Genomic DNA, 144,179 nt, shown 5'->3' with positions numbered 1-144,179 from the left:
CGGGAGATAAGAAAGAGAAAGCTCGGGGTAGGAGGGCTAAAGAAGTAGTAAAGATACATAGCTTTTATACAAGAAATTACATCACAAGTAAGAGAGCTTTGAAAAGAGGAGGGGGAGGCATCTAATTGGTTGTTGCTATTTGGGGAGATTGGAATGGAAGGTTTCTGTTTCCCTGAAATCTCCTGATTTCAGGGAAACAGAAAGTCAGGCCTTCAGGCTTAATCAAGCAAGTGGTCTAGCTAATAGACTAAATATTGATAAATGTCAAATACCAATAAATGTCATCAGCTCAAGTTAAGTAAATAAGTTTCTAACTGGCCAAGGCTCAAGTAGATATGAGCCTGCACATATTATACAGGTCATAAGGGAAACACAGAAATAATAAAATACAGAAAAAGAATTCATACATTCCTATAAGTTCTGCACCTTATCTATTCCCCACAATAGAGTAAAATAGTCATTGAAAGAATCCACTGATCATCTCAGGAAAGAATTCCCAAAATAAAAATTCCAAGGAACATTATAAACAAATTTCAAAACTATAAGATCAAGGAAAAATAACTACAAGTGGCCAGAAAGAAACAATTTGAATTATCAGGAAACCACCATCAGGATTACACAGGACTTAGCAGCTGCAACATTAAAAGACCAAAGGTCATAGAACATGATATTCCAGAAGGCAGAGGACCTAGGATTACAACCAAGAATCAATTATCTGTTGAAATTAACATAATACATCAAGGGAGGAAAAAAATCACTTCAATAAAATAGAAATATTTCAAGCTTTCCTAAGGAGAACACCAGAACTAAGTCAAAAGCTTGATTTCCAATATCAGGACCCAAGACAAGTATAAACAAATAAAAGGGAGAAAGAAAACATAAGGGATTCAAGAAAATTAAACTGTTTACATTCCTACATATGAAGATAATCCTTATAATTCTTAAAAGTTTCACTACTAATAGTGCAGCTAGAGGAATAGATACAGGGTACAGGTATAAGGTGAATTTGAGGGAATGTCATTAAAAAATGAAGGAATTATTAAGAACCATGTGCAGAAGCTAATTGTACAATATTTCAGAGTCTGATTCTTTTTGTACAGCAAAATAACATTTTGGTCAGGTATACTTATTGTGTATCTAATTTATATTTTAATATATTTAACATCTACTGGTCATCCTGCCATCTAGGGGAGGGGGTGGGGGGGTTAAGAGGTGAAAAATTGGAACAAGAGGTATGGCAATTGTTAATGCTGTAAAGTTACCCATGTATATATCCTGTAAATAAAAGGCTATTAAATTAAAAAAAAAAAAAAAAAGAACCATGTGCAGAAGAAAGAGAGAGGTGGAATGAAGTAAATTGTTTCATATGATGAGTATGAAAGAACTATTACAGTGAAAGGGAAGATAGAAGGGTAGTCAGTGGACACTGCTTGAAGCTTACAAATACAAATATTTTTGTTTCCATCTGTTTCTTTTTTCACAAGGGGGACTAATATGGGAATATGTTTTACATGATAGCACATGTATAACCTATAGCAAATTGGCCATCATTTTTGGAAGAGAGGGAGGGAGAAACATTTGGAACTCAAAATCTTGCAAAAATGAATGTTAAAAACTATCTTGACCTGTAACTGGGAAAAAGATTAAATACTATTAAAATATTTTTTATTAAATCGCTTCCCTTTAAAAAAATTCTAATTTTGGTACATGTTTCATAATGTTTACTACTTGTATTCCTAAGATATCTTCTCATTTAAATTCTTTGGTTGTAAGCTTGTTCTTTATAATTTGCAATATTCAATTGTTTTATGTTGTTTCACCTTCTCCTCCATTTATATAATTTATATTTATTTATATAATTGTAGTTTATTTATTTATATAATTGTAGTTATTGTGTATTTTATTTTCTTGGCTATTCTTATTTCAATTTGCTGCATGTCTTCCAATGCTTCTTTTGTATTAATCGTGTTTTTAATTTTTTAAACTATGCCACTGTTCAAGTACCACAATTCGTTTAACTATTTCCCAATTAACGGGCGTTCGCTTTGTTTCTAGGTCTTTGCTGTCACAAAAATCTTTATTTTGGAGGATATGGATCCTTTTTTATTCATAGATTTCCTCAGGGGTACCCACATAATTTTGGAACCTTGCCATAAACCTGCTTACCCCTTTAGGAGGAGAGAGACCAAATTACATTATGGTAAATATTCAAGACCAAAGCAGGTTTTTCATGGACACCCAATTAGAGGATGACTTAAAAAAAAAAAATTTCTATACGGACTCAGAGATCATCTAGAAGATCCTCCAGAGGTTCCTCTGCCTGGAGGGTAAAAGATAAATAGTTTAATTAGCATCAGCAGAAAAACAGTTGCCAGGTGGTTTACGATCCCACCACAAGGGAGACAGACAATTCTAGATTTATGTTAAGTTCACCATTTGGCAGACGTCTATCTTAAGCAATTTCGTGTTATGAATTTGCCCCAAATTATGAAAGGGGAGGAGGGAAAGACGCAGGAAGACACCTGGTGAGATGGGACAAGGACATGTTTCGAGGACTAGTCAAGGTTGGGAGCGGGATGCAAGAGAAGGATGTGGCGCGTGGTATGAGAAATAACTGATCTTCCCATTGTTCAGGAAAAACGGAAATCTGAAAACGGAAGTGGTTCACAGGAGGGGAGCAGAGGAAACTCCTGAAACCAATTGAAACTAGGTAAAACTGGACAAAGGTAGTTGAAAGTAAAAAAAGCTGAACGTAATACAAAGATCAGAGCTAAAGTGGAGTACGCATGCTTAATTGCTTCATAAATGTTAACTTCTCTTCCGGAGGAATTAAGGCTCATTTGATGCCTTAAAGGGGGTATATGAAGGGATGTATGTTGTGGGAGGATGGAGAAAGAATATTAACCTCATCTCCCCAGCCAATAGAGAGAAGGGGAAGGGACTTTGCTGGGGGTAGGGTGGGGGATGGGACAGGTGTGTTTTTCAGGGAGGAAAAAAAACTGACCTTGTTCCTGAAGTGAACCTCGAGTTTCCATCCAAATCTCACACATCCTGAGTTTGTTTATTTACCGGTCGCTCTTTGGGTTAGAAATTGTTTCTTACATTAGCCCCGGCGTGTGGTCGGGACTGAGAGGAAGAAGGGAAGAAGCAGACCCAGAAAGGAGAGGCCGGGACATAGGTGGAGTCAGGACAGACACAAAAGCTGGTAGGCAGAGGGCCAACGGTCGACTCACTCAAAGCCCCTGTTGAAACATTTCCTTTATTCTGTTTTCCCTTGGAGAATTTTTTGTTTTTGTTTTTGTTTTTTAAGGGCAAGAGGAAAGGGGAAGGGAGCATAGTACTGTACAGTAAAGTTAACATAGATTTTTTTTGATTGCATATTTCTTTTAGAAGCCTTTACATAAAGTCGAATTTTGCGAATTTATGCAAAGTGAGAAGTACATAGAGTTTTCCATAGTATTAAAGGAGGCAGCAAAAGGAGCCTATGGGGCAGTTTGCTCAGCTACTTATTTCAGAGGTAGAGAATGGACAGATTGTCAGGTGATTTGGGATTTGGGGGCAGAGAATGTCAACTTTGGTGTTACCCAAGATCAGGTGTATGCTAGAGCTGTTTTCCTGTAGTTTATCTCATTAGACTAATTTGGTGAGGGGAGGGAGATTATCAGACTATCTATCTGGCTAAACTTGGAGTGAAGGCTTCCCTTTTGACTGCAGGCTCCAACATTTTTCTAGAAATGGAAACCTAAGTTTTCTATCTCTAAAGACATGTTGGAAGGGAAAGAGCAGGTAGTTCTTCCCCTAAATTTGTAGCACATAGGTTTTTTCTGTTTATTCCATGGGATATTAACCAAGACTTGTCACCAGGTAGGTGAAGCTCTAGGAAGGAACACAAATTACTGACAAAAGCCCTGGAAATCCTGAGGATCTTTGGCCAAGTAATGTTGCAGGTAACATGATGATCCCATTTCCCCTTGTAGTCATACAACACTTGTGTGCGCCTTTGACTTCCCTCTTTGTTTCCCAGTTACTATCACTAAGCTTATTTTCTGTCTTGGCCTAAGTGTCTAAAACCACTGCTTACTGTCAATAACACACATTGAAAAAGATTTGCCTGGAAAGGAACATTTCTGCAGAAATTCAGCTTTGGGAAATTTTCCTCTGGATTATTAATGCTCTGTAAAAGGAGCAGGACCTTGCACATAGAAGGATTTAACTGAACTGGAAAAAAGGAAAGCAAATAATCACCAGTTCTTGAGCTTGGCAGATAAGAATGTGATAGAGGACCTCCTTAGACAAAAAGATTGCAAAATTAGATCAGGAGATGATGTTGGACTGGTGAAGAGTAGTTAATAGTTTTAAACAAATCACCCTGGTTCTGGAAGCAAGATAAACAACAAAATTAGGTCACAGATCTAGGCTCAAGTTACCAACCACTGAGGTGTACCTGGCAAGCTGGAGAAGTGCACCCACCTTGGATTTATTATGGTATTCCAGCAGCCTTTCCTCCTCCTGCCCAACCCTCAAGCTCAACCACATGATGCATATCCTTAATGCAGCTCAGTTTACTCTCATCCTTCTTTTGTCTCACCATGCAGCAAAGCCCTTTTATGGGCTCAGGTCCCAGTATAGTTCCAGGTTATTTTGTTTTTTTAAATTTATAGCAGAGTTTAAACTGGGATCCATATACTTGTATATGTGTATTTTAAAATTATATTTCAATATGGTTTGTTTCCTTTGTAATCTTTCATATTATATGCATTTTAAAATAACATTCTGAGAAAGGATCCATAGATTTCATCAAACTTCCAGAAAAATGGTTGGCATAAAGAACCCTTGATTTATACTATATTAATAAACATTTTTATAGTTGTAATAGCTCTCATTTATAGTATATTTTTTGTGAAATTGTTCTCAGTAACACCTAAAGTATTTCCTGATAAAAGCATTCCCCAATTGAAAAATGGGCAAAGGATATGAACAATTTTCAGACAAAGATATTAAAGTCATTTCTAGTTATATGAAAAAATGTCTTAAATCACTATTGATTAGAGAACTGCAGATTTTGACAACCCTGAGGCAACACTTCACACATGTCTCAGATTAGCTAAAATGACTGGAAAAGATAATAACAAATGTTGGAGGGGATGTGGGAAAACTGGGACACTAAATCCTTTGGTGAGGGGATGTGGGAAAACTGGGACACTAAATACTTTGTTGAGGGGATGTGGGGAAAACTGAGACTACTTTGTTGGTAGAGTTCTGAACTGATCCAATCATTCTGGAGAGCAATTTGGAACTATGCCCAAAGGGCTTTTTAACTGCATATTCTTTGATCTAGCAATTTCTACTGAGTCAGTATCCCAAAGAGATCATAAAAAAGGGAAAAGGACCCACAATGTGCCAAAATTCTTGTAGCAGCTCTTTTTGTAGTGGAAAGAAACTGGAAACTGAATGATTGCCCACCAGTTGGGGAATGACTGAATAACTTATGGCATGTGAATGTTATGGAATATTATTGTTCTGTAAGAAATGTTCAGCAGGATGATTTCAGAAAAGCCTGGAAAGACTTCCATGAACTGATGCTAAGTGAAGTAAGGAGAACCAAGAGAACATTGTACACAGTAACAAGATTATGTGATGATCAGTTGTGATAGACTTGTCTCATTTCAGGCCAATTCCAATAACCTTGAGATGGAAAATGCCAATCATATCTAGAGAGAGAACCATGAAAACCAAATATGAATCAAAGTATATTATTGTCACCATTTTGTTATTTGTTTGCCTTGATTTTTTTTCCCTTTCCATGTTTTTTTCACTTTTGATTTTTCTGGTGCAGCATGATGAATACGAAAATATGTTTAGAAGAACTGTACATGTTTAACCTATATTGTATTACTTGCTGAATTGGGGAGAAAGAAGAGGGGAAGAGAGGGAAAAAATTTTGGAATACAAAGTTTTGCAAAGGTGAATGTTGAAAACTATCTTTGTACGTATTTGAAAGAATAAAATACTATTTAAAAAAAAAAACCGAAAAGAAAAAGTATTTCTTGAATAGTGATCAACATTATATTGGGTGTGCTGGTGATCTGTAGTCTATAAACACATCAAAATGTGTATAAACGATGTATGTATGAAAGAAAAAAAACATTTCTGAGATTTTTCAGGCTAAAAGGGACTTGAGAAAATTTCTCTAGTCCAACCTCTTTTTCTTACAGATAAGGAGATTAAATGCAAGGAAGCCCAAGGTCATAGGGCTGATTAGTTGGAGAGCTAAGTCAACACTATTGTTATTTATGAGCTGGAGAGATCCCTCTCTTTTTAGGACATTATCATATCACTATCCTGCCACTACCCGGATCTCAAAACAATTTAAATTTGCAAATAACTTTTTGCATGGTTTGAATTTTATTATTATTTCTCTTAATAGGACAATTAAAAACATTATGGTGTTAGTGAGCCAATAAAGAGAGATCTTGGCTATCCCATGCCACATTTTAGAGAGAGCCTTCTGCAGGGAATATTTTAGTTCTAAAAAAGGAGGCTGAGAGTCATTTTGGGCCAGGCCGGCTCTCAAATTACAGCTTTTTATTCCTTGGGGGCAACCTTGGAAGACTTCTGCTTCTGAAGTGGCAGTTCCACCCCCGAGGGCAGCAACAGAAACTCCTTATAAAGGAGCCGAGGGAGCAGAAGACACTGAATCTAGAAGGGCTGACTCAGATTCCTCACACACAGCTAAATTAAGGTAAACCCAAGACCACATTGCCTTCCCACTCTGGGCTCTCCCTCTGGTTGCTTGGGAGTGGGGAAACTCTGGAAGAGAAGACTTGAACAAAAGAGGGGACCTTCTGTTTTTTGGGGATGAAACTGTAATGGAGAGAAATTGGGTGCTGCTGGATGAGGGAAGGTAAATAGCACCATGAAGAGTGGGGAATGGAGAACAATTTACTGCTGTGGTTTAGGTGGTCCCCATAAGCTTAGCTCTTCCAGCATTATTTGTATTGTGGTTATATTTTTCTTGTCTAAATAAATGCTAAATGTGATATTATTTGTTTTGGGGAAGATATCTTAAAATAAACATAAAGTGTGTGTTTTTTATCTGAAAGTAAAGGATTTAGTGCTCTTCTTCTATCTTGCCTTTCATATTAGTCCTTTCATATTAGTGCCTTTCATATTAGTCAGAGATACAGTTTTCACCAGAAGATCCCAAATGTTTTTAAATACGTTTTTTAAAAAAATGTGAGCCTGCGCATAGAGACAAAGTAATGCATATTTTAAAATAAGAGCTTTTTTTTGACATCTTGGGGGGGATTTTCTCTGGGGTTTGACATTCTCCATTAAAATTTGAATTTTACATATGGTAAAGATTAATGAATTTTTTTGTTGGCTATGTTGGTAAATCTTGGGGGAAGGGGAGAGGGAGAAAGAGAGAGAGAGAAAGGTGATAATTTAATATTAAGCTGTCTCTGGGGGAACCATTTAAAATGTCTGCCAAAATGGCAGAGAAACTTCTGTTCAGAATAAAAGAAAAGCAAATCTTTGGGAGGTGGAGATTTTGTCCCTTGCTTAGTAATATTATCTTCTGCAGGTGATACAATAATTATGTTTTACCTTATGTTTCTTGTTCGTTTTGCCTCCAAAGTCCCTGGGTTCTTTCTGTTCTCTGCCTTTTTCCTGGACTGGGTATTTTTACCAGTACCCTAAGAATTCTCAGCTCTATAGTTCCGTTTCAAATGTTGCTTCCACAAAGGTTAAAAAGTCCCCTTTCTTTTTGAGGAGCAGTAACTATCATTATATCTTGTCTTTACCTTTTCTAAGGTTTGTATTCTAGTAATCCACCTCCTCCTTCTTCCCCAGTCATACAGTAATGTGTATAGCATTTGCACAGAACAGTACTTTGTGGAGTGAAATGATTGCTGTCCTTGGAGAAAGACCTGACTTTGAATTTGGCTCAGCTAGACACTATAATTTCATGATAGTAGACATCACACTTTCTGAGTCTCAATTTCTTCATGTATGATAAAAGGATAATAACTTGTTACACAGTGCCTGGCACACAGTATTCAATCATTGAATAGATGTTTGCTAGATTAGGACATTTTAGAAAATGCTGTATTTAAATATGATTATTAAATAAATAACCTAATATAATATATTATACATTATAACATATAATACATAAGATACATACATATTTAAAAAAGAAAATACAAAATAAGAAAAAAATAGAAAAAGACAGAAAAGGAAAATAAAAACAACACAAAAATAAAAACATTGTCATGTGGCCAGCAGAGCAGAACATCAGGGAGGATTCAAAATATGTAACAATAAATTTCCATTTCAAGAAAGCATATATAATAATAGAAGAGATTATATATTTATGATTGTCCATCTTTTCTTTGCTTTCTTGTAGGTTATTCTTTTGTTCTCTGCTATGCACTTAACTAAATTCCCCCCTCCCCCTTTTATCCCCTCTACCTCCCCCAAGCAGGCTACAGTTAAGCATACATACACACATATATTCACAATCACACATATATTCACAACCACACACATGCATATATCTATACATACACACATACATGTGTATTTATACATATGTAAATATGCATCTAAAACTATTAATATAACTAATATAATGTATATTTCTTTCTTGATTGAACCTTTAAGTTTGCATCAGACCCTCTTAACTAAGCTTGGTGTGCTTCTAATGTTGGATTAGAAAGACTTTGGTCTAGATGTTATATCTGATACTTATTACCTATGTGATATTACTTAAAATCTCTGGGCCTCAGTTTTCATACATGTCAAAGGAAGAGGTTGAATTATTTGTTAACCTCTAAGGTACATTCTAGTTGTAAATTTTTGGGGCCTTTTTGATTTTCCAGCTCCGAGGAGGGTACTAATGCCATCCAATTAATTTCTGAATTCTCAATAAATAAGGTTGATAATGATGATAGAATAGCCTCTTGGCAGTATTGTTCCTGATCATCAAACATCTTAGTTCTCAACTGAATTTCAATGAACACTTTCTGTAAATACAAACAAGATTCTGAAGACACAAATGAGACTCAGGATACAAACCAGTGGGGACATTGGAATGAGAGGCCAAGATATGTCTTATCCAAGATAAATAAGATAATAAGAGAACTTTTTGATGCCCATAATGAGTTCAGGTCACCCTACCCAGATGTAATATAACATTCTCAGGTTCTAAAAGATTTGGTAGATCTGATTGCTGAACCACTGCCAGTGAGTGATATTTGAAAGATTTTGGAAAATGGGAGAAGTACTATAGACTACAGCAAAGCAAATTTTGTCTTAGTTGTTCAAAATAGAAATGCAGAGTCTGTAAACTTTAGGCCAGTGAGTTTGACTTCAATTCCTGGGAAAATTTCTGAATAAATCGTTAGTGATGAGTGGCAACCATTTAGAAAAGGAAGCATCAATTATAAAAAAACTGTCTTTCATTAAGAATAGATCATGTTTGACCAACCCCATTTCCTCTTACAAGATTACTAAAATTGCAAATGAGAAAAATTCTGAATATCCATTTTACTTAGATTTTTGCAAAGCTTTTGATAAGATATCTCATACTATTGTAGAAGATAAAGAGATGTGGATTTAACAATAATACAATCAAATGGGTTCCAAACTGCTTAGATGACCATATAAGAAGAGCAGTTGTTAATGGTCCTATGCCAGGTTGGCAAGATTTCTGTATGTGCCTCAAAGATTTGTGTTTAGTCCTATGCTATTTAATATTTTTCTCATTAACTTGGATAAAGATTATACAGGGTATACTTATCAAATGTTCAGATAATACAAAATTGGCAGGAATAGTTAACAAAGTGAGTGACAGAATTAGAATCCAAAAGGATCGCTACCTGTTACACCTACTCTCTTAAGATGAAATTTAATAGGAATAAATATAAAATCTTGTATTTGAGTTAAAATTATCTTCACAATTATAAGATGGGAGGGACATGAATCATGAATCAGATGTTTTGAAAAAAAAATCTGTGGGCTTAATTGAACTGCAATCTATATGTAAGTCAATAATGTGATATGGCAATCAACACAGATAATGAGATTTGGGGCTTCATTAAAAGTGATTTAATTTCTAAAAATAGAAATGTGATAATCCAATTAAAGTACTTGTCAGACCTCATTTGCAATTTGTCTTTGGTTCTATATGATCAATTTAAAAAGGACACTGATATAAGAGAGTGTCTAGAGAAGGGCAACTAGTATGGTAAAGGGCCTTGATTCTATATTTGAGGAATGGCTGAAGAAACAGGATTAACATGATTCACCTGAAGGAGAGAAGTCTCACAGGGAGAGGCACATCAAGGAGCTTACATGTTGGGCAGAGACTAGATTTGTTCCATTTGGTGCCAGAAGGAATAATTAGGACCAAGGAGTGCAGGGAAGTTGCAAAGTAATAGATTTAGTGATGTCCAGAAAACTTCCTGTTAAATAGAGCCTCCTTTAAATGAAATTGACTGCCTAGAGACAGGATGGTTCCTTTTCCTTGGAGGTGTTCAATTTAAGGAATACTTGTCAAGTGTTACAGCATATAGATTGAACTGACTGACTCTTCTTTCTTCCCTGCCTCCCTCCCATCTCTGTCTCTGTATGAATGTGTCTTTCTCTCCATATACATGTATGTTTAGATATTTAGCTACATATTTATATATGTACATATGTGTAGTCTTTCCTGTATAGGTTGGACTAGAATGCAGTTCCTTCCAGCTCTTTCTTTTTATTTAAAAGTTTTTTCAAATTACATTTTAAAAATTATTAACATTTATTTTTAAATGTTTAGTTTCCAGTCCTCTTTCTCCTCTCTCCCTTTCCCTCTTAAGAAGTTTTATATATGTAATATAGGTGTAGTCAAGCCAAGCATTTTTTCATATTATCCATGATGTAAAAGAAAAAAAAAAGCTGACTCACAAAAATAAAGTTTAAAAAAAAGTTTTAAAAAAAGTTTGGCTTTAATCTTCCAAACTCCAGAAGTTCTTTCTCTGGAGATGAATAGTATTTTTCATTGAAGTCCTTCAGAACTATCTTGGATCATGTATTGATAAGAATAAGTTATTCACAGTTGATCTAAATATAGTTTTGCTGTTATTGTGTACAATGCTCTTTTGGTTCTGGTCACTTTACTTTGCATCAAATCATGTAAATCTTTCCAAGTTTTTCTGAAAGCATCCTCATCATTCTTTATAGGACAGTAATATTTCCTCATGATCATATACCTTTTCAGCCATTCCCCAATTGATAGGCATTCCTTCAATTTCCAGTTTATTGCTACCACAAAAAGAGTTGCTATATTTTTGTATATATAGGTCTTTTTCCTTTTTTGGGGTATGTGTGTGTGTGTTTCTTTGGTGTATTCTGGATTTTAAAGAATATGTAGTTTTATAGTCTTTTGGACATGCTTTCAAAATGCACTCCAGAATAGTTGGATCAGTTCACAATACCATCAGCTATGCATTAGTATCCCAGTTTTTCCAGATTCCTTTCAATATTTGTCACTTTCCTTTTCTGTCATATCAGACAATCTGATAAGAGTGAGGGAGTACCTCAGAGTTGTTTTAATTTGCATTTCTCTCATCAATAGTGATTTAGAGCATTTTTTTCATATGGTTATGTATAGCTTTGATTCTTCCTCTGAAAACTGCTTTTTTTCAAATCCTTCAATCATTTCTTAATGAGGGAATGATTTTTATAAATTTGAGTCAACACTATAAATTTGAGAAATGAGATCTTTATCAGAGAAATTTGCTGCAATATCCCCCTCAAGTTTTTTGCTTTCTTTGTAATTAGCTGCATTGGTTTTGTTTGTACAAAACCTTTTAAGTTTAATATAATCAAGATGATCCTTTTATTTTCCTGTGATCATCTCTGCCTTTTTGATCATAAATTCTTCTCTATAAATTTGAGAGGCAAACTATTTCATGCTCCTCTTAATTTCCATGTGGTATTACCCTTTTTGTCTAAATTATGGGCCTGTTTTGATATTTTCTTGGTATGTGGCCTTGATAGTTTGGGTTATAACTAGTTTCTGCTAAACTGCTTTCTACTTTTCCAAGCTATTTTTGTCAAAAACTTATTTCTGGATTTTAAAGAGTCCCAAAAGCCTTGATCCTTGGGTTTATCAAACACTAGATTACTATGGTCATTTACTATTGTGTATTGTATAGCTAATTCATTCATTGGTCTACCCTATTTCTTAGCCAGTATAAGATTGTTTTGATAATTATTGCATTGTAATATATTTTGAAATCTGGTACTGCTAGGTAGGCTACCTACCTTCACACTCCCCCCCTCCCCCCCACACCCCCTACCTCGATTCTCTTGATATTATTGATCTTTTGTTCTTTCAGATGAATTTGGTTATTATCTTTTTTTTTTTTTTTTTACTTCTATACAAATAATTCTTTGGCAATTTGAATGATATGACACTGAATAAATAAACGAATTTAGGTAGAATTGTCTCTTTAGTATATTGGTTTGGTCTATTCATGCATAATTGCTATTTCTTCATTTATTTAAATCTGTCTTAATTTGTGCAAAATACATTTTATAATTGTATTTATGTAGTCTCTGGCTTTGTCTTAGCAGATAGACCCCTAAGTATTTTATAATATCTGCAATTTTTAAAAATGGAATTCATTTCTCTCTCTTCCTGGCTTTTTTTTTTTTTTTTTTTTTTTTTTGGTAATATGTAGAAATATTAATGATTTATATAGGCTTATGTTATATTTTTGAAATCTTGCTGAAGTTGTTAATTGCTTCAATTAGTTTTTTAGTTCATTTTCTAAGTATACCATCACAGCATCTATACAGAATAATAGTTTTTCTTTATTTTCTATTTGTAATCCTTCATTTTCTTTGTTTTTTCTCTTATTGCTATAGATAACTATTCCAATACAATATGAAGTAATAGTGGTATTAATGAACATCCTTGCCTTACCTTTTCTCTTATTGGGAAGACTTCTAGCTTATCCTCATTACATATAACATTTGCTGATGATTTTACATTGAGGCTAATCATTTTAAGGAAAGTTTCATTTATTTCTTTGTTTTCTAGTGGTTTTAATAATAATGAATTTTATGTATTGTCAAAAATCTTGTGCATCTATTGAGATAACATGATTTTTGTTGTTTTTATTATTGATATAGTCAATTATGTTGATACTTTTGCTAATATTGAATCAGTCCTATATCATATCTGGTCAGTGCATAATTTTTGTGATATATTGCTATAATCTCTTTGTATTTTATTTAAGATTTTTGCATCAGTATTTATTAAGGAAATTGGTCTATAACTTTTTTTGTTGTTATTTCTGGTTTAGTTATTAATGCTATATTTGTGCTAATTTGCTATTTTGCTATATTTGTCATAAAAGGAATTTGGCAGAACTCTTGCTATGCCTATTTTTTCCAAATAATTTATGTAGTATTTGAATTAATTGGTTTTTTAAATGTTTGGTAGAATTTTAAGTTTATCTTTGAATTTACTTTTTTAAAATTATAACTTTTCATTGACAGAGCCCATACCTGGGTAATTTTTTTATAACATTATCCCTTGCACTAACTTCTGTTCCGACTTTTCCCCTCCTTCCTTTCACCCCCTCCCCAAGATGTCAAGCAGTCCTATACAAGTTAAATATGTCACAGTGTATCCTAGATACAATATATGTGTGCAGAACCGAACAGTTCTCTTGTTGCACAGGGAGAATTGGATTCAGAAGGTAAAAATAACCTGGGAAGAAAAACAAAAATACAAGCAGTTTACATTCATTTCCTAGTGTTCTTTCTTTGGGTGTAGCTGTTTCTGTCCATCCTTGATCAATTGAAACTGAGTTAGATCACTTTGTCGAAGAAATCCACTTCCATCAGAATACATCCTCATACAGTATCGTTGTTGAGGTATATAATGATCTCCTGGTCCTGCTCATTTCACTCAGCATCAGTTCATGTGGGTCTCTCCAATCCTCTCTGTATTCATCCTGCTGGTCATTTCTTACAGAACAATAATATTCCACAACCTTCATATACCACAATTTACTCAACCATTCTCCAATTGATGGGCATCCATCAGTTTCCAGCTTTTAGCCACTACAAACAGGACTGCCACAAACATTTTGGCACGTACAGGTCCCTTTCCCTTCTTTAAGATCTCTTTGGGGTATAAGCCCAATAGAAACACTGCTGGATCAAAGGGTATGCACAGTTTGATTACTTTTTGAGCATAGTTCCAAATTGCTCTCCAGAATGGTCAGATGTATTCACAATTCCACCAACAATGTATCAGTGTCCCTGTTTTCCCACATCCCCTCCAACATTCCGCATTATCTTTCTCTGTCATAATCTGACAGGTGTGTAGTGGTATCTCAGAGTTGTCTTAATTTGCATTTCTCTGATTAATAATGATTTGGAGCATATTTTCATATGGCTAGAAATAGTTTCAATTTCTTCATCTGAGAACTGTCTGTTCATATCCTTTGACCGTTTATCCATTGGAGAATGGCTTGATTTCTTATAAATTAGAGTCAATTCTCTATATATTTTGGAAATGAGGCCTTTATCAGAACCTTTGACTGTAAAAATGTTTTCCCAGATTATTGTTTCCCTTCTAATCTTGTCTGCATTAGTTGAATTTACTTTTGAATTCATCTGGTCCTGGAGGAACCCACTGATGGCTTGTTCAGTTTATTTTTCTAAGATAGAGTTAAGTATTCTATTTATTCTTGTGCTAGTCAGAGCAGTTTATATGTTTGTAAATATTGTTAGATTTATTGACATGTAATTGGACAAAATAGTTTCTAATTATTGCTTTAATTTCATCTTCATTGGTAATGAATTCACCCTTTTCATTTTTGATACTGATAATTATTTTCCTTTTTTATTTTTAAATAAAATCAACCAGTGGTTTGTTTATTTTATTTTTTTTTCCTCCATGTAATCATTTCTTGTTAGTTCAATGGTTTTCTTGTTGTTAACTTTATTAATCTCTCCTTTGAGTACCAAGATTTCCTTCTTGGTGTTTAATTGGGGATTTTTAATTTGTTCCTTTTCTGGTTTTTTTTTTTTTTTTTTGGTTTTGTTTTTCTTTTTTAGTTTCATGTCTAATTTATTGATCTGTTTTTTTTTTCTGTTTTATTGATGTGTTTAGAAATATAAAAGTTTCCTTGAGTACTGCTTTGGCTGCATCTCATAAATTTTAGTTTGTTGTCTTATTGTTGTCATTCTCTTAAATGAAATTATTTATTGCATCTATGATTTGTTATTTAACCCATGTTTTCTTTAGGATTAGCTTTTTTAGTTTTTACTTGGTTTTTAATTTATGTTTCAATGGACCTTTATTGAATGTAATTTTTATTGCATTATAATCTGAAAAATGATTTTTGATTTTTTTGTACTTGGTTGCAAGGTTTTTATATTCTAACATAAAGACAATTAATTTTATTTTATTGGAGGGAGGGAACTGCGTCAATGGTATGTGTGTGTGTGTGTGTAGGTTCTCAGTATGTACCATGGAGAAAAAGGTATATTTCTTTTTATTCCCATTCAGTTTTCTCCAGAAATCTATCATATCTCATTTTCCTAGAATTTTATTCTTCTTTCTTATTTATCTGATTATATTTATTTAATTCAGAGAGGGAAAAGTTGGGGTTACCTCCCACTAATAAAATTTTACTATTTCATCTTGTAATTCATTTAATTTTTCTTGATGCTTTTGCTTTGTCTGACTAAGATCTTGATTGATACTTTTTTTCCCCTTACTTCAGCTGAAGCATAATAGATTCTGGTCCAGTCCCTTATTTTAACTCTTTGTATGTTTCTCTGGTGCAGGTATGTTTTTTTATAAACAATATTATAAACATCACAAACATTTGTGATTTTTAATGCACTCTGCCACCCATTCATATTCATGATTATGATTACTTGTAATCTTATTTTTTTCTATTTTTATCCTTTTCTCTGTGTGTCTGTCTATCTCTCTGTCCTTCACTCTTTCAAAAGTATTTTGCTTCTGTCTGTGGTTTCCCCCAATCTGTCCCCCCATCCCTTTCTCTTCTCTCCCATTCTTCCTACTTCCCTGTAGGATAAGAGAGATTTCTATACCCAACTGAGTTTATATGTTATTACCTCTTTGAGCCAATACTGATGCTAGTAAGGTTCAAATATTTCTTGCTATTCCCTCCTTCTATATACATTCCCATCTATTCTAAAAGTTCTTTTTTATTTGTGAAATAATTTATCTCATTCTACTTCTCACTTCTACTTTCTACCATTGAATTTTTTTTCATCCCTTAATTTTATTTTTTGCATATCATCCCAGAATAGTTGATTCACACCCATATATGTGTTTTCTAACTGCCCTAATAATGATAAAGTTCTTAGGAGTTATTGTAATGCTGAAGGAACTGAGCAAGACAGAGGTTAGAGACCAATTCAGTAGTTTATTAAATGGAGAGAGATACTGGGACCAGATGGATCTTGGTCCCAGGGCTGGATGAGACTATCATCTCAAAAAGTCCACCCCTGAGTACTGGGACAGCAAGCTTTTTTATAGTATAACAAAAACATGACATAATGGAGGAGGTACCTAGGTGGGGATAACCTAATGGTGGGGGTGGCCCCTAGGATGACATAATGGAGGGAGGTTACTGATATTCTAATGATATCTAAAATAGATAAACCTTTATCCTGTCAAACATTAAGAAGGAATGTCTATAACCTAAAGATATAAAACCTTCATCTCATTATAGCTTGGGGTTTTGGGGCAGAGCAACTGAGATAGACCTTTATCTCATCAAACATTAGGAGGGAAAGGTTATGATCTGAGGCAGAATAATTAAATAGGACAATTGGAGAAACTGGGTCATGACATTAAAAGGGAACTTTGGCACAACATTATAAGTATCATCTTCCTGTGTAATTTATTTAATGCCTATTATTTCTCTACTTCCTATTTACCTTTTATTCTTTTAAGTCTTATATCTGAAAATCAAATTTTCTGTTCAGCTCTGGTCTTTTCTTCAGAAATGCTTGAAAATCCTCTAATTTTTTTAGCTCTTCCTGGAATTCTTTTTAGGCCCAAGACTAATTCACATTTTTTCTTTGAGACTTTGAACATAGCAGTTTTGACTTTGTAGTCTTCTCAGTTTGTGTTTTGATCTTCCCTGTTATCACAATAACTTTGTATGGTCAGGTTCTTTTTTATTATTTGCTCATTCCCCCCTCTCCCCCTCCAAATTTCCTGACTTGTAGCTTTTTGTTAAAGCTGGGCTCTGTTCTAGGGGTAGAGGTGGCAATTTCCCACTGGGGGGTTGTAAGTTTTCAGTTCTTGCAAGATGGTATGATTTAAAGAGGTATGGTTACTGCTCTCCTCAACTGTTCTCTGGTCTGTGAGCACCCATCAGCATGATTTTCTACCTTGGAATTATCAGAATTTCTGCAGTGTTCTTCTCTAAAATGTAATATTCTCTGGGAGCAGGTTTCTTGGGGGGCTTCTGGGAGCATCCTTTATTTCAGTTCAGAGTGATCACCCCAAATGTAGCCAGGAGTTAAAGTCCAAATCCTTTATTGTCTCCTTCAAAATAGCCCGGTTAGCTTTCTTAGAGGCCTATCTCTCTCCTTGGTTCTGAGAGCTCTTGCCACTAGTCCTTTGTTTCTTCCAGCTTGTGCCTCTAGCTCCCATCTGAATCTCTCCAGCCAGCACAGGGGTGAAAAATGGAATGAATCTGTCTTCTCCTCCTGAGAATGGACTTCTGTGTCCGGCCCTGATTGCTTCTTGCTTATATGCTGTACACTGAGTACACACCAATCATTATATCACTAGGAAACCATTATTTGTTGTAGGATTAAATCAGTGCTAAACTAGATTTAACTATTGTCTCCTCAATTCCACTCAGTACCTTGTTTCAAGTTCTAGTCCATAACATCTTCTAGGATGAGATCAATCATACTGAACCATGCTAAATTAGATAATTGTTGTCTCTATCAATTCCACTGTCTTAGTACCTTGTAAGAATCATAACAAGTTTCTACTCCCATATGGCCACATGCTGTAGAAGGCTAGTGTTCTTCTTCACCCTAAGTAAGGACTCTGACCTGGAACTGCATATGAACAGTGCAACAGAGTCCTGAACCCAGTGCCAGCAAAGGATCTCCTGTGATCTCCTCCTACCACTTTCCTAATCTCCTTACCATCTATGGTCTGATAGTTCCAAAAGCAACTGCTGCCAATTCAGTTGCCACTAAGGTCTGTTGCTGGCTTACAAGGTGGCAGCTTGCACTGAATTGCACGCCATTTCTATTCCATTGACATAAACCTTTATTGGCAACCTTCTAAGTTGACTTAAGACTGGAAAATTGTTTCATCCTGTCCTTTTGTTGATTCTGCTACTCTAGAACTCATTTTGAGGTGTTATTTTAAAAGTGTTTTTGGAGGAGTATTTGGGAGATTTCAGTTGAATCACTGCCTTTACGTTGCTATCTTGATCCCTTCCTACTCTCAAATTCTGTGATTCTATAGATGGCTGGGGATGGGGGTCATCAATGAGTTAAATTTTGTCTAGGAGCAGATTGATACCGTGGATTAGTGTAATGATTGTGTTTAACACCCAGAGTATATTAGAATTAGCCTAAGTCAGAATAAGGGAGAATGCTTGATCTTTATTCTTTGCCATGGTGAAGGGGGAATAGCGATATGAAGTGAGAGCTGTTGCCACATGAATCCCACCAGCAGCGCCTCTGCTTCTCTCACTCCACCCACCAAATCATCTCTAAGAAATTTCCTATACAACACGTTAAAATTTGCCCGGAGAATGGGAGGGGCCATTCTTTCTCCAAGCATATTAATAGGGTGTTGTCCAATTGCTATTTAGTCTCAAGTGCTAAGAGGGACCTCAGTTTAACAAGAGCTTCAAGAGCTTCAGCCCATTACTGATTGGTATCTGTACTATGACAGGATAATAAGTTGTGTATATCTTCTGTGTTATGGGTCAATTGTCATAAACCCAGGACTATAAAATAAGATCTTCTAACTCTACGCTCAAATGAAGAGAAAATTATTGAGAGTGTGAGAGAGGGCAAATAGAATAACAAGTAGACAGGCAATAGAGCAGGGTATTTGAGACCCAAGGAAATGAAAGCAGCCTAGAGATGATGGAAAATGCTGTGTTTTAATTATTTTCAATAGTATTTTATTTTTACAAATACATGTGAAAGATAGTTTTCAGGATTCATTTTTGTAAAACTTTGTGTCTAAATTTTTCTCTCTCCTTCCTTTATATCCCCTCCTTCCCAAGACAGCAAACAATCTGATGATCTAGGTTAAATATGTGCAATCCTTTTAAACATTTTCATATTTTGTGCAAGAAAAAAACCATGAGAAAAAACAGACAAAAAAGTGAAAATACTATGCTTTGATCCAGGGCATCCACTCAATTTCCAGTTCCTTGCCACTACAAAAAGGGGTGCTATAGTTTTGCACCATATGGGTCCCTTTCCCTTTTTTATTATCTCTTTGGGATACAGACCCAGTAATGAGACTGTTGGGTCAAAGGATATGCATAGTGTTTTTATCCCTTTGGTATAGTTCCAAATTGTTCTCCAGAATTGTAGTGTGCTTTTTAGAGCCCCCAAATTGGGGTTTCAAAATATACTATTTTTCTAGAGTCCCCATGCTGGGGTGCCAAAATATATTGTCCGGATTAGCTCTCTGGAGGATCTCGGGACCAGCCTGAGTCCTTAATTTTAGTGGAGGAGTGATGAAGGCAGGAGAGGATGGTCCAACATTATTTCCAGTCCTCTCAGCCTCTAAATGCCTTAGCACAATTACATCACTACAACACACTGAGTCTGTGACAATTGTAGAACCATTACATCACCATAGCACACTGCACATATGTTAACTATAAGTACCCTGCTATTGATATGTAAATTCCTCTAAGTATCCCTTGCTTCAAGTAGAACACAGGTGTTCACACCTTCCCTGACTTCTTAGGAAAGGTGAGGGCACCAAAGGGAGGTGGGGAGCTGAACTAGACCTTGTCAGCAGGTTCCCTCTGGGTTGAAGGGTCTTATACCTCACCCAGAGTTCCCCTACAATCTGAGGCCCACTACAAGAATAGCTGTATCAGTTCACAACTTCATCAACAATATATTAATGTTCCAGTGTTCCCACATCCCCTTCAACATTTATCATTGTCTTTTCCTGTCATCTTAGCCAATCTGAGAGGTGTGAGGTAGAATCTCAAAATTGTCTTAATTTACATTTCTGTAATTAATAGTAATTTAGAATATTTTTTCATATGACTAGAAATGTTTTTCACCTGAAATTTGTCTTCATCTTCAAGTTTTTTTAAGCAAATGTAAGTACAGAGGATAGTAGGAAGAAAACATTCAAGGGAAAATGGAATCAGAAAGAGAAAAAGGAAAAGAGGTTTATAAAATGGAAGACTCAGGGGAGAAAAGTTTTGAAATCCATAAATGAAAGGAGATGGGAAAGGAGAATCAATATCTTCTAATTCTTGCCATTCTTGATATTGCTTCCCTTTCTTCTTGTTTTTAAACTCCTATTTAGAAGGACGTGAGTCAACAGAGTAGCATAAAAAGTCATCCTCTCTTCATTACCAATAAAAACCTCTCAGTTTATTCCCAAATCATCAACACTCAACATTTATAGCTAAGGATCTCCAGCACATCCTCTCTTACTGGTTTTTCTTGTTCTACCCATTTTGTTCCTTTCTTTTTTTCCTTTCATTTTTGTTTTTTAGTATCCTACATTTTAAAAAAGGTAAAAAGACATTTCCTACTTTGAGATTGCTGCTATTCATATCTACTATCCAGTCAAAATATTGGAAGCTAGAGATAATATTTCTTTTGGTTCATCTTTGCCCATTTTCATATTTTCCTTATAGAAAGAATTGAATAGCCTCTCAGTTTTCTTTTCTATATTGGAAAAAAATCAATATTGTATAGGAATAATTTGTTCTTTAAAGGTTTAGTAGAATTTAGTAGCAAATTTATCTGATCCTTGTGCTTGATATACTTGAGATAGGAAAGGTCTGTTGGTGATGAAGAGAGGACAGCTTTTCAGATATGTATCCTATCTGATGTCTCCCTTTTCAGTTAATAGTCAATAAGCATTTATTAGGCACTTATTACTGTGTGTTAACATGATTTTAGAAAATTTTGTATATAAGCATCAATTTTTTAAAAGTCCTCCATTTAAAGAAAATCAAGAATGAATATATATATAAACCTAGTTCTAGGAAAAGATGAAGTGAAAAACTTACTTATAAGAGCCCAGGGATAAGTGTGGGGATGGGAGGATTGTAAGAACTGAGTTCTTGTGAGAGGAGGATAACCAGAGTGCAGGCAGTTTGATTTATTTTTATTTATTTATTTATTTTGTTTAGATTTTTTTTTATAGCTTTTTATTTATAAGTTATATACATGGGTAATTTTACAGCATTGACAATTGCCAAACCTTTTGTTCCAATTTTTCCCCTTCTTCCTCCCACCCTCTCCCCCAGATGCCAGGTTGACCAATACATGTTAAGAATGTTAAAGTAGAGATTAAATATAATATTAGTATACATGTCCAAGCAGTTACTTTGCTGTTCAAAAAGAATAGGACTTTGAAATTGTGTACCTTTAGCCTGTGAAGGAAATCAAAAATGCAGGCGGACAAAGGTAGAGGGATTGGGAATTCTATGTAGTGGTTCATAGTTATCTCCCAGAGTTCTTTCGCTGGGTGTAGCTGGTTCAGTTCATTACTGCTCTATTGGAGCTGATTTGGTTCATCTCATTGTTGAAGAGGACCAGGTCCATCAGAATTGATCATCATATAGTATTGTTGTTGAAGTGTATAATGATCTCCTGGTCTTGCTTATTTCACTCAGCATCAGTTCATGTAAGTCTCTCCAGGCCTTTCTGAAATCATCCTGTTGGTCATTTCTTACAGAACAATAATTTATTCAGCCATTCTCCAATTGATGGGCATCCACTCAGTTTCCAGTTTCTGGCCACTACAAAGAGGGCTGCCACAAACATTCTTGCACATACAGGTCCCTTTCCCTTCTAAGATTTCTTTGGGATATAAGCCCAGTAGAAACACTGCTGGATCAAAGGGTATGAACAGTTTCATAACCTTATGAGCATAGTTCCAAATTGCTCTCCAGAATGGTTGGATGTATTCACAATTCCACTAACAATGTATCGGTGTCCCTGTTTTCCCACATCCCCTCCAACATTCCGCATTATCTTTCTCTGTCATTCTAGCCAATCTGATAAATCTCAGAGTTATCTTAATTTGCATTTCTCTGATTAATAATAACTTGGAGCATCTTTTCATATGGCTAGAAATAGTTTCAATTTCTTCATCTGAGAATTTGTCTGTTCATATCCTTTGATCATTTATCAATGGAGAATGGCTTGATTTCTTATAAATCAGAGTCAATTCTCTATATATTTTGGAAATGAGGCCTTTATCAGAACCTTTGACTGTAAAAATGTTTTTCCAGTTTATTGCTTCCCTTCTAATCTTGTCTGTATTAGTTTTGTTTGTACGAAAACTTTTCAATTTGATATAATCAAAATTTTCTATTTTGTGATCAATAATGATCTCTAGTTCTTCTTTGGTCACAAATTCCTTCCTCTTTCACAGGTCTGAGAGGTAAACTATCCTATGGTCCTCAAATTTGTTTATAATCTCATCTTTATGCCTAGGTCATAAACCTATTTTGACCTTATCTTGGTGTACGGTGTTAAGTGTGGGTCAATCAGGCAGTTTGATTTAAAGATGGTTTCGAAAATATGAATTTTCTTTGTTATATATAAAAATGTTGTCTAAATACCTAGAGGTCATATTGATTAAGCTGTGTCTCAAGTATTGAAGAAATGATGGAAGGGTGAGGAAAAAAAATATCATGAAATAACTCCATATTGGGACCAAGATAAAAGAATCTGCAATAATGTATCTTCTCTTTTGGGAAGGCTCTTGATTCCTAATGCATCATAGCAAAATTTTCTATTTGAGAATGAAGAGACTACTACTTTGATTGATATTCCTTCTGGTGAGGACAAGAAAGGATTAATTGCAACAGACAGATACCAGTAAGCTTTGAAATCAACTAAAAAGTGATATATTACTTCATCCAGTAAGATTTGGAGTCTGGCCCTGATCTTGGGGTTTTGTTGTGAGATTCTAAGTTTCTTCAGGACAGCTTGTTCTCTTTAAAAGATAACTTTTTTTACCATGATACATGAACTTGACACATTAAGTGAAGAAGAATTATACAAAGAAAGTATACTATTGTAACATTTGTGTATCTATCTAGAGATAAGTTTTGAAGTAAAAGTTGAAGGACTTCTCAGGAAACAAGTACTCAGTTCTTTGGCCTCCCATTTTGAATGTAAGTGTTACTTCTCATAATTTTTCTCTGTTCTTAATTCTAGACAATTCCTGCTCTCTATCACTGATCTTGACTGCATCCATATTGAGAACATTTTCTGTACTTATGGAAGATTGGGGAGAAGTCCCAGCTCAGGAGTATCATGGAGTCTATGGACTGCAGCAAAGATGTTATTCTGATTTATTTTTAGATTAAGGCCAAGGAAGGAAATCTCTGCATTTTATTTAATATTGTGCTGTATAAATGGACACACAAAACCATTAAGATTTGTATTCTCAGTTTGGTTTAGTCATAAACACAGAGCAGTTTTCTAACTCTGGACCTTTCTACATTTCTACATATCAAGTTTATTGAATCAAATAAAAGAAAAATCCAATTATGGCAAGGGGAAAAGGATAATTGGTCACAGTTGTCACTATTTTCAGTTCTTTAGAGTTGGAACACACATGGCTATGTGAAAAAGAAATGTACCATAGTTATGACAAATCAAAACATGCATTTGTGGAACTCACACAATCATAGTGTGTGTACCCTTTATGATTATACTTGTGAAAATACTTCTTAGCCAGTACCAAGACTGCTGCTTTATAATATTTTTATTTCCTCATTGCTTATTCTAATTCTTTTATTTTTTTCTTTTCTTATTGCTAAAGCCAAAATTTCTAGTACAATGTTGAATAAGAGTGGTGACAGCGGGCATCCTTGTTTCACCCCTGCTCTTATTGGCAATGTGTTCAGCTTCTCTCCATTATAAATAAAGCTTGCTGTTGATTTTAGATAGATAGTACTTATTATTTTAAGGAAAGTTCCCTTTATCTCTAGCTTTTTTTGCATCTATTGAGATTATCCTATGATTTTGTTATTGATATGTTCAATTATGATATAATTTTCCTGATATTGAATCAACCCTATATTTCTGGTATAAATCCCACTTGATCACAGTGTATTATCCTTCTGGTAAGTTCCTGTAATCTCTTTGCTAATATTTTATTTAAAATTTTTGCATCAATATTCATCAGGGAGACCAATCAGTCTGTAATTTTCTTTCTGTTTTGGCTCTTCCTAGTTTAAGTATCAGTACCATGTTTGTGTCATAGAAGGAATTTGGCAGGATTCCTTTACGTATTTTTCCAAATAGTTTACACAATATTGGAACTGTTCTTTAAATGTTTGAATTCACTTGTGAATCAATCTGACCCTGGAGATTCTTTCTTAAGGAATTCATTAATAGCTTTTTCAATTTCTTTTTCTGAAATGGGACTAATTAAGTGATTTATCTTTTCTTCTGTTAATCTGGGCAATTTATGTTTTTGAAAATATTCATCCATTTTGACTAGATTGCTGGATTTGCTGCCATAAAATAGCTCCTAATTATTGCTTTAATTTCTTTTTCACTTGGTGTTAAGTTTACCCTTTTCATTTTTGATGCTGGTGTTTGGTTTTTTTGTTTCCTTTTTCTAATCAAATTAACCGGTGGTTTATCTGCTTTGTTTTGTTTTGTTTTTTTCATAAAACCAGTTCTTAGTTTTATTAGTTCAATAGTTTTCTTAGTTTCAATTTATTAATCTCTCCTTTGAGTTTCAGACCATCAAATTTCATATTTACTTGGGAAGTTTTAATTTGTTCTTTTTCTAGATTTTTTAGTTGCATGCTCAATTCATTGATCTTCTCTTTCTCTATTTTACTCATGTACCTATTTAGAGATAGAAAATTTCCCCTAAGAACTGCTTTGGCTGCATGCTATAGGTTTTGGTATGTTGTCTCATTACTGTCATTCTTATGGATAAAATTAAGAATTGTTTCTGTGATTTGTTGTTTGAACTAGTCACTTTTTAGAATTAGTTTATTTAATTTCCAATTGGTTTTCAGTATATAATTTTTATTGCATTGTGGTCTGAAAAGGAAGTGTTTACTATTTCTGCCTTTTTGCATTTGATTATGAGATTTTTATACCCTAATCCATGGTCAGTTTTTGTGTAGGTACCATGTATTACTGACAAAAAGATGTATACCTTTTTGTCTCTATTCAATTTTCTCCAGAGGTCTATCATATTTAGGTTTTCTAGCATTCTATTAACCTCCCTAGTTTCTTTCTTGTTTATTTTATGGTTACTTTTATCTGATTTTGAGGAAGGAAGGGTTGAGGTCTCCCACTGGTATAGTTTTACTTTCTATTTCTTCCTGTAACTGGCTTAAAATCTTCTTTAGGAATCTGGCTGCTCTACCACTTGGTGCATATACATTTGGTATTGTTACTACTTCATTGTTTATGGTAGCCTCTATCAAAATGTACTTTCCCTCCTTATCTCTTTTAATAAGATCTGTTTTTACTTTTGCTTTATTTGAGATCAGAAATGCTACCTGGTTTTTTTTTTTTTTTTTTTTTTTACTTGCTATGAAGCATAATAAATTCTGTTCAAGCCTTTTTCCTTTACTCTGTAGTATGTGTGTCTGTGTCAGATGTGTTTATTGTAAATATAACGTAGGATTCTGTTGTTTTTTTTTTTAATCTACTCTATTTGCTTTCTTCATCCCATTCACATTTACAATCATGATTACCAGCTCTTTATTTAACTCCATCATATTTTTCCCCAGTACTTTTGTTCTCTCCACCCTGTCCTTAGTCCTAGTTTTAACCTACTTCATCCACTACCTTATTTTCTATTACCTCTTTCCCATCTTCTCTTATCTTTTTTCCTTCCTTCTATCCTTCTGCCCTTCCTTCTATCCTCTCTCTCCCTTTTCTTTCCTCTTTCTCCTCCTATTTCTTCATAGTGTTAGATAAATTTTTATATCTAACTGAATGATTTATTTACTTTTTGAGCCAAAAATGATGCGATCAAGCTTCAAACAATGCTCATTTCCCCTCCTTCTATCCCTCCATTGTAATAGTCTTTTGTGCCTCTTTATGTGATCTAATTCGTCCCATTATACCTACCCTTTCTTCTTCTCCCAGTACAGACCTTTTCCCATTCCTTAAAGTCTTTTTCTTTGATGTCACATCAGAGTCCATTCACAACCACACTCTCAGTCCATGTAACAAATTTGTAGATTCTCAGTAAACCCATTCCTAGTTTGGGAATTATATAACACCAACAAGCTTTTTTCCTGATGATCTTGCTCACACAAATGGTTTCTTTTTTTTTTTTTTTTTTTTTTTTTGGTTTTTATTTAATAGCCTTTTATTTATAGGATATATGCATGGGTAACTTTACAGCATTAACAACTGCCAAACCTCTTGTTCCAATTTTTTACCTCTTACCCCCCCCACCCCCTCCCCCAGATGGCAGGATGACCAGTAGATGTTAAATATATTAAAATATAAATTAGATACACAATAAGTATACATGACCAAAACATTATTTTGCTGTACAAAAAGAATCAGACTCTGAAATATTGTACAATTAGCTTGTGAAGGAAATCAAAAATGCAGGTGTGCATAAATATAGGGATTGGGAATTCAATGTAATGGTTTTTAGTCATCTCCCAGAGTTCTTTTTCTGGGCATAGCTGGTTCAGTTCATTACTGCTCCATTGGAAATGATTTGGTTGATCTTATTGCTGAGGATGGCCTGGTCCATCAGAACTGGTCATCATATAGTATTGTTGTTGAAATATAATGATCTCCTGGTCCTGCTCATTTCACTCAGCATCAGTTCGTGTAAGTCTCTCCAGGCCTTTCTGAAATCATCCTGTTGGTCATTTCTTACAGAACAGTAATATTCCATAATATTCATATACCACAATTTATTCAGCCATTCTCCAACTGATGGACATCCATTCAGTTTTCAGTTTTTAGCCACTACAAAAAGGGCTGCCACAAACATTCGTGCACATACAGGTCCCTTTCCCTTCTTTATAATCTCCTTGGGATATAATCCCAGTAGTAACACTGCTGGATCAAAGGGTATGCACAGTTTGATAACTTTTTGAGCATAGTTCCAAACTACTCTCCAAAATGGTTGGATTCGTGCACAACTCCACCAACAATGCATCAATGTCCCAGTTTTCCCGCATCCCCTCCAACAATCATCATTAATTTTTCCTGTCATCTTAGCCAATCTGACAGGTCACACAGATGGTTTCAAGAAACCTGGCAATCTTACAAAATTAAGGAGTGTTATGGGCCAGAACTCTTGTAGTTAAAACAAAGATTCTTACAAGGTGTTAAGTCAGTGGAATTGATAATGCAATGGTTATCTAGTTTAGCATGGTGCTTAATAGTTCTCTAGTTCAGTATGAGTGATTTACTCTTACAACAAATAATGGTTCCCTAGTGATATAATGATTGGCTTATACTCAGTATGCTACATATTAGCTGGGACAAACTCAGCCAGGAGGGACTGAGAGATAAATTCATTCCATCTTCATCAGCCTTGAGGTGGTTGGCCTGTTCTCCTGCTCCCCCTACTGAGATCAAGGCCTGTCTGAAGGGCCTCAAGAAAGCTAACCGGAACCCAGGCAAGGAGAAATTTGGACTTTGGACTTCAACACCAGCTATTCTTATGGTGATTACTCTACTGAAAAGAAGTTGCTCCAAAGACCTCCAAAAAACCATACAAGAACACTATAAAGGAGGACCCCAAAGAAGGGGCAGAGCTTGTTGCTCCTTCCTGCCCTTAGGGCTGCTGTGGACTGTGTTTTTTTGACACCTTTTACTCTGTGAAAGGAGTGGGAAAGATTCAACATAGCCTAAAAAGCAAAAGCAATCCAGATAAGGTTTTCATCTCATCCCTCTTTTTCCACACACAGTAATCGTCAATTTTAGATTTTAACATAATGACTAACTCCAAATAACTTCTTTACAAGCTTACCATTTTAATATATGACAGCTAAATCGTCCTAGCTTTAATTTTTTCTTAACTCACAAGCAAAGGTGGAAATACCCCATTCTCTACAAAATAACAGATCTTAAACTTTCCACCTTTTAATTATTTGCCAAATCTAGGTTCTATAATCTCAGAAAAAAACCCATTATCAATTAGTATTTATCTAGTCTCATCTCATCTCTATTAGAAATGGAACCAATGGTAGGATTTCTTTACCTAAGCTATTGAAGTTTTGAAAGTTCTCAGAGAACTTCTTTTTTTACCTTAAATAAGCTTCCCTTTTACTTGAGGGAGAAAACAAGAGTATTTTTAAAATTCAGATAAAACAATCTGCCTTAAAAATGGGTATCATAATTTACAATCAAGTTTCTGTGATGACCATGTATTTAAAATCAGCCCGAGTCAGGAATTCAGGTTAGGGGAAAATCTTCTATCTTTATTGTTTGTGGAGGGGAAGAAGGACCAGCCAGCAGTCTCTTTCCACCTCTCTCTCCACCCCTCTGCCTCCACCCACCAAAATTGTCATTTCCTATACTGTTGGAATCTTTACAAATTGTTAAGCCATTAGAGTTGATAAGAGACAATGATTATCTAATTTAGCATGGTTCAATATGATTGATTTGATCTTAGAAGGAGATATTTTGGGGCAGAACTTGAAACAAGATATACTAAGTACAACTGATAGAAACAATGCTTGTGTTCACACCTTTAGAGAGCTCATAGAAGCAAGAAATATTTAAATACTCATTGGAGTTCACATGTTTGGGAGATTTCAGAGTTTAAAAAGAGATATCTGAATTCACACCTCCCTTAATCCCTGCCTCCAGAAGGTGGAGTCAGCCTTTTACACTCAGCACATTGACTGGGGTCAGAGAGGAGCACTCTGGGAGGAAGCCCTCTCTCTGAGGCAAGAGAGATTCATTTTCATCTTCTGTGAAGGTTTTCTGGAGGCAGCCTTAGTCTCAGTTGAAATAAATAATTACTACAAAATGCAGCCAGCTGGTAAAAATGCAAGCGTTTATTTCTACTTCCAAATTAGCCCAGTTAGTTCAGAGACCTATCTCTCTGCTTGAGCTCTTGCAGCTTTGTCCTTGGCTTCTGCCTCTGCTTTCTTCAGCCTCCAGCCAGCACCAAGGTAGAAGATACGATGAATCTCTCTTGCCTCAAAGATAGGGCTTGTAGGCTTTCTTCCAGAGTGCTCTGTCTCTGACCCCAGTCGATGTTCACAAGAAAACTCTCCAAGTAACTCCTCAAGTAACTTAACTCAAGTAAGTCCCACAAGAAAAAAACTAACTCAAGCTCCAAGAGCTCCCTTTATATGTGATTTCCCAAAGGTTAACTCCACCTTCTGGAGGGAGAGGGATTCTGGGTTATCTCCCAGAGTGCTCTCTGGCCCTAAGGGAAGTGTGAATTTGGTGTTTCTAAACCCTGAACTCTCTCAAAACTGTGAACTCCATTGAGTACTTAGATACTTATGAGCTCTCTAAAGGTGTGAACACAAGCATTGTTTCTATCAATTCTACTTAGTACCTCGTTTCAAGTTCTGGCCCAAAATATCTCTTTCTAAGATCAAATCAACTCCAATGGCTTAACAGTTTGTAAAGAGTCCAACAATCTTTCACCTTGGTGTTGGCTGGAGGCTGAAGAAAGCTGAGGCAGAAACTAAGGATAAAGCTGCAAGAGCTCTTAGAACCAAGCAGTTAACTTATCTGGTCCCTTCTATTTACCACTTTTGGGATTTCTCCTCATCACCTGGTAATTATATTGGAGTTGTTTGCACTGGACACTGCCCTGTTGGGTTGAAAAATCTATATTTTCCCCAATTGTAATCCTGATTACTTTTCTGTTGATTAATGACATCAGAGTCCCGAATTTCTAAAGATTCTCTGGGTGTAACCTCAGTTGCCATCATGCCCCACCTGTCCTTTGATTAATACTTAGGAGCTGGGCCCTGCCTCTCACTTCTCTGGGTCAATCTACATTCAGAGGCCTAGTGAAAGCCTCTCAGCCTGTCCTCTCACTCTATCTCTGTATCTATATTGAGCTCTCAAATGTCCAACTTTTCCACACTGAAAACATCGACGAATTTCTCTAGAAGTCCCTTGCCAAGAGGGACCCTGTCTTTCCACATTCATCATAGTTTGGGTATAATAAGCATTTGTGCCCACTGTGGCACAGCGTCTTATGATCTCCTCTAAAGGAGCATCTTTGTCTAGTCCCCATATAATTCTTTTGCAAACCTCATTGGCATTTTCCTTAGCCAGATGTTTGGTCATTATTTCCGTGGCAGCATTATCTCCAATGGTTCTTATTACAGCTGTTTGCAAGCGTCCCACAAAATCTGCAAAAGGTTCATTGGGACCTTGCTCTATTTTTGTGAAAGCTTTATTTCCATCTTTCTGTCCAGGGAGAGAATTCCAAGCTTTTATTGCAGCCTTAGAAATTTGCTCATACACTGTTATGGGATAATAAATCTGTTCTGAATTCTCTCCATACTGACCTTCACCAGCTAGTTGGTCAAAAGTTGTCCATTAGCTCCTGTTTGCCTATTGTGTTGGGCTTGAATCCTACATAATTCATGAAACTCCGAAAGCCACAATAAATTTTGTCCCGGTTCTAAGCATGTCCTCGCTATGGATTTCCAATCATTTGGGGTTAAGATTTCATAAGACAAATTATCTAGCAACATTTTAACATAACATAAAGAGTAAACCCTTTTTCAAGTCTTTAATTTTTTCCAAATTAAAAGGAATGTATTGTCTCTCTTTTTGACCTGAAGAGTCAAGCTTCTCAATCACAGGATATGCATTTATAAAATCAGATATATCTTCTCCTTCATTTTTTGCTTTAATTACCTCCTCTTCTAATCTTGTCATATTCTGTTTTACAAGAGAAGCTGACTGTGTTTCTGCCTCTCTCCCTCCCCCTTCTTCTTCCACCCATGAAGGGTTAATTGAGGTGGGAGGGTCATGAGATGAGGAATGATCTAATTCCTCCTGCTGTGAAGTATCACACTCAGAATTGTACTTACAACACATTAGGACTTGCACAAAGAGTGGGCGGGGGCCTTCTTTCTCCCAGCATATATATTAATAGAATAGATCCAATTACTATTTAGCCTCACATGCTTGGGACCTCAGTGCATCAACTGGAGCTTCATTCAGCCCATTTATAAGTTTCCAATTTTAACTAAACACGCCAATTTAAAAATTATATTAAAATTAACTAGAACTTTAGTTTGTAAGATTTACTAGATGCTAGTCAAGCTTAATTACTTTTTGGCTATTTCCCAATTTCACACAAATCTTTTTTTCTTTTTGTGAGCCAGAAAAAGATTGTGTTAGTTCTTACATCAAGGTGCAGACCTTCACCTTGAAATTTTTATTGACGTAAACCCCAGAAGTCCGATTCCCAATAATGCCCATTTACTGCTGGAGTTTCTTTTCTTTTTTTTTTTTTTTTTTTTTTTTTTTATGGTAGCAAACCACTTTTCCATTTTTTTCAAAGTTCTAAAACTCTTAAATCTTCTGTTTATACTGTCAATGCAAACATATTACAACTACCTTCTTTCTTTCTATATAAAATACCTTTAGTGGGCATCTCATTTCTTATTCTTATTCTGATCCAAATTACTATTTGGATTACTATTACATTACCATTACTATGCAAATAATAATGTTTACTGCACTGAGCATATGCGCTTTCCCTCCCTCTTTCTCTCTCCTCTCTCTCTCTCTCTCTCTCCTCTTCCCTCTCTTCTTTCTCTCTCTTCTTCTCTCCCCCTCCTCCTCTTTCCTTTTTCTACTCTTCCTCTTCCCCACCTCTCTGTCTCATCTTTTTTTTTTCTCTTCTCTCTTCTCTCTTCACCCTCCTCTCTTCTCGTCTCTCTCTTCTCTATTTCTCTATTTACAAATCAGAAAACTGGGGCAAAAAAAATTATTTGTCACAAATTACATAGCTAATGCATTTCTGCAACTGAAACAGAAGGATGGGCTTTCCAAAGGGATAGGCTGGCCACCTCTCTGAGCTTATACTGTCATACTTGGCACTGCCAGGGTACTAGGATTCTTCCCAGGCAGCTGCTGAATAGAACCTGCTGAGAGCTGGGATGGCTGGTGCCAGGATCTTTCTTTGGTGGTAGTTAGAAGTATCAGGGCTCAGAGAATGCTGACTGTATGGTTTGATGCTCCCCCTCCCAACTGGGTTGAGGAACTACGGGGCAAGATGTGGGCCCCGCCCCCCCACTACAATTACTACCTCCTCCATTTCTACCAGTTGAGATGGAATTCAAATTTCCCTAGAGTTCTCTGATAGTCTCTTTTCTTAATCTGATCTGAGATGAGAATGCTTATGGGACATGGATTGTAATGATTTTTGTTAGCAATCCCCACAAACTGAGTTATACTTAGGACTCCAGGGAAAGGAGCATAATGAGAGAGGTCTTAAATACTTTCTGGGTGTTTTCCCTTTTCACATGTACCTTAGCCTTTATGTCAAGGGGACCATATTTTCCTTTCTTAATGATATAAAAGGGAAGTCCCAGATAAAATAAGAAGTCAAAGACAAGGTAGGGTTATCAAAAGTTTGCTATTTACCCATTTCCTCCCTACTCATTTTCTTCATTTTGGGGCTACTAACTTTCCTTCACTACCCTAGCATAGCAAAACTGTTAATCTTGTTGTGGCCAATTAGAAGCCTCCCCTCCCCGCCCCCCCTTCTCAATGCTGTCTTAATTGTGATGTAATCTCTTGTATAAAAGCTGTGTATCTTTACTACTTCTTTAGCACTTCTACCTCAGCTTTCTCTTTCTTATCTCAAGATGGGACAGCTCAGGCTCTGGAGGTTTTAATAAGCAACTTTTCTGCTTTCTATTTTAAGTGATTTCTGAATAGTTATTTTGGGTAAGGGTCTTCTACATCTCTCACATTGTCAATTACTTTGATAATATTTACAAACTTTTAAATAAGATTTAATTCTTATTCTTCCTTAAATTCTACAGAGTGATACCTCAAAACAGAGATGTTTCAGAAGGAGATAGATTCCTGCCAAAATCTCAAGAATTCTTTCCCACAATCTTAAAATGACCAATTGCTAAACTCCTTAATGATGAATTTCATTTGAATCATTCTACAAACTTTAATTATATAACTTTATTTCTGAAATCTCAATTTAGCTAATATCAAGATTAGGGGAAAAATGTCTTAGGTGAGGTTAGGAATGCTCATAAATCTTTTTCAGTGCTCTAACTACAACCCCTAGAAGCTGATTGGCTGCATTTAAAATCTTTCAAGGTTAACAGAATCTAGCTCACCGACATTTTGCAAACAGAGATGTAGACATGGATAAAATCAAAAAACAAATACAGAAAACAAAACTCGCATTTGTCAGAAGCAAATTTAGCATTGGCCAAAAGCATTTTGCAAGAATCTGTAAAATATGGCTCTTGGGATAGAGCCATGAAAGTTTGTATATATCTAACCTCAGATCATCTCTCACCATTCCCCCATTTTAGAATAAATCCAATTACAAAACAATGTTGTAATTTAATGATTCATTCATTGGCTATTTCTCTTTACCTTCTAAGATATATTGTGGCCAGCCATATTGAACTGGGTTCTCCATTGAAGATGGCACTTCCATTGAAGATCCTGTGCTCCAGATTTCTCCTTATTCATCAGCAAGCAAACCAGGGGAATCTCTGGAGATTAAAGGCCCTTGCCCCCATGTCTCACAGAACTTCAGTGTCTCAAAGGGTGGAAGGAGAAAAAATAAAATAGACTTTGATAGAGAATATTTCTTCATAGGAGATAGAGGAGCAGCACTGCATAGCAGATAAGTCTCCTCTAAAATTGAAAGCTACCTGTTACCAGTAGAGAGTTAGGGGCTCTTGAAGGGAGCCAGCTGTGAGGCAGAGGAATGAGGGAAGTGGGGAAGGTAGGTGATCCAGAGAAGCACTTACCTCTGCTTCTTTTGTCTGAGTGTCCTAGGATGTGCAAAGGGGATCCCTTTCCCAGATTTTGGCACTGGGAAAATGCAATGGGAGAGCCTTTGGTTCAAAGTTGGAGGGGAAACACTCACACAGGATTCTCTTTAAGTCAGAGTTTTATTTTGTCAATGTGGGTAGGCCAAATAGCATGGGTAACTTATTGACAATTGGGGACAGGGCAAGATAGCTTTTATATCAAAATTTTGGCTCTAATCCATGTTAAGAATAATAAGGCTGCTAATAACAATCTTTTTTCAAACAGTAGCCTAGCTACAGGGTATATAAAAAATGGAGTTAGTGGGCACAGCTAAGTGGCACAGTGAATAGAGAACCAGTCCTGACGTCAGGACAACCTGAGTTCAAATCTAGTCTCAGACACTTAACACTTCCTAGCTGTGTGACCCTGGGCAAGTCACTTAACCCCAATTGCCTTGGCAAAAAAAAAAAAAAAAATGGAGTTAGTCAAAACAGCAACTTAATTACCTGAGTTCAAGGAATAGTTTTATTGGGCAAGTTTTCCTTCTATGAGCTCTGAAAGTTTAAAAGATTTTATAAAATGTTTATATTTGTAATTTTCATAAGCTAGTCTAGGGACCAGAGTCAGGGTCCAGTATGTTTCCTACACTACAAAAATAATTAACATGGAAATTACTTGATTAATCAATCAATAAACATTTACTAAAAACCTACCAAGTTCCAGGAACTGTCCTAAACATTGAGGCTAACAAAGAGGCAGATGACAGTCCCTTCCCTCAGGGAGATTATTTACAATCTAATGGTGAAAGAGGAATATGACCAGAGTCATTGAAATCCAGTGGCAAGAAAAAAGTCAAAATGACTGGTGATAGTCTGAAAGGAATTCAGTGGATGACCTTGGCATCTTCATTGTTTAACCAAGTTCTGAGTGACCTGCTTCAGCTGACTTCATGGCCACTGGATCAAATTATTCTCACCAGTCATTCTGCTGGGCAGACACCCTTTACCTTAACTTACTGATGGGTTTGAGGCCTGTTATTATTTATCCTTAAACTGGCTTAGCTTGTCTGCCAAGACTTTTATTGGGGTGTGATTGCTACACATGAAAAAACTTCTTGGAGCCAAGTGTGAGAGGTGAGCACCTAACAAAGGTGGATAAGCAGCTCTAAAAGGACTCAGCAAGACCATGCCTCAGAGTTGTATGAATTTCCATTTCTCTAATCAGTAGTAACTTAGAGCATTTTTTCATGTGACTTCTATCTTTTTACTACTTATCAACTGAGGAAGATTTCCTATTTTACAAATTTGGCTCAGTTTTTCATATTTTTTAGAAATGAGACCTTTATCAGAGAAACTTGTAAAATTCCAGCTCAGTTTTTGTTTTTGTTTTGGCTGCATTAGTTTTATTTATGCAAAAGTCTTGATTATCTCCTTTACTTCCTGTGATCATCTTTTTCTCATTTGGTCATAAATTCTTCTCATAGATTTGACAGGTACATTTTTCCATGCGCACCTAATTTGCTTTAGATATTATCCTTGTCTAAATTATGTACCTATTTTAACCTTCTTCTATATTGTGAAATGTTCATCTATGCTTGGTTTCTGCCAAACTGCTTTCTGATTTTCCAGCAGTTTTTATCTAATACTGATTTCTTACCCCCAAATCTTGGGATCTTTAGATTTATCAAATACTAAATCATTATGATCATTTATTACTGAGTATTGTGTATCTAATCCATTCCACTGATTCATACCACTATTTCTTAGTATCAAATTGTTTTGACGATTACTACTACTTTGTAATATAGTTTGAAATCTGGTACTGCTGGACTGCCTTCCTTCATTTTTTTTTCACTGATTCCCTTGATAGTCTTGATCTTTTGTTCTGCCAGATGAATTTAGTTAATTTTTCTAGTTCTATAAAATATTTTTTTATAGTTTGGTTGATATAGTACAGGATATGTAAACTAATTTAGCTAGAATTATCTTTTTATTTTATTGGCTTGGCCTCTCCACAGTTCTTATTTTTCTAGTTATTTAGATTTCCAATTGTATGAAAAATATTTTGTCATGTTCATATAGTTCCTGGATTTGTCTTAGTAGGTAGATTTGTTAGTATTTTATAATGTCTGCAGTTATTTTTACTGGAATCTCTTTTGCTGTGTTTTTCTGCTGGATTTGTTGGAAATATGTAGAAATGTTGATGATTAATGTGTATTTATTTTAAGCCCATCATGGAAACTTTAATTTGAATCAAGCTTCATATTTATGAGTTGTGTGTCTCTGACATGTTAACTAACTTCTTTCAATCCTAGTTTCCCTCTTTCTAAAGTGGGAAGAGATAGCTAGGTTTTAAGTCAATAAGCCTCCTCTTCTTCCTGAAATATAAAATCTGGCCTCAACATTTATTGGCTAACATGACTATGGACAAGTCACTTAACCCTGTTTGCCTTAGTTCCTCATTTGTAAAATAAACTGAAGAAGGAATGGCAAAGTAATCCTTGCCAAAAAAAACTCCAACTAGGGTAACAAAAGAGTTAGACATGACTGAAATGACTGAACATTAATAAAATGGAGGCAATAATAACCCAAATTATTATAATATAAAAATAATCCTCACAGGGCTGCTGTAAAGATTAAGTTCCATACGGATAGCACTTTTAAGAACTGTAAAGTATAGTACAAATTTGTCATCTTTATCCTCATTATATGCTTTATTTCATGAAATGTCATTTTTCTCCTCTTGGTATTCTTTTTTTTTTTTTTTTTTTCATTTGAAGGAAATAAGATGAGTTTGAATTCTTTGGAATCTTTTGCTTTGTCACTTGTTTAAAGAGTTTTATTAAATAGTTGTGTACTTGAATCTAAGACAGAGAGCACTTAAGACTAATTACCTATTCGATGTGGGGTAATGATTCTATATACATACATTTAGATGAGATGGTGATATACATGGCTCTCCTCAAGCATTGCTTGCTATGTGTGGTGGTGAGATAATCATAGGCAAGGATTGGAGAGCTGAGGGAGACAGGTCAGAGTCGCTCTGCCTCAGGATGTGGAGGAGAGAGAAATCAGGCTTTGGACTCCAGAGTCCAGGATTCATCTTTGGCAAGCCGCATGGCAGCTTGCCTGCCTCCTTCACTTCTCCCCCTAAAGACCAAGGACTTTGACTGATCTTGAGGCCCTCCAGAGAACTACCCCATCCAGACATTTTAACTTTTATCAAACTCAATGAAAGTGATGGTAGATAACTTAGTAATTATTTGAGATTCTTATTGAATACAAGTGTCCAATTTTCAAACATTTTGAGGATGCCCAAATTTCTTCCTAGAGGGCAGAATGATCAACAATGAAGTTGTAGCATGGCAGATAACAGAAGTATAAAAAGGAAAACTAGTGATTAGATCTAGCCTAAAATGGCATGGATTAGTTCGCAGGTAATGGTTTCCCTACCATTAGAGGTGGTTAAATGATGAAGGCTGGATGACCATTTGGAGAGGGTTTTGTAAATGGAGTTCATTCCTTTCTCTCCCCATACTAAACTAGATACCATACTATTGTACTATTAATAATCACACAGTAATCATATCATTATAATAGTAATCATTATAACTAGCATTTACATAGTGCTTTAAGATTTGCAAAATACCAACATCTCATCTGATCCTTACAATAAATGAATAAACACTACAATTTTTTTAAAAGGACTAATAGGTGAAAATTATAAAGGGCTTATTGTATTCCTATAATTATGAAATTTCATATTAAGGTCTCAGTGATTCATGTGATAAAGATAATATTTTGTTCATACCTACATTTCCAATCGAAGATACTAAAAATAGGTCCTCCTTTTTATTGCAGTACATTAAAAGTAATCTAATTCATTGTTTTTTTAAAGATCTTTGAAAGCAGTAGTGACCTGTTAGTCTATCACATATCATTGATATTTTGAAATTTTAAAAAATTTCATTAAAATGATTTACTTCCTATAAAGTACAAAAAATTCTAGCATAGGTGAACAGAATACAATAAACAAAAAAAAAGTGATTTATGTTTAAGAGAAATATTTTCCAAATGAAAGAATTTACTTTGTAAATCACAAAAAACCCTTTTGGATAATATACAAGACCTTAAATGCTTCTTAGCGCTTTAGATCAACCATTTTCTTTTAATCATATTTTATATATTCTGAATGATTGGCTGTAACTTGAGAAAGTGGTATAATTTGGGTTTTTTATTTTTGTTTTTGTTTTTGCTATAGGAAAGCATGGTGGTCTAAAAAATAATGATGGCATATCATCATCTTTAACTCCCTCCCCCTGCCCCCTGTTGTTTGGTAATTTAAAAATTATATTTTACAGAACATAGAATTTTTTTGTTTGGGGGGGGGGTTTCAAAGTTGTATTTTCTCAATAAATGTTGCATGTCTCCTATTCCTGATAAAATATGCTTTTTGTAAAATTTACATGGGTCTAAAATTAAGAAATCTTTAAAATGAGTAAATATTGTGAACATATTCCTTGGGAGAGTCAAACTGTGCCATTAGATTATGGAATTGGGGTTTATTTATTAAAGAGAATCTTTAAGTTAAAAAACAACAACTTGGGAAGTAAACTTGGGCAGTGATTTAATTAGGTCTATAGACAAGTCATGTCTATGAAGTAAAAGTATAGCATGTGTACACACATATATACAGAGTACATGTTTTGGGGAAGCAAGATGGCTGAGTAGATTGAACACTGCCCTCTGGAGTCAGGAGGACTCTAGTTCATATTCAGCCTCGGGCACTTTAACACTTATCAGTTGTGTGACCCTGGACATGTCACTTAACTCTGTCTCACATAATGCCAAAAATAACAATAAAGAGAAAAAAGAGTATGTGTTCTTATCTATATCTGAATATATAGCTTATATTTCTGTGGAATATCTGTTTCTATATCTATATCTCTGTGTTATGTTTCTATCAACACACTCTGAAAGCAATTCTAAGAATGTATGCAAGTAATGGATCAATGGTACTGCTTTTGGTATGTATGTATTCATTACAAATTGATCATGCCAAAGAACAATCACCTTAATCTATTTTCACTGTTCTTACACATACATACACACAGCATTTTTATACTCATATAAATATAAAAATCACCAGAACTCATAACATTCAAATAACTGCCCTGTCCCACAAAGCATTCACCCTCATGAAGCCATATGCCCACCCCAAACTGCTAAAATTGCTTTCAGAGCTTTTAGAAAAATCAGATTTCCCTACTCTACATGAAAAATTTATTTTTTTCTTTTTTAAAACCCAAAATAGTTTTGCCTAGCTTGATCACTTTATTGACACAAAATCTAGTGGGGCCTAATGAATTTTGGATGTTTCTAAGAATCAATTCACTTCCTCTCCAAAAAAAAGAAGATGCTGATATGTTTGTAAAACATTCAGTTTCATTCCCTCTTTTAAGTGTGGTTATTATTTGGGCAGTTTTCAAATGTTTTATTCACTTCTTTTGGATGTTATCTTTTGAATAAATATTTCCACTATGAAAAAGAATGTTATGAGTGTAGTAACACCTTCATGACTGAGGCAAAACAACCTGGACTCTGGAATTCAGTCTTTTATATGGAATTCAGTCTTTTATATGTAAAATTATTTGTGTGAAAAAATTTTAAAAAGAGTGCAAAAAAAGGAAAAAAATCAAGAATTAATGCCAGACCCGCAAGATGATTTATTGCTGCTCTATTGATGTTCTTCACTTTCATCCTCAGTCTCTGTCTTCTCTTCTACTTGGCTCTCTGACTCCCCTCTGGGTGTCTTCCATTGCTTGACTCTCCGGCTCTTGGCTGTCTTCCATTTCCTCGCTTTCTGGCTCCTCTTGGCTGTCTTCCATTTCCTGGCTCTTGCGCTTTTCCAAGGTATCTTCCATTTCCTTGCTCTTGCGCTTTCCCAAGGTGTCTTCCATTTCCCGGCTCTCTGGCTCCTCTTGACTTTCTTCCATCTCTTCGCTCTCTGGTTCCTCTTGGCTGTCTTCCATCTCTTCGCTCTCTGGCTCTTCTTGACTTTCTTCCATTTCTTGGCTGCTTTTGCGCTTCCTCCGGGGGCTTTCCATTTCTTGGCTCTTGTTTTGCCCCTGGGTATATTCCAAATCTAGGCTCTCTGGCTCCTCTTGGCTGTCTTCCATTTCCTGGCTCTTTTGCCTCCCGGGAGTGTCTTCCATGTGCCGCTTGTCAGGATGTTCTTGGCTGTCTTCTGTTTCCTGGCTCTCTGAATCCTCTTGGCTGTCTACCATTAACTGGCTCTCAGGGTCCACTCGGCTGTTTTTCCTTCGTGAGCTCTCAGGTTTCCTCTGGGTGGCTTCTGTTTTCTGAAAATCTGATTTCTGTATGACGTCTTCCATTGTGGGGCTCTCAGGCTCCCACTGTGTGTCTTCAATTTCATGACCCTCAGGCTCCTCTTCACTGTCTTCTATTTCTTGACTTTCAGGCTCTTCTTGGCTTTCTTCCATTTCCCGGCTACTGCGCTTTCTGGGAATGTCTTCCATTTGCAGGCTTCTGCTTTTTCTCCAGGAAGCTTCACTATCCCGGCTCCTGCGCTTGCCCTGGGTATCTTCCATTTCTCTGTTCTCAGGTTCCTCTTCACTCTCTTCCACTTCTGGGCTCTCATGCTCTTCTTGGCTCTCTTCCATTTCTGGGCTACTGCGCTTCCTGGGAATGTCTTCCATTAGCAGGCTCCTGCTTTTTCTCCAGGAGGCTTCACTTTCCCAGCTACTGCGCTTCCTGGGAATGTCTTCCATTTGCAAGCTCCTGCTTTTTCTCCAGGAGGCAGCACTTTCCCGGCTTCTGCGCTTGCCCTGGGTATCTTCCATTTCTCTGCTTTCAGGTTCCTCTTCACTCTCTTCCATTTCTGGGCTCTCATGTTCTTCTGGACTCTCTTCCACTTCCCAGCTACTCCGCTTCCTTGGAATGTCTTCCATTTCTAGGCTCCTGCTTTTCCTCCAGGAGGTTTCCCGTACCTGGCTGCCCCGCTTGCCCTGGGTGTCTTCCATTTCTCGGGTCTGAGGTTCCTCTAGTTCACTCTCGTCCATTTCCAGGCCTTCAGGCTCCTCTTGGCTCTCTTCCATTTCCGGGCTACTACGCTTCTTGGGAATGTCTTCCATTTGCAGGCTCCTGCTTTTTCTCCAGGAGACTTCACTTTCCCGGCTCCTGCGCTTGCTCTGGCTATCTTCCATTTCTCTGCTTTCAGGTTCCCCCTCACTCTCTTCTACTTCCGGGCTCTCACGCTCTTCTTGGCTCTCTGCCATTTCCCGGCTACTACTATTTCTTGGAATGTCTTCCATTTCCAGGCTTTTACTTTTCCTCCAGGAGGCTTTCCTTTCCTGGCTCCTGCGCTTGCCCTGGATGTCTTCCATTTCTCGGATCTGGGGTTCCTCTAGTTCACTTTCTTCCATTTCCAGGCCCTCAGGGTCCTCCTGGCTCTCTTCCCTTTCTTGGCTACTTCGCTTCCTGGGAATGTCTTCCATTAACAGCCTGCTGCTTTTCCTCCAGGAAGCTTCCCTTTCTTGGCTCCCACGCTTGCTCTGGGTGTCATCCCTTTCTCCACTCTCAGGTTCCTCTTCACTCTCTTCCAGTTCTGGACTCTCAAGTTCCTCTTCACTCTCTTCCATTTCCCAGCTACTGCGCTTCCTGGGAATATCTTCCGTTTCCAGGCTCCCACTTTTCCTCCAAGAGGCTTCACTTTTCCGACTCCTGCGCTTTCCTTGGGTGTCTTCTATTTCTCGAATCTGAGGTTCCTCTAGTTCACTTTCTTCCACTTCCGGGCTCTCACGCTCTTCTTGACTCTCTTCCATTTCCTCGCTACTTTGCTTCCTTGGAAAGTCCCCTATTTCCAGGCTTCTGCTTCTTCTATAGGTGCCTTCCCTTTCCCGGTTCTCAGGCTCATCTAGACTTTCTTCAATTTCCTGGCTTTCAGGTTCCTCTTGGCTATCCTCCATTTCCTGACTCTCTGGCTCCTCTTGACTATCTTCCATTTGATGCCTACTGCGCGTCACAGGGATATACTCCATTTCCAGGCTCCTGCTTTGCCTCCTGGTGTCTTTGCTTTCCAACCTCCTGTGCTTCCCCAAGGTGACTTTTATTTCTTGTCTCTCTGTCTTCCCTAAGCTCTCTCCAACCTCTAGGTTCTTGTGCTCCTCTGGGCTTTCTTCCATTTCCTGGCTACTATGCTCCCTTGGGATGCTTTCCATTTCTAGGCTTTTGCTTTTTCTCCAGGAAGGATCCCTTTCCTGACTAGTGCGCTTATTTGGGATGTCTTCCATTTCCAGGCTCTTGCTTTTCCTATAATTGTCGTCATTCCTTTCCTGACTCTTGGGCTTTCCCTGGATATCATCCATTTCTTGGCTCTCAGGTTCCTGTAGTAAAATTGCTTCTACTTTCAGGCTCACCCGCTCCTTTGGGTTCTTTTCTATTTCCTTGCTACTTCGTTTCCTTGGGATTTCTTCCATTTGCAGGATATTGCTTTTCTTATAGGAGTCTTCTCTTTCCCAGCTCTCAGGTTCCTCTTCACTCTCTTCCATTTCTCGGCTACTGCGCTTTCTTGGAATGTCTGCCATTTCCAGGCTCTTGCTTTTCCTATAGGAGTCTTCTCTTTCCCGGCTCTCAGGTTCCTCTTCACTCTCTTCCATTTCTAGGCTCTCAGGCTCCTCTTCACTCTCTTCCATTTCTGGGCTCTCTTGCTCCTCTAAGCTTTCATCCATTTCCCTGCTACTGTGCTTCCTTGGAATATATTCCATTTCCAGGCTTCTGCTTTTCCTATAACTGTCTTCTCTTTCCCGCCTCTCAGGCTCCTCTTCACTCTCTTCCATCCAGCTACTGCGCTTTCTTGGGAGGTCTCTCATTTCCAAACTCTTGCTTTTCCTCCAGGAGGCTTGACTTTGCCGGCTCCTGCGCTTCTCTGGCATGTCTTCCATTTCGAAGCTCTCTGGTTCCTGTAGCCCCTCTTGTACTTCTGGGCTCTCAACCTCCCCTGGATGCTCATCTATTTCCCTGCTACTGCGCATGCTTGGGATGTCTTCCATTTCCAGGCTCTTGCTTTTCCTCCAGAAGGCTTCCTGGCTACTGAATTTGCTTGGGATGTCTTCCATTTCCAGGCTTTTGCTTTTCCTCCAAGAGGCATCCCTTTCCTTGCTCCTGCGTTTCTCCTTGGTATCTTCCATTGCTTGGCCTTCAGGTTCTTCTTCACTCTCTTCCTCTTCCAGGCTTTCTTGCTCCTCTGGGCTCTCTTCCATTTTCTGGCTGCTTCGCACCATTGGAATGTCTTCCATTTCCAAGCTTCTGCTTTTCCTATAGGTGTCTTCTCTTTCCCCGCGTTCAGGCTCCTCTTCACTCTCTTCAATTTCCCTGCTGCTGTGCTTCCTTGGGATGTCCATTTCAAAACTTTTGCTTTTCCTCGAGGATGCTTCCCTTCCTGTACTTCTGCGCTTCTCCCAGGTGTCTTCCATTTCCTCTGTTTCTGGCTCCTCTGGGCTCTCTTCCATTTCCCTACTACTGCGCTTACTTGGAATGTCTTCCATTTCCAGGCTTCTGCTTTTCCGATAGGTATCTTCTCTTTCCTGACTTTCAGGCTCCTCTTCACTCTCTTCCCTATCCCAGCTACTGTGTTTCCTTGGAATATCTTCCATTTCCAAGCTTTTGCTTTTCATCCAGGTGGCTTTCCTTCCCATACTTCTGCGTTTCTCCTGGGTGTCTTCCATTTCCTCCATTTCTGGCTCCTCTGGGCTCTCTTCCATGTCTGGGCTGTCACGCTCCTCTGCACTCTGGTCCATTTCCCAGCTACTGTGTTTCCTTGGAATGTCTTCCATTTCCAGACTTCTGCTTTTTCGATAGGTGTCCTCTCTTTCCCGGGTTTCAGGCTCGTCTTCACTCTCTCCCACTTCCCAGCTACTGTGCTTTCTTGGGATGTCTTCCATTTCAAGACTCTTGCTTTTTCTCCAGGAGGTTTTCCTTTCCTTGCTGCTTCGCTTCCTGGGAATGTCTTCCAATTCTAGGCTTCTGCTTTTCCTATAGGTGTCTTCTCTTTCCCGGATTTCAGGCTCCTCTTCTTCAGTTTCCCGGCTACTGCGCTTCCTTGGGATGTCTTCCATTTGAAAACTTTTGCTTTTTCTCCAGGATGCTTCTCTTGCTCTACTTTTTCGCTTCTCCCATGTGTCTTCCATTTCCTCTCTTTCTGGCTCGTCTAAGCTCTCTTCCATTTCTGGACTCTCATACTCTTCTGCACTCTCTTCAATTTCCCGGCTACTGCGCTTCCTTGGGATGTCTTCCATTTCAAAGCTTCTGCTTTTCCTATAAGTGTCTTCTCTTTGTCTACGCTCAGGCTCTTCTTCACTCTCTTCCAATTCCCAACTACTGCGCTTCCGTGGGATGTCTTCCATTTCTAGACTCTTGCCTTTCCTCCAAATGGCTGCATTTTCCCAGGCACTGTGCTTCCTTGGAATGTCCTCCATTTCCAGGCTTCTGCTTTTCTTATAGGAGGCTTCTCTTTCCCAGGTCTCTGGTTCCTCTTCACTCTCTTCTATTTCCCTGCTACTGCGCTGTCTTGGGATGTCTTCCATTTCCAAACTTTTGCTTTTCCTCCAGGAGGCTTCCCTTCCTGTACTTCTGCGCTTCTCCCAGGTGTCTTCCATTTCTTCTCTTTCTGGTTCCTCTAAGCTCTCTTCCATATCTGGGCTCTCATGCTCCTCTGAGCTCTCTTCCATTTCCCGGCTACTGCGCTGTATTGGGATGTCTTCCATGTCCAGGCTTCTGCTTTTTCTATAGGTGTCTTCTCTTTCCCGGCTCTCAGGCTCCACTTCACTCTCTTCCATTTCCCAGCTACTGCGCTTACTTGGGATGTGTTCCATTTCTAGACTCCCACTTTTCCTCCAGGATGCTGCCCTTCCTGTACTTCTGTGCTTCTCCCAGGTGTCTTCCATTTCCTCTCTTTCTGGCTCCTTTAGGCTCTCTTCCATTTCTGGGCTCTCAAGCTCCTCTGCACTCTCTTCTACTGCTCGGCTACTGCGCTTACTTGGAATGTCTTCCATTTGCAAGCTTCTGCTTTTCCTGTAGGTGTCTTCTCTTTCCCGGATCTCAGGCTCCACTTCACTCTCTTCCATTTCCCAGCTACTGCGCTTACTTGGGATGTGTTCCATTTCTAGACTCCCACTTTTCCTCCAGGATGCTGCCCTTCCTGTACTTCTGCGCTTCTCCCAGGTGTCTTCCATTTCCTCTCTTTCTGGCTCCTCTAGGCTCTCTTCCATTTCTGGGCTCTCAAGCTCCTCTGCACTCTCTTCCACTGCTCGGCTACTGTGCTTACTTGGAATGTCTTCCATTTCCAAGCTTCTGCTTTTCCTCCAGGAAGCTTCCCTTCCTGTACTTCTGCGCTTCTCCCAGGTATCTACTATATGCTCTCTTTCTGGCTCCTCTAGGCTCTCTTCCATTTCTGAGCCTTCAAGCTCCTCTGGGCTCTCTTCAATTTCCCTGCTACTTTGTTTCCTTGGAATTTCTTCCATGTCCAGGCTTCTGCTTCTTCTATAGGTGTCTTCTCTTTCCCGATTCCCAGGCTCCTCTTCACTCTCTTCAATTTCCCTGCTACTACGTTTCCTTGGAATGTCTTCCATTTCCAGACTTCTGCTTTTCCTATATGTGTCGCCTCTTTCCCTGGTCTTTGGCTCCTCTTCACTTTCTTCCCTTTCCCAGCTACTGCGCTTCCTTGGAATATCTTCTATTTCCAAACTTCTGCTTTTCCTGTAGGTGTCTTCTCTTTCCTGGCTCTCAGGCTCCACTTCACTCTCTTCCATTTCCCAGCTACTGTGCTTACTTGGGATGTCTTCCATTTCTAGACTCGCACTTTTCCTCCAGGAGGCTGCCCTTTCCGTACTTCTGCGCTTCTCCCAGGTGTCTTCCATTTCCTCTCTTTCTGGCTCCTCTATGCTCTCTTCCATTTCTGGGGTCTCAATCTCCTCTGCACTCTCCTCCACTGCTCGGCTACTGCGCTTACTTGGAATGTCTTCCGTTTCCAGGCTTCTGCTTTTGCGATAACTGTCTTCTCTTTCCTGGATCTGAGGTTCCTCTTCACTCTCTTCAATTTCCCGGCTACTGTACTTCCATGGGATATCTTCCATATCCAGGCTCTTGCTTTTTCTCCAAGAGGCTTCCCTTTCCCAGCTACTGCGCTTACTTGGAATACCTTCCATTTCCAGGCTTCTGCTTCTTCTATAGGTGTCTTCTCTTTCCCGCATCTCAGGCTCCTCCTCACTCTCTTCAATTTCTCTGCTACTCCGTTTCCGTGGGATTTCTTCCATTTCCAGCCTTCTGCTTCTCCTATAACTGCCTTCTCTTTCCCTGATCTCAGGCTCCTCTTCACTCTCTTCAATTTCTCTACTACTACGCTTCCGTGGGATTTCTTCCATTTCCAGGCTTCTGCTTCTTCCATAGGTGTCTTCTGTTTCCCGTCTGTCAGGCTCCTCTTCACTTTCTTCCATTTGCCAGCTACTGCGCTTCATTGGAATGTCTTCCATTTCTAGGCTTCTGGTTTTCCTATAGGTGTCTTCGCTTAGCCGTTTCTCAGGCTCTTCCTCACTGTCTTCCATTTCTCTGCTACTCCACTTACGTGGAAGGAATTCCATTTCTAGACTCTTGCTTTTCCTCCAAGAGGGTTCCCTTTCCCAGCTACTGCGCTTCCTTGGGAAGTCTTCCATTTCCAAGCTTTTGCTTCTCCTCAAGGAGCCTTCCCTTCTTGTACTTCTGCGCTTTGCCCAGGTGTCTTCCATTTCCTCTCTTTCTGGCTCCTCTAGGGTCTCTTCTATTTCCGGGCTCTCACGCTCATCTACACTCTCTTCAATTTCCCGGCTACTGAGCCTACTTGGAATGCCTTCCATATCCAGGCTTCTGCTTTTTCTATAAGTATCTTCTCTTTCCCTGCCTTCAGGCTCCAATTCACTCTCTTCTGTTTCCCAGCTACTCAGCTTTCTTGGAATATCTTCCATTTCTAGGCTTCTGCTTTTCCTATAGGTGCCTTCTCTTTCGCGGCCCTCAGGCTCCACTTGACTCTCTTCAATTGCCCAGCTACTACGCTTACTTGGGATGTCTTCCATTTCAAAACTTTTGCTTTTCCTCCAGGATGCTGCCCTTCCTGTACTTCTTCGCTTCTCCCAGATGTCTTCCATTTCCTCTCTTTCTGGTTCCTCTAGGCTTTCTTCTATTTCTGTGCTCTCAGGCTCTGCTTCCCTCTCTTCAATTTTCCCGCTACTTCGTTTTCTTGGAATATCTTCCATTTCCAGGCTTCTGCTTCTTCTATAGGTGTCTTCTCTTTCCCGTATCTCCGGCTCTTCCTCACTGTCTTCAATTTCTCCGCTACTGCGCTTCCGGGGGATTTCTTCCATTTCCAGGCTTCTGCTTCTTCTATAGGTGCTTTTTCTTTCCCGGGTCACAGGTTCTTCTTCATTCTCTTCAACTTCTCTGCTGCTACGTTTCCGTAGGATTTCTTCCCTTTCCAGGCTTCTGCTTCTTCTATATGTACCTTCTCTTTCCCGGGTCCCAGGCTCCTCTTCACTCTCTTCAATTTCTCTGCTACTCCGTTTCCGTGGGATTTCTTCCATTTCCAGGCTTCTGCTTCTTCTATAGGTGCTTACCCTTTCCCGGGTCCCAGGCTCCTCTTCACTCTCTTCAACTTCTCTGCTGCTACGTTTCCGTGGGATTTCTTCGATTTCCAGGCTTCTGCTTCTTCTATAGGTGCTTACCCTTTCCCGGGTCCCAGGCTCCTCTTCACTCTCTTCAACTTCTCTGCTGCTACGTTTCCGTGGGATTTCTTCCATTTCCAGGCTTCTACTTCTTCTATAGGTGCCTACTCTTTCCCGGATCTCAGGTTCCTCTTCACTCTCTTCCCTTTTCCAGCTACTCCGCTTCCTTGGAATTTCTTCGATTTCCAGGCTTCTGCTTCTTCTGTAGGTGCCTTCTCTTTCCCGCGCCTCAGGCTCCTCTTCACTCTCTTCAATTTCTCTGCTACTCCGTGTCCATGGGATTTCTTCCATTTCCAGGCTTCTGCTTCTTCTATAGGTATCTTCTCTTTCCTGGATCTCGGGCTCCTCTTCACTCTCTTCAACTTCTCTGCTGCTACGTTTCCGTGGGATTTCTTCGATTTCCAGGCTTCTGCTTCTTCTATAGGTGCCTTCTCTTTCCCGCATCTCAGGCTCCTCTTCACTCTCTTCAATTTCTCTGCTACTCTGTGTCCACGGGATTTCTTCCATTTCCAGGCTTCTGCTTCTTCTATAGGTGCCTTCTCTTTCCGGGGTCCCAGACTCCTCTTCACTCTCTTCAATTTCTCTGCTACTCTGTGTCCGTGGGATTTCTTCCATTTCCAGGCTTCTGCTTTTCCTATATGTGTCTTCCCTTTCAGAGGTCTCAGGCTCTACTTCACTCTCTTCCATTTCTCGGCTACTTTGCATGCTTGGAATGACTTCTCTTTGCAGAGTCTCACTTTTCCTCCAGGAGACTTGCCTTCCTGTACTTCTGCGCTTCTCCCCTGTGTCTTCCATTTCTTCTCTTTCTGATTCCTCTGGGCTTTCTTCCATTTCTCTGCTACTGCGCTTCCTTGGAATATCTTCCATTTCCAGGCTTCTGCTTCTTCTATAGGTGTCTTCTCTTTCCCATCTCTCAGGCTCCTCTTCACTTTCTTCCATTTGCCAGCTACTGCGCTTACTTGGGATGTCTTCCATTTCTCGACTCTTGCTTTTCCTCCAAATGTCTGCATTTTCCCAGGCACTGAGCTTCCTTGGAATGTCCTCCATTTCCAGGCTCCTGCTTTTCTGCCAGGAGGCTTCCCTTCCCATACTTCTGCGCTCTTCCCCTACTTCTTCCATTTCCTCTCTTTCTGGCTCCTCTAGGCTCTCTTCCATTTCTGGGCTCTCAAGCTCTGCTTCACTCACTTCCCTTTCCCAGCTACTGCGCTTACTTGGGATTTCTTCCATTTCCAGGCTTCTGCTTCTTCTATAGGTATCTTCTCTTTCCCGGGTCTCAGGCTCATCCTCACTCACTTCCATTTCCCAGCTACTGCGCTTACTTGGGATTTCTTCCATTTCCAGGCTTCTGCTTCTTCTATAGGTGTCTTCTCTTTCCCGGGTCTCAGGCTCCTCTTCACTCTCTTCAATTTCTCTACTACTCCGTGTTTGTGGGATTTCTTGCATTTCCAAGCTTCTGCTTCTTCTATAGGTGTCTTCTCTTTCCCGGGTCTCAGGCTCCTCTTCACTCTCTTCAATTTCTCTACTACTCCGTGTTTGTGGGATTTCTTGCATTTCCAAGCTTCTGCTTCTTCTATAGGTGTCTTCTCTTTCCCGGGTCTCAGGCTCCTCTTCACTCTCTTCAATTTCTCTGCTACTTCGTGTCCGTGGGATTTCTTCCATTTCCAGGCTTCTGCTTCTTCTATAGGTGTCTTCTCTTTCCCGGATCTCGGGCTCCTCCTCACTCTCGTCAATTTCTCTGCTACTCCGTGTCCGTGGGATATCTTCCATTTCCAGGCTTCTGCTTCTTCTATAGGTGTCTTCTCTTTCACGGGTCTCAGGCTCTAACTCACTCTCTTCAATTTCCCCGCTACTCTGTGTCTCTGGGATTTCTTCCATTTCTAGGCTTCTGCTTTTCCTATAGGTGCCTTCTCTTTCAAGGCCCTGAGGCTCCAATTGACTCGCTTCAATTGCCCAGCTACTATGCTTACTTGGGATGTCTTCCATTTCAAAACTTTTGCTTTTCCTCCAGGATGCTGCTCTTCCTGTACTTCTTCGCTTCTCCCAGATGTCTTCTATTTCCTTTCTTTCTGGTTCCTCTAGGCTTTCTTCTATTTCTGTGCTCTCAGGCTCTGCTTCACTCTCTTCAATTTTCCTGCTACTTCGTTTTCTTGGAATATCGTCCATTTCCAGGCTTCTGCTTCTTCTATACGTGTCTTCTCTTTCCCGTATCTCCGGCTCTTCCTCACTCTCTTCTATTTCTCTGCTACTGCGCTTCTGGGGGATTTCTTCCATTTCCAGGCTTCTGCTTCTTCTAAAGGTGCTTTCTCTTTCCCGGGTCCCAGGCTCTTCTTCACTCTCTTCAACTTCTGTGCTGCTACGTTTCCGTGGGATTTCTTCCCTTTCCAGGCTTCTGCTTCTTCTATATGTACCTTCTCTTTCTCGGGTCCCAGGCTCCTCTTCACTCTCTTCAATTTCTCTGCTGCTACGTTTCCGTGGGATTTCTTCCATTTCCAGGCTTCTGCTTCTTCTATAGGTGTCTTCTGTCTCCCGGATCTCAGGCTCCTCCTCATTCACTTCCCTTTCCCAGCTACTGCGCTTACTAGGGATGTCTTCCATTTCCAGGCTTCTGCTTCTTCTATAGGTGCCTTCTCTTTCCCTGATCTCAGGCTCCTCTTCACTCTCTTCAATTTCTCTGCTACTGCGCTTACTTGGGATTTCTTCCATTTCAAGGCTTCTGTTTCTTCTATAGGTGTCTTCTCTATCTCGGATCTCAGGCTCCTCCTCACTCACTTCCCTTTCCCAACTACTGCGCTTACTTGGGATGTCTTCCATTTCCAGGCTTCTGCTTCTTCTGTAGGTGTCTTCTCTTTCCCGCATCTCAGGCTCCTCCTCACTCTCTTCAATTTCTCTGCTACTCCGTTTCCGTGGGATTTCTTCCATTTCCAGGCTTCTGCTTCTTCTATAACTGCCTTCTCTTTCCCTGATCTCAGGCTCCTCTTCACTCTCTTCAATTTTTCTACTACTACGCTTCCGTGGGATTTCTTCCATTTCCAGGCTTCTGCTTCTTCGATAGGTGTCTTCTCTTTCCCGTCTGTCAGGCTCCTCTTCACTTTCTTCCATTTGCCAGCTACTGCGCTTACTTGGGATGTCTTCCGTTTCTAGATTCTTGCTTTTCCTCCAAATGGCTGCATTTTCCCAAGCACTGAGCTTCCTTGGAATGTCCTCCATTTCCAGGCTTCTGCTTCTTTTATAGGTGTCTTCTCTTTCCCGCATCTTAGGCTCCTCTTCACTTTCTTCTGTTTGCCAGCTACTGTGCTTACTTGGGATATCTTCCATTTCCAGGCTCTTGCTCTTCCTCCAGGAGATTTTTCTTTGCAGGCTACTGCGCTTCCTTGGAATGTCTTCCATTTCCAGGCTTCTGCTTTTCCTATAAGTGCTTTCTCTTTCCTGCCCCGCAGGCTCCACTTCACTCTCTTCAACTGCCCAGCTACTTCGCTTACTTGGGATTTCTTCCATTTCCATGCTTTTGCTTTTCCTCCAAGATATTGCCCTTCCCGTACTTCTTCGCTTCTCCCAGGTGTCTTCCATTTCCTCTCTTTCTGGTTCCTCTACTCTTTCTTCTACTTCAGGGCTCTCATGCTCCTCTGGGCTTTCTTCCATTTCCCAGCTACTGCGCTTCCTTGGAATGTCTTCCATTTCCAGACTTGTGCTTTTCCTGTAAATGTCTTCTCTTTCCCGGGCCTCAGGCTCTGCTTCACTCTCTTCCCTTTCCCAACTACTGCCCTTACTTGGGATTACTTCCATTTGTAGACTCCCACTTTTCCTCCAGGATGCTGCCCTTCCCGTACTTCTGCGTGTCTCCCAGGGGTCTTCCATTTCCTCTCTTTCTGCCTCCTCTGGGCTCTCTTCCATTGCTGGGCTCTCAGGCTCAGCTTCACTCACTTCCCTTTCCCAGCTACTGCGCTTACTTGGGATGTCTTCCATTTCCAGGCTCCTGCTTTTCCTGTAGGTGTCTTCTCTTTCCTGGATCTCAGGCTCCATTTCACTCTCTTCTCTCTCCACTTCACTCTCTTCCTTTTCCCAGCTACTGCGCTTACTTGGGATTACTTCCATTTCTAGACTCCCACTTTTCCTCCAGGATGCTGCCCTTCCTGTACTTCTTCGCATCTCCCAGATGTCATCCATTCCCTCTCTTTCTGGCTCCTCTAGGCTCTCTTCCATTTCTGCGCTCTCAGGCTCTGCGTCACTCACTTCCCTGTCCCGGCTACTGCGCTTACTTGGGATTACTTCCATTTCTAGACTCCCACTTTTCCTCCAGGATGCTGCCCTTCCTGTACTTCTTCGCATCTCCCAGATGTCATCCATTCCCTCTCTTTCTGGCTCCTCTAGGCTCTCTTCCATTTCTGCGCTCTCAGGCTCTGCGTCACTCACTTCCCTGTCCCGGCTACTGCGCTTACTTGGGATTACTTCCATTTCTAGACTCCCACTTTTCCTCCAGGATGCTGCCCTTCCTGTACTTCTGCGCATCTCCCAGTCATCTTCCATTTCCTCTCTTTCTGGCTCCTCTAGGCTCTCTTCCATTGCTGGGCTCTCAGGCTCAGCTTCACTCACTTCCCTTTCCCAGCTACTGCGCTTACTTGGGATGTCTTCCATTTCCAGGCTCCTGCTTTTCCTGTAGGTGTCTTCTCTTACCCGGATCTCAGGCTCCACTTCACTCTCTTCCCTCTCCACTTCACTCTCTTCCCTTTCCCAGCTACTGCGCTTACTTGGGATTTCTTCCATTTCCAGACTTCTGCTTCTTCTATAGGTGTCTTTTCTTTCCCGGGTCTCAGGCTCCTCCTCACTCACTTCCCTTTCCAAACTACTGCGCTTACTTGGGATTTCTTCCATTTCCAGGCTTCTGCTTCTCCTATAGGTGTCTTCTCTTTCCCGGGTCTCAGGCTCCTCCTCACTCACTTCCCTTTCCCAGCTACTGCGCTTACTTGGGATGTCTTCCATTTCCAGGCTCCTGCTTTTCCTGTACGTGTCTTCTCTTTCCCGGATCTCAGGCTCCACTTCACTCTCTTCCCTTTCCCAGCTACTGCGCTTACTTGGGATTACTTCCATTTCTAGACTCCCACTTTTCCTCCAGGATGCTGCCCTTCCCCTACTTCTGCGCATCTCCCAGGTGTCTTCCATTCCCTCTCCTTCTGGCTCCCCTAGGCTCTCTTCCATTTCTGGGGTCTCAGGTTCACCTTCACTCACTTCGCTTTCCAAGCTACTGCGCTTGCTTGGGATGTCCTCCCTTTCCAGGCTTCTACTTCTTCTATAGGTGTCATCTCTTTCCCGGGTCTCAGGCTCCTCTTCACTCACTTCCCTTTCCCAGCTACTGTGCTTACTTGGGATTACTTCCATTTCTAGACTTCCACTTTTCCTCCAGGATGCTGCCCTTCCCGTACTTCTGCGCATCTCCCAGGTGTCTTCCATTCCTTCTCCTTCTGGCTCCCCTAGGCTCGCTTCCATTTCTGGGCTCTCAGGCTCAGTTTCACTCACTTCCCTTTCCCAGCTACTGTGCTTACTTGGGATTTCTTCCATTTCCAAGCTTCTGCTTCTTCTATAGGTATCTTCTCTTTCCCGGGTCTCAGGCTCCTCCTCACTCACTTCCCTTTCCCAGCTACTGCGCTTACTTGGAATTTTTTCCATTTCCAGGCTTCTGCTTCTTCTATAGGTATCTTCTCTTTCCCGGGTCTCAGGTTCCTCCTCACTCACTTCCCTTTCCAAGCTACTGCGCTTACTTGGGATTTCTTCCATTTCCAGAGTTCTGCTTCTTCTATAGGTGGTGTCTTCTCTTTCCCGGGGCTCAGGCTCCTCCTCACTCACTTCCCTTTCCCAGCTACTGCGCTTACTTGGGATTTCTTCCATTTCCAGGCTTCTGCTTCTTCTATAGGTGTCTTCTCTTTCCCGGGTCTCAGGCTCCTCCTCACTCACTTCCTTTTCCAGCTACCTTACTTGGTACTTCCATTTCTAGACTCCACTTTTCCTCCAGGATGCTGCCCTTCCCGTACTTCTGTGCATCTCCCAGGTGTCTTCCATTCCCTCTCCTTCTGGCTCCCCTAGGCTCTCTTCCATTTCTGGGGTCTCAGGCTCCAGCTTCACTCACTTCCCTTTCCCAGCTACTGCGCTTACTTGGGATTTCTTCCATTTCCAGGCTTCTGCTTCTTCTATAGGTATCTTCTCTTTCCCGGGTCTCAGGCTCCTCCTCACTCACTTCCCTTTCCCAGCTACTGCGCTTACTTGGGATTACTTCCATTTCTAGACTCCCACTTTTCCTCCAGGATGCTGCCCTTCCCGTACTTCTGCGCATCTCCCAGGTGTCTTCCATTCCCTCTCCTTCTGGCTCCCCTAGGCTCTCTTCCATTTCTGGGGTCTCAGGCTCAGCTTCACTCACTTCCCTTTCCCAGCTACTGCGCTTACTTGGGATGTCCTCCATTTCCAGGCTTCTGCTTCTTCTATAGGTATCTTCTCTTTCCCGGGTCTCAGGCTCCTCCTCACTCACTTCCCTTTCCCAGCTACTGCGCTTACTTGGGATTTCTTCCATTTCCAGGCTTCTGCTTCTTCTATAGGTATCTTCTCTTTCCCGGGTCTCAGGCTCCTCCTCACTCACTTCCCTTTCCCAGCTACTGCGCTTACTTGGGATTTCTTCCATTTCCAGGCTTCTGCTTCTTCTATAGGTGTCTTCTCTTTCCCGGGTCTCAGGCTCCTCCTCACTCACTTCCCTTTCCCAGCTACTGCGCTTACTTGGGATTACTTCCATTTCTAGACTCCCACTTTTCCTCCAGGATGCTGCCCTTCCCGTACTTCTGCGCATCTCCCAGGTGTCTTCCATTCCCTCTCCTTCTGGCTCCCCTAGGCTCTCTTCCATTTCTGGGGTCTCAGGCTCAGCTTCACTCACTTCCCTTTCCCAGCTACTGCGCTTACTTGGGATTTCCTCCATTTCCAGGCTTCTGCTTCTTCTATAGGTATCTTCTCTTTCCCGGGTCTCAGGCTCCTCCTCACTCACTTCCCTTTCCCAGCTACTGCGCTTACTTGGGATTTCTTCCATTTCCAGGCTTCTGCTTCTTCTATAGGTGTCTTCTCTTTCCCGGGTCTCAGGCTCCTCCTCACTCACTTCCCTTTCCCAGCTACTGCGCTTACTTGGGATTACTTCCATTTCTAGACTCCCACTTTTCCTCCAGGATGCTGCCCTTCCCGTACTTCTGCGCATCTCCCAGGTGTCTTCCATTCCCTCTCCTTCTGGCTCCCCTAGGCTCTCTTCCATTTCTGGGGTCTCAGGCTCAGCTTCACTCACTTCCCTTTCCCAGCTACTGCGCTTACTTGGGATGTCCTCCATTTCCAGGCTTCTGCTTCTTCTATAGGTATCTTCTCTTTCCTGGGTCTCAGGCTCCTCCTCACTCACTTCCCTTTCCCAGCTACTGCGCTTACTTGGGATGTCCTCCATTTCTAGGCTTCTGCTTCTTCTATAGGTGTCTTCTCTTTCCCGGGTCTCAGGCTCCTCCTCACTCACTTCCCTTTCCCAGCTACTGCGCTTACTTGGGATTTCTTCCATTTCCAGGCTTCTGCTTCTTCTATAGGTGTCTTCTCTTTCCCGGGTCTCAGGCTCCTCCTCACTCACTTCCCTTTCCCAGCTACTGCGCTTACTTGGGATTACTTCCATTTCTAGACTCCCACTTTTCCTCCAGGATGCTGCCCTTCCCGTACTTCTGCGCATCTCCCAGGTGTCTTCCATTCCCTCTCCTTCTGGCTCCTCTAGGCTCTCTTCCATTTCTGGGGTCTCAGGCTCAGCTTCACTCACTTCCCTTTCCCAGCTACTGCGCTTACTTGGGATGTCCTCCATTTCCAGGCTTCTGCTTCTTCTATAGGTATCTTCTCTTTCCCGGGTCTCAGGCTCCTCCTCACTCACTTCCCTTTCCCAGCTACTGCGCTTACTTGGGATGTCCTCCATTTCCAGGCTTCTGCTTCTTCTATAGGTGTCTTCTCTTTCCCGGGTCTCAGGCTCCTCCTCACTCACTTCCCTTTCCCAGCTACTGCGCTTACTTGGGATTACTTCCATTTCTAGACTCCCACTTTTCCTCCAGGATGCTGCCCTTCCCGTACTTCTGCGCATCTCCCAGGTGTCTTCCATTCCCTCTCCTTCTGGCTCCCCTAGGCTCTCTTCCATTTCTGGGGTCTCAGGCTCAGCTTCACTCACTTCCTTTCCAGCTACTGCTACTTGGGATGTCCTCCATTTCCAGGCTTCTGCTTCTTCTATAGGATCTTCTTCTTTCCTGGTCTCAGGCTCCTCCTCACTCACTTCCCTTTCCCAGCTACTGCGCTTACTTGGGATGTCCTCCATTTCAGGCTTCTGCTTCTTCTATAGGTGTCTTCTCTTTCCGGGTCTCAGGCTCCTCCTCACTCCTTCCATTTCTCACTACTGCGCTTACTTGGGATTTCTTCCATTTCAGACTTCTGCTTCTTCTATAGGTTTCTTCTCGTTTCCAGGTCTCAGGTCTCCATCTCACTCTCTTCCTTTCCAGCTATGTCCTACTTGGAGATTCTTCCATTTCAAACTCCACTTTTCCTCCAGGATGCTTCCCTTTCCCTACTCTGCACTTCCTTGGTGTCTTCCATTCCCTCTACCTTCTGGCTCCTCTAGGTCTTCTCTTTCCTGTGTCTCAGAGTCCTCTTCACTCTCTTCCCTTTCCAGCTACTCCGTTTACTTGGATGTCTCCATTCTAGCTTCTGCTTCTTCTAATCTTCTTTCCTGGGTCTCAGGCTCCTCCTCACTCACTTCCCTTTCCCAGCTACTGCGCTTACTTGGGATGTCCTCCATTTCTAGGCTTCTGCTTCTTCTATAGGTGTCTTCTCTTTCCCGGGTCTCAGGCTCCTCCTCACTCACTTCCCTTTCCCAGCTACTGCGCTTACTTGGGATTACTTCCATTTCTAGCCTCCCACTTTTCCTCAGGATGCTGCCCTTCCCTACTTCTGCGCATCTCCCAGGTGTCTTCCATTCCCTCTCCTTCTGGCTCCCTAGGCTCTCTTCCATTTCTGGGTCTCAGGCTCAGCTTCACTCACTTCCCTTTCCCAGCTACTGCGCTTACTTGGGATGTCCTCCATTTCCAGGCTTCTGCTTCTTCTATAAGTGTCTTTTCTTTCCTGGGTCTCAGGCTCTTCCTCACTCACTTCCCTTTCCCAGCTACTGCGCTTACTTGGGATTTCTTCCATTTCCAGGCTTCTGCTTCTTCTATAGGTGTCTTCTCTTTCCCGGGCCTCAGGCTCCTCTTCACTCTGTTCCATTTCTCTGCTACTGCGCTTCCTTGGGATTTCTTCAATTTCCAGGCTTCTGCTTCTTCTGTAGGTGACTTTTCGTTCCCAAGTCTCAGGTTCCAATTCACTGTCTTCCATTTCCCGGCTAATGTGCCTATTTGGAATATCTTCCATTTCCAAACTTTTGCTTTTCCTCCAGGAGGCTTCCCTTTCCCTACTACTGCGCTTCCTTGGCATGTCTTCCATTTCTAGGCTTCTGCTTTTCCTATAGGTGTCTTCTCTTTCCCGGCTTTCAGGTTCTTCTTCACTCTCTTCCATTTCCCGGCTACTCCGTTTACTTGGGATGTCTTCCATCTGAAGACTCTTGCTTTTCCTCCAGGAGCCTTCTCTTCCTGTACTTCTTCGCTTCTCCCAGATGGCTTCCATTTCCTCTCTTTCTGGTTCCTCTAACCTGCCTTCTATTTCTGCACTGTCTTCCATTTCCCGGCTAGTGCCTAGTCTTGGAATATCTTCCATTTCCAGACTTCTGCTTTTCCTATAGGTGTCTTCTCTCTCTCTGGTCTCAGGCTCCTCCTCACTCTCTTCCATTTCCCAGCTACTGCGCTTACTTGGGATGTCTTCCATCTCCAGACTCTTGGTTTTCCTCCAGGATGCTGTCCTTCCTGTACTTCTGCGTTTCTCCCAGATGTCTTCCATTTCCTCTCTTTCTGGCTCCTCTCTGCTTTCTTCCATTTCTGGGGTCTCAATCTCCTCTGTACTCTCCTCCACTGTTCGGCTACTGCGCTTACTTGGAATGTCTTCCATTTCCAGGCTTCTGCTTTTCCTATAGGTGTCTTCTCTTTCCCGGCTCTCAGGCTCTGCTTCACTCTCTTCCCTTTCCCAACTACTGCGCTTACTTGGGATTACTTCCATTTCTAGGCTTCTGCTTTTCCTCCAGGATGCTGTCCTTCCTGTACTTCTGCGCTTCTCCCCTATGTCTTCTGTTTCCTCTCCTTCTGGCTCTTCTAGGCTCTCTTCTCGTTCTGGGGTCTCATGCTCCTCTGGGCTCTCTTCCATTTCCTGGCTTCTTCGCACCATTGGAATATCTTCCATTTCCAGACTTCTGCTTTTCCTATAGGTGTCTTCTCTTTCCCTCGTCTCAGGCTCCTCTTCACTCTGTTCCATTTCCCGGCTACTGCGCTTCCTTGGGATGTCTTCCATTTCCATGCTCCTGCTTTTCCTCCAGGAGCCTTCCCTTCTTGTACTTCTGCGTGTCTCCCCCATGTCTTCCATTTCCTCTCTTTCTGGCTCCTCTAGGCTCTCTTCTATTTCTGTGCTCTCAGGCTCCACTTCACTCTCTTCCATTTCCCGGCTGCTACGCTTACTGGGGATGTCTTCCATTTCTAGACTTCTACTTTTTCGATAAGTGTCTTCTCTTTCTTGACTCTCAGGCTCCTCTTCTTCCATCTCTTCCCTTTCCCAGCTACTTCGCTTCCTTGGAATAGCTTCCATTTCCAGGCTTCTGCTTTTTCTGTAGCTGTCCTCTCTTTCCCACATCTCAGGCTCCTCTGCACTTTCTTCAATAGCTCTGCTACTCCGTTTCCGTGGTATTTCTTCTATGTCCAGGCTTCTGCTTTTCCTATAGGTGTCTTCTCTTTCCCGGATCTCAGGCTCTTCTTCACTTTCTTCCATTTGCCAGCTACTGCGCTTACTTGGGAATTCTCCTATTTCCAGGCTCCTACTTTTCCTCCAGGAGGCTTCCCTTCCTGTACTCCTTCGCTTCTCTCCTATAGATTCCATTTTGTCTCTTTCTGGCTCTCCTAGGCTTTCTTCAATTTCTTCGCTCTCAGGCTCCACTTCACTCTTTCCCATTTCCCAGCTACTGCGCTTACTTGGGATTTCTTCCATTTCTAGACTTTTGCTTTTCCTCCATGAGGCTTCTCTTCCTATACTTCTGGGCTTCTCCCAGCTGTCTTCCATTTCCTCTTTTTCTGGCTCCTCTAGGCTCTCTTCCATTTCTGGGCCCTCAAGGTCCTCTGGGCTCTCTTCCTTTTCTCGACTACTGCGCTTCCTTGGAATATCTTCTATTTCCAGGCTTCTGCTTTTCCTATAGGTGTCTTCTCTTTCCCGGGTCTCAGGCTCCCCTTCACTCTCTTCAATTTCTCTGCTACTGTGCTTCTGTGGGATTTCTTCCATTTCCAGACTTCTGCTTCTTCTATAGGTGTCTTCTCTTTCCCGGGTCTCAGGCTCCTCCTCACTCACTTCCCTTTCCCAGCTACTTCGCTTACTTGGGATTTCTTCCATTTCCAGGCTTCTGCTTCTTCTATAGGTGTCTTCTCTTTCCCGGGTCTCAGGCTCTTCTTCACTCTCTTCAATTTCCCGGCTACTGCGCTTTCTTGGGATGTCTTCCATTTCAAAACTTTTGCTTTTCCTCCAGGATGCTTCCCTTCCTGTACTTCTGCGCTTCTCCCATGTGTCTTCCATTTCCTCTCTTTCTGGTTCCTCTAGGCTCTCTTCCATTTCTGGGCTTTCATGCTCTTCTTGGCTCTCTTCCACTTCTAGGCCCTCCCACGTACTACGTTTACTCGGGATGTGTTCCACTTCTAAGCTTTTGCTTATCCTCCAGGAGGGTTTCCTTTCTTGACTCCCTCGCTTCTCTTCAATGTCAGGTTTCTCTAGTTCACTCTCTTCTACTTCCAGGCTCTCACTTTCCTCTGGGCTCTCTTCTACTTCTTGGCTACTGCGCTTCCTTGGAATCTCTTCCATTTCTAGGCTTCTGCTTTTCCTATAGGTGTCTTCTCTTTCACGCATCTCAGGCTCCTCCCCTTCACTTTCTTCCATTTCCCGGCTACTGTGCTTACTTGGGATGTCTTCCATTTGTAGACTCTTGCTTTTCCTCCAGGAACCTTCCCTTCCTGTACTTCTGCGCTCTTCCATTGTGTCTTCAATTTCCTCTCTATCTGGCTCCTCTAGGCTCTCTTCCATTTCTGGGCTCTCATGCTCTTCTGCACTTTCTTCTATTTCCCGGCTACTGCGCTTCCTTGGAATTTCTTCCATTTCCAGGCTTCTGCTTCTTCTATAGGTGTCTTCTCTTTCCCGGCTCTCTGGTTCCTCTAGTTCACTCTCCTCCAGTTCCAGTCTCTCATGGTCCTCTGGACTCTCTTCCATTTCCCGGCTACTGCGTTTCCTTGGGATGTCTTCCATTTCCAGGCTTCTGCTTTTCCTCCAGGAGGCTTCCCTTCCTGTACTTCTGCGTGTCTCCCCCATGTCTTCCATTTCCTCTCTTTCTGGCTCTTCCTGACTCTCTTCCATTTCCTCGCTTCCTGGCTCCTCTATACTCTCTTCCATTTCCTGTATACTATGCTTTCTTGGGATGTCTTCCAATTCCAAGCTTTTGCTTTTCCTCCAGGTGTCTTTCCTTTCCTGACTACTGCGCTTCCTTGGAATGTCTTCCATTTCCTCTCCTTCTGGCTCTTCTTGACTCTCTTCCATTTCCTGGCTCTCTGGTTCTTCTCTTGTAACTTCCATTTCTGGAGATTCCTGCCTCTGTGGCTCCTCTTTAGTCTCTTCCATTTCCTGGCTCTCAGGTTCCTGTGGGCTCTCTTCTATTTCCCAGCTACTGCGTTTACTTGGGATATCTTCTATTTCCAGACTTTTGCTTTTCCTCCAGGAGGCTTCTCTTCCTGTACTTCCTGTACTTCTTCGCTTCTCCCATCTGTCTTCCATTTCTTCTCTTTCTGGCTCCTCTAGGCTCTCTTCCATCTCTGGGCTCTCTTCCATTTCTCGGCTACTGCGCTTACTTGGAATGCCTTCCATTTCTAGGCTTCTGCTTTTCCTATAGGTGTCTTCTCTTTCCCGGATCTCAGGCTCCTCTTCACTCTCTTCAATTTCCCGGCTACTGCGCTTACTTGGGATGTCTTCTATTTCTAGGCTTTTGCTTTTCCTCCAGGAGGCTTCCCTTCCTGTACTTCTGCGCTTCTCCCCTTCATCTTCCCTCTCCTCTCTTTCTGGCTCCTCTAGGCTCTCTTCCATTTCTGCGCTCTCAAGCTCCTCTGGGCTCTCTTCCATTTCTCGGCTACTGCGCTTACTTGGGATGTCTTCCATTTCCAGGCTTTTGCTTTTCCTCCAGGAGGGTTCCCTTCCTGTACTTTTGTGCTTCTCCCCTATGTCTTCCATTTCCTCCATTTCTGGCTCCTCTAGGCTCTCCTCCATTTCTGGTCCCTCAAGCTCCTCTGGGCTCTCTTCCATTTCCCGGCTACTGCGCTTCCTTGGAATGTCTTCCATTTCTAGGCTCTTGCTTTTTCTCCAAGAGGCTTCCCTTCCCGTACTTCTGCGCTTCTCCCCTGTGCCTTCCATTTCTTCTCTTTCTGGCTCCTCTAGGCTCTCTTCCATTTCCGCGCTTTCAGGCTCTGCTTCACTCACTTCCCTTTCCCAGCTACTGCGCTTCCTTGGAATGTCTTCCATTTCTATGCTTCTGCTTTTCCGATAGGTGTCTTCTCTTTCTCTTCTGTCAGGACCCTCTTCACTTTCTTCCATTTCCAGGCCTTCCGGCTCTTCTAGGCTCTCTTCCATTTCCCGGCTACTGCGTTTCCTTGGGATGTCTTCCATTTCTAGGCTTCTGCTTTTCCTATAAGTGTCTTCTCTTTCCCGGGTCTCAGGCTCCTCTTCACTCTCTTCCATTTCCCGGCTACTGCGCTTACTTGGGATGTCTTCCATTTCCATGCTTTTGCTTTTCCTCCACATGGCTTCCCTTCCTGTACTTCTTCGCTTCTCCCCTTCATCTTCCATTTCCTCTCTTTCTGGCTCCTCTGGGCTCTCTTCCATTTCTGTGCTCTCAGGCTCCACTTCACTCTCTTCCGTTTTCCAACTACTGCGCTTCCTTGGAATGTCTTTCATTTCTAAGCTCTTGCTTTTCCTATAGGCGTCTTCCATTTTCAATCCCTCAGGCTCCTCTAAACTCTCTTCTTCAGGCTCTTCTTGGCTTTCTTCAATTTCCCGACTACTGCGCTTTCTTGGAATGTCTTCCAGTTCCAGGCTTTTGCTTTTTCTCCAGGAGGCTTCCCTTGCCTGGCTTCTGCGTTTCCCCCAGGTGTCTTCTATTTCTTCTTTCTCTGGTTCCTCTTGGCTCTCTTCAATTTCCTGGCTTTTGCGCTTCTCTGGGATGTCTATTTCCTCCTCGGGTTCCTCTTGGCTCTCTTCCATTTCTTGGCTCTTGGGCTCTTCTGGGCTCTCTTCCATTTCCTGACTCTTTCGTTTTCCTGTGATGTCTTCCATTTCCTCCTTCTCAGGCTCTTCTAGGCTCTCTTCAATTTCCTGGCTCTCAGGCTCTTCCTGGGTCTCTTCTGTTTCCTGGCTCTCAGGTTCTTCCTGGGTCTCTTCTGTTTCCTGGCTTTCAGGCTCTCCCTGGGTAACTTCTATTTTCTGACGCCCAGGTTCTTCTTGACTCTCTTCAATTTCGGTGCTCTCAGGCTCCCCTTGGGTTTCTTCTGTTTCCTGGCTTTCAGGCTCCTCTTGGCTCTCTTTGGTTTTGAGGCTCTCAAGCTTACCCGGAGCAATTGACATTCTCCTGCTAGGCACCTCTTGGCTGATTCTCTTTTGTGGGATCTCAGGCTTCGCCCAGGCGACTTCCATTTTGTGACGCTCAGGCTCTTTGCTGACTTTCCTCCGACTCTCAGGCTCCTCTTGGCCGATTTCCAATTTGGGGATCTCTGACTTTCTTTGGGTGTCTTCTGTTTTTTCTCTTTCAGACTCCTCTGTGTCTTTCATTTGTGGTCTCTCAGTCATTGCCCAGGAGACTGCCATTTTCTGAATCTCAGGCTCCTCTTTTTTGTCTTTCATTTCAGGGGTCGCAGGCTTCCCGCGGGCATCGTACATTTTCTGACTCTCAGGTTCCTCTTTCACTAGTAGGCTCCCAAGCTTCGCCCATGCGTCCTCCATTTCCTGACTCTTGGGCTTCTCTCGGCTGCCTCTCGATTCCCGGCTCATGCGTTTCCCCCAGGTGTCTTCCATTTCTTGAGTCTTGCGCTTCCCCCGCATGGCTTCCATTTCTTGGCTCTTGCGTTTCCCGCGGGCGTCTTCCATTCCCCGGCTCTCAGGCTCATCTAGGCTGTCTCCCATTTCCTGGCTCTCTGGCTCCTCTTGGCTGTCTTCTATTTCCTGACTTTCAGGCTCCTCTTGGCTGTCTCCTGTTTCCTGGATTTCAGGGCCCTTGAGGCTGTCTTTCATCTGTAGACTCTCAGGCTTTGTCCAGGAGACTTCCATCTCCTGGCTTTCAGGTTCCTCTTGGCTGGCTTCTATTTCTGGGCTCTCAGATTCCCCTTGGCTCTCAGGTTCCTCCTGAGTGACTTCCATTTCCTGGCTCTCAGGCTCTTCTTGGCTATCTTCCATTTGGGGGCCCTCAAGTTCCCCCTGGGTATCTTCCATTTCCTGGCTTTCGGGCTCCTCTAGGCTGTCTTCCATTTTCTGACTCTCGGGCTCCCCCAGGGTGTCTTCCATTTCCTGGCTTTCGGGCTCCTCTTGGCTGTCTTCCATTCGGGGGCTTTCGAGTTCCCCCAGGGTGTCTTCCATTTCTTGGCTTTCAGGCTCCTCTAGGGTGTCTTCTATTTCTGAACTCTCAGGCTTCCTGTGGATGTCTGTTTCCGTACTCTCAGGCTGGCTGTCTTCTACTTCCTGGCTCTCCTGCTCCTCATGGCTGTCTTCTTTCATTATAAACTCCTGTGGCTTTTGAAATATTGTGTCGAGACACACAGGCTCTTGTGGACAATCTTCTACCAAAATGAGTTCTGCCTCTTGCAATATTCCCTGGCACTTGGGCTCTCCTTGGTTGTCTTCTGTCACTTCTGGCTTTTGGGATCCTTTGTCAGGTTTCTCCGATGCTTGTCCCTCTTCTCTATCTTGTAGTTCAACTCTACATTCTTCAAATTTTACCTTAAACCTTTGGGCGTTTTCTGAATTTATGTATCGAATCGCTAGCACTTCCGGCTTAAGAATTTCATCAGCGAAGTCCGCAGGTGTGTTCCAGACCCAGGTCCTTTTACACCACGTATTCCGCCTAAGCTCCATAAATGGTGTTAAATAGTGATTTGCACATATCTTCAAAGTTTTGTCCCTTCTCATAACGAGGCGAATTGTTCCTTTCCTAGTGTCTTTCAGCAGCCTCACGTAGCCGGTACCTCGCTCTTTCCATTCTGGAAGGCCGTTTTCGCAGGTGAATCGAAAAAGCTTTGCACGCATCTTAAAGAGTTCTTCTTCATCTTCTTCATGAATCTTCCTTTTCTGCCCAGCAAGAGAAGCCCTGCGCTCTGACTGTGAGTTCTGGCTTGAGAGACCTTCATTCCCGGTGGAGGTGCCGTGCTTCCCATGAGTTCCATTTGCAGCTTCCATGGGAGCCGCGTTGATGCTGCGGCAGTTGCTGGTCTAGATTGGTCCAGTTGCCCGGCTGCAGCGCTCAGCCTCTGTCCTGTCCCGTCAGGTCCCTGCGGCGTCTGGCGCCGGTGCCTCCTTGTTCTGCGCGTTTTCTCAGTTAAGCCCCGCCCCTTTTTTGGTCTTGATTTTTTGCTTTCTTTCAATATCCAGTCCAATAATTATTACCACCCCACCCCCACCACTATCTGTTGGTTTTGTTTTATTCTCCATGGCTATTTCTAAACTGCTGGGTTCCGTCACTATCTCTAGTGTGAGATTCTATGATTGTGTTCCATTCTTGTTTTATTTCACGTCAATATTTTTGGTAACTACATTTCTTGCTTGAATTCTTTCATAATCATTCATAAAAAAAAAACAAAAACAAAAAACTTCTAGCTGTCTTTTTGGTATTACTATTCCCCTCTATCCCCCACCAGTTTTTTTTTTTTTTAGGGGGGGCAATTTCTATTTTGAGAAGAATCATGACGACATCCTGAAGAGTTTTTCTGTAGTGTTTTGCCACTTAAGCTATTGATAATATGTCTTTTGAATGCCAGACTGCAGAAATACCACTTTTCTCATTTTGGTAGCTTGGCACATCTTTATGTACTATATATATATCCTAGAGAAGTAGAAAGAACAGTGGACTAGAATCAGAAGAAGGGGATGCAAATCTTTCACTTTATGGCTGTGTGACTTTTGGCAAATCAGTTAATTTCTTTGTATTCAATGCAAAACACCTAAATCTTGTCAGGAAAATGAATAGAAAAGTCCTACCTACACCACAGTATCAAATGAAAAATATGATAACTCAAGTACCTATTAACTAAAAATAACTGCTTATTGAGAATCTTGCAAACTTTAAAATGGGATACACATAGAAATGTATACATATGCATATGTATATATCACTATTATATAATTTATATTATGTTATTATTTTCTGTCATTGTCCTAAATGATAATTAAAACACTGTTTAGTAGAGGCAAGCCTTTTAATATAATAGAAAGATTACTGGATTTAGGCTCAAAACCTGGATTTAAATTTTTGTTGTGCTCACTACTTACTATGTACCTTGGATAAGCCATTTATACTTCTTTGGGACTTTATTTTTCTCTAAAATAGTTCTTTCTCTAAAGTAATTTCAAGACCTGAATTTAGAATTCTTTTAGAGTCCTGTGCAAGACTTTGTTTATATATATATATATATATATATATATATATACACACAAATATATGCCTATACACATATACATTCATACATATACATACACATATAGTCAACATTTAGGTGAAATTATTTAGTGTCTTTAGATTTTATATGCCTTTGTATGGAAGATAGTGGTATCTGAGTGGGATTTTTAAACACATTCAAAATAAAGCACAGAAATCAAATCAGTAAATAGAATTCCAGAGCTTCAGAGATGAAACATTACAATCACCCCACCATCTCCTGTATTCTTCACTACCCATACACATACCACTAACCACCACGCAATGAGCACTAACTATATGGAATATACTATGGAACCTATAAACTTTTGTAAATTTATTTTTTCCTATGTATCTGTGGTCTGTCCAATTAAATTTTAAAATCTCTTGAAGGTATAAATAATCAATATTACTCAGGAATTAATTATGCTTATGCAAGAGGTATCATAAGACAAGGCATATCTCTGAGTGATACAAATGAATGCAGATGAAGAGATTTCATTTGAACTTTCAGATGGAAGTTTTATGCTGGAGTTGGAACTGAAACTAGACTTTTACAGATAGAGAAAATGCTTAGAGTGAAAAGGGGAAAGACTTTACAGGTGAAGGGAAATCTGAGTGAAGGCAAGTAATAATGAACTATTTCTGGAGTTTATGAATAGGCCAGTTTGAATAATACAGAAAAATAGTGTTTGCTATTGCTGGGGAATTTTTGAATTGGTATAATGAGACTAAGTTTATGGAAGGCTTGACAAATCAGACCCTAGCTTGAGACTTGATATTGATACCTCTGGTAAACTGCTATTCCCTTGATTTAAAGTCAACAATAATTGTTTACTTCCAAAATCACTACCTTGAGATCAGCATTGATTCAGATAAGGGGAAGGGAAGTGTGATTAAAACTTTTAAGGACTTAATTTTCATATTTTATAGTCAAGCATAACTAATACATGCTAAATATTCAATATATTCTTCCCAGAATGGTATCTCTCTTATTACAGCTTGTGATCTCTTACCTTTTTAGTGTCCTAACCAACTTGATCCTGAATTTCCTTTCAGTCTATGGATAGGATCACAATCTGAGGGTTGGGAGGGATCTCAGAGTTCACATGTTGTTGTAGTTCCATCTATATCTGAACTGGTATGACTGACAGCCCTTTTTAAGGATCAACATTGTCATTTTTCTCCATAAAATTTAATTGTCCCAGAAGAGGTAATTTACATGTTAGAAGTGACCTCTACGATTTATTTTAAACCATTGTTCAGTTTTGTTTTCAAGGCAACCTGAAACACTCTTCAGATATATATATATATAGTATGTATATATATGTATATACATACATACATACATAGTGTATATATATATATATATATATATATATAAATACACACAATTTTTTCTGTTTAATTTGTACTGTTTTTTATTCCCTTCTATGTATATCATCCCATTTGCTAAATGATGCAAATATTTTGACTTTTCCTTCTGGAAAAAAAATCCTTTCACTTTCCTTTATGCCCATTAAAATGAAATGGATGATATCAAATGTTGTTTTCCCGATGAATATCATTTTTACTTTTTACTTTAGCTACAACTGTCATAATGAAGGCCTACCAATGAAATGTCACAAAGAGGCTTTTGTAGCTAAGATTGGGTGGGGCATTAGGCAACAATAAAAATAGCCAACCTACAGCTTTAGTCCATGAAATTTGACCAAAAAACCTGAATCCACAGTAGTCACAGAAAAAGAAGTTAAGTTGGTAGTTCAGATAAAAGTAGAGAGTCAAGCTGGTTTGTTAGTCTAGTGAATTGGATGAAAACTTGAGGTTTGTTATTTCCTTTGCTATTTTAATAGTTTATTGATTTTTTGAGTCAGCAGTCTATAATTCCAGTTGTAATTGTTAGGCTCTTGATTTTTTAAAAGGTATATTTAGTTGGTGTTGGTGCCGCTGCTAGTGGTGGTAGTGCTGGTGGCAGTGGTGTGTTTGTTGGGTATGACCTGACTACCTGCTACAAAAGCTAGTGGTGAATGGTGTGTTTTGGGGGTGTGAGACTGTTGCAAAATGTTCATAGAAGGTGACCTGGCTATCTTCTTCTTTTCTCCTCCATTATAATTCTAATTATTATTTTTTCCTTTTCTTCTCTTCTGTCTTTTCTTTTTTTATTCTTTGCTTTTTTCTTTTCTCTTTCCCTCTGGCTTCTCCCTTTTTCTCTTTATAGTAGAACTCTAGTGTATAAAAGTGTGAAACTATAATAACTATATGTGAATATTTAGTAAATTGATGTAATTTTAATTATTGGAATTTTAAAGTAAATGTTTTGAATTCCAACAGATTCAAGTTTTTGTGATATAATTTTGTAACTTTAGGTTTTCATCTCTTTCTCCAGTCATCCTTTATTCTCTTTCTCTTTTGTTTTTTGCTCCATTTATTCTTCTATATTCCACTTTCTCTCCATATATTTTCTTCTGTTTCTGTTACTGTCATTAGTAATTCCTTTCCTTCCTTCAATGCCTCTTATTTTCTTCTCCTTCCTCAATTTCTTTTAAGACTTTTTTCTTCTTTTCTATTTCTTTTCACTGGTTGAAAGTTAGTTCTAAGGAAGAGTAATGACTGATTTCTGTAAAAATTGAATCCTTTATTTTGATATTTTTAATTGTTTTAGATATCTCCAGCTCTAAAGTGTTAACCTTTCCTTTACTTCATTCTCAGTCCAAAAGTATCTACTAACACTCATCACATGTTTCTGATTGTATTGCCTTTGACTATCCCTAACCCTAATCAAATTTCTGTAGTTTTTACTTTCTTCATTTTTCTCAGTCCAAAAGTTTTCACTAAAATCATTATACATGATTCTTTTTTTTTTCATTCTCTAACTCTAAGTCCAAATCATATCACCCCCTTCATCACCTCAACCCCAAGTGCTATCCACATCATCCATTGCTATTTCCCTCTTTTTCAGTCCATGTATGTTTCACTGAGTGCCAGCTCATCTGTATTGTGAGGTATTGAGGCATCCCTATGTTCTTGAAGGAAGATACTGTTTCATCATGATTTATGATAGACATTCTCCTTCCCACCCCCAATTTCTAGAAGGCAGAAGTGTGAGAGTTTGTATGGGACTTTGAAGGTGGTTCTTGTTTGAAGATCTGCTAAGGCTAGGGAATATTTTTCAGGTTTCCACAGTGATAATCTACTTTTTGATTATAATTGACCTATGAAGCAAAGAAATACCAAAAAAAATTATGAACCATATGAAGCAAGGAAGAGAAAATTTGAAAAAAAAGAAGCAAAATAAAAGTGAAGCAAGAAGTATAAGAAATTTTGTAAAAGATAATAGGAAAATGCTTAAACCTACAAAATCTTCAAAAATTTAAAAATAAAATACAAAACTATAATTGTTCTATCTGTGCTTATTAACTAATAAGAATAATATTTAATGGTGTTTTGGGTTTTACAGAAATTTGTTGAGTAAATTCATATTTTTAAGATTGGGTCTGAAGCAAAGACATATTGGCAGATTTTGATGGTCTGTGATTCCTAACCTCAGAATTAGAACTAGAAACCTGATTCGTAAAAAGAACAAAACAAAAACTTGTTGCTGACAGATACTAAGGGAGTGTTGAGATACTTGATTGGTAGGGTTGTTGTGATTTTTTTTTTTAAAACATTAATTACAAGAAATTGTTTTTTTTCCATTTGAATTAAAGAATATTTTGAGAACTCATCATTTCACGACTGTTAGAGTAAATGCTTAGGCAATGGATAAGCAGTGGGGGTGTAGGGGAAAGAGATAGGAGAAAGGAAGGGGAAAAAGGAAAATAGAACCCAAAATTTCTCCCATTTTTCATTGTGCTGATACCCCCTGCCCTCACCATTGAAGTTTGTTTTACAACAAATCACAATTAAAAGTTACCAAAAAATATTAAGTCCTAGAGTCAAGAGATGAAGGATGAAACCCCATTAATTGGGAAATCATTTTACATCTCATCTCCATCCCATGATCTTTATATACCAAGAAGGGATCCCAACTGGAAAGAGTACCTTGTCAGGAGGAGAAAGGAAGGAGGAAGGAGATTTAATATAATACTGAAGAGTGAGCACTATATATAGTAACTGCAATATTATTTTAAGAATGAGTGAACAAGTTATTTTGACTAATGTAAAAACCTAAATAAAAAAGATATATCAAATAAGATGCCATCTGCATCGAGAAAATCTGATATATGTATAGAATCTTCCTCCCTCCTTCCCTCTCTATCCTTCCCTCCCTTCCTTGTTGCCTTTTTTTCTCTCTCTCTCATATATATATATATATATCTCTCTCATATATATATAATATGTATACAGGCACATATATGTCTGTGTGTCTGTGTATTTGCATGTAGGGGGTAGCCATTTCTAGGAAAATGGAGGAGAGAGAGGAAAAAAAGAGAAATTTACATGATATTTTATTATATATATTGAAAAGGAATAGCAAGTTGTACATAATAGATTTGTAATTTCATTCATCTTTTTAAGAATTATTACACTGCTATGGAAATGAAATCTTTGTTTTATTACATAAATTAAAAATTAAAAAACAAATTTTAAAATATTAAGACATTTTAAAATAATGAGAAACATTGAATAAAATAAATAAAAATACATTTTTTAAAAAGAAAAAATTTAAAGTCTTCATGCTTAGAAGTTAAAAATATGTTAGCTAGACTTGGTGGTTTTTTTAAATTCTAATTTTTCATTTACTTTTTTTGTGTTCTGTGTCTTGGTCCTAGATTCCTAGAGATCTAGGATTGATAATTTTTAAGCATCATGACTTTGGTTTTGATTCTTTAGCTTTCACTGTCATTAACTCAACTTTCAAAATTTTTTCTCTCTAGTATACAATCACAATCAATTACACCCATTTGTCTTGGTGATTTTCTGTCAGCTGAAAACCATGACTTCCATTTTTAATTCTTCATTCTCATTCAGTCTCTCCCTTTTTAGTTGTTTTTCCTTTGTATTCGACTCTTCATGACCCCCATTTGAGGTTTTCTTGGCAAAGATACTAAAGTGGTTTGCCATTTTTTATATATGAGAAACTGAAAACAGGGTTAAATTGAGTTTCCCAGGGTCACCCAGCTATTAAGTATCAGAGGCCAGATTTGAACTAAGGAAAATGAGTTATTCTGACTTCAGGCCCAACAGTCTCTCCCCTGGTAATTACCTCATTGTCCCTGCCCTTCTAGAAGTCCATATCTAATTGGTTTTACTAATTGTAGATACAGTCTAATACCTCTCATGACAATAACAAAAACCTGTCTGTTCTGTTGTCTTCCTTGAATTTATATCCAGCCATATTTTGCCCGGATAATTGAAATAGCCTCCTTATTGGATCAATAATTGAAAACAAGGTAAAGTTGGCGAATTAACTCAATTGAGAAACATCTACATGACTGAGCATTTAAAATACCAACTTCATTGTTCCTGATTGCATATGTAACTCCTTAAAAAGTTCAGATACGTAAATTGTGTCCCTGCATTGTAGCTTCCCCTTTCCAAATCTTATATACAGATGCCAAATTTATATTCTTAAAGTTTGTCTACTTAAAGGAAATTTCATATCCTCATTACTTTAAGAATAAATATAATAAATTTCTCTGTGTTTGGTATTAACAAAAATTTAAAAAGCTCTTTGTTATCTGGAATTTAGCCTAATTTTCCTGAAAATGTATTATATAATGCTCCTTCCTTCTACCCATATATCCACATTTTCAATGTTTTCATTGGGCCTACTTTTGCTATTGTCTTTCTCTATTCTCTCTCCTGTGCTCTTTGCATAATGTCTCCTATGTCTGAAAGGCTCTTCACCCCTTTAATCTTTGAAATTTCTTCAAGGCCCATCTCTCAAGTGTCACCTCTTTCAAGAGGCCTTTTGGAACTTCTTAGTTATGATTACCCTCTTCCCCCAAATACAATATGTTAAATTGTTTATAGCCTATATTATTCGTCATTGAAGATTAAGTATTTCTCCAAGAGAATGTAAGCATAAGTTCCCTAAAGGGTAGAAATTGTGCCTTATATGTCTTTAGTTGTCTCCCTAGTACCTAGGACAAATCAGTGGTTAGTATTATAATGCTTATTTTTTGTCACTACTGTTGGATGTTCAAGCTTCTTTTCTGCTTGTTTGAACTCTTTTGTCACATGCTCTGAATGACCAGATACGCTGATCATTCAATCAATCTCTTGATCTTCTAATTGATCTTGAGAAACTAGGCAGTGGAACAATTATAAAATATAGCTTCTTTTTTTTTTTAATACTACAAATTATTTACAATCAAGCTTGGTTATAAAGAAAAGGATAAAGATTGTGCAATAACTCCTTTATTTGTAGATGTTGGCAACTTTTGAGTGTGGAAAACTATATAATATTGGATTTAAGGAAATGCTAGTTTTGCTGAACTATTTTCCCCTTTTAAATATATTTTTTTTAAGGAAATGGCTTTTTCTGGGAAAGAGAGCAAAGGATGGAGTTGAATTGGGAAATAAAGGTGGTATAAATTACAAGATATCAATTTTTTATTTTACTTGTAGGAGAGTTTCTAGTGCCCAAAGTTTGTAATGCTTAGGAGAATAATAATGGCATAGCTATAGTGGCTAGGGGGCTCCTCAATTATCTTGTTTTATGATTTTGTTGTACATATCTTATCTCCATCCCTTAAGCACAGTGCCTTACAAAAAGTTTGTATTTAATAAGAGTTTTTCATTCATTCATATTTTCTGTCTCTTTGCACGTATCTGCTAAATTCTAAGTACTGCATCCCAACACAAATCTATTACTATAGAAGTCAATACCATCTTCCCACTCTCTCAGAATCAAAAGCCATTATTCTGAATTCCTCACTATTACCCCTCAAAACAAATTTTGCCAAAGCCTGTGCCCTTTGTTACAACATTGCCCCTTGTTTTTTGACAACTACTACTACTTTGAGCACAAGTTCTTATTACCTCATACCTGAAACAATAACCTTGTGGAACTGCCTTACTCAAGTCTCTCCCTCCTTGTCAAATAGATAACTATTGAAGACCTCATCTTTAAAAGGCCAAGGCCTCCCACTGCATCCAGGGCCATCTCCAGTCATCTTAATCTATTTCTAGCCACTGGACCCAGTGGTTCTGGAGGGTAAAGTGGGGCAGATGCCCTTGTCCAGCCCTCCCTCCCTTAAATTTAATTCATTTGCATGTCAAAGCATTACCTTCTTGATAACATCACCTTTAAAAATGAAGGATAATTACAACCCTCCTTACACCAATCTATTCTTTATTCAGCCTTCATGTCAACTCCTCCTATTCAATAAAATTTTCATGCCCCTAGGATCAAATATATAGAGGGCTGAAACTCTTGAGGCATTGCACTGACGTTGGTTCAAGGACTTGGGGTTAATTACCAATTGGACAATACTCTATGGGCATGTGCTTGGGGAATGGCCCTTCCCACTATCCTGTGGTAGCTCAATAATTGGTGTATATAGAGAACCGTAGGAGGGACTAGGGGGTAGAGTAAGACTAGCCAAGGTCACTCTCTGGGTGGGAGACAAAGAATGAAAGTTGTGTTGTGGAGATTCTGCTTCCATCCAATTCAATCCTACCCTAAAGACCAAGAATAAAGACTAAGGACTTTTGCTTATCCTGACTCCCAACTAATTCTAAGGTATCCAGGGTGCTAATGCAGTCATCACATTTGGCTCCCGGGCGTGGGGCCAAGGACCCTACTTTCACTGAAGAAGTCTCCAGTGACTAGGAAATTGGGTGAGTATTTTAATAGACAAACAGGAAACTTACTTTGTTAAGGGCTAAATTAGTAACCTTTTCTAGCTGCAATGCGGCAGATATTTGGAAAAGATTCTCCCCCAGCCCCATCCCCACCCCCAACCGCACCCCAAAGGAGATCTACAGGAAGCATACTCAGACTGATAAAGAGACAAGGCTTATTTATGACTTGGGAGCAGATTGATGGGTTCCTGGTTACATTAGAACCCCTTGGTTCTTAGAGGAAGAAGAGATAAGCCTAAATAATTGGAAAGTTGTAGATCAACTGTGTGAATATTATAATGATAATGGTTACGAATCAATTTCCAAAAAATCTCTCTCTCTCTCTCTCTCTCTCTCTCTCTCTCTCTATATATATATATATATATATATATATATATATATATATACAGCATAATACAATTGGCCTTAAAAAATCCTGCAAGTTATAGAAAAAAGAAAAGTTTTTAGTACAACCAGATGAGGAAGTATGAGGAAAATGAGGAGGACAAAGGAGGGATTCAAAGCGATATCTCCAGAGGGCATGTGGAGTTAAGTGAGGGTGAAGGGCGTGGTAATTCTCCATCTCACAAAGCAACTTCAACCCCACCTAAACCAGGAACTGGTTCTTGACACCCCTCCCCCCCCCCCCCCATCAATCTTCTGGGATGGAGGGGGGAGGGTGGGAGGGGTAGTGACACCACCAGCACCTCCCACCCAGCAATCAGCCTCTCCTATGACTAGATTCCAAAAACAGTACTTAAAGCCACACAAAAAGGGCAGAATTTAGGTGATTTGCAACTGGAAATATATCCTGTGATTCAACAGTTTAACTCTTCAGGTCAAGAAAGTAGAAGATATGCTCCTTTTGATATAGAAATCCTCAAAGACCTGAAAAAGGCTTGCACTCTTTATGGGGCTACATCAGCTTATGTTAAGATGTTATTACAGAATTTGGCTTATGAAGTCTTAACCCCTAGGGACTGGAAATCTATAGCAAGGAGGTGCTTAGAATCTGGACAAAACTTGTTGTGGCTTTCTGAATATAGCGAGCTCTGTAGGCTACAAGCCCAACAAAATAATCAAAATGGAGTTCATACTCCAATCACCTGTGACCAACTAATAGGTGTAGGTTCTTATGCAGAAATTTCAGTACAGATTAATTACCCCTTACCTTAGCAGCTTATGAGCAGATTGCTGCTGCTGCTGCTGCTGCTATCAAAGCATGGGCTTCTCTCTCCAATAAAAATGACAAGGGTGAAGTCTTCACAAAAACACAAGGGCCAAATGAACCCTTTGCTGATTTTGTGGGATGTCTGCAGACAGCTATCACAAGAACTAATGGTGAAAATGCAGTAACAGACATTATGATAAGGCAACTTGCTAAAGAAAATGCTAATGAGATTTGTAGAAGAATTATACTAGGACTGCGCAAGGATGCTCCTTTAGAGGAGCTCATAAGACACTGTGCCACAGTGGGCACAAATGTCTTTTATAGCCAGGGTATGATGTAGACTTCCCAAGATCCAAACATGGGAAGACAGGATCTCTTTTGGCAAGGGACTTCCAGAGAGACTCGTCAATGCTTTCAATGTGGTAAAGTAGGGCATCTGAAAGCTCAATGTTGGCATAGAGACAGAGTCAGAAAACAGTGTGGGAGAATAAGACCCAAAACCCCATGTCCAAAATGCAACAGAGGTTCCATTGGGCATCAGAATGTAGACTGATTCAGGTAACGGGATGAGGGGCCCAGCCAGCCTCAGGGCCCCAGGCAAAAAACACTTGGGGCATGATGGCAGCTAATGCTACACCCACAGAGTGCCTAGAAATCCAGTATCCAGACATGACCAATCAGCCAGGAAGCCATCTGATGGGGAAAAGGGAGCACAATTGGGGAGAACAGAGTTGTATGCAGCTGGGACAACTGAGATACCCCCTGAAGAGGTGAAATCTGTTCCTCTACAGCCTATGGATCCCTTGCCTCCAGGCACAGTAGGCTTGACCATTTCACCTCCTGAGAACACTTACAAAACGGTGTCCATCCACACACTGATATGGGAAACTGGGGAATGTGTAGATAATATCCCAGTCATTAATACAGGTAGACAATGTGTGACTTATCACCCAGGAGAAGTAGTAGCATCAGATCAGGTTTACTGAAAGACTCCATTAAGCAATCTAGTGATAGTCTCCCAGATTCTGACTCCAAACAACAAAATCCAGGAATATACTGGACAGCAGCTGTGACAGCTGACCGACCTATGCTCACTATCTATATAAATGGCATACAATTAGAAGGATTGGTAGACCAGGTGCAGATTGTACAGTCATTAGAGGTCCCAACTGGCCCAGTCACTGGCCAAAGATAAAGGCAGACACCTACATGTCTAGCATAGGAGGATCAACAGCAGCTGAAGTTAGTACTACCCTTCCCCCCCCCCTTTTTTTTTTTAATAAGCCAGCATAATTTTTTATAACATTATCCCTTGCACTCATTTCTGTTCTAATTTTCCCCCCTCCCTCCCTCCACCCCCTCCTCCAGATGTCAAGCAATACTATACATTTTAAACATGTCACAGTACATCCTAGATACAATATATGTGTGCAGAACCGAACAGTTCTCTTGTTGGACAGGAAGAATTGGATTTAGAAGATAAAAATAACCTGGGATGAAAAACAAAAATGCAAACAGTTTACATTCATTTCTCAGTGTTCTTTCTTTGGGTGTAGCTGCTTCTGTCCATCATTGATCAATTGAAACTGAGTGAGATCTTCTCTTTGTCAAAGAAATCCACTTCCATCAGAATACATCCTCATACAGTATCGTTGTTGAAGCATATAATGATCTCTTGGTTCTGCTTATTTCACTTAGCATCAGTTGATGTAAGTCTTTCCAAGCCTCTCTGTATTCATCCTGCTGGTCATTCCTTACAGAATAATAATATTTCATAACATTCATATACTAAAATTTACCCAACCATTCTCCAATTGATGGGCATCCATTCATTTTCCAGTTTCTAGCCACCACAAAAAGGGCTGCCACAAACATTTTGGCACATACAGGTCCCTTTCCCTTCTTTAGTATCTCTTTGGGGAATAAACCCGGTAGTAGCACTGCTGGATCAAAGGGTATGCACAGTTTGATAACTTTTTGGGCATAATTCCTGATTGCTCTCCAGAATGGTTGGATTCATTCACAACTCCACCAACAATGCATCAGTGTCCCAGTTTTCCCACATCCCCTCCAACATTTGTCATTATTTTTTCCTCTCATCTTAGCCAATATGACAGGTGTGTAGTAGTATCTCAGAATTTTCTTAATTTGCATTTCTCTGATCAATAGTGATTTAGAACACTTTCATATGAGTGGAAATAGTTTCAATTTCATCTTCTGAAAATTGTTCATATCCTTTGACCATTTATCAATTGGAGAATGGCTTGATTTCTCATAAAGTAGAGTCAATTCTCTATATATTTTGGAAATGAGGCCTTTAACAGAACCTTTAACTGTGAAGATGTTTTCCTAGTTTATTGCTTCCCTTCTAATCTTGTTTGCATTAGTTTTGTTTGTACAAAGGCTTTTTAATTTGATGTAATCAAAATTTTCTATTTTGTGATCAATAGTGGTCTCTAGTTTATCTTTGGTCACAAATTTCTTCCTCCTCCACAAGTCTGAGAGATAAACTATCCTATGTTCCTCTAATTTATTTATTATCTCATTCTTTATGCCTAAATAATGAACTCATTTTGATCTTATCTTGGTATATGGTGTTAAGTGTGTCTCAATGCCTAATTTCTGCCATACTAATTTCCAGTTATCCCAGCAGTTTTTGTCAAATAATGAATTCTTATCCCAAAAGTTAGGATCTTTGGGTTTGTCAAACACTAGATTGCTATAGTTGACTATTTTGTCTTGTGAACCTAACCTATTTCACTGATCAACTAAGGCAATGAGGAAACCAAACTATCACTCTTTGCAGATGATATCATGGTATACTTAGAGAACTCCAGAGATTCTACTAAAAAGCTATTAGAAGTAATTCATAACTTTAACAAAGTTGCAGGATACAAAATAAATCCCCATAAATCCTCAGCATTTGTATACATCACCAACAAAATCCAACAGCAAGAGATACAAAGAGAAATTCCATTCAAAATAACTGTCGATAGCATAAAATATTTGGGAATCTGTCTACCAAAGGAAAGTCAAGAATTATATGAATAAAATAACAAAAAACTTTCCACACAAATAAAGTCAGATTTAAATAATTGGAAAAATATTAAGTGCTCTTGGATAGGCTGAGTGAATATAATAAAGATGACAATACTCCCTAAATTATTCTGTTTATTTAGTGATATACCAATCAGACTTCCAAGAAGAAAATATTTTAATGTTCTAGAAAAAATAACAACAAAATTCATATGCAAGAACAAAAGGTTGAGAATCTCAAGGAAATTAATAAAAAAAAAATCCAATGAAGGTGGCCTAGCTGTACCTGATCTAAAACTGTATTATAAAGCAGCAGTCACCAAAACCATTTGATATTGGCTAGTACTGCCCCTTTGAGATGGACTTTTGAAGGTGAAACAGGAGTTTTTACTCCTTTTATAGTTGAAGAAATCCCCATCAATCTGTAGGGAAGAGACATTTTACAACAATTAGGATTAAAAATGAGTACTTTGATTTCTTTTAGTCAGGGCTGCTGTTGAAGGCCTGCCAACACTTTCACCTGTTCCTATCCAATGGAAAACTGATATACCAGTGTGGATAGAACAGTGGCCCTTAGGTAGCGATAAAATTCAGGCCTTATTAGATATAATACAGGGGCAACTTGACCAAGGACACTTAACAACCTTCTCTAAGTCCTTGAAATTCCCCAGTATTTGTTGTTAGATTGAAAACTGGAAAATGGATAATGTTGACTGATTTAAGAAAGGTAAATGAACAGATGGAAACTATGGGAACTCTTTACCCTGGACTTCCATCTCCTATTCAATTGCCTAGAGAATAGTCTCTTTGGGTTATAGACATTAAGGATTGTTTCTATTCTATCCCTCTAGATAAGGAGGATATGAAAAGATTTGCCTTTTCAGTGCCCAGCATTAACTTAGCTGAGCCTTATAAAAGATATGAATGGACAGTTTTGCCATAGGGAATGAAAAACAGCTCTACTCTGTGTCAAATGTACGTTGTTGCTGCTCTTACTCCAGTAAGAAAAACATTTCCAAAAGTTATGTTATTACATTGCATGGATGATATATTGGGATGTGCACCTGAGGAACAAATGTTAGAAGCATGTCTACAAAAGACCATGGAAACACTAAGGTACTACAAATTGCACATAGCTCCAGAAAAAATTCAAAGACATGCTCCTTTTCCATATTTAGGATATGAAGTATATCCTAAGGTGCTTACAGTACAAAAGCTTTCCTTAAGAACAGAGGAACTAAACACCTCAAATGACTTTCAGAAATTGATAGGAGATATCCAATGGATGTGTCCATGGTTAGGCTTGACTACTTATCAATTACAACCATTATATGACATTTTAAGGGGAGACAGTGCTTTAAACTCACCATGCCAGCTTACAAAAGAAGTTCAAGAGGCTTTGAGAGAAGTTGAATTGGCTTTATCCAATGTGGTTGAAAAAGTCACTCAAAAACCCATGGAAATATCAGGTTTTGCTACACAAGAGGCACTCACAGCAGTTCTTCATCAAGGAGACAGTGTGATAGAGTGGGTGAACCTCCTAGCACAACCAGAACACAGCCTTACTCCTTACCCAGTGCTTCTGGCTAGAATTTTATTAAAGGCCATTAAGCAAACAGTACAATTATCTAGAATAAGACCTGACAAGATATATACCTTTTATACTAATGAACAAATTAATGTATGCTGTGAAACCTTCCTAGAACGGCAAATTTTATTAGCCATGGCTCCAAATTTTACACACGGGTCTTCATTAAAGATAACCAGACTATTACATAATTGGCGATGGATTCTTGAAGGACAGGTTTTAAAGCTCCTCTTAAAGGACCAACTATCTTTACAGATGCATCCAAACATAATATTTGCGCTGCATACTCTCGCAACTTAACTATAAAGAGTAGTCAGAACTCCTTTTCAGTCCACTCGGCAGAATGAATTGTATGCAATCATTCTAGCTCTTGTTATTCAGGAGATATAAATATAATATCTGATTCGGACTATTCAGTAGGTGTGGTACAAAGAATTGCCACAGCTCAAATAAAATTTGTAGCCTCTAATATATATCTGCTCGTTAAGAAACTTTAAGAGCAAGTGCGAAAGCATCCAGGTAAGATTTATATCTTGCATGTCCACTCTCATAGTGGACTTCCAGGTCCTATTTTTGATGGTAATTCAAAGACAGATAGCCTTCTCACTATGCTGGCCAATACTCCTTTATTTCAAGAAGTCCAAGAATTTCATTTTAAATATCATCAGGCTGCTTGAGCTTTACATTTCCAATTTACAATAACAAAAGAGGAAACTAGTAGCTTAGTAAAAGCCTGTACAACTTGCCTTCCTTTCTATGCTCCTACACTGCCTCCAGAGAAAAACTTCATGGTTTGAGAACCAATGAAATTTGACAAATGGATGTGACCCATTATAAATCTTTTGGTCGCCTGTCTTTTATCCACGTTGTGGTAGACACCTTTTCAGGATTCACTTTTGCAATACCGGCAGCAAAAGAGACAGCCTGAGTGGTCACTGAGTTCCTTATTCAAGCATTTTCAATTATGGGTGTGCCTCAAGCAATAAAAACAGATAATGGTCCTGCATATTCTTCTAAACATTTTACACATTTTGTGCACAGTGTAAGATTTTACACATCACTGGCATACCTTTTAATCCTCAAGGACAGGCAATAGTAGAGAGAGAAACAAAGACAGTAAGATGCTCCTCCAAAAACAAAAGAAAGGGGGAGCCACAGGCAACCCTAGAGAACTTCTAAATCTAACCCTTTATACTATTAAATCTAACCCTTTATACGATTAACTTCTTGATTTATTACAAAGATGCACTGGCTCCGGCAGACAGGTTTTATAAACCAGCGGAAGGGCAATGTCCAGTGTAAGCGGCTCCACTATCTTTAGATAATTGCCAGGTGATGTGAAGAGACCCAGAAAGTGGTGAATGGAAGGGACCAGACAGGCTAACTGCTTGGGGGAGAGGGTTTGTTTGTATCTCTACAGATGGAGAAGGAATCAGGTGGGTGCCAATGATCTGTATTCACCTTGTCCTTCGGAGAGAGACATAGCAGACCCTTGAAACAAAGAAGACCCAAGAAACATTGGGTAGTTCCGTTGCTGACTGTGCCCACCACTGAATGAGCATGGCAGTTATGGTGCTTGACTCATGGATATCAAAAGTTGTTGGACTTCAAAACCTTCAGGAATCACTGGATTCTTTGAGACATGATAACACTGTTGTAGGACTTGAAAACCCTCAGGAATCATTGGATTCTCTGAGACATGATAAGACTGTTGTAGGACTTTAAAACCCTCAGGAATCATTGCATTCTCTAAGACATGATAAGACTGTTGTAGGATTTCAAAATCCTCAGGAATCATTGGATTCTGAGACATGATAAGACTGTTGTAGGACTTCAAAACCCTCATGAATTATTGCATTTTTTGAGATATGATGAGACTGTTGTAGGGCTTGAAAAGCCTCAGGAAATCATTGGATTTTCTGAGAAGAAATAAGACTATTGTAGGACTTCAAAATGTGCTGGAATCTTTGGATTCCCTAACACATAAAAAGACTGTTGCAGGACTTCAAAAACTTTGCGGGGATCATTGGACTCCCTGACATGTGAAGCAATGGACAGTAGATTGGTTTTGGATTATCTCTTGGCTGCTAAAGAAGGCATATGTGTGACTGTTTTTTACATATCCTCCTTCTAGGACTTCTGGAAATCTTTTACAATACCATGTTGATTCATATTGTTTGTTATATCACTACTGGCATGTACAATTCATGTTTGTTGCACTACATTGAGCCTGCACTGGTTGTGGAGAGAGTCATCATTGATAGCCTGTGTTTTATGCTATGTGCTTGTGTAATACCTTCCATGCTGATAGGTTTGTGCATACCTGTTTCTAATAAGACCCTTCAGCCCAGAAACCTGCTAGCAATCTCCACTTTCCTTTGGTGTTTTTCATCTCCCTTCCTGATATGTCAGGGAGGGCGTGATAATCTCCTTTTTAGTGCTTTCACCTCCCTTCCTGAGAAGTGTGGGGGGGTGTGTGTGATCACTTCTTTTTTGGTATTTTCATCTCCTTATCTGAGAAATCAGGGAGGGCATGACCACCTGTGTTCTAAAACAAAAGAAAGCGGGAGATGTAGAGGAGGTGAAACTCTGAGTCTTTGCACTGAGGTGGGTTCTAGCACTTAAGGCTAATTATCGATTGGACAATACTCTATCGCATGTGCTTGGGAAATGGCCCTTCCTACTATCCTGTGCTGGCTCAATAATTGGTGTATACAGAGAATTGTAGGAGGGACTAGGGGGTGGAGTAAGACTAGCCAGGGTCATACTCTGGGCGGGAGACAAAGAAGGAAAGTGTGTTGTGGAGATTCTGCTTCCATCCAATTCAATTCTACCCATAAAGACTTAAGAATAAAGACTTAAGGACTTTTGCTTATCCTGACTCCGCCTGATTCTAAGGTATCCAGGGTGCTAATGTGGTCATCACGCTTTTTAAATCTCAGTGAAAACTGGAAGAGATTTAATTACTTTTTTCTGTTAGAAACTCTAGTTCACTTTTTTTGCTTTCCATTCTTTCTGCAGTATTCTAAAGAAACAAGAGACTTTACTATAAGCATATGGGTTGATAATAGACATATTGACTTCTTTTTAAAATTTTCTTCTGAGAACTTCCCAGTATTTGTACAGTATATCTGTTCCTTCCTTCCTTCCTTCCTTCCTTCCTTCCTTCCTTCCTTCCTTCCTTCCTTCCTTCCTTCATTCCTTCTTCCTTCTTCTTTCCTTCCTTCCTTCCTTCCTTCCTTCCTTCCTTCCTTCCTTCCTTCCTTCCTTCCCTCCCTCCCTCTTTCCTTCCTTCCCTTCCTCCCTTCCTCCCTTCCTCCTTCCTTCCTTCCCTCCCTCCCTCCCTCCTTCCTTCCTTTATCTTTTCCTTCATTCGTTACTTTTCTCTCCCTTTTCTTATCTTTCCTGTTACTTTTTACCATCTTTACCTATTCTTTATTGATATTCTTTTCTTTCTCCTCCTCTTCTCATCCTTCTTATCCTATATTAAAAAAAATATATATTTATGATTTTTTGTTTCTTTGTTTTTACTTTTATAGGTCAAGATATCATCCCACACACACACATTGTTATTTGCCAATGTTCCAGCTGATAGTTACCCCAGAAACAGCTCTTGCTGATGAGCCATTGTACATCAGAGCAACTGGACTTAACCCTTTTCAGATGGTAACCTTCAAAGCATCACTGACAGATGAAAAAGGGAAGCTCTTCCAGTCTCGAGCCTTCTATAAAGCTGATGAGGATGGCAGTGTTAACCTAGAAAAAGCAGCTGCTCTTGGGGGTGACTATATGGGCATCCATCCCATGGGTCTCTTTTGGTCCTTGAAGCCTGTGAATCCATTTCGGCGACTATTGAAGCAGGATGTAATGAACAGCCCCTTTTACATACAACTTGACCTCTATGATTCCGTTGTCTTGGAGGATTCTCCTGAGGTTCAACCAAAAGCTAGCCAGGTGATAGAACGTTGGTTCTCAAGCCCTGGGCTACAGCGGATCCCAATTAGAGAAGGCAGAGTTCGAGGAGCCTTTTTTCTCCCTCCAGGTGGGATTACATTTTTTTTTTTTTATTTGTGCATTGATGGTTTTGAAGGCTTTCAGGGAATAATAATAATAATAATGATAATCTCTTTATTAGAAACATAGTCAATATTTTCTAATGAATAGAACACTGATCTTGATAAGAGTTAAAACAACAATAACAACAAAAACAAAATAAATGATTCAACAGCAACCCAAAACTTTTATTAGAGACTTGGGAAGTAAAAAAAAATCAGAGACAGAGAATTCCCAAATAAAGAAGATATGGGAGATTTCTGGTTCTCTATATGGTTGAAAGAAACCTAAACTAAACTAAAATACAAATTCGATCAAATAGGAAGCAGAAAACATGTGCAGATGATCTGAGAAATGAAAAAAGTTACTTCAAGGGTACTTGTTGTTTCATTGTTTCAGTTGTGTCCAACTCTTTGTGACTAATCTTGTTTGGGGTTTTCTTGGCAAAGATACTGGAGTGTTTTGCCATTTTCTTTTTCAAATCACTTTACAGATAAGGAAATTGAGGAAAACAGGGCTAAGTGACTTTTTCAGAATCACACAAGCAGTAAGTATATAAGGCCAAATTTAAACTCAGTAAGATGGTACTGGTTCTGTTCTGGTACTTTATCCATTCTATCCATTGTGCTACCCAATTGTCCCCTGAGTATATGATGGTCACATGAAAAGCTTCTGTATTTAAAATGTGCTACCAACAATTTCCTTCCTCAAGGGAGACAGTTTGAACTCATTATGATTCTTCCTATATTTATGCAATTATCATGTGTGACAATGACAATGAAGGCTAGAACCTGAAGCATTCAAGCTTTAAACCAAGAGAAGAGTATGATAGCCACAAATAGTTGGTCTCTTTCAGATAGGTCATGTGTGTGACTGAATGTATTAAGAGATTTACTGGCACATTGAACTCAAAACTGAATGGGAAGCCAACATTTAAATCAATTAACCAATGGTAGCCCTTGGAATGCTAAAGTTAGTCATAAAAAATTTGTATAATATTAATGATGCCTAAGCTCCATCATCATAAGGCAGCTATCCAACAATTATTACTTCCTAAGCAAAAAAGCAAAAAGAAGATTGAAACTTCTTAAAGTACATGACAAATGGGTTAAAAGCCTGCAAAAATACTTTGAAATGATCTTATATCATTTCCTTAAGTAATAACAGAAGGTCAAAGAGATACACGCCAATAGATTTGTTGAATTAACTCAGTGCTGGGGATGAAACTTCGAAAATAGCTAAGATAAGAATCAAAGGGCCATCCCCAAGCAATATCTGTATCTGCTTAGCCATTAATGCTTTCCAGGGAAGTAATGAAACATTTTCTAAGTCATGGAGTTTTGGAAATGAAGGGTTTATGATGGCAATTCAGGATCAGGTCATTATCCCAAGAAGTTATAGAAAAGATTATCTTTAAGGAGTTTGGGCTTAACAGTCAACATAGATTATGTAAGGAAGTGGCAGAAACTGCAACATGGAAAGTTATAAATATCTAGCGGACATGAAGTAATGGTTCGAATTATATATCCAAAAGCACATTCTCTTTCATGAATTGACATGACAAATCTCTATCTTACAAATTTAAATATCAAAATATCTGGAGAAATCTACCAATAAACTGAACTAGAACTGGACTTAATAGCCTAAATTGTTGCTCATAGTTGCCCAAAAATGACACTGATTAATTAGCAAAAATGTAAGAGCAACATTTTTTTTTAAATTAAAGTTTTTTATTTACAAAACATATGCATGGGTAATTCATCATTGACCCTTGCAAAGCCTTCTGTTCCAAATTATCCCCTTCTTCCTCCCATTCCCTCCCTTAGATTGCAGGTAGTCCAATACATGTTAAATATGTTAAAATGTATGTTAAATCCAATATTCATATACATATTTATACAGTTATCTTGCTATATGAGAAAAATTGGATCAAGGAGGAAAAAAAACTGGGAAAGAAAACGGAATGCAAGCAAACAACAACAGAAAGAGTGAGAATGCTATGTCGTGATCCACACTCACCTCCCATGGTCCTAAGAGCAACATTTAAAATAGTTGTCACCATACCAAATGCCTCTAATTTCCAAGCTTTATAAGATGAAAAGCTTTTAAAAGAAAGACTTAGAGGAGCTATGCAGCTAGATGGGGCAGGGGATAGAGTGCTAGGCCTGACATCAAGAAGACTCATGTTCTTGAGTTCACATCTAGCTCCAGACCCTTACTGGACAAGTGTGTGACCCTAGGCAAGTCACTTTACCCTGTCTTCCTCTGTTTCCTCATCTGTAAAATGATTTAGAGAAAGAAATGACATACCACTCTAGTATCTTTGCCAAGAAAACCCCAAATGGTAGCCCAAAAAGTCAGCTATGACTGAACAATCACAACAATAACAACAAACCTGCAGGAGGAAAAATTGGGATGATCCCACTTATCCTGTATGCTGTTGGAATTACACTGAGGATGGTTTCAATGAATTCATAGAGGATGAATTTATATCATAATATTTTTATTTCAATATAAAAATGAATTATTTTTATCTATTTCTGCAATCATGTAGGACATTAAATATAAAAGAAATTTAGTTCAATAGTGAATTTTATCAGAATCCTTTCTATCTGAGCTCCTTCTAAAAAAGATGAAAAGAATGAAAAAATCCTAACAAAGATGAAATGATGCTGCTGCTGTTAATAATAACCTACTAAAATACAATCCATTGAGTGGGTAGGATTATTAAAAAATGGAATTCTAAGAAGGGTGAAATATTGTGGATGCTCTGTATGCCAAAGACCAACATAGTTTCTGTGAAAGTCTATGAGGAATTGAGACACATTGACTAACTGGGCTTTGGTATTACCACTACTTAGGTTAGTACCAGCCTGTATGATGAAATTGATTCTATGAATTTAGAAGTATATAAGGTGGCATAGATGGCAGAGTTACAGACATTGTGATAATCAGCTTCAAGTGTAATGCAATGGAGAAAGAGGTACTTTTTTTTTCTTTTTACATACCAGGAAAACAGGATACATCAGAATAAATCAGAAACACCAGATGTATCTTATGTTAGAACTATGTGTTAATCACTGAGGCAGACAAACTCACCAATACAAATGAAATCTGTTATACTTTCGTTATGTACAAATACTCTTATCTCTATTGGAAATAGATCTTACTTGATGCTTTTCATCAATTATATCCTCTGTTTGGAGTTACAATATGTATTTGGTTATCAGTGAAGGGTAATCTTAAAAAATAACTTCAGGAGAGGATGGTGGGAAATGCTCTCCAGATTTTCCCCCCACAGACAAAACAAAATTGTTCCTCAAGGTGAATGTAGGTGGACGTAAAACAAATAAGACTTTGAGCAAAACTGGGGTCCTCTTGGGAGAATGGGAGAAGACCTGAAGAAAGATGGAGGTTTGGACCCCATGAAGTCTAAACATCTTCAGGCTAGCTCCTGTGAAACAGCAATCAGGGAGCCCAGGGAATAGCTAGATTAGAGGTAGCCTCAGCCCCAACCAAGGGAACATTTACCTCCTGGGCAGGGATGGTGTCAGGATTCAGGGGTCAGAGTCTAGGAAGAATGAACTTAGATGTGGCCCTGGTTGAGAAGGTATAGAGACAAATATATTCATGCTTAACGCATAAATATATTCATGCTTAACTATAGCCTGCTTGGGAGAGAAAGGGGAGGAAGATTATTATATATGCTTTCTTGAAATGGTAATTTATCATTACATATTTTGAATTCCTTTGTATGTTTTGCTGTGCACATGACATTTTTTCTTCTTTTTCTATTTTTTTTTTTTTTTACTATTTTCTATTTAAATTAAAAAATAGAAATAACTTCATTCTTTTTTTTTTTTAATAACTTTTTATTGCCAGAACCCATGCCACGGTAATTTTTTACATCATTACCCCTTGCACTCACTTCTGTTCCGATTTTTCCCTTTCCTCCCCCAACCCCCTCCCCCAGATGGCAAGCAGTCCTATACATGTTAAATAGGTTACAGTATATCTTAGATACAATATATGTGTGTAGAACCGAACAGTTCTTTTGTTACTCAGGGAGAATTGGATTCAGAAGATATAAATAATCCAGGAGGAAAAACAAAAATGCAAGCAGTTTTACATTCATTTCCTAGTGTTCTTTCTTTGGGTGTAGCTGCTTCTGTCCATCCTTGATCAATTGAAACTGAGTTAGATCTTCTCTTTGTTGAAGAAATCCACTTCTATCAGAATACATCCTCATACAGTATCGTTGTTGAGGTATATAGTGATCTCCTGGTTCTGCTCATTTCACTCATCAACAGTTCATGTAAGTCTCACCAGTCTTCTCGGTATTCATCCTGCTGGTCATTTCTTATAGAACTATAATATTCCATAACATTCATATACCACAGTTTACTCAACCATTCTCCAATTGATGGGCATCCATTCAATTTCCAGCTTTTAGCCACTACAAAGAGGGCTGCCACAAACATTTTGTCACATACAGGTCCCTTTCCCTTCTTTAGTATCTCTTGGGGTATAAGCCCAGTAGAAACACTGCTGGATCAAAGGGTATGCATAGTTTGATAACTTTTTGGGCAAAGTTCCAAATTGCTCTCCAGCATGGCTGGATGTGTTAATAACTTCATTCTTAAACTCATATATGGTGAGGAAAAATTGAAAATAGATGAGGTCCTTAAATCTAAAGCACATGGAAGTGTTGGACATTTATATTTAATACAAACTGCTACAGTGCTACATAATAATAAAATGGATGACAAAAATAATGCCATGACTTTAACAATTTAGAAAAGGAGGTAGTAATGTAGAATGGAATTTCAATATGCCTTTTAGTTTAATGGCACAAATCCAATGAGTAAAACAATCATACCAAAAGAGAATGATTTTTTTAAAAGATGGGATATCTTATATCTATCATAAATAAACATGACATTCTATGCTATGTGATAAAGGGTGCAAAGATATTTCAGGTTTGCCACATGAGTATATGCTATAGCTGTTATTTAAGAGTCAGAGGGGAAAAAAATGAAACCATCACTTATTAAGTGCCTATTATATGCCAGGGATTGTGCTATATGTTTTGCAAATACTATTTCATTTGATCCTCACAACATCCCTGGAAGATAAATTTTATTATTCTCTTCATTTCATGGTTGAGGAAATTCAGGAAGACAGAGAATTAAGTGACTTGAGTAGAACCACCTAATTAGTTAATTGTCTGTCACTGGATTTGAACTCAAGTCTTCCTGACTACCAGGACCAGTAATAATAAGGATATTACATTACATTCTGTAATAATACAGGATATTTTTATTATATCCTGTTTGTAACTGAATGGTAAAAGTAGAACTATCTAGATAAATTCCTAAGGACAAATGTCAAATACCATTATGGCAGAAGTGGCTTGAGAAAACCATTGAAAATGTATGGAAAGACTTTTAAAAATTATTTTAATGATTATCTGAACATATATCACTCAAAGGCACCAAAAAAATAAACATAACAAAATGGAATCTGGATAATCAAAATATCAGAAATTCTTTACAAGTTTAATCAGCAATTCAAAGGGATAGCCCAAAACTTAAGGTGATAGTAGAAGTCAAAGCAGCACCGAAAACAAAACAAAAAAACAAAATAAAGAATCCAGCTTTAATTCAAAATTACATTTTGGGAATTGAGAAGCAGACATTTGAGGAAAGAGAGAAAACCCAATGATGGAGGATCTGGGAAACATTTTTGATCATAGCTGTGTTCATAAATGTTGAATCAAATGTGAAAAAGAAAACCTATGTGCTATTAACATAATGAATGAGAGAATAATTGTGGTTTCCTTCCTTATCTCTTTTAATTAAATGTATTTTTGCTTTTGCTTGATCTGAGATCAGGATTACTACCCTTGCTTTTTTTTTTTTTTTTTTACTTCAGCTGAAGCATGATAGATTCTGCTCCAACCTTTTATCTTTACTCTGTATGTATCACTTTGCTTTAAATATAGTTTCTTGTAAACAACATATTATAGGAATCTGGCTTTTAGTCCAGTCTGGTATCTGCTTCCACTTTATGAGACAGTTCATCCCATTCACATTTATGGTTAAAATTACTATTTCCTGCCATCTTGTTTTCTCCAAGTTATACTTTTCTCTTCCCTTTCCCTCTTTCCTTCTCCTAAATATTTTGCTTCTGACCACCACCTCCCTCAAACAGCCCTCCCCTATTACAGCTCTTCCCCCTTTCTTATACCTTTCCCTTTCTATTTCTGTTATTTCTATTAGCCTCCCCCTTTCTTTTCCCCTTTCCCTTTCTACTTCCTTATAGGATGAGATAAGTTTCTCTATGAAGTTAAATATATCTGATATTTTGATATTCTCTCTTTGAGCCAAATCTGATGAGAGTAAGATTTACACAAGGTCATCTTCCCCTTCTTTCCCTTAATTGTAATATTTTTTTTTTTTGCCTCTTTATGAGATGTAATTTACCCCATTTTTAATTCCATTTTCTTTTTCAAGTAGAATCCCCTTTCCACCTCTATTTTTTAAAAATATCATCACAATAAAATCAAAGTATACCTGCACCCTCTAAGTATACCCAAAACAGCGATACAGATCTCAAAAAGATATCATTTTCTCATGTAAGGATGCAAAATTTTTAGCTTTTAAAAGCAAGTTATTTTTTCCTTTCCTTTTTACCTTTTTATGCTTCTCTTCAGTTCTGTATTTGAAGATCAAATTTTCTGTCCAGCTCTGGTCTTCTCATGAAAAATAAATGAAAATCCCCTATTTCATTGAATATCTATCTTTCCTCCTGAAAGATAATGCTTAATTTTGCTGGATAGTCAATTCTTGCCGTCAATCCAAGTTCCTTTGCCTTTTAGAAAATCATATTCCACACCCTTTGATTCTTTAAAGTGGAAGCTGGTAGATCCTAGGTAATCCCGATTGTGACTCTTTGATAATTGAATTGTTTCTTTCTGGCTGTTTGCAATATTTTCTCTTTGATCTGAGAATTCTGAAATTTAGCTACAATATTTCTTGGAGTTTTCATTTTGGGGGTCTCTTTCAGGAGATGACTGGTGAATTCTCTCAATGGCTATTTTACCCCCCTGTTCTAGGCCACAAGGCAATTCCTTGATGATTTTCTGAAAAATGATATCTAGGAGATTGTTGTTAATGTTTTTTTTTTTTTTTTTTTTTTTTTTTTCTTTTTTACAGCATGGTTTTCAGGAGTTTAATAATAATTAGATTGTCTTTCCTAGATCAGTTTTCCAGGGTATTTTGCATTTTCTTCTATTTTTTATTTATTTATTTATTTTTATTTTGTTTGACTGGTTCTTTTTTAATTTTTTAAAGCTTTTTGTTTACAAAAGATATGTATGGATAACTTTTCATATTTGATTGATCCTTGCAAAACCTTCTATTCCCAATTTTTCCCCTCCTTCCCCCCACCCCACCCCTTAGATAGCAGGTAGTACAATACTTGTTAAATATGTTAAAATATATGTTAATACATATATACATATATATATACATATTTATATAAATATATGTATTATACAGTTATCTTGTTGCACAAGAAAAATTGGATCAAGAAGAAAAAAAAACCTGAGAAAGAAAACAAAATGCAAGTAAACAACAGAAAGAATGAAAATGCTATGTTGTGGTCAGCACTCAGTTCTCACAATCCTCTGTCTAGTTGTATATAGCTCTCTTCATCACTGAACAATTGGAACTGGTTTGAATCATATCACTGTTGAAGAGAGCCACATCCATCAGAATTCATCATTGCATAGCCTTGCCATGTATAATGATCTCCTGGTTCTGCTCACTTCACTTAGCATCAGTTTATGTAAGTTTCTCCAAGCCTCTCTGAAATCATCCTGCTGGTCGTTTCTTTCTTTCTTTCTTTTTGTTTAATTGTAACTTTTTCTTCACAGAACATATGCCTGGGTAGTTTTTTTTAATCACAACATTATCCCTTGCACTCACTTCTGTTCCGACTTTTCCCTTTCTTCCCTCCACCCCCTCCCCTACATGGCAAGCAGTCTTATACATGTTAAATATGTTATAGTATATCCTAGATAGAATATATGTGTGCAGAACCGAATAGTTTTCTTGTTGCACAGGAAAAATTGGATTCAGAAGGTAAAAATAAGCTGAGAAGAAAAACAAAAATGTAAACCATTCACCAACCATTCAAATGTAAACCAATGAAATGTAAATTCATTCATTTTCCAGTGTTCCTTCTCTGGATGTATTTCCTTCTGTCCATCATTAATCAATTGGAACTGAATTATATCTTCTCTTTGTTGAAGATATCCATTTCCATCAGAATACATACTCATACAGTATTGTTGTTGAAGTGTATAATGATCTCCTGGTTCTTCTCATTTCACTCAGCATCAGTTCATGTAAGTCTTTCCAAGCCTCTCTGTTTTCATCCTGTTGGTCATTTCTTACAGAACAATAATATTCCATAACATTCATATACCATAATTTATTCAGCCATTCTCCAATTGATGGGCATCTACTCAGTTTTCAGTTTTTTGCCACTACAAAAAGGGCTGCCACAACCATTTTTACACATGTGGGTCCCTTTCCCTTCTTTAAGATCTCTTTGGGAAGAGGCAGAGCCAAGGTAGTGGAGAGGACACATGATTCTTTCTGATCTTCTCCCACGACCCTCAGCTCATTATCCAACCCAGCCTCTGAATTAGTTACATCTCACAACGAGGCAAAGGAAACCGATTATATTTGAAGGAAATGAACATTGTGTGAATCTTACTCTCATCAGATTTAGCTCAAAGAGAAAATATTAGATATATTTGGTTTACAGAGAAACTTCTCTCACCTTATTGAAAAGTAGGAGGGGAAAGGCAAAAAGGGAAGGGGTAGGCTAAATAAAAGGGAAAAGAAAAACAATAGGGAAAAGATATAAGAAAAGGGGAGGGCTGCTTGAGGCAAATGGTGCTTATAAATTAAATATTGGAGAAGAGAAAAAGGGGAAAAGGAAAGAGAAAAGTATAATCTGGGAATAAGATAGCAGGAAATACAGAATTTGTAGTTTTAACCATTTTTGTGAATGGGGTGAAACTGTCCCATAAAGTGTAAGTGGATAGAAGACTGTATTAAGAGCCAGAATCCTACAACATGTTGTTTGCAAGAAATACATTTAGAGCAGAGTGATACATACAGAGTAAAGGTAAAAGGCTGGAGCAGAATCTATTATGCTTCAGGTGAGGTTAAAAAAAAAAAAGCAGGGGTAGCCATCCTGATCTCAGAACAAGTAAAAGCAAAAATTGATCTAATTAAAAGAGATAAAGAAGGAAACTATATCTTGCTAAAGGATACCATAGATAATGAAGCAATATCAATACTAAATATATATGCATCAAGTGGTATAGCCTGGAAATTCCCAAAGGAGAAGTTAAGAGAGCTATAAGAAGAAATAAGACACCAAAACCATAATGGTGGGAGATCTTAACCTCACTCACTCAGAACTAGATAAATCAAACCACAAAATAAAAAAAGAAAGAAGTTTTAAAGAGGTAAATAGAATACTAGAAAAGTTAAGTATGATAGATCTTTGGAGAAAATTGAATGGACACTGAAAGGAGTATACTTTTTTCTCGGCAGTTCATGGAACCTATACAAAAATTTACCATATATTAGGACATAAAGACCTCAAAATCAAATGCAGAAAGGCAGAAATAGTAAATACATTTTTTCGGACCACATTGCAATAAAAATTACACTCAATAAAAAGCCAGGGGAAAATAGACCAAAAAGTCAGTGGAAATTAAATAATTTCATTCTAAAGAATGAATGGGTAAAACAGCAAATCATAGACACAATAATTTTATCCAAGAGAATTATAATAATGAGACAACATACCAAAATTTGTGGGATGCAGTCAAAGTGGGAATAAGGGGAAATTTTATATCTCTAGAAGCTTACTTGCATAAAATAGAGAAAAAGAAGATAATGAACTGGGCTTGCAACTAAAAAAGCTAGAAAAGGAGCAAATTAAAAAACCCCAATCAAATACCATACTTGAAATTCTAAAAATAAAAGGAGAGATTAATAAAAATGAAAGTGAAAAAAACTATTGAATTAATAAATAAAACTAAGAGTTGGTTTTGTGAAAAAAATAACAATAGATAAACCTTTAGTAAATTTGATTAGAAAAAAGGAAAGAGAAAATCAAACTGTTAGTCTTAAAAATGAAAAGGGAGGACTTTCTACCAATGAAGAGGAAATTAGAGCAATAATTAGGACTTTGCCCAACTTTATGCCAATAAATTTGATAACCTAAGTGAAATGCAGGAGTACCTACAAAAACATAAATTATCCAGATTAACAGAAGGGGGAAATAAATTACTTAAATAGTCCCATTTTAGAAAAAGAAATAGAACATGCTATTAATCAACTCCCTAAGAAAAACGCCCAGGACCAGATGGATTTACATGTGAATTCTATTAAACATTTTAAAAATAATTAATTCCAATACTATATAAACTATTTGAAAAAATAGGGAATGGAGGACTCCTACCAAATTACTTTTATGATACAGAGGTGGTATTGATAACTAAACCAGGTAAGATGACAACAGAGAAAAAAAATTATAGAACAATCTCCCCAATGAATATTGATGCAAAAATCTTAAACAACATATTAGCAAAGAGATTAAAGAAAATCATCCCCATATAATACACCATGACCAAGTAGGATTTATACCAGGAAAGCAGAGCTGGTTCAATACTAGGAAAACTATTAGTATAATTGACTATATCAATAACCAAATTAACAAAAACCATATGATTATTTCAGTAAATGCAGAAAAAAGCATTTGATAAAATCCAACACCCATTCCTATTAAAAACATTAGAGAGTATAGGAATAAATGGAATTTTTCTTAAAATAGTAGCATCTAAAGATGACAGGAAAAAATAATGATGAATGTTGGAGGGGATGTGGGAAAACTAGGACATTGATGCATTGTTGGTGGAGTTGTGAATGAATCCAACCATTCTGGAGAGCAGTCTGGAATTATCCCCCCAAAGTTATCAAACTGTGCATACCCTTTGATCCAGCAGTGCTACTACTGGGCTTATATCCCAAAGAGATACTAAAGAAGGGAAAAGGGATCTGTATGTGCCAAAATGTTTGTGACAGCCCTGTTTGTAGTGGCTAGAAACTGGAAAATGAATGAATGCCCATCAATTAGAGAGGTTAGGCAAATTGTGGTATATGGATGTTATGGAATATTGTTATATAAGAAATGACCAGCAGGATGAATACAGGAGAGGCTTGGAGAGACTTACATGAACTGATGCTAAGTGAAATGAGCAGAACCAGGAGATCATTATATACTTCAACAACAATAGTATATGACGCTGTATTCTGATGGAAGTGGATTTCTTTGACAAAGAGAAAATCTAACTCAGTTCCAATTGATCAATGATGGACAGAAGTAGCTACACCCAAAGAAAGAACACTGGGAAATGAATGTAAATTGTTTGCATTTTTGTTTTTCTTCCCGGTTATTTTTACGTTCTAAATCTAATTCTTCCTGTGCAATAAGAGAACTGTTCAGTTCTGCACACATATATTGTATCTAGGATATACTATGACATAGTTAACATGTATAGTACTGCTTGTCCTCTGGGGGAAGGGGTGGATGGAGGGAGGCAAAAAGTCGGAACAGAAGTGAGTGCAAGGGATAACGTTGTAAAAAAAATACCCAGGCATGGGTTCTGTCAATAAAGTTATAATTATTTTTAAAAAATAATTTAAAAAAAGTAGTAGCATCTATTTAAAACCATTAGTAAGTATCATATGTAATGAGGATAAATTGGAAACATTCCCAGTAAGAGCAGGAGTGAAACAAGGTTGCCCACTAAAACCATTAATATTCAATATTGTATTAGAAATGCTAGCTTAGGCAATAAGAGAAGAAATAGAAATGAAAGGAATTAGAGTAGGTAATGAGGAAACCAAATTATCATGTCACCCTTTGCAGATGATATGATGGTATACTTAGAGAACCCTAGGGAATCAACTAAAAAGCCATTAATAATCCACAACTTTAGGAAATTTGCAGGCTGCAAAATAAATCTACATAAATCATCATCCTTTTTATACGTCATTAACAAAATCCAACAGCAAGAGATACAAAGAGAAATTCCATTCAAAATAAGTGTCGATAGAATAAAATATTTGGGAATCTATCTGCCAAGGGAAAGTCAGGAACTATATGAGCAAAACTACAAAATACTTTCCATACAAATAAAGTCAGATCTAAGTAACTGGAAAAATATCAAGTGCTCTTGGATAGGTTGAGCAAACATAATAAAAATGACAATACTACCTAAATTAACATATTTATTTAGTGCTATACCAGTCAGATTCCCAAGAAACTATTTTACTGACCTAGAAAAAAAAAACAACAAAATTCGTCTGGAAGAACAAAAGGTCAATAATTTCAAGGGAATTAATAGAAAAAAAAAAGTAAATGAAGGTGGCCTCGCTGTATCAGATCTAAAACTATATTGTAACGCAGCGGTCATCAAAACCATTTGGTACTGGCTAAGAAACAGAATAGTTCATCAGTGGAATAGGTTAGGTTCACAGGACAAAATAGTTAATAACTTTAGCAATCTAGTGTTTGAAAATGCAAAGACTCCAGCTTTGGGGAGAAGAATTCACTATTTGATTAAAACTACTAGTATGGCAGAAACTAGTCATTGACCCACACTCAACACCGTATACCAGGATAAGGTCAAAATGGGTTCATGATCTAGACATAAAGAATGATATTATAAAGAAATTAGAAGAACAGAGGATAGTTACCTCTCAGACCTGTGGAGGAAGAAGAAATCTGTGACCAAAGAAGAACTGAAGTTAATTATTGATCACGAAATAGATAATTTTGATTATATTAAGTTAAAAAGTTTTTTGCACAAAAACAAAACAAAACAAACAAAAAAAAAAAACTAATGCAGACAAGATTAGAAGGGAAGCAACAAACTTGGAAAACATTTTTTTATTCATAGGTTCTGATAAAGGCCTCGTGTCTAAAATATAGAGAGAATAGACTCAAATTTATAAGAAATTAAGCCATTCTCTTATTGATAAGTGGTCATAGGATATGAATAGACAATTTTCAAATTAAGAAATTGAAACTATTTGTAGTCATATGAAAAGGTGCTTCAAATCACTATTGATCAGAGAAATGCAAATTAAGACTACTCTGAGATACCACTACACACCTCTTGAGATTGACTAAAATGACAGAAAAAGACAATGACAAATTTTAGAGGTGATGTGGGAAAATGGGACACTGATACATTGTTAGTGGAATTATGAATGGATCCAACCATTCTGGAGAGCAATTTAGAACTAGACTCAAAAAGTTATCGGACTGTGCATACCCTTTGACCCAGCAGTGTTCCTACTGGGTTTATATCCCAAAGATATCTTAAAGGAGGGAAAGGGACCCACATGTGGAAAAATTTTTGTGGCAGCTCTTTTTGTAGTGGCAAGAAAATGGAAACTGAATGGATGCCCATCAATTGAAGAATGGCTAAATAAATTATAGTATATGAATGTTATGGAATATTATTGTTGTATAAGAAACAGCCAGCAGGATAATTTTAGAGAGGCCTGGAGAGACTTACATGAACTGATGTTGAGTGAAATGAGCATAACCAGGAGATCATTATACATGGCAACAATAAGACTATACAATGATCAATTCTGATGGATGTGGCTCTCTTCAACAATGAGATGATACAAACCAGTTCAAATTGTTCAGTAATGAAGAGAGCCATCTACACCCAGAGAGAGGCCTGTGGGAACTGATTGTGGACCACAACATAGCATTTTCACTCTTTTCTGTTGTTGTTTGCTTGCATTTTGTTTTCTTTCTCAAGTTTTTTTTCCTTCTTGATTCGATTTTTCTTGTGCAGCAAGGTAACAGTATAAATGTGAGTGTGTGTGTGTGTGTGTGTGTGTGTGTGTGTGTGTGTATGCGTATGCATGGGATTTAACATATATTTATTTAACATATTGAACATGTATTGGACTACCTGCCATTAGGGAAGTGGGTGGAGGGAAGGAGGGGAAAATTTGTAACAGAAGGTTTTGCAAGTGTCAGTATTAAAAAATTACCCATGCACATGTTTTGTAAATAAAAAGCTTTAATAAAAAAAATTACCATTTCTTCAATTATTTAAAAAAATTCTTAGAAAGTGACCATAAGGATTTACCAAACCAGTTAAGGGGTTTCTGACAGAAAAAATAGTGTTAAGAACCTTTGATCCAGAACAAAAAACCTCTAATGCATTATTAGTGAAACATGAAACTCATCCCCAAGACAACTATAGAAAGATGAACATTTCTGCATCAAAAAAGAAGGGAACTGATATTCTCAGAACTCATGATAGGAAAAAAATCCACATAAATAAAATTTGTAACAAATAGATTCTACTTTACTAAGCAATAGGAATGACCAATAAAGGTACATGCTATTGATATTGTCAAATGTAACTGAAAGTTTATCTCCATATGCAATTAGAAACCTAGAAGGCTTAGACACTTAGAAGGTGTCTAAGATCCACCAGAGGGTGGTATTCATATGATCTCAACTGAAAATACATGGACATTGATGTGAAAAACTATTTGAATCATGTGGACTTGTATATCAAAATGATAGAGCTTAGTATATATATATAAAACATTATTCACAAAAATTTAAAAGCAATGATTTTTAATAAATATCTCCCTAAATAGAATGAAAAAATTTCAAAAATGCAAATACAGAGCCTTGGAAGGAATTAAGACCATGTAGAAGATGTCATCCTTTCAGACCAATCCCCATTAAGTTTAGGTAAAGATGCATTCAGTCAGTCTGTGGAAGATGAACTTATAACCCAATATTTTTATTCAATTATGAAAAAGCCATTTTATTTACCTTTAAAGTTATTCACAGAATATTAAATAGAAAAGAAAAATTAAGACATCAACTTGTCCTTGGATAATTTCTATCTGAACTCAAAAAAAGGGCTAAAAACATTATAATAAAATTGACACTATTGCTATTAATACCACCGTCACTACTACTACTACTACTACTACTACTACTACTACTAATGACAATAACAATAAAGGTAATGATGATGATAATATAATAACAACAGTGATCTCAGAACTTTCCATTTTTCAATAATTTTAAACAAGGATATTGAATTGGTAGGTGTGAGGAATGTAGCTGATCTTGATTTTTAGAAGGCATTTGATAAAAGTATTTCGTACTATTCTTATAGAGAAGCTGGAGTCACATGAACTAAATTATCATACAATGAAATGAATTTTTAATTGGTTGTAAGACTACAATCTAAGAGTTATTTCTGTTTCAATGTTTTTTCCTTCCCCACCCTAGAGATGGCCAACATTAGACACAAATAGGTGTGTGTGTGTGTGTGTGTGTGTGTGTGTGTGTGTTTCTCTGTTTCAGTTCTTTCTCTGGATGCAGATAGGGCCTTTTTTCATATGTCCATTATAGTTAATATGTGTATTTATAAGTAAAAAAACTCTTATTTGCCATTCATTTTAAACTACCCCCAATTTTTTTTTTACATTGTTATCTACCTTTGCCTAGCAAATCTTTTTCTTGTTCTCTTTGTCATTGCTCCTTGGTTTGCTTTTTGTCTTAGGAGAAGGCCCTTTCCCAGGGGTAATTGATTTATTTGGTGGAATTGGTGGCCTGGTTGAATTTCGAGCCAGTCTTTTGGCAAGCCATGGTTTTGGTGTATTGGCTTTGGCCTATTTTGCCTATGAAGACCTACCCAGCAACTTAGTGGAAGTAGACCTGGAATATTTTGAGGAAGCTGCCAATATGTTGATGCACCACCCAAAGGTATTTTCACAATTTACAGACAATGTTTTGAGTCACTAATCTGAATCCTGAATTGGAACAAATTTGTTGGGTACCCACTGAGTCAGAATCCCTCAAGAGCTCTTTCAGAAATCAGTTTCAAAGCTGAAAAAGGCCTTAAACATTTTTTTAGTTATATTTACTTAGTATTTAGTTAGTTACTCTGAAATTACTATGGCTGAAATTATATCTAGACAATGATGCTTAACTCATTCATACACAAAAGATAGAGAGAATTGTGCCTTTTGTTCTTTTGGGCTATGATCTATGCAGGCCCCATGATGTTGAATTTATAATTATTGTTAGAAGGTTGGCTTTGCCTGGACTAGAGGTTCCTCATTTTTCTTTAGTTGTCTTATGAGATCTATGAATGCCATCTCAGCATATGTTTTTTTTTTTTTTTTAAATAATGAAAGGAAGAGCTAAATTTTAATGATTAGCACAATGTAGTTTTTTTTTTCCTTATTCAATTTCAAGAATTTCCTTATCTGCTAGGTTAAGAACAATTGTTATAGGTAATAACCTGTGAATAGTGAGAGTTGCGTTTTATATTGAAGTAGAAAAAAGCAGACTGGTATATAACCACTGGTGCCACTCTGACATAGGCCAGATATATTTTAGTCAGTGAAGAGGAACAGTTGGGTTAGTACACTCTTTTTGATCTTATTGGTTCCTCTTTCTAGATCTCCACTCATCACTGGCTGCAAAGTCGATGAGACTGTCTCCTAAGTGTAAGGTCACACAACCACCTTTCCTACTATGATTCAGAGCATGTTACAGTGGAAAGAACACTGGATTTAGAATCCAAAGACCTGTCTTCATATCCTGCCTCTCATTTATCCCCCACTCAACCTCTGTAAAAAGAAAGGGACTAGATCTGAAGATTGGCAAAGGTCTCTTCTAACTCTAATATTGTGAGGATCCTAGAATCCCCCAATTCTTTATGCTCCTTAGCCTTCATTTTTGTGCAATACTTTCATCAGCATAAAAAAAAGACAAACTGTTTTCCAGAGGCAACATGGTGTACTAGCATGCTGGACAAGAGTCGGGAAGACTGGTCCAAATCTTTCCCGTGGTGTTTAGTTGCAAGTCACCAACCTTCCATGTGCCATGGGCAACCACCCAGCTCTTATAATTATGGAATCATAGCTTGAAATCTGGAAAAGGAAGGGCAAGAGAAGGCAATGTGCGTTCATATAGTAGTTCCTACTTTAGCTAGACACTGCAGTAAATACTTTACAAATATCTCATTGGCTTTTCACAACAAGTGAATAAAATAGATGCTGTTATCTCCATTTTATAGTTGGTACAACTAACACAAACATCAACTAAATGATTTCCTCAGGATGACACAGCTAGGGAGTATCTGAAGCTGAATTTGACCACAGGCCTTGCTGATTCCAGGTTCAGTGATCTATCTATTGCTACATGCATACATAGCAAGGGTCAGAGATGGGATTTGAACCAGGCCCTTTGACGCCAAAGCCAGTAGAAGTTGTTGCTTGAATTGGTGGAAAGACATTATAGCTGTCTAATTAGTGTATGGTGCTATATGTGTGACCATGTTCATGACATGTCAAAATTTTTAGTGATTACTAAGTTTCAGTAGCTTAATAATGCACTAATACTTTTGGAATCCTCTGCATAGTGAATTTCTCAGTCAACAATCATTTATTGAGGGCCTATCTATCAGGAACATGCCTAGGTGCTGGTGTTACAAAGATGCAATTGATGTTGTCACTGCTCTTGTGAAACATATTCTTTTGGGGAAGATATAATGTATATACATATGTACATGCATTTACTAAAGAAATGCAAAATAAATTTGATAACCAAGATCCCTGCCCAATAAAATGATTGTCAATGCTTGTTTCAAAAGGCCTAGAACATCCAGAATTCTTTCAATAGATATTACCAAATTTATACTTCCCCAAGTTTCTAAGTAAAGTTAAAGTCAATTCACTTTAGTTTTAAAAATATATACTGTATTGTAAGTGTATTTATGTGTGCGAAGAGTATATTTGTGACAAGGGATAGGCTGTCACAACATAAATTGTGATTTTTCTGCTGCTATTTTCAAAAGGTTGAGGAGGAATAATTGTTAGTCTCAGAATGAACTCTAGGGGAAAGGCAGGGTCAGTTATTTGAATAATCAAATGACTCCTCCTGGTCAGGATGGTTTATATCCATCCATCTTTCCCCCAGATTTTAGGGTGGTCTTCTTTGTAAAGAAGAGATATTCTAACTGGGTTCTTCCTTCCCTATCCTTTATTCCTCTTTGGTATCTTTCAGATCCACAAATCGGGGATTGGGGTGATCTCAGTATGTAAAGGTGCAGAGATTGGGCTGGCCATGGCAGTGCATCTGAAACAAATTATAGCCACCATCTGTATCAATGGGACCAATGCCATCCATGAGACTCAGTGCAAATACAGGGATCTTGTCATCAATCCTATCCCCCACCAGAAGGAGTACATTCAGATACATGTATCAGGGGCAGTAAATTTTCGTCACATCAAGGGAGACCCTCAAGCTGAAGTCAACCAACAGAGTGTCCTTCAGGTAGAAAAGGCCCAAGGCCATATTTTATTCATTGTAGGAGAGAAAGATGAATGTCTCAATAGCAAAGCTTATGCTGAACAAGCAATGGAACAGCTGAGGAGACATGGCAGAAGCAATGGGACTCTGCTTTTCTACCCTGGCGCTGGCCACCTGATAGAGCCTCCCTATTCCCCATTGTGCTTTGCTTCCTGGAACCCCTTTTTCTCAAGGCCCCTTCTGTGGGGAGGTGATATTGGCTACCATGCAGTAGCCCAGGAACATTCTTGGAGAGAGATCCAGAAATTCCTCAGACACCACCTCACTCCTTCCAGGAGCAAACTCTGAAGAAGAAGATTCTGATGGGAAGAGAAGACCCTTAGAATGGAAGAGGATGGTAGAAAAGATAAATTCATAAAGTGACACTCCATAGTCACTGATAGACCATTTTCTATTTCTCCTTTCCCTTTGAATGTACCTTATCCAACTTCTTTCATTCAATTTGCTCACAAAAATTTTAATTGTTTCCCTCCTTCCCTTCCAAATCATCTTCATTCTGAAAGTATTTTAACTGTACTGAACATCCACTTTTCCTTTTCCAGAGCTGATCTGTAACACAATCAAGAACAGAGTGGGAAGTCTGGAAGTCTGCAGATATGAGGATATGTCATGGGATGTATTTGCAACTTTTGCAAATGCTTAATTGCATCTAAATATATGATGAGATGATCTTTTACAGTTTCTTTATTCCTCTTAAGATTTTTCTTGACTTTTTATTTCATTCCCTTGCCTTTTTTGGCACTTTCTTTATGCTACTACTTCCCCATAAGCAGCTTTCTCTACTTCCTCTGCCTCACTAGCACAAGACAAAGGATTGTCATATTCCTTGTTATTCAGAATCCTTTTTTTGTCAATCATTCTTCCTTCATCACTTACAAACATTTCCTCTTGACCTCCACACCATCCACTTATAGTACCATCTGTACATTATCATTAGCATTGCCAAAAGAACTCCATAACAGTCTTATAATTATCTTCATTGATGATTTCAGCAAGATTTAGAATTTTGAGTCTTTTCTTGGGAAATCTTAATTTTCATTCCATTTTTTCTGTTCCATCACATCTACTTTGTGTCTTCACAAACTTGAATCTTTTTACTATTTTCTATTCTCCAACTCCACCAGCCCACTTCTATCTTTGTCTCCTTGCCTGTTCTGGATATACCTCCATGTAATACCCTGTCTTTCTTGCCCCTTTGACTCTCTCACTTGTCTTCTATGTCAGTCCCCGATTCCAAGACAATATACATTTTTGGGCTACATCTTCCACTTTTTTCTTTGCTCTTATATTTTCAAGTATTGCTAAACAATGTTAAGAAAGCATGCTGACTGGATTGGATCTCCTACAAATTCATACCTTCTAGGTTCCACTGGGCTCTCATTCTTCTTGCTCACCAATCCTTTCATCTTTCTTCAGGTATCTATCGAAATTCTCAGAATTGTTTTTCAGGCCCTCTCTCATCTTTTCGAAGCCTATTACACTGGCCTGTGTACTCTCACTTGATGCCCTTACTTAATATTTGATTAAAAGGATGAAAGTTATCCAAGGTGAGCTCTTTGAAGTTCTCTCTTCTTGGCCTTTAAATTTATATTTTTCACCTGTTCTCCTCTTTTCAATTCACTCAAGGGTAAAAAGGTCTTTCCTTGGACCTCAGTTTCTGATCTGTCACATGAAAAGGTAGGACTTCATGGCCCTTGAACTACCTTCTAGCTCTAGAATTAATGGTTTTATAACCTTGTGGCCTTTTTTGCCAAGTTGCCTTATCTTCCTTCTTCTTGTGGTCTCATTTTTGCTTGTATTAATCTAGAATGTTATTCCCTAAATTAAACTATTTTATTTTCAGCTTGTTCTTTCTAAGCGCTTTTCCTTCTGCCTACAAACTTGAGCCTCTCCTATCTTTTCAAATCCTTTTTAAAATCCTATCTTTTCAAATCCTTTTTAAAAATTTTGACATCACTCTAAAGTTAGTCTCACTTCTGTCTTCCTTCACTGTCTAACTTTAAAGAGTAGTCTACACCAATGTGCTACCTGTACCTCATCATGAGCCATTATTCTTCAACCCCTTGTGACAGGGCTTCTATTCCTATCAGTTGACTGAAACTCTTGTCTCAAAGGACCAGTGATCTTAATCAGCAAATCTGATGACTTTGATAGTGTTGGCTGTCAATGCCTGTATTTATCTATTGTCTCTGTCTCTGTCTATATGTGTTTATGCATATTATGTTCAAATTAAATACAATAGCTAGCATTTACATAGTTCTTGAAAGTGTGCAAAGTGCTTTACAGATATCTCACTTTATTCTCACAAAAGCCTTGGGAAATAGGTGCTTTTATTATCCTCATTTTGGAGATGAGAAAACTGAGGTCTATAGATTCACATAGTAAGATTTGAACTCAGGTCTTTATGACTCTTCTCATTTTCAGAATATCCTACTCTTTTTTTTTCCTTGAACAATCTTTCGCATCTCTACTTATCAAATACCTACTCATCTTTTAGGGATGCAATTCTTAAATGCCATGCCTTCCATGAAAAGTTGCTGATTCCCTCCTTTATATTCCCTGAGTATTTTCCTTTGACTCTATTATGACATTAATCATAAACTCATGTACTATTTCTCCTGGTAAATGCATGAAACCGGAGACTTTGTCTTATAGTTCTTTGTGTCACCTATTCTCTAGTACAGAGTTGATAATTTGATAAATATTTTTTGATTAAAGAATAAATGAAATTGCAACGCGATTATAATGTGACATGTTAACCCTTATTTCTTTTAAATTCAGTAGTAATTTTACATTTTAAATTAAGTATTAATTATTTCATGAAGAAATTTGTACATCATGTTCAACAGATGACCAATAAATGAAAAAAAAAAACTGGGAAAATTTCTGTTTTCATCTACGAATGTGACAAATATTTTACCTCTGCTCATTGTTGTTATAGCATAGCTTTTCGGCTTTGGTATATTTGGAGCATGAGTAATTACAGCTTATAACTTCTGCATGTTAGAAGAGGTCCTGAAATCTGAAATCTGATTCTTGGAGTCAGAAAATCAGAAAATCACATAATGTCAGCATTGGTTGGAATCTCAGTGGTACTGAGTAGCATCCAGCCTTTTCATGAAGACCTTCAATAAAGAGGAATCAAAGCCTCCCAAAGAGCCCATTCCACTTTTGGAAAGCTGTAATGGTTAGAAAGGCCTTCCAAATCTCAATCTCAGGTTAATTTTTCTTTAATCTCCATCCCATTATTCTTAATTTTACCCTCTGGGGCCAAGTGGAACAAGTCTAATTAATCTCTCTTCCATGTGACAACTTTTTAAATACTTGAACACAATTATCATATTCTGTAGGAATCTTTTCTTCTTCATCCTAAACATCTCTAATTCCTTCAACCAGTCTTCATAGGGCATGAATTTGTGTTGACTGCTAAATCATACTGGATGGCAGTGGTAAATGAATAGAGGGAAACTATGGGAACTCTTCAGCCTGGACTTCTATCTCCTACTCAATTGCCTAGAGAATGGCCTCTTTGGGTATAGACATTAAAGACTGTTTCTATTCTATTCCTCTGGATAGGGAGGATACGAAAAGATTTGCCTTTTCAGTGCCCAGCATTAACTTAGCTGAGCTTTCTAAAAGATATGAATGGACAGTTTTGCCACAGGGAATGAAAAACAGCCCTACTCTGTATCAAATGTATGTTGCTGCTGCTCTTACTCCAGTAAGAAAAGCATTTCCAAAAGTTATGTTGTTACATTATATGGATGATATATTTAGATGTGCAAATGTTAGAAGCATGTCTGCAAAAGACCATAGAAACACTAAGATACTACAAATTGTACATAGCTCCAGAAAAAATTCAAAGACATGCTCCTTTTCAATATTTAGGATATGAAGTATACCCTAAGGTGCTTACAGTAGAAAAATTGGCCTTAAGAACAGAGAAGCTAAACACCTTAAATGATTTTCAGAAATTGATAAGAGATATCCAATGGATGCAACCAGTGTTAGGCTTGACTACCTATCAGTTGCAACCATTATATGATATTTTAAGGGGAGATAGTGCTTTAAACTCACCATGCCAGCTTACAAAAGAAGCTCAAGAGGCTTTGAGAGAAGTTGAACTGGCTTTGTCCAATGTGGTTGAAAGAGTCACTCAAAAACCCTTGGAAATATCATTTTTTTCCTACACAAGAGGCACCCACAGCAGTCCTTTATCAAGGAGACAGTGTGATAGAATGGGTGAACCTCCTAGCACAACCAGAACAAAGCCTTACTCCTTATCCAGTGTTATGGGTAGAATTTTATTAAAGGCCATTAAGCGAGCAGTACAATTATTTGAGGCAAGACCTGACAAGATATATACCTTTTATACTAATCCACAAATTAATGTGTGTTGTGAGACCATCCCAGAGTGGCAAATTTTATTAGCCATGGCTCCAAATTTTACACATGGGTCTCCATTAAAAATAACCAGACTATTACATAATTGGCGATGGATTCTTGAAGAAAAGGTTTCTAAAGTTCCTCTTAAAGGACCAACTACAGATGCATCCAAACATAATATCTGCATTGTATACTCTCGTGACTTAACTATAAAGAGTAGTCAGAACTCCTTTTCAATGCACTCAGAAGAACGAATTGTATACAATCATTCTAGCTCTTGTTATTCAGGAGATATAATATCTGATTCGGCCTATTCAGTAGGTATGGTACAAAGAATTGCCACAGCCCAGATAAAGTTTGTAGCCTCTAATATATATCAGCTCTTTAAGAAATTTCAAGAGCAAGTGCGAAAGCATCCAGGTAAGATTTATATCTTGCATGTCCACTCTCATAGTGGACTTCCAGGTCCTATTTTTGATGGTAATTCAAAGCCAGATAGCTTTCTAACTATGTTGGTCAATACTCCTTTATTCCAAGAAGCCCAGGCATCTCATTCTAAATATCATCAAGCTGCTCAAGCTCTACGTTTACAATTTGGAATAACAAGAGAGAAAGCTAGGAGCATAATAAAAGCCTGTACAACTTGCCTTCCTTTCTATGCTCCTACACTGCCTCCAGAGAAGAACCTTCATGGTTTGAGACCCAATGAAATTTGACAAATGGATGTGACCCATTATAGATCTTTGGTCGCCTGTCTTTTATCCACGTTGTGGTAGACATCTTTTCAGGATTCACTTTTGCAATACCAGCAGCAAAAGAGACAGCCTGAGTGGTCACTGAGTTCCTTATTCAAGCATTTTCAATTATGAGTGTGCCTCAAGCAATAAAAACAGATAATGGTCTTGCATATACTTCTAAACATTTTGCACACTTTTGTGCACAGTGTAAGATTTTACACATCACTGGCATACCTTTTAATCCTCAAGGACAGGCAATAGTAGAGAGAGAAACAAAGATAGTAAGATGCTCCTCCAAAAACAAAAGGGGGAGCCACAGGTAACCCTAAAGAACTTCTAAATCTAACCCTTTATACTATTAACTTCTTGATTTTTGACAAAAGATGCACTGGCTCTGGCAGATAGGTTTTATAACCCACCAGAAGGGCAATGTCCAGTGTGAGCAGCTCCACTATCTTTAGATAATCACCAGGTGATGTGGAGAGAACCAGAAAGTGGTGAATGGAAGGGACCAGATAGGCTAACTGCTTGGGGGAGAGGGTTTGCTTGTATCTCTACAGATGGAGAAGGAATCAGATGGGTGCCAACGAGCCATATTCGCCTTGTCCATCTCAGAGAGACGGAGCAGACTCTTGAAACAAAGAAGATGACCCAAGAAACATCGGGTGGTTCCATTGCTGATTGTGCCCACCACTGAAAGAGCGTGGCAGTTATGGAGTTTGACTCATGGACATCGAAAATTGTTGAACTTCAAAACCCTCAGGAATCATTGGATTCTCTGAGACATGATAAGATTGTTGTAGGACTTGAAAATCCTCAGGAATCATTGGATTTTCTGAGAAATGATAAAACTGTTGCAGGACTTCAAAATCTGCTGGAATCATTGGATTCCCTAATACATAAAAGGACTATTGCAGGACTTCAAAAACTTGCAGGGATCATTGGATTCCCTGACATGTGAAGCAATGGACATTAGATTGGTTTTGGACTATTTCTTGGCTGCTGAAGAAGGCATATGTGTGACTTTTGTTTACATACCCTCCTTCTAGGACTTCTGGAAATCTTTTACAATACCATGTTGATTCATATTGTTTGTTATATCACTACTGGCATGTACAATTCATGTTTGTTGCACCACATCAAGCCTGCACTGGTTGTGGAGAGAGTCATCACTGATAGCCTGTGTGTTATGCTATGTGCTTGTATAATACCTCCCATGCTGATGGGTTTGTGCATACCTGTTTCTAATACGACCTTTCAGCCCGGAAACCGGCTAGCAATCCCCACTTCCCTTTGGTGCTTTTCATCTCCCTCCCTGAGAAGTCAGGGGTGTCGTGATCACCTCCCCTTGGGGGGCTCTTACCTCCCTGAGAGGTCAGGGATGGCATGACCACCTGTGTTACAAAACAAGAAAAGCGGGAGATGTAATGGGCTGAAGCTCTTGAGTCATTGCACTGAGGTCCCCAGCACTTGAGGCTAATTAGCAAATGGACAATACTCTATTAATATATGCTTGGACAAAGAATGGCCCCGCCCACTCTCTGTGCAAGTTTGATGTGTTGTATGGGAGATTGTGTAGAGAATTTGGTGGGTGGAGTGTGAGAGAGGCAGAAGCACAGCTGGCTGGATTCCCATTGCTATTGCTCTCACTTATCACCTCTGCAAAGTAAAGATCAAGCATTTTCCCTTATTCTAACTCTGGCTGATTCTAATATACTCTGGATGCTAAATGGGGTCATCTCATAAAACTATTCTTTTGTGCCTTTCAAGAACCTCACAACTTGATCCCAAGTACCAAGGAAATTTTATCACAGATTACTCCTGTCCTTATTAATTGCTGTCCAGCCATGATGGCCTTCTTACTGTTCCTTTGCATAGATTCTTCACCATGCCTGGAATGTACCTCTTCCTCACCTCCATCTCTCAGAATCCCTTGTTTCCTTCAAGGCCCAATTCAAGTGGACACCTTCTAAATGATCCCTTTGCTGACTCCCTAGCTGTTTGTTCTTTCTCTACCAAATTTTACATATATGAGTAAATGTATGTTTACATATATATAAATATACATATATATGACATATACACAAATGATAAGTACCCATATATGTATGTGCTATCTACCCTGTCTAGACTCTAAACTCCTAGAGACCAGAGATTGTTTTTATTTTTTGACTTTGTATACTGAGCACTTATTACAGTAGTTACTTAATAAAATGCATATTGATTAATTAAAGGAGATAGATAACCATTCTTTCCTGCCCAACTCTCCTCTACTTTTGTTGCTTTTGTACTATTTCTTTTTCAGTCCTTCCTTTGAAGTAAATTTTGAACATTAATTTGTTCTTTGTCCTAAATTTAATGCCTTCTTAGTGCTTCCTTCCTTCCTTCCTTCCTTCCTTCCTTCCTTCCTTCCTTCCTTCCTTCCTTCCTTCCTTCCTTCCTTCTTCCCTCTCACCTTCCTTTCCCCTCCCTTCCTTTTTCCCTTCCTTCCTTCTCTTCTCCCTTTCCCTTCCCTCCCTCCTTCCTTTCTTCCCTCCCTCCCTCTTTCCTTCCCTCCTTCTCTCCCTCCTTCCTTCTCTCCCTCCTTCCTTCTCTCACTTCCTTCCTTCCTTCTTTCCTTCCTCCCTTCCTCCCTTCCTCTCTTTCTTCCTTCCTTCGCCTCTTTCTTTTTTTGTTTGTTAAATGCAGAATTTTATTTTAGTTTTAAAAAATTTCAATTCCTAATTCTTTCCCTCCATTCCCCTCCTCATTAAAAAGAGAAGAAAAATGATGACAATTATTTATATGAAGTCATGAAAAACATTTTAACATTAACCACGCTGCAAAAAAGGGCAAGAAAAATGAATAAAGTTTTAAAAATATATGCTTTAATCTATACTCAGAGCCATTAGTTCTCTTTCTGGAACAAATAATATTTTTCATTGTAAGTTCTTTGGAATTTGACACTCATTACTTTCCAATTATATTTTCTTATAATCTCCACATGAATTCTTCATTTATTTGAATAAACATTGAAATTTACCTTTTTTCCCGCCCAAAGAATTGAAGAATAGCAGAATAGTGCAGAACCATAAGAAGTGTCCAACTCCATTTTTCAAATGAGGAAACAGATTACACATTGAGGTAAAATGGCTTGCCTAAGGAAACTCATACAAGTCTTCGTTGGTGGAGCTAATGGACTGAATTAAGGTCTCCTGCCTCCTAATTTCAGCATTCATTCCATTCCCCAACATCATCTGTCATTTCTCCTTGCTTTAGAGCAGCAGTTCTTTTTTGTTTAGTTCCCTTTTACATTCTTAAAAATTGAGGATCTTTCAAAGAATTTTTATTTATGTGCATTGTGTCTATCAATATTTGTCATATTACAAATTAAAACATCTTAGTATTATTGTGAAAATAGTTTTGACTTTTTGGGATTCTTGAAAGCTTCTGGAGAATCCCTAGGGGTCACAGAACTATATTTTGAGAACTACTGCATCAGAGGAAGGTAATGTTTAAATGATGTTAAAACTGGGCAATTTGGCAATCAATCAAATTGGTCAGTTCCATTAAAAACCAGTAAAAACTCAATTTATGTGAGGGAGCTGGCCACTTCAGTCAGAATTGCTGATTTTTTAGTTCCAGAGATGCCGACCAGAGACATAATATGATTATATGCCATCTTTTGTGGCAGATGTTTATATTAGATAGATATCCATACCAGAATCTTGTGACCATTGATTATCAAGGTCCTTCAATCTCTGATGTAATTATGCCTAAGGTACAGAAGGATTCAGAAGGTATAATCAGAGAATCATAACTAACTTTGGGGGAGGATTCTGGGAAGATGATAGAGTAGGTCGGTAAATGTCAAGCTCTCCAGATTCCCCCCCCCCAAACAGCAAATTTGCACCTCAGTGTGAATATAAACTGGAAAAAGATCAAGACGACTTGGGACAAAACAGGGGTTCTCCTAGTACAACCCAAGAAGTCTGAGGAAAGATCCCATGCCAGATTCACCCTGGTGACATGCAGACATATCTCCGCTAGCTCCATAGAAAGACCAAGTAGGGAGCCATCGGGTGAGCTGGATTTAGCTGGCGCCTCGGGGAATCACAGAAACTTTTGCTTCCCTGACTGTTTGAGGAGTGTCTGAATCCAGGAACACTAAACCTCAGCTGATAAAGAACACTGAGCCCAGCTGTGCTGCTGAAACTAGACCTTGGTTGAGAAGCAGCCAGCATACCCATCACGAGTGCAGAAGCAGCTGGCTGCTGGCACTTGAAGGAGGATTGAGCCTCCTGGTTAGAGGGGAGAACTGAAGGGAAGGTAGAGACACCATCCTCCCACAGTTACAGGTGCTTATACTAATACTTCTCATTAAAAATATGAACCAGCAAAAAGAAAGAACCCAAATATAGAAACTTAATATTGGAGTGGGGAAGACCAAGGTTCATCTTCAGAGGCAGACACTGAAGTAAAAAGCTTCTTTTATCCTAAAGAATACTGGTAAACAGCTCCCTGCCCAGAGAGAATTTATAGAACTCAAAAGAGAATTTGAAAATCAAATGAGAGGCACTGAGGAAAAATTAGAAAAAAAATCCCAAACAACCAAGATTATGGAAAATTAACCAACTTGAAAAGGAGATGCAAAATCTTAAAGATGAAAATAACTCTTTGAAAATCAAAAGTGGACAAGAGGAAGTAAGTTAATCTTTAAGAAACCCAAGAATAACAAAACAATACAAAGAATGAAAAAAATAGAACAGAATGTGAAACATAAAAACAACAGATCTGGAGAACAGATAAAGAAGAAATAATATAAAAATAGTTGGATTACCTGAAAGCTGTGATCAAAAAAAGAACCTTAACACAACAATGCAAGAAATCCAGGAAAATTGTCCCATAATGATAGATCATGAAGGAAAAGTAAACATAAAAAAAAATCTACTGATTACCACCTCAAAGAAATCCTTTGTGCAAAACACAGGAAGACTATTACCAAATGTTGAAACCCCTAGATCAAAGAGAAAATTTTGCAAGAAACAAGAAAAAAACAATTCAAATGTGTTGGAGCTACAATTAGAATTGTAAAGGACTTAGCATTAGCCACAATAAAAGACTGCAGGTCCTAGAATCATATCTACTGACAATCAAAAGAACTAGGCTTATGGCCAAAAATATCATATCCAGCAAAATTATCTATAATATTCAATGAAAAAACAATGTGCATTAAGCAAATTCACAGATTTTCAAGACTTTCTGTCAACCAAAAAAAGCACTCAGTAGAAAATTCAACATATAAGAGCCAATATCCAAGATTAATTTTAAGGAACTGATGTGGACAAATTGTTTATATTTTCTACATAAAAATGTATACCACACATTTATGATTGACATCAGGAATTGGGAAGCTCAAAAAAAAGATTTAAACAAATGAGGTGCAGAAGAAGAATAGACACAATGATTTTAGAGAGGAGAGGAGAGCTCCTAGTTCTGAAAACCTACTCACATCGGGAATGACTTAAAGAGGCTACATATATACCATGAAGGGTATATAGCATTCTCCAAAATCTATAAAAAATTAAGTGGGGGAGGGCAAGGTATAGGGGAATGCAAAGCAGGGGGAGAAGATAAAGCTGGGATCGATGGTGGGTGGTTAAGTAACATTAAGGAGCAGAATTAAAGTAAAAGTGTTAGAGATAGGAAAGAAGAGATGTGTATAAACACTATGACATAGATCAGGAGTCGTATTTATTAGGGAAAAATAGTATAGCTAGTAGTCATTGATCTTAGACACAGTCAAGCGTGAAGATTTAATTAAGAAAGAAATTTACATTATGTCAGCCATACTAATACTTGTTTTAGATGCATGTTTACAAATGGGTAAATGTGTGTGTGTGTGTGTATATGTGTGTATATACAAATATATACATATACGCATATATTTGAATATATGTAGATATGTATGCATTTTGCTCTATGTATACATATATATGTATTTATGTATACATGTATATATATGGGTTTGTGTGTCTATGTGAGCGTCTGTGAATGTATCTGGATATGTGTGTGTGTGTGTGTATCTCTGAGTGTATATCTATGAAATATATCTGTGTTAAGTGTAACCTTCTTGGAGGAGGTGGGGGGATGAAAGGGGGAAAAAAAGAACAAAGTAATGCACAGTAGAGAACAACAACAACAGCAACAACAAAAAAAAAACCCTACAAGGAAGTAAAAAAAAAGAATATATATATATATATATATATATTCTTTTTTTTTTTTTTAACTATTATCTATCCTTTCTTGACCTGGAAATTCATTGCTATATTTTGAATTTTCCCTGACATTCTTCTGGGCACATGACAATGTTCTGCTTTGTTTTGTTTTATTTTATTTTTATTTTGTCTCTATTTTCTATTAAATTTTAAAAAATAATAAAAAATTTAACCTTGTAATACAATCATAAGTAGACTCTTTAGTGTTCTTTGTATTTAAGACCAGCAGCATAGCAGAATTATACACAAGATTTTTCTAAGAGCATACACAATTCATGGACAACAACAAAAAGGGACACACAAGAAAAGCTATTCTAGAACACTGGACACCTATCACTGTACTGGTTTCACCCAAACCACAATCTAATTGTTTTTCAAGATGACCAGTTTTGCATGATTAGTATATGGATCAACCTTGTCAAAGACTAGCCAATAATATATCTTCTCCCAGCTTTCTTGTGCTGGTCACAGGCAGCTCCTTTGTGGGAGCCAACAATTATTTATTAAGCATCTACTATGGGCTAGACACTTTGCTAAGTGCTGGGGATACAAAGACAGAAAAAAAATTAGTCTCTACTCTCAAGGAGCTTATGGACCAGTGGAAGAGGCATCATGCAAATAAGTCTGTTTGTACAGACAGGATAAATTTAGAGATAATTCTAGATGTTAATACCTTCTTTAGGTGTATTGTCTCAAGTTATTGCCTGGTAGTCCACTCAACATAGCTGCTCTTGATTATATCCCTATTTTTACATAGCTATTTTTAAAGAAGAAATCTGTGTGAGCTTTTTTGGATACAATTGACCATGATATGCTATTTATTACTGATTTTCAAAAGATATTTTGGTTTGCAAGACAATTCAGTTGGAGATCAGGAGAACAGTTTTAATTTTTAATAGTTTTGGTGAAAAATTCAGATATGCAAGCAGTGTGAACAGTTCTCCACCCTTTCTCCAACTTCCAGATAATTTCAGCTGTCTTTTGATTCAAATATATATATTCAAAGGCTCAGTTATTGGAATTTTCAATTGAATGTATTGGTAAATCCTCCAGGGATTGATTGGAAGTTGAAGAGTAAAATCTTTTTTTCTACAGGTTTATATAAAAAGCCTTTAATTTTCTCACTAGAGATTTAGTATTCCAAACAGACCAATTTTTTTTCTTTTAAAACCGTTTTCAGCATTTGCTTTTTATAATATTTTGTTTTACATTTTTCCTGCCTCTTTTCCTCCTCTCTCCCTCCCCAAGATGGTAAGGAATCTGTATATATGCAATCATGGTAAATATTTCCACATTAGTCATGTTGTGAAAGAAGACTCAGAACAAAAGGGAAAAAATACAAGAAGGGAAAAAACAAAAAAGCAAAAATCATATGCTTCAATCTACTTCTGTATTTCTTCCTCTGGATGTGAGTAGCATTTTCCATCATGAGTCTTTTGGAATTGTTTTAGATCATTGTATTTCTGAGAAGAGCAAAGTCTATCAAAGCTGATCATCTGCACAATGTTGCTGTTACTATGTACAATGTTCTTCTGGTTCTGCTCACTTTACCCAGCATCAGTTTATATAAGTCTTTACAGATTTTTCTGAAATCATCCTGTTCATCATTTCTTATAGAACAATAGTATTCCATTACATCCATATACCATAATTTGTTCATCTATTCCCCAGCTGATGGGCATCCCCATAATTTTCAATTCTTTGCTAACATAAAGAGAATATTTATAAAATTTTTATTAAAAATTATAATTATAAAATCTTTTGTATATGTGCGTCCTCTTAAAATTTTTTATGATCCCTTTGAAATATAAAAATGGCCCAATAGTGGTATTGATCTTCAGAATGAATGGGTCAGTTCACAGCTCCACCAACAATACATTAGTGTTCCAATTTTCCCACATTTCTTTAACATTTATCATTTTTTTATTGTCATATTAGCGAATCTGATAGGTATGAGGTGATATCTCAGAGTTGTGTTAATTTGCATTTCTCTAACCAATAGTGATTTAGGGCACCTTTTAATATGACTATAGATGGCTTTAACTTTTTTATCTGAAAATTGCGTGTTCATATCCTTCAGCCATTTATCAATTGGGAGATGACTTTTATTCCTATAAATTTGACTCAGTTATCTATATACTTTAGAAATGAGGTCTTTATCAGAAAAACTGGCTGTAAAGAATTGTTTCCTAGCTTTTTGTTCCTCTTCTAATCTTTATTGCATTGGTTTTATTTGCACAAAACCTTTCTAATTTAATGTAATCAAACTTATCCATCTTGCCTTTCATAATGCTCTTTATCTCTGGTTGGGTCATTCCCTTCTCCACAGATCTGTCAAGTAAACTATTCCTTATTCTTTATGTCTAAATCATGTTCCCATTTTGACCTTATCTTAGAATATAGTATGAGATGTTGATCAATGCCTACTTTTCCCAACTGTTTTTGTCAAATAGTAAGTTCTTATCCCAAAACCTGGAGTTTTGGAGTTTATCAAATACTAGATTACTATAGTCAGTGATTATTGTGTCTTGTGTACTAACATATTTTCGTTACTTTTATTTCTTAGCCAGTACCAATTAATTTTGATAATTGCCACTTTATAATAGTTTTGAATCTGATTTTGCTAGACTCCCTTCCTTTGCAATTTTTTACTTTACTTGCCTTGATATTCTTTTTTTCCCCCTGAGGCAATTGGGGTTGGGGCAATGAGGCCCAAGGTCACACAGCCAAGAAGTATTAAGTATCTGAGTTCAGGTTTGAACTCAGGTCTTCCTAACTTCAGGGCTGGTGCTCTATTCACTGTGCTATTTAGCTGCCCCTTTCCTTGATAACCTTGACCTTTGTTTTATTTGAATTTTGTTATTATTTTTTTCTAGCTCCATAATTTCTTTTGGCAGTTTGATTGGTATGGGACTGAATAAGTAAATTAATTTAGGTAGAATTGTCATCCTTAATATGTTAGCTGAACCTATCCATGAGCAATTGATATTTTTTTCATTTGTTTAGATCTGATTTTATTTTGTGTGAAAAGTATTTTGTAATTGTATTCATATAGATTCTGGGTTTATCTTGGCAGGAAGGTTCCCAAATATTTTCAATTGTCTACAGTTATTTTAAATAGAATTTCTCTTTCTATCTTTTATGCTGGACTTTTTGAGTAATATATAGAAATGCTAATATTTATTAGCATTATATTAATATTAATTTGCCTATTCTGGACATATTCTAACAGAGTTGACTTCCTACACCCTAGTCATTAGGAACAAAGGCACAAGATATACTTTCAATCTAGCTTCTATTTGAGGAGGAATGCACAAAGATGTTCCAACCTTGATTCAAAATACATCCTTATCATGAGCATATAGTGTTATATATCATTTAAATTTGAATTATTATCTTACCGGAGATTATGATGTTGTAGGTTCACTGGAAGTGACCAAAGTCATTCAAATTAACTAATCTTGCAGACAACAGAAAATCCACACGTAAGAATACAATTTGTTCTTGGAGATTAGACTGGCAAGTATGGATTTTTTCCTAAATTCAGAAGAAGCAATCTTCCTCCATCCATAGGAATTCAGGGTTAAAGAGAAAAAGAGAAAACCAAAAGACAGTAAACCATGGAATTACAAAGGTGGAAAGGGGCTTGGAGAGCATCTAATGAAGAAGTTCTTAATCTAGGTCAGTTTGCTTCTTTTTTTTATCATCTTGATAACTATATTTTAATATAAATGATTTTCTTTGTAATCTTAAATATTTTACTTTATACTTTAAAATATTATTCTAAGAAAGGGTTCCTAGGCTTCCCCAGGCTAAGTGGTCTATGACACAAAAGTAGCTTAAAAATCTTTGTTTTAGTCTAGCCATCTCATTTTATAGATGATGGAAACTTTTAGCAAACTGGTGGTAAGACACAAAGTCTTATACTTTCAGGGAAGATTCCCTCTTGTCCCAAACCTAGTCAAGCTTTTGTGTCCTGAATGGGCTTTCTAAAAGGTTGCTTTTGTGTGATAGAATATTTTGAATTAAAGAATCTGGAAAACATTTTCCCCAAAGTTTACTGTCTTCAATTGTTTTTCTATCACTATTCTTAAAGTCACTTTTCAACCATCTTCTTTCTGTCCTTTCTTTTCCTTTATCAGGAGGGTGCTTGTAAAGTTTAACTGCTCCCTCCCTTCCTCCTCCCAAGTATATGGTACAAATTTTTAGGATTAATTTGCAGTATGAGCATTTTCTTCACCACTTTCTTAAATCTAGACAATCAAACCTACAAAACAATAAATCAGTCTCAAGTCTGCAAGATTTGCCAGTTTTCAAGCCATAAATGCTATGCCGAAAATTCACAAGGTGATTTGAACTGTTTCAGAAGCAAGCCCCTGCCTTTAACCCTCATTTCACTTTTGTAAAGAATTTTCTAATTATCTGAAAGAAGGGGTGGTGGGATCTCTCTGAGATTAGCTAGGCTGGTTCTTGGATAAGTAGGTTTTGAGACTGTAATTGAAGCTTGGTTGATCTGCCACTTTGTTCTAAGCCTGCATACTCTTTAGCTGTGTAAGGTCACCTGTATAGTAATGAAAAATAATACAAAAGTCCAAATATTCTCAGCTTTCCATTCTAAAACCTTGAGGTTTAGTATTGTAACTTATTCGTGATTTACTCTTTATCTCCATGGGACTTGGTTTCCTCATTTGTAAAATGAGGGGTTGGATAGATAGTCTGGCAGTCTCTTCCAGCCCCTTATCTATGAATCTATGGACACACATTTCACTAAAGTTACATAGTCACTTAATCATCAGCTAGGGATACTTAAATCACAGAAACCTTTTAAAATTATCTAAAAGGGAGCATTTTAAATGCCAAGGTTTGATTAGCAAGCTTTGGATGATAGACTGGAGGGATGGAAAGAGCATTAGACTGAAACGTATATCTTCCTCTGGCCCCTTAAGGGCTATATAGCCTTGGACTAGTTATTTTCCTCTGAATCCCCCTTTCCTGTTATAAAATAGGCAAGAAAACACTGGCTTCACTTGAGTTCCCAGTGAGATAATGTATACCCTATTATTTCTTCCCATGTGACATTGGACTAATTCCCCAACTTCTAAGGATTTTGATTTCCTTAGCTATACAGGGGCTAGGAAGGAGGAAGAAAGGGAAATTATAGAATAGCCTTCTCTATATCAGGCCTTTGAGGAAACTGAATTGAAGTTAAGGTAACTTGACCAAATCACCTAGCTAGTAAGGGTCTGAGGCCAGCTAGGAACTCAAGTTTTAGTGTTCTGTCTAGCTGCCATATGCAATGTAGGCTTGCACTGGATGCCCTTAAACTTAAGGGTCTGGATCTCACCCCATTCAGATGTGCAACAGTTCATTTTTAAGATGTCTCCCAACCCGTGACAATACCCAAATGATTTGTCAGATCTTCCTGATTTCAGACTTAGTTTTCTATCCTATGCATCCTCTAGCTAATCTTGAAGGACATCGAATAACTTCCTGAAGAACCAAGAAGTACTTAAGGGTGGGATATACCAAGATCAGCGTCATAATACAAACTAGATTAGGCAGTGGGCCATATCCTCCATTGTCCTTATAAATTCGTTGTTTCCCCCAAATCTCTTCTCCTTCATCTCTAGCAAGAAATGTATATATATTCACTGACATATTAGTAGAGTCTCCTATATGCACATGGATCCCGCCACTCACATTAACACAGAGATGTATACATTCATATATGGGCATGGACATGTGTATATGTACATACCCCCGTGTAACTTGTTACAAAAGACCAACGGCAAGCCCCATCTGAAAGTAATCTGGACCTCTTAGGACTAGCACAGGTTAGCACTATATGGGCAGAGTCAGACAGACCATCCATGCCCAATGAGAAGGAATCATTTGTCCTTGCACTGCAAGTAGTTGTGAAATCATCTATCTCTTACACTTCAGGTAGTTGGAGAAAGTAGAGGAAAAAAAATGACATGAGCCAGAATTTTTTTTTGGATAATTTTTTTTCATCTCTTTAGAAAAAAAATATGTACAAAAAAGCTAAAAGCCAATATGGAGGTGTCAGGTAAACATTCCAAGAGGTACAGATGAGTGACTCCTTCTCTTTAAGGAGACACTTTAGTTATCACCATGCTAGAAAATGAGATGGAGTGAAAAATTCTATTACAATTAAAAGCCACAAAGTGAAGCCATTGCTCAAGTTCCATTTGTTGTCAATGATCTGATTTCTTCCCTTTAAAATAATACTGTGCAAACTGTAAAATATTCATTTTTTCATATAAAGTCCATAGAATATGATTTACAAAACTGGCATTGAAAAGGAGGCTTAGCGCTGGCTATTCAGGAGACACGGTAGGGTGTTACAGATGGAGTCCTCCCCAAGGATGCTGCCATGGAAAAGTTTTCTCAGTTTCTGAGCTGTTGAATGAAGAAAGAATCCTCTAATGATATGACGGAGAATCCAAGATTCTCAGCAAAGGATTTGAGAAAACCCAGGGACTTGACTGAGAATGGTGGATGGGGTATTTTTATTGTAGGATACTACAATCACGCCGGCTGGTCAACAGATACATTAAAGGATCACAATGGGGGTGTATCTTCTGATGTGACATTTTCTTTTTGATTCCTGGTTTCCTATTAACTAACACAGGGCCTCTCTACAAACTCAGAAAACATGATTGGCTTCTCATGGAGACTTAACTAGTCTGCAAGCAGCAGCAACTGCGGTAACTGAAGGTAAGAATAAGTTGTTGGGGAAAATTTATTTCAGTGTCTATAAAACTGAGAAAAGTAGATCTGTGTACAAATATCACAAAACAACATCAACAATTCAATAGTTGTGGTTCCTCAGTGCACACTTGAACAAGGGAAAAAAATGTTGATTTTTAAAATTCTGGCATAAATATGTTAAAGCTGACAAAAAAAATCAGGATTAGCTACATCACTTCCTCATACAAAAGAAATGTACAAAACATCAGCTTCTAACTAGACATAACATAATACTTGTCTTCACAGTCTGACATTTAGTTACTGTGTGTCTTGGAGTATTGAACTGGAGGGTAATTAAAAAAAACACCAGCTTCTGGCACCGTCATCCATCTCAAGTAACTTCAGTCATGGAGGCCGAGTGATTCTGGGGAGTAAACACAAATATGTGGGCACCTGAACATTATTTCCCTTCTTTCCCCACATACTCCAATCCAACTGACTTTGATATTGTTCTCCAAACATGTACATACTTATCTGTCTCTGGGTCTTTCTTCATGATGTTTCCTTAGTCCTAAGTATCTTTTCTTATTTCTGCATGTTGACATTTTATTCATATTTAAAGCTACCTTAACTAGGAAGTTATACTTGATTCTTGACCTTGCAACTGGATGAAGACAAAATCCCTCCTTCCTCTGAATCTCCATAGCACTTTGTGACTATCCTTATAATAATCATAACAATAATATAACATTTCTATAGCATTTTAAGATATCTAAAACAGTTCATTATCAACATCATTATTGTGATTCTCTCTGTATACTTGTCACATCCCTTTACTAAAGTATAAATTCCTACAAGTCAATGACTATATCTTACTCATCTTTTTATCCCCCATAACAACTGGAATTGAACCTTTATTATTAAAGCTCCAAGAATTTGGTTAATGTTGACAAGAAAATCAGTATGTTGCAAGAGAACATTTGGCTTTCAGATGTTCCTGGGAATATATCCTATGGAAATGCTTGTGAAGAAGGAACTTAACTCTCTAAAATTAGTTCATCCATGAGATAACCTAACTCTAAGTCCTCTTCTTCCCCCATTGCCTCTGATCTCCCATCACTTGGCAAATTGGCAGTGAGTTGTTCAACCAAAGATTCATGCCAGTTTGGGCACTAGGGTAATCACAATAGAAAGAGCACTGGCCTGGTTAGTAAAAATCTTGGCACTTGTCCTAGCTAGTCTCCTAATTGATGGGTGACTTTTTCAAAACATGATTTCTTTAGATCTCATTTTCTTAAACTGTAAATATAAATATCCTTATGATCCTTATGGCCAATTTAGTTCTAACAATCTATAACTATGACCCTTAAAATAATAAACTCTTAGAACTAGAAGGAATTACAGAAAGGATTAAATCTACTGCCAGCTAGAATGGAATTCCCTCCAAATCCCCAACGAGTCTTGCTTCAGTTGAAGATTTCCAATGACACAGAGCCCCCTGACTCTTCAGACAGCTGATGTCATTTGGAGAGCTCCAGATGTTACGGAATTTTCCCCAGTTGCAATCTGCAGTCTTTGAAACTTCCCACTTAAGAAACAGCTTGGCAACTGTAAAGCCAGAGAGCCTTCAGGACTACAAGGATATGAAGTCTGCAAATATGAGTTGAGACTACTCAGATCTGAAAAGCCTGTTAAAGTAAGTGACTATCTTGACTGATGCTGTTTTATCTGCAATGCTGCAAGTGCTTTGTTAACTAATGGAGAAAACAATTTAGGAAAGCTATTGCTCATCCCAGTCACTCCCAACAGGCTCTTGATCCTAGGGCACTGTGTTTAGAGTTTAATCTTAGCTCATGATGACCCAGAGTGCTGGTCCTAGGGGCAGGAAAACATGAATTCAAATCTCAGATTTCAGTGGACAAGAAAAGCAGAATTACATGAGACAAGAAGAGTTCTCTTAAGATTCCCAGACACATAATCCTGTCAATGCAAGGTTGCCATCACACTTGTCCTAACTAAACAATAGGTAATCAAATCAGTTTTTATTTTGTAGAGGAAATGTGCAAAATCTGAGTGTGTGCTCCCCTTAGCCTTAGTAGTCAAAGAAAGGTAGCCTAGTCTGATTTCATCTTACCTGGGGCCCACATAGACATGGGATAAACTAGATCATTTTTACCCCAGTAAGATTAATACTCAGCCCTGGAACAGACCTAATATTGAGATTATTACATAGTTCAGACCCTCTCCCCACCCACACAGCCTCCTATCCCCTCAGGAAAAAAAAATCATTGAACAAATTGTCTCTGTTTCAGTCTATGAAATATGGAAAATGGTTGGGTAGCCTAATCTGTTAGGGTCCTGTAGCCTCTTGCCCTAAAGCTGTTCAAAATCCTACATGATATCTCTGACTGTCTGTCTGTCTGTTAAGGATAAACTCATCATCAGGAAACTCATCATATATCAGTTGCTTCTGCCTTTCTGATTGCAGAGCTAAACAAACAATTCTTTCCATAGGGTCCATTTGGAGAGAACTCAGAATACCATCTCTCTCTTCGTCTGCCTCCAGATGCTCTACTGCATCTCCATCTTCTGGTTGCCTTCTTCTACACCCCACCTCCACCTCTCCAGCTTTCTTTTGTGTATTTTCTTCCTCAATTGGATTGTAAGTTTCATTCATTCATTCATTCTTTCTTTTTTTCTTTCTTTCTGCTGAGGCAATTGGAGTTAAGTGACTTGCCCAAGGTCACACAGTTGGGAAGTGATTGTAAGTTTTCTTGAGGGTAGGAACTGTTTTTCCTTTACTTATTTGTATCCCCAGCATTTAGTGTAGTACCTGGCTTTAGTAAATTTTTAATAAATTTTATCATATTAGGTTCAAATAGTGACTATGTTAAGAGGCAGAACTGTAATCCAGTACTCCCTGGCTTTTCTGCCTTTTAATGAAGGTTGTTAAGTTCTAAAATGGATAGCCAAAGGAAGCTGTAAAAAATTGTTTTCTTGAAGGTCTTTAAAATACAATAAGACTTTTATCTATCAGGATGGATTTAGTATTGTCCTAATCATAGATATTAGAACCTTCTAAAGGTCCCTATTTTCCCTATGATTCTATGGTGCTCCTTCTTGTCCTAAGCATCTGCAAAAATCCATCTGTATGGCTGATGAGTGGGCTTCATAATACCTGTGCACTCAGGGTCTCCAAAGGACTTTCTACTCTGGGGAAGGCCATTAGGGGCATTTCTCGGGGATCCTCAGGTTTGGGTTTAGAAGGAGAGCCACGTGTTCCTTTGAAGTTATGTACCACACACATTCCCTGTAAAATGAGGAAAAAAAGGAGTGAGTGAAAGATTGCAACTATTACCCCCATTACCTTTTCTGAGAGGATCAGATCCTATGAAGACCATGACCATAGTAAAGGTCCTTGAAGATAATCGAGTCTTCTCCTTTTTCTGTATTTCCCATAATAATTAGTGCAAGTCCTAAGCCTTAGTAAATAGTTGTATGATGATCCAGTTATTTAAGCATTACCATAATATTTGATTTTTAAAAAGCCTGCTTTGAATTTTCGGGATTCCAAAAATAATCATTTTTTTTGTCTTCTATTTGCTTAAAGACTTTCCTTCAGTTTTTTGTGATTAGTTGTCTCTTTCCTTTTAATTTTTTAGAAAACAGATTTTTATTGGTATATTTTATTTTTATGTCACATATTTCCTTTTTTTTTTTTTATTTAATAGCCTTTTATTTACAAGATATATACATGGGTAACTTTACAGCATTAACAATTGCCAAACCTCTTGTTCCAATTTTTCACCTCTTACCCCCCCCACCCCCTCCCCTAGATGGCAGGATGACCAGTAGATGTTAAATATATTAAAATATAACTTAGATACACAATAAGTATACATGACCAAAACATTATTTTGCTGTACAAAAAGAATCAGACTCTGAATTATTGTACAATTAGCTTGTGAAGGAAATCAGAAATGCATGTGTATGTCACATATTTCCTAATGCAGACCTACAACCTTCCCCTCTTCACAGTGATCTATTCATTTATGATGCCCTGGTCATAGTTGTCTTTTCCTGGGCACTCTTGTCTCTGTTTCCATCTGTCTGTCTCTGTCTCTCACATATACGCACACAACACACAAATTTGAATTTCTTTCCAATATCTCTCAATGTTATGTCTTTGTCTCTGTCCCTTCTTTCCCTTACCCTCTGTCCCTTACCCACCAGGCTCCACACATAAGCAACAAATATATTTTTTCCCTATGTTCCTACCATGCAAATTATTTATCATTTCCTTTCCTTCAGTTTCTGTTGTCTTATGATGTTTTAATTTTTATTTTATAAACAGTGAATTTTGTAAACTTAGTATAGTCCCAATCATAGATACTGGTAAAAATCAGGTGACTTTCTAAAGACCCCTATTTTCCCTATCATAATAGTATCTCCCTCCCAGTATTGTTATGTGGATAAAATAAGTTAATATTTGTAAAGCACTTGGTAAACCTTAATGCACTGAATAAATTTCATTATTATTTTTCATTTTTATTATAACACTTGATAATTTGTCATCTCAAACTTGAGACACTCAATACTATAAATACTATAAAGTATTGAACAAAAGACCTTTCAACTTTCCTTATAGCAGCTTTTAGAGTCCGGAGATTGGTTCAGGAGAGTGAGGAGTTAAATCACCAATCTAGCCAATCCACTATCTTCAGCACCCACCTACTACTTTATTCCGTCTGAGTTTGTGGCCAACCTATCCCGAGGAGAATTTTTCACAAGTCCAGTCAAGGCTATGAAGAGTATCTCCTGTATCTATGGGAACTGTCCCAATATCAACTAGAAGGTAAGTCAAATTTTCTTTTGCTTTTCTTTTCTCCCTTATTTTTTAAAAGTGACTTGCCCAAAGTCACAAACATAAGTGTCTGCAGGTAGATTTGAACTCCAGATGTAAGGATAGCAGATACTTATACCTTGTTTTCCCACCAATTCCATTACTCTGGGATCTCCTCCCACCTCCAGAAAATAGGAAGGAGGCATCCCTTATATCTTACTAAAGACAGTACTTGTCCTGTATATATATATAAATTCTCAGGAAAGCTGAGAATTCATTAAAATAGAGCAGTCACATTGTATTCCCCAGTCTCTGTAAAGACATGGAGGACTATAGCATTCACCTCTCTCTTCTCCAGTCCTGTTGAAGCTTCACCTGACTATTCAGAATATCCCTTAATGAATCTTATTTGGAAATGTAAGTCCTATGTGGGGATTTTCTTTCTTTTCCTTCAGTGGGGGCTGGTTTGCACCCATCATATGGATGGATGGAAATTGGTGGGAGAAACTGATCAAGTCTCTCACTAACTTTAAAACTCCTAGAACTTACCTGAAACTCCTAAAACTCTACTTGAAGTGGAGATTTTAACTGCTAAAGTTGGTGATACATGTTCAATTTCCTCCTTAGTAGAATGGGAGTGGTGACATAGATAACCCCGAAGTTCCTTCTGGATCTGAATTCATGCTTCTAAGACACATTGTTGTTAATATATCTATGACTAGTGGGGAACCAATGTAAAAGTAGTAGAATGAATACAGTCTTGGGGCAGCTAAGCGGCCCAGTGGATAGAGGGCCAGACCTGGAGTCAGGAACTTGCAGTCTCTCCTCAGACACTTACTTGCTATGTGGCTCTGGCCAAAGCACTTACCCCCATTGCCTCAAAAAAAAAAAAAAAAAAAAATGACTACAGGCCTGGTCATCAGGAGTCATGGGTTCTAGTCCTGATTCTACTGTTAATTTGCTATGTGATATCAGCCATGTCTCTTTTCCTCTGTGGGAACTGACGTCCACAAATACAAAAAGGGTTTTGGGTTGCTAGGGGTGTCTATATCCTATAAGTCTAAATTTGGCACCCAAAGGAGTTATTTTTAGTGATATTCATAAGTACAGAAGGGAACACAACTTAGGATTTGGTGCATTAGAGACTTTGACACTTTGAGGAAAAATAATGTTCAGTTTCTAAATTGTGACAATATTTTTTTTCCTTTCTGGGTGGCTATATTTTACCGTTTACTTATGGCTCTGAGAATTCAAAGAAACCCAACAGAGTAGCGCCAGAATAATAATAATAATAATAAATCAGTTTTATATAACACCTACTATGTGCCAGCCACCATGCTAAATGCTTCATAATTATTATTTCATTTGATCCTCATCATAATCCTGGGGGATACATGTTATTATTATCCTGATTTTAAACATGAGGAAGTTAAGGCAAACATAGGTTAAGTGAGCCTGAAGCCAGCTTTAAACTCGGGTATTTCTAATTCCAGGTTCTTTATCCACTATATCTTTTAATGGCCTAGTACAGAAAATTATGGTATGAAATAGTGGAAAGATGAAAGGAAATGGAATGAGAGGACCTGTTACTGTCTCTCTGAGCTTGGTAAGATCTCTGAATGGCTCTGTACCTCAGTTTCCTAACCTATAAAAAGAAGTTGGACCAGAAGATCTCTTCCAGCTTTAAGTTCTTCATCCTGGTCCATGGCTCTTTTTTTTATTGGACTCTGAATCCTTCCTGAGAACAATGACCAGTCCTGCTCCATGGGGACTTTTCACTTTTATTCCAGCATTACATGAAATACATGGGGAACAATAGCAACATCACTTAATTTGGATAAATAAGAAACATGGTTGTTAATTGGTCCAGGAATCAAGGTGTTGCTGATTTCCAGGATGTTTAGTTAAAGAATCTGACCAGCCTTTAAAATAGGTGGGTTTGATTGATAGATTTAGGGGGTCCTTGAACTTTTATTGATCTATTTTCAATATTTTAATAACTATTACAATATAATTGGTTTCCTTTGTAACTTTATTTTATGTATTTAAAAACATGATTCTGAGATGGGTCCATAGATTTTTTATCAGACTGACAAAAGGGCCCAGGATACACAAAAAAGGTAAGAACCTCAGCTTTAAAAGACTGAGAGGGAGAAAGTACTGGAACAAGAGAAGGAATTATTTGACCTACCAGAAATAGGGCCACAGCCGTGCCCAGGATGAAGCCTGCAATCACGTCCGAACAGTGGTTCCGATACTCAGAGACTCGGTTCAGGCCTGTGAGGAATGCTGTACAAAGGGTTCCCAAGCACAAGACGGGCTTTGCTAGGCGACTGCTTTTTGTTTTGATCGTGCTTGTGATGTACATCTGGAACACAGAAAAATCCAAGACAGCACGTTTTAGTCCGGCTCTTTCTTGTCTCCAGAGACCTGTATAGGTCTCTGCAAAATCTACATTAAATTCTCACTGGCCATGCAAAATCCACATAACCATGGGTGAAATCTGCATAAACCAACCACACTGGCCTGGGCAAAATCCACCCAGGTGGGAATGAAGTCTTAACTGCAGAGTGCTCCTGCATGGACAAAAGTAGTAGCCAGGTCCAAATAAGTGATCTTGTCTGTCCTTTTGTTCTTCCACTTCTTTCCCAAATACAGTTTCACAGGCCAAGATTATGGGGTAAGAACACAGTACTGCAAGAGCCACAGGTAGATATTCACATCAGTGATGATACATGGAAAAGTAGTTGGAATATGAATGACATAAAATGTCCAGGTTTCGGTGAGTTAGGACTCCACCTCTTCAGGAAATGCTTTCAGCAAAGACATGGACTTGCCTGAGGTTCAGAAAGATTTACTAATTTTTTTTCCAAGTTGTATGGCTAATAAGTGTCAGAAAGCAGAATTTGAACCCAGGCTGCCCTCACTCTAAACCAGGGATTCTGAACCTGGGGTCTGTGAACTTGTTTTTTAAAAAACATTTTGGTAACTATATTTCAAGGTAATTGGATTTCTTTGTAATCCTATGTACACATTTTTAAAGATATATTAAGAAGTATTTTAAGGAATTAAATGGCACAGCGAATAAATAGAACCTGGGCTTCAAGTCAGGAATGTCTAATATGACCTCAGACACTTACTAACTGTATGACCCTAGACAAGTCATTTAATTTTGTTTGCCTGATTTCCCTCATGTGTAAAATGAACTGGAGAAGGAAATGGCAAACCATTTTAGTATCTTTGCTAAGAAAAACCCAAAATATATCATAAAGAACAGGATATAATTAAAAACAACTCAACCACCACAATAAAAATTCTGAAATGGGATCTCTAGGCTTCAATATATAGGGGTCCATGACACAAAAAGGTTACGAACTCTTCTTCTAAGTCCCAGATTCTCTTGAGTGTGCTAAATTGCTTTTAAAAACTTTCCCATGTAATGAAAATCAGATAAAATGTTTGAATCCTGCTTTTGCCACTAGCTCAATTTTTCATCTGAAAATGAACGTATTGAATCAGATTGTCTTTTCCAGCAATGAATCTTATGATCTTATGACAGAATTTATTACCACTGTGACATGCTTTACTTTTTGGTGTAGCTTGAAATTTAACTAGGATTTCTTAGTCCCCAAATCTCCATTATAAATGTACTTCACAGAGGAAGAGGATTAGCAAAGGAATGGACAGTTTTCCTACTCCTACCTGCAACAGGGGGCACCGTATCCCTGTGCTGATCATAATGTCTTGCCAATAGTAAATACTCAGTACATACTTGTTAATAAGTCAAGAAGAAAGTACTTTGTGGACCCAAGATGAAGTTCCCTGATGCTATGTCATCACACTGGATAAAACCACGATACTGATCTTTTATTCACCTAACAATAAAATTAATAACAACTCACACTTCTCTAACACTGAAGATTTGCCCAGTTCTTTTCCTCACAACAAACCTGCCAGATAAGAAGCACAGATCATAACTTAGTTTCAATTGATCAAGGATGGACAGAAGCAGCTACACCCAAAGAAAGAACACTAGGAAATGAATGTAAGCTGCCTGCATTTTTGTTCTTCTTCCCGGGTTATTTATACCTTCTAAATCCAATTCTCCCTGAGCAACAAGAGAACTGTTCGGTTCTGCACACATATATTGTATCCAAGATCTACTGTAACCTATTTAACATGTATAGGACTGCTTGCCATCTGGGGGAGAGGGTGGAGGGAGGGAAGGGAACAATCGGAACAGAAGTGAGTGCAAGGGATAATGTTGTAAAAAATTACCCAGGCATGGATTCTGTCAATAAAAAGTTTGAAAAAAAAAAAAAAGAAGAAGAAGAAGAAGAAGAAGCACAGATCAGAAAACGGAGGCTGAAAAGATTTAAGTGAGGAGCCGGGGTGACCCGGGTCAGAGATCTGCCTTGGAGGTCATTTTCTGACGCTAAGATCGCCGCTCCCACTGTCTCCCACTGCACAGTAAGTGAGGAGAGTGTGAGCTCACATTTCTACAGCATCTCTAGAGCACCAGAGGCTGCGATGGAAAGCGCACTAGCTTGGGGTCAAGCCCTTGACTAGTGCGTAAGAGCACCGAGGAAACCACCGAAGCTCTTCAGAGCTCAGCTTCTTCGTTTGTAGAGTATTCTTGCGCTCGCTGCTCCAGAGTAGTTGTGAGCATCTCAGGAGAAGATGACGTGTAAAATACTATACACGTGCAAGCAGTTAGTTCTTCGCTTCCATGGCGGGCTCATGGTTAGACCACTAGATGGCACCATAGTTCACAGAGTGCAGGACTATGATTTCAAATCCAACGTCGGAGGCGTATGACCGGACACAGCCCGCCGCACCTGTTTCAGTATCGTCACCTGTGAAATGTGATGGTGATAGCACCTGTCTCCGAGAACTGTTGTGAGAATAAAAGGAGACAATGCTGTAAGGGGCTTTGCAAGGCTTGAAGTGATGTCGAAAGGCTAGGGTTAATGAAGAAGGAGGAAGAGAAGGAGGAGGAGGAGGAGGAAGAAGAAGAAGGAGGAGAAAGAAGAAGAAAAGAGAGAAGAAGGGGAAGGAGGAGAAAGAGGAGAGGAAGAAGAAGAGGAGAAGGAGGAAGAGGAAGAAGGAGGAAGAAAAGGAAGGAGGAAGAGGAAGAGCAGGGGGAAGAGGAGGAGGGGAACAGGATCGAGAAGGGGAAGAGGAGAAGGAGTAGAAGGGAGGAAGAGGAAAAGGAAAAGGAAGATGAGAGTGGAAGGGGAGAAGGAAGAGGAAAAAGAAGAAAAGAAGAAACCTTTTGTGACTCTTTTCAAAGAGTATATCCTGCTTTAAGATCATCATAGGCATGAATAATGGAATGGTGATAAAAAGTCACCAGAGGCCACTGTTGCCTCAAGCAAAGGTTAATTGAATTAGGCAACCTGGAAATGACATTCCAAGACCTGAAGATATATAGAATAGTCTGTGTCTACAGATGTGGTTCTCTTGGTCTTCCTGCTTTGATCTGAAATTGCAGCAACTTGAGGGGGAGTGGGAGGTAGGGAACTACTGGGTTGTGGGGTTTTTTTTTTTTAATTTGTATTATCTACAACTATGACTTTCCTCTGTTAGTCTATGCATGGATAAGAAGTCAGGTTAAAAACTACTTGGTTGTGTTTGTCTGCCTTTTTGCCTGTTTAAGTTATTGTCCAGAGCTAATGCCTATCATTTCTCTCTCCCTCCCTTCCTCTTCTCTGTTTCTCTCTTTGTGTGTGTCTGTCTCTGCCTCTGTCTATCTCCGTCTCTCTGTCTCTCTCCCTCTCTTTCTCTCTCTCTCTCTTTTTTTTTTTTCTCAGAAAATCTAAGACCTTCCTAATGAGGCTGGAGTTGTTTATCCTATCTCTATCTGATGACTTGATAACATTGTAGCTGAAATAAGAAACTTTCCAAAACCCTGATGAGAACATGGGAAGTGATTTAATAAGTACAGATTTATAGTTGACAGATTGATTGTGCCTATTACACAGAAGATGATTACTAAGTATTTGTCAAACTATATTTTGACCTTCTAGATGATGTGAAGATACAATAGGAGTAAGAGGAGTAATTCGATCAATTAAATAATTTATTAACCATCAAGATCTACAGCCTTTTTTAGTTGTTGTTTTGCCATATGCCAAAGTATATTTGACATAGTTTAATTAAAAATTATGAAACATATCCATGGTAGCAGTTGCAAAACAGGAGGGAGATCCTGCTTAGCTGCACAGGTATCTTTAAGATCATAGATCTTACAGTCATAGATTTATAACTGGAAAGGAAGAACTTAGAGTTCTTTAGCTACAGCTCTTTCATTTTTACAGATGAAGAAACTGATATAGAGAGGTTGACTTGCCCAGAGTCACACAGCTAGTAGGTGCCAAGGTGGGATTCAAATCCATGTGGCTCTTGATTCCATGTCCAGTGCTCTATCCACTTTACAGCTATGGGCAGGCAGCATCCACTTTTCAGTAAAGGCTCAGTGCTGTTGATAGTTTTTTAACAATGATAAAAGTATTTTCTTATATCTTTTTACTTCAGGGTTACAACCTTTAAGCTGTATCTTACCTACTTAGGTGACTTTTCCAGAATAGTGAGTTAGAATTATAAGACTGTATATTTTTTTCCTTCCAAGTTGCTGCAATTTCAGCTCTGAGCAGAAAGAACAAGAGGGGAAATACCCTTTCTTTCTTTCTTTCTTTCCTGGTAGGTCTGTCACCCATTGGCTTTCGTTGTATTTCCCTGAAGCATGTTTCTCTTTGCTCATCCCTTATGCATAACCATGAGAGCTCCTACAGAGGCTGCAACCATTTGTCTAAACTCTGTATCTGCTTCTGGAGCTAGCACAGTGATGTGTATCCAGTTATACTTAATGAATTGTATTGATTGTTCCATAAGATACTTATAAAAAGGGATTTTTTTCTTTTCTGTCACTGGCAGCTAACTTAGTACCTAGTACACAATAGATGATAGTACACAATAGAAGATATAAATCTTCCACTTTAGGTGTGGTTAGCAAAGGAATTGATAAAAGTTAATTCTAGAGGCAGGCAGGGAGAGGGCCCTCATGAAGATTAGTTTAGCTTCATGGTCCCATCCTCTGGGGAGGTAAAATCCAAATTAAATCAACCCCCTGAGACATACCCTCTCAGTCTCACCTTGCCAAGCCAGGTCAGAAATCCCAGTCATGTCCCTGAGGTTAAATTTTCCCTAAAAAAAAATCTACCTATGGCCGTCTTATAGCTGCTGCCTTCCTTAGGGTCAGTCTGCCACAGCACTCTGCTTTGGGGTGTCTTTCCCTTTACTTCCTCTCCCCTCTCATACCATTATGATTCTCAATTCTACTTTTCCTTCTTACAGCTAACTAACTCTTTTAAGTACTAAATAATAATAATAATAATCCGTTCAGAATTTATCCTGCCAACTAAGGGCATGCCCCAGCTCCCTTTCCACTGGGCAATTGTGAGTTTTATTGAAGAACTTGTCTTTCATATGCTCTTTTCATATTTATCATTCCTGGTGTCTTCATTTTGTCTGTAACCTCTTCCCTAAATAAATGTACTTTTTGCCAAAGAGAATGGCCGCTGTGAATTCTTCACATGACTGAACCCAACTTTTGGTGCCTGCTATCATCTGGTGTCTACATCACACACATCATTTTGGTGCTCGAGTACATCAGTAGACATTCATTATTTGCTGAATTTACTGAACAAAAAGGTAAAATTGATGGCATGTTCTCTGTTTCCTTTTCTCCACATTATTGGGGAGAGAATGAAGGGAAAGAAAAAGGGAAACTTGGACAACTAGTAGTCATCCTACTATTGTTATTTTCCTTGCTGCAGGAAGGGATGTGTTGCTTGTGAATGTTTCTGCCATTGAAAAGCTAAGAAAAAGCTTTGGAATAAGAGAGGTATCATATTGTCTGTCCTAAAAATGAACACTGGACCACGAAGGAGTATCTGGGGTCTTAGCACTGGCTTTGTCACTAATTTGATCTTAAGAAAAACTTTTTACTCTTTTTATTCATCTCAAGGTTTTCATTGATTCCCCATGATTATTAATGTTCTCTTTCTCCAAATTATTTAGTACTTACTTATATTTGGATGTATCATTCCTTAATTCCCCACCCCCCACCCCCAATCACTCACTAGAATTGTGGTTCTTTGTCCTTCATTCTTGAAGAGGACCTTGACCTTGACCAGGGAGGTGATGCCATGACTTGCAAATGAATTGGATTTAAGTGGGGCAGGATTGTACAAAATCATCAGCATTCTCTCGTCCAGAGCCATCTGGGTCCAGTGTCAAGTTATTGATCAGGATGACTAGAGATGGCTTTGGATGACTCAAGAGAATTATGTGATAGTGGAAGAAGCATTCTGGAGCCTGGAATACTATACTAGTAAATATATGAGATAGTTTTGAACCCAAGTATTCCAGGCTATACTATCTTAGACAATTTTATCTCTCTGATTCTTATTTTTCTCAAATCTAAAGTGAAGAATAATAGCACTCATCTCATAGAACTGTTGCAAGGGTCTAGTAAAATAATAAATGTAAAATGCTTCATAAATCCCAAAGCACTATAGGAATGTTAGTGATTCTTGTTGGTTTTAAACATGTTTCTGGAAGTCCAGGACTATTTTCTTTGTACATCCAATGCCTAGAATATTGCTTTTCACATGGAATGGGATCAATTGTACTAAGTGACTCTAATTGAATCTGTAAAGTGAGTGGATTGAACTGGATGATCTTTCAAGTTCTTTCAAATTCAAATTTTGGTTTTTTGGTTGATTCTCTAAGAAGCTCATAATGTTTGAAAGGTTGAGAAAGGAAGGTGTTAGGAGACATAGGGATGAAGGTCCCAAAGATTCCAGGATGGATTGATCCCTTACTCACCGTAACATACAGAGCTGAGTAAATGCTCAAAGCAGCATGTTTGGAGGGAAAGGATCTCCGGGCCTTTTCAATCACTTCCAGGTCACCAGTGCAGATATTCCCATTGTTGATGAACTGCTGGTGAGTTCGGCAGGATGTGCTGGTGTAGTTGGGCTTACACACTGTGAGGAAGTAAGGTGCCAGGTTTCCGGTTACCACTTGGCCAGCATTTACAAATATGTCAGTAGCAAAAAGTCCAAAGGCAAATACCCCTGTGAGGAGGTTCAAGGAGAGAAAAAAAAGATAGTAGGTTAATGTTAGGGTAAGACATTTATCCCTAGAAAGGAGAAAAATATTAATGGAAGAAATAGGAATTTCTCCTTCACAATTCTGGTTATAATACTCAAAACATAAGACCGGCCCAGGGAGCATATGCCCTAGAAATGATTGGGCAGGGCTGAACTTGCTCCCAGCTCCATGATATGATTGGAAAAGCAGTGGAGAGTTTTACCAGGGCAGTTAGCAATTCACCCCTTTTCTAAAGCATTATCCTTTGTAAAGGCTTCTTTTCAAATGCATGCACGTGGGAAGAAGAACATATTAAATCAGAAACATACAAGTGCAAATAAAAATTCTAGATTCTGTCTTTACGGGATTGGAAGATGTAGTAGGAGAATCATTTTGATGGATGCAATAAGAATCATTTTGGTGGATGCAGCAAGAGAATCATTTTGGTGGATGTAGTAGGAGAATCACTTTGGTAGCAGTAGAAGAATCACTTTGATGAATTCAATAAGAGAATAACTGGTAGATGCAGCAGGAGATCACTTTGGGGTTTGCAGTAGGAGAATCATTTTGGTGGATGTAGTAGGAGAATCACTTTGATGGATGCAATAAGAAAATCACTTTGGTGGATGCAATAGGAGAATCATTTTGCACACTTTACAGAAGGCTAACCTGGATTGGGTTTCAATGTCCATTGTATTTATTCATCCTTCAGTGGACCTTCTTGAGAACTTCACTGAATATGCTCTTACAGGAAGGCCAGTCAATAGCATACTATTTAAATAGAACACTTTATTTTTGTCTTAGACTGTGAAAGGCCATTGGACCATGCACTCCATGAATCATAAGAGAGGTAATACCCAAACCAGAAACAAACTTGCATCAAGGAATGAAGATTAATCTATTTTGCATCTCAGTGCCTTGACATAAGTGGTTACCTATAGTAGAAAAATATTCCCCATTCACTTCTGTTTCATAGAATTCCCATCTTTTTTTTTTAAGCTCAGTTTAGTTACTTCCTCCTATAGGAAACCTCTCCTGATGTACTCCCTTTCTGCATTCTTTCCCTCTTGAAATTACTTTTGTATATACTTGTATGTATTGACATGTGTGTGTGTGTGTGTGTCACATTCCACCAGAAGGATGCTAGCTCTTTAAAGGAGTGGATTGTTAACATTTTTTCTTTTTTTATTTCATCATTTCATCCCTTGTATCTCCTGGGAGTTTAATAAACACTTGTGGCACTGAATGAATATTGAAACTTTCAATCAACACACGACTCCTGTGTGGTTCTTATTTGGTTGGTCTTTTTTGTATTCACATTATTGAATCAAATATTTGTTGTGAACCTCTCAAGTTATAATCCAAACTTAAAAATAGGATTGCTGACTTGGACTCAATAGACATGGTACTTTTAACCAAACCAGATAGCAGGCCTTTATCTCTCTGGAAAAGAGCTCTAGTGATCCATTTCCAGCTTTCATTGGGCATTTTTAAAAAACAGGCACTTCAAACTTAATGTGGGCTCAAACTTAGCATCTTTACTCTAAAATAATCGCCTAACTTCCCTACTTTTGTAGATGACCACCACTCTTTTAATTAGTAAAGCCTATCACTTGATTAGCCTTTGATTTTTTTTTTCTGACAATTCAATATTTAGAATGCAAACCTCTTGAGGACAGGAATTATTTTATTCCATGTTTCTTTATCCTTAACACCTAGCATAGTCCCTGGCACATAGCAGGAATTTAATAGATGCTTTTTGGTCAATTGATTAAACATTTTCTGTAGATTCCACTTCTCCAATATTTTTATATTAATTTCTCTGTTTCCATTCCACCTCATACTCTAGAATTAGGGCATATTCATATATACATCTGTGACAAAAATGCTAGATTCTGAATAAGGAAGACCTGAGTTCTAATTACATCTCTACTAACTCTGTCATCCCAGACAAGTCTCTCAATCTTAGTCACTTTGTTCTTCTCAAAAATGCAACACAAATTGTAATTACTTGACAAGGTTATTGTGGGGATCAGATATGTAAATTTCTTTGAAAGTCTTAGAGCTTATATAAAAATTAGCTATTATTTTTGCTTTCCCCTATACTAGACTATAAACTTGGAGAGTAGGGACTGTGTCATTCATTTTTGTTTAATCATTACCATGTCTAGTGCTTTATATTGTTCAATATCAGTCATGCCTGATTCTTTGTGACCCATTTGAGCTTTTGTTGGCAGAGATGCTGAAGTGATTGGCCATTTCCTTTTCCAGCTCATTTTACAAATGAGGAAACTGAGGAAAACAAGGTTAAATGACTTGCTTTGGGTCATACAGCTAGATAGTGTCTGAGTTCACATTTGAACTTAGGAAATTGAATCTTGATTTCAGGCACTGCTCTCTGTCCATTTGTGTCACTTAGTTGTCCCGCCTTATTTATTCACAGATGTTTACTGAATTTCACATTTTTATTGTATTTCATCTTTGCGATTTTTCTTTTTCATCATCCGGACACTGAAATGACTAGTCTAAGTGAACACTTTTCCACCCTGTCTGAGATATTTTTACTGCTTCTATACAGCCTTTGGGAAATTGCATTACTGCGTTCAAGCCACGAGAGGGCTTTAGCTCTCCAAAAATGCCTCATTGACTTGCAGGAAGCAGTTTGCCCACTAAAATTCTGGGAATTTAGTAAATCCTTTAAAACCTGGCTCATTAGGAAGAAGTCTCGCAAGTAATAGCATTAACAGTGCTGTGCTAATGTCACAGAGGTTGAAGAAGGAAAAGATATAATTTTAAGCATGTTGTGTAGCAAACTTATTTTTTTCTTCTTTTGAAAATTTTTTATTATATAAATAAATTAAATTATTATTAATATTAAATATCTATTACATATTAGGAGTTTGCATGAGGAAGGCAGCAGAAATAGCAAGAAAGGAATGATAGCTGATTATGTGATGGAGATGGAAAGGATGAATTATGGAATTGGCCAGGAATGGAGGCCTACATAGATTAGATTGTAAGACTTTTAAAATCTTTTCCACTCATAACCCCTTTTCAATCCAAGAAATGTTTACATGATTCCGGGTTATATAAACTAAGTATACAAATCAAAGATTTACTGATAACAAATCATAATTTCAAGACCCCTACAGTTAGTTACAAGAAAATTTAAGAAGCTGGGGGCTAGAGGATAGATAGAATATCCTCAAGATACTATCATGGCATTGTAGACTTGAGCTCAAAAAATGAGCTAATATAAAAAAAGTGTCTTGTGAATTTTAAAGCATACATAAATATTAGTCATCATTGTTATTTATTATTGTTTTCTAATCTATCTTATCTTTATGTAGTTGAGGAAATTGAATCTTAGAGAGTTGAAGTGAATTATCTACAGTCACATTTTATAGATAAGGAAACTGAGTCTCAGAGAAGTGAAGTGCATGGCTGAAAATCAGTTTAAGAAGTAGAATTTGAAAGTCCTCTGATACTAGAAATAGTGCTATTTTGATTTGTTAAAGATGTTATATTCTACTTCTCACACCTGTTCCGTGATACCTCATATTCCTTAGAGAAAGGACCTAACATTTTTGCTTCCATCATTACAGCTAAGATTTGAAATCCAAATATGAATAAGAGTAACAATACTAACTTAAATTGAGGTCTAGCAATCAAAGGAACCCTTGGTTATCTGACTGGGGTTCCTTCTATAGATCTGAACTCACATTCTATCTCTTTTCTGAGAAACATACATCTTGTTGGGATAAGACAGGAAGCTCCAGTGACTAAAGCATGGGCAACCGAGAGTATGGAAGAAGCGACTTTCCCTATGATTTGTATGAGTTATCTTCTCACAAGATTCAGTTTCATCAATTTCTTTCCATCATCTTCCTGAGTTGAGTAGGAGGATTTATTTGATAGCACAAGAAATGAGTAGTTAGCTTCATCTCATGATTGAAGGCCATGTCCTGACTGGCCAGGAGACACAGATCACATGAGTAGCTTAGACAGTGTCATTTTAAAATGAACACGGCATTTGTTAGCAATCCAACAAAGTTGTCTTTATCTTCTAGAAGGAGTATAGTGAGTAAAGGGCTATTTGAGTATTTTATATTTTGCTCTTTGTTTATTCATGAATGTGATCATCATGTTTTCAGTATTTTTTTTGTGGTAGAAAAAAATAAACAGATACCCAATCAATACCCGACGCTTCTATTTTATACTACTTGGGAAAATCCTAGACATATTTCCTATCTGAACTTTGTATCAGAGATTTCTCTGGAGTTTCTCCAGGGTTCAGCAGATCCAAGAAGAGAGAAATTGACCTTTTGATGTTAAGCACTCTTGTATTTAACGCAACTCTGCATGAGTTCAGAGCCTTTGCTGGGTAGTGGGGTAAACTTATACTAAAATGTAACTGGCTGATAGATTTCTTTCATAAAAGAGGGCATAAAGAAGGGGCAAAAAGTTAAGTATAGAGAGAGAACATAAGGACATTGCGTATTGGAGATTTGGAAGTAGAGATTGACATAAAGTAGAGAAAAGGACTAGAAAGGGAAAGCTCAGGGAGAAAAGGTAATTTTTGAACTGACAATGTTGCCTTTGATTTTGATACCAGATGAGAGGCTTATGAAAAGAATACTGTTCTTTCAGGTTGTGAAGGGAAATAAGGAGGTTAAAAGGCAATAAAACTTGTAATATAAGATTCCACCACAACTCAAATCTAGGATCTGCAATCATTTGGTGAGATCTTGTGAGCTCAGGAGCTTCCCTCATAGCTTAATCTGATCTAGTTACAAATACATGGTAGGGGTAGATGTAGCTGAAGTTGAGAGGAAATTACATGCTGCATCAGTGTTCAAATGTTGGTTCTGCAACTTGTTCCCTTTGTGTGCTAACCTCTCAAAGTCTCATTTCCCTTATCTGTAAAGTGTAGAGCTTGGACTCTGCAAATAGGTTCCTGAACTCCTTTCTTGGTAGGGGGAGTGTGACTGGAGTGGGGGTTTTGGATTGTCAAAAGCTACCTCTAGCATACAGACCATCTGATGAGGGTGCTGAGATGAAGGAGAATGGGGAGAAGAAGTGTGCTGACATGCATTTAACAACAGCTCTCTGAAAAAAAATATTCTCATAACACTTTTGAGCTTATCTCAATAATGCTAATCGACATTAGCAATTTTTCATTATACCTTCTTAAGTCTGGTCACTCAACAAAACAATAAATCAAGCCATAATTTATTAGTGTTTGTGGATTCCTAAGGTGTAAATGCTCACATTGAAAACTGAAGACATTAGCTCTCAAGAACACAGAATTTCCTCCCTTCAGCACCCCCAGGTAGGGATGCGTAGGTAGGGGGTTATAAGCAAAAAAGGAAGTTCTTTGGCTCACTCAAACGGAGTAGACCAAAAATAAAAAAGTAGGTGGGATATCTTAGGAGGTAAAGAAATTCATTATCCCTGAAAGTCTGAAACCAGCTGATCATTGTCCATGATATCATAAAGACTATCCATCTAATAAGGATTATAGATTCTGATTAATTAATTAATTAATTAATCTGGAAAGATCAGCACTTTCTCCTTTTATACACAAGAAAACTAAGGCTCCCAGAGTTTTCCAAGAATGTCATAGTTGGTAAGAATTAGGAGAAGGATTTGAATATAGCTCTTTCTTCCCGATTCCAGGTCTAACATTACCCACTATACCACACAACCTCTCAACTAGATGGCTGAAGTCTTTTTTTTTTTTTTTTGGCTCAAATATTCCAGAGCTTTCAGATGTTCAGAATCCAGATCCACTTGTTTTATAATTTTGGAAATGACCAGTTTTAGTGATCCTGATCCATTGTGATAAAGACCAGCAGCTCTCACAGTAGATAAGACTCCTTATTCTTTCCTCTGCAGTCCAGCAGAATCAATTAAAAATTTTCTGATGGGTGAAAGCACTCGAAGACGATAACCTAACTCCTCTTTTCCATCTTGAATTCTTTGATTCAGCCTTCATATGGTATAATCCTCATTCTCTTTACTATTCTAGTCAATTTCTTCCAGATGTGCTCTCTTTTGTTCAAGTCATTCCGAAAATGTGTTGCCCACTGAACACAATGCCCAGATGTGGTCTGACCAGGGTATAGTTGAGCAAGATGTCAGCCTCCCTTGTTCTATATTCTGCTTCAATGAATACAACCTAAGATGTGTGTGTGTGTGTGGGTGGGGGGGGTCAGAGCAGATGTTTTCCAGTCTTGGAATGGAAGTCAGCAATGCTATCAAATATGTTAATGGTATCAATTAATTTTCTCTTCAGCCTGTGATCGCCATATTAGATGCCTTGCATTTTGCAGATTGTCCTGACTTCAGCTTACAAAGAGTAATCTATCACTGCATCAGCAGAGACAAGCTTTGCTGGAACCTCCATACCAGCTTTCATTCAGACATGCATTGATCATTCTAATTTTATTTTTTGCAGCTTTGCCAAAAGGCGTTTTATTCAAATCACAGGCAGCTATTTTAATGACTCCAGCTGGCTTTAATTCAACAGGGTTTAAATTCTGAGAGAGGACAGTAATCACACACAGCTATCCAAAACCCAGCTTGCCTGGAAGCCAGACATGTTGGGGCTTTTTATATTTTCTGGGGCAATTCTCTTGGCTGGAGTAAATTAGGTTGCTCTTCTCACTTCCTCTCCTGGAAATGAAACTCCCTTCATCCTACAAAAAATGAAAAGAGCCAGGAATTGCCTGTATTCTATTTTCCAGAGTACTACCCTAATCTGAATTTGTCTTGTTTAATATCTTCTGGGATTCAGCGAATCTAGTAGGTCCTCAGATCGGTGACTCTGATTCTTGATCCTTAGCTATGTGACCCACTAACTGGAACTATCCTATGATCTTGTTGTCCAGTGCTAACTATGGTTTCCCTCCATTCTCTCTGCCTTGCTGGCCTGCCTTTTTCTATACTACTATTGAATATACTTTGCCAAGAGCCTACTCTCCAAGGCAAACTCTTTTAGTGAAATTTTGATCTTCCCTCAAAAATACACCAAGGGACTCAGAAGGCAGAATATGTAGTACCTGGGCAGATAGAGCCAACAAAATGATTCAAAAATAACACAAAACATTTGTCTTAAGGAAACTCAACATGTTTCTGTTTTAGATTAAATTATCTTGGTTCCCCATTTATGTGCTTTATTTCTTCCTTATTTGTCTCACACTCTAAAAATAGTTATTTATTCTATACTCTGTATTGATTAAGTCTATGGTAACAACTATTTTCATCAGGGATTACTTTCCTTAAAGGGTCTAGGGAATCATTTATCTGTTAGAATTGTTAAAAATGTTTACAAAAAATAAAATAAAGAGATGTTTAAAAATCCCATTTTAATAAATATCTCCCTCATTGCTTCAGACTTTTGCCTGGAATTGTGAACATTAGAGATAAGGCATTGTGTGTTCAGGAATCTTCCCTTAAAACAGCAATAGCAACAGGAAAGATAACATCTTAACTTGACACCAACAATGGGAATCGGAAAGCTAACTATCATTTTGAAAATTTGGAAATGATTCATGGAACATGGAAAGCTAGCTGGGAAGGGCATCTCTGTGTAGAGTCCTGGGCTTAGATAGATTGGAGGCAGCCTATGGGCACTGAGCACCTTGGCAGAGGGGTGAAAAATAAGAATGAGGCAGGAGGAAAAGGAATGGGAAGACTCATGTCCATGGCTCAGATACACTGTTTTGTTGAGAGTAGGTTGTGACAGGAAGGATCTAAGTGCGCTGGGAATCTAAGGTGAAGGGGAGTGACTAGGGAGACCAATTAGAAGGGTTCAGAGAAAGTAGGACAATGACAGAAAAGACGCATTTTTCCCTAGAGCTACTTGTGCCTGGACTCTTCTTGCTACCTTAAGGAAAGTCTACAGGCAAAGACAAAACTTGGGACACTGGTAGCTAGAGAAATGGTTTCTGTCAAGTAATCTATGGATGATGAACACTTTCCCATCAGAAAAAAGTTTTTCGGAACCTCAGTCTTTTTGAAGGGTGGGAATGAAGGTGTTGGAAAAGTATGTTGTTGGATTCCTGTTTTAAAGTGGTAAGACCTGAACCAGAACAAAGGAGATACTCTAAAAGTGAAAGCCTCAAGAGAAATTGGTTTAATTTCATTCCTCCTCCAGGGACCAATCTACACTTATTCACCTTCTTTTCTGTTCAGATATTTGGTCAGCAAATTTAGGAGCAGGTGAGAAATATACAGACATGAAGAGACCTACATAAAGAAAAGGGAGACTGGGAGTAAATAGGAAAGAAAGAGACAGAGATAGAGACAAGGAGATACAGAGACAAACTTGGAGACAGAGACAGGAAAAGAGAGACAGAGAGAAAAGATAGATAGATAGAGAGAGAGAGAGAGAGAGAGAGAGAGAGAGAGACAGCAAAAGAAAGAAGAAGAGGAGAAATGCAATAATATGCATTTTGCTCTGTAAGATGCAGAGGCTATATTATTAGAAAAGAATTGGTGGCCATAAAATAAATATATGAATTCAGTCTGACCTCTATAAATGACTAATTGCATCATAAGAAGACAAGCATTCTTTTGCAATAAATATCAGAGTAGCTCAGCCAAGTTATATATGTACCTTGAAAGTATGTTCACTATGCCTTCCAGCTGCCTTGGAAATTGAGGTCAGAAGCATTCTTGTTTCTCTTTTCCATTAAAAAAATTCTCCAAGTGCATAAATCACAAACACATTTATTTTCTGAAACTCGCAGAGTTTTAATTTCAGGTTTTTTTTTTTTTTTTTTTTTTTTAGTTTCAGACTGTCAGGCTTCCTTGTGTTTTATATTTAGTATATGGATCTTGAGACTGAAAATTCATTGGGTATTATAATAAGAGTGATGAAGGCCAACCTTTTTGCTATATCTTTGGTAGCATCATCATGTAAATAGTTTAAAGACATAGAAATCCAGCCATAATAGAGTGAAATTCAATCTAGTCACTAAATCTAGGTCTGTAATAGAGGAAATAATCCCAGTGTAAAGTCAGGTCACTTGGAAATAAGTTCAATCTTTTAGCAATCTAACTTAAAAACAACATAATCTAGAGGCTTTATTAAGGTGTGTTTCCCCTCTAATCATTAATCAATAAATCACTCTGGCTTTATAGGGTCAAGATTGAAGTCAGAAATGAGTTTTTGCTGAAGAGGGTTATAGTGAATAGAAATGTGAATTGGATAATCTGCAGGATTCATAGCTTGTTGATTTCTTTCTAAATAAAAAATCCATTGGCCAAGCCAGGAATTGTCCTGTAGGCATTTAGGAATCATTGGAATCCTGAATCTTGGTTAAAAGCTATTTCAGGGCTATTATTGGTCTGATAATTCTTAACCATAGTGGTAAGTGGGATGGCAAACACCACCAGGGTGACTTTCAAGACTGCATCTCTTAGTCTCAACATTTCTTAAGTCCAGATTATGTGCAAACTGATTATATAAAGCAATGTTTGGGGATATAGCACTTTTCATGTAGTAGTTAACTAAGCTGCTAGCAAAAATAAGATTTGGTCAAATACCAAACAAATTGTACTTTCTTCCTTTATTCAGGCTTTATATTACTGAGAAACTAGCTGTTGTTTATACATATTGCAGTTGAGTACCAACTAACAATTCTTTGCATGGTTTTGTAGACATATTGTGACTTGTTACCATTTTGGGAGATGGATCCAGGTATAATACTGATCACTCAGAAGTAGAGCAATGACTAGGAATTACAACACTTAGAACAAATTAATTTAGGGGATGGGGATTATGCTCTTCCTTTCTTGAATTCATTATTGGCTCAATAATTTGCTTTTCCCACCATCTAATACTCTTCCCAACAGTGATTTGCCTACCTGTATTTCCATAGTCATTTCCCATCCTCTAGTACCTGCTTCCTTGATACAATTCCCCACAATTCTACTCCCTTAATGTTGCACTTCAGATCTACTTATCCCTTCCACTGCATTCTCTGGAATGCCTGATCCATAATTATCAAATTTAGTCTCATTTAAAACCCTTTCCTTTCTCC

At 38.2% G+C, this 144,179-nt stretch overlaps 4 protein-coding genes across 4 annotated transcripts in view; 1 reads left to right on the top strand and 3 right to left on the bottom strand.

Annotated features, from left to right (window-relative positions):
• Positions 1-39,934: 39,934 nt before the first annotated feature.
• LOC100924989 (titin-like) lies at positions 39,935-53,952 on the bottom strand. Its single transcript, XM_031961266.1, has one exon. It carries the CDS (start codon positions 53,879-53,881, stop codon positions 39,995-39,997), a length of 13,887 nt encoding a protein of 4,628 aa, XP_031817126.1. The 5' UTR covers positions 53,882-53,952; the 3' UTR covers positions 39,935-39,994.
• Positions 53,953-56,988: 3,036 nt separating this feature from the next.
• LOC100913663 (trichohyalin-like) lies at positions 56,989-64,757 on the bottom strand. Its single transcript, XM_031961262.1, has one exon. The coding sequence runs from the start codon at positions 64,622-64,624 to the stop codon at positions 57,026-57,028; it is 7,599 nt and encodes a 2,532-aa protein (XP_031817122.1). The 5' UTR covers positions 64,625-64,757; the 3' UTR covers positions 56,989-57,025.
• An 18,226-nt stretch (positions 64,758-82,983) lies between these two features.
• LOC100925244 (acyl-coenzyme A amino acid N-acyltransferase 1-like) lies at positions 82,984-105,530 on the top strand. Its single transcript, XM_031961258.1, has 3 exons — positions 82,984-83,486; positions 99,216-99,418; positions 101,729-105,530. Exons 1-3 carry the CDS (start codon positions 83,024-83,026, stop codon positions 102,320-102,322), a joined length of 1,260 nt encoding a protein of 419 aa, XP_031817118.1. The 5' UTR covers positions 82,984-83,023; the 3' UTR covers positions 102,323-105,530.
• A 14,793-nt stretch (positions 105,531-120,323) lies between these two features.
• The window catches only part of PLPPR1 (phospholipid phosphatase related 1), a 339,917-nt gene continuing 316,061 nt past the window's right edge, over positions 120,324-144,179 (bottom strand). The window contains exons 5-8 of the mRNA XM_031961253.1: positions 133,861-134,111; positions 127,160-127,336; positions 123,304-123,435; positions 120,324-120,549 (exon numbers count right to left, since the gene is read on the bottom strand). Of these exons, the coding sequence (XP_031817113.1) occupies positions 120,517-120,549; positions 123,304-123,435; positions 127,160-127,336; positions 133,861-134,111 (593 nt within the window). The 3' untranslated portion in view covers positions 120,324-120,516. The remainder of the gene's footprint in view (positions 120,550-123,303; positions 123,436-127,159; positions 127,337-133,860; positions 134,112-144,179) is intronic.

The sequence above is a fragment of the Sarcophilus harrisii genome, chromosome 1 (genome assembly GCF_902635505.1).
Source record: "Sarcophilus harrisii chromosome 1, mSarHar1.11, whole genome shotgun sequence".
Classification (NCBI taxonomy): domain Eukaryota; kingdom Metazoa; phylum Chordata; class Mammalia; order Dasyuromorphia; family Dasyuridae; genus Sarcophilus; species Sarcophilus harrisii.
This window is presented reverse-complemented; position numbering and strand designations above follow the sequence as displayed.

Coding starts and splice junctions, on each gene's coding strand:
- LOC100924989 (XM_031961266.1), bottom strand. CDS start 53,881: ATGGAAGAAATCCCAAGTAAGCGCAGTAGCTGGGAAAGGGAAGTGAGT.
- LOC100913663 (XM_031961262.1), bottom strand. CDS start 64,624: ATGGAAGCTGCAAATGGAACTCATGGGAAGCACGGCACCTCCACCGGG.
- LOC100925244 (XM_031961258.1), top strand. CDS start 83,024: ATGTTCCAGCTGATAGTTACCCCAGAAACAGCTCTTGCTGATGAGCCA. Junction 83,487..99,215: donor AGCCTTTTTTCTCCCTCCAG/GTGGGATTACAT, acceptor TTTTTGTCTTAG/GAGAAGGCCCTTTCCCAGGG. Junction 99,419..101,728: donor TGTTGATGCACCACCCAAAG/GTATTTTCACAA, acceptor GGTATCTTTCAG/ATCCACAAATCGGGGATTGG.